A 144,179-nucleotide genomic window follows, 5' to 3' on the forward strand; every position below is an offset into this window, starting at 1 on the left:
ACCGCAAAGATTCCCGATATTTCTGTCCCTCGCAACCAGGCCTGTGCATTGAGCCATGTTTTAAAAAATACCACACTGTTCTGAATTATTAGATTTTAGTTAATTTGTTGAAAATATATTTGCCCTACATTACGTTTTTATTTTTCCCCTGATTTTACTCCAAGGGTGAGGGAGGGAATGGGTGGGGGGTGGATGTCATGTTTGATGTTTTCTAAAGTTCATCTGCTGGAGAGCTCCATTTGCATTAACCTGAAATTTCTTATTTTAGAAAACCCCAAAAAATAAATTCCCATTATACCCCTAGATGAATATTTTGGGATTTCTGCTTCAAGAGCAGATATTTTGGAAGTGTTATAGAAACTCTGTTGAGTTTTGTAAAACCAGCTTTGAAAAAAAGCGATTTGTGAAATAATCTTCTATCCTCCGCCCTCCTACATCTCTATGTGATAAATAAGGCCACATATTTGGTATCCCCGTGCACGGGAGAAGTGGCAGAATGTGAACGGAGATTAATTTTGACCGTGGTCTAAGCCGTGTGTGAAAAATGCTGGTATAAACTGACGCATTTGCTAAAAAATTGCTAATTTTATTTTGATCCATCTTATTCAAGAAACTTTCAGAAGAAAACTGGACTGTCTAAAAATATGATAAACCCCTTGAAGGAAACCTTGTGGGGTCTACTTGTGTGAATGAAGTCATTTATGGGGTGTTTCTAATGTTTCAGCAGCATTACGGCCCCCAGAAAACAGTATGCGGCTATAAAATCAAGTGCAGAATTCCTGGACCGAAAAGGCCAAAAAGCCTCCCTTTATGCCAAGCCCTGGCACATGCCCGTGAATAAAGCACACATATTTGGTATCCCCATGCACGGGAGAAGTGGAAGAATGTGAAATGCGATGAATTTTGTCCGTGGTCCATTTTGTGTGTGAAAAAGCTAGCATAAACTGACGCATTTGTTAAAAAAAAAAGGTAATTTTATTTTGTTCCATCTTATTCAAGAAACTTTCAGAAGAAAACTGGACTGTCTAAAAATATGATAAACCCCTTGAAGGAAACCTTGTGGGGTCTACTTGTGTGAATTAAGTCATTTATGGGGTGATTCTAATGTTTCAGCAGCATTAGGCCCCCCAGAAAACAGTATGCGGCTCTAAAATCAAATGCAGAATTCCTGGACCAAAAAGCCTCCTTTTATGCCAAGCCCTGGCACATGCCCGCACTGCGAATAAGGCACACATATTTGGTATCCCCATGCACGGGAGAAGTGGAAGAACGTGAAAGGAGATGAATTTTGGCCGTGGTCTATACCGTGTGTGAAAAATACTAGCCTAAACTGACGCATTTGCTAAAAAAGTGCTGATTTTATTTTGTTCCATCTTATTCAAGAAACTTTCAGAAGAAAACTGGACTTGCTAAAAATATGATAAACCCCTTGAAGGAAACCTTGTGGGGTCTACTTGTGTGAATGAAGTCATTTATGGGGTGTTTCTAATGTTTCAGCAGCATTAGGCCCCCCAGAAAACAGTATGCGGCTCTAAAATCAAATGCAAAATTCCTGGACCGAAAAGGCCAAAAAGCCTCCTTTTATGCCAAGCCCTGGCACATGCCCGCACAGTGAATAAGGCACACATATTTGGTATCCCCATGCACGGGAGAAGTGGAAGAACGTGAAAGGAGATGAATTTTGTCCGTGGTCTATACCGTGTGTGAAAAATACTAGCCTAAACTGACGCATTTGCTAAAAAAGTGCTGATTTTATTTTGTTCCATCTTATTCAAGAAACTTTCAGAAGAAAACTGGACTTGCTAAAAATATGATAAACCCCTTGAAGGAAACCTTGTGGGGTCTACTTGTGTGAATGAAGTCATTTATGGGGTGTTTCTAATGTTTCAGCAGCATTAGGCCCCCCAGAAAACAGTATGCGGCTCTAAAATCAAATGCAAAATTCCTGGACCGAAAAGGCCAAAAAGCCTCCTTTTATGCCAAGCCCTGGCACATGCCCGCACAGTGAATAAGGCACACATATTTGGTATCCCCATGCACGGGAGAAGTGGAAGAACGTGAAAGGAGATGAATTTTGTCCGTGGTCTATACCGTGTGTGAAAAATACTAGCCTAAACTGACGCATTTGCTAAAAAAGTGCTGATTTTATTTTGTTCCATCTTATTCAAGAAACTTTCAGAAGAAAACTGGACTTGCTAAAAATATGATAAACCCCTTGAAGGAAACCTTGTGGGGTCTACTTGTGTGAATGAAGTCATTTATGGGGTGTTTCTAATGTTTCAGCAGCATTAGGCCCCCCAGAAAACAGTATGCGGCTCTAAAATCAAATGCAAAATTCCTGGACCGAAAAGGCCAAAAAGCCTCCTTTTATGCCAAGCCCTGGCACATGCCCGCACAGTGAATAAGGCACACATATTTGGTATCCCCATGCACGGGAGAAGTGGAAGAACGTGAAAGGAGATGAATTTTGTCCGTGGTCTATACCGTGTGTGAAAAATACTAGCCTAAACTGACGCATTTGCTAAAAAAGTGCTGATTTTATTTTGTTCCATCTTATTCAAGAAACTTTCAGAAGAAAACTGGACTTGCTAAAAATATGATAAACCCCTTGAAGGAAACCTTGTGGGGTCTACTTGTGTGAATGAAGTCATTTATGGGGTGTTTCTAATGTTTCAGCAGCATTAGGCCCCCCAGAAAACAGTATGCGGCTCTAAAATCAAATGCAAAATTCCTGGACCGAAAAGGCCAAAAAGCCTCCTTTTATGCCAAGCCCTGGCACATGCCCGCACAGTGAATAAGGCTCACATATTTGGTATCCCCATGCACGGGAGAAGTGGAAGAATGTGAAAGGAGATTAATTTTGGCCGTGGTTCATACCGTGTGTGAAAAATGCTAGCATAAACCGACGCAATTGTTAAATTCTTGCATTTTTTTCCAATTTTGCCCACTTTAGTGAAAAAAAAAAAAATGATATATACTGACAAATGCCACTAAAACAAAGCCCTATCTGTCCTTTAAAAAGAGTGTAAAATTCAAAGATGAACTTTATTCACCTGCTGAGTTATAGTCATCTAAAGAAGCGCATAGCAAAATTGTGAAATTTGCTCTGGTCATTTAGCTGTAAAACAGCCTAGTCCTTAACCGGTTAAGGCCTTAGGAAAACTTGGGAAGCAACTGCATCCCATTTTAGGCCTAATGTGATGGGTAATAGTGTCTTCAGGTCTCTGTATACATGGTTGCAGCAGCTAGAAGAGCACATAGAAAATAAAACCCCAAGAGAACACATTTTGTCTTTGTAAGGGAATTAGGTAGCGGGACAGTCGTCTCCTGGGGTAGACGGGCACTCGGTATCAAACACGCCAGTAAATTTCAGTCCGCACAGCAAAGATGTCGTTTATTTACAGGTTTGTACATGAAATTTAAAAGAAAACAAACAAAAGAAAACTCTATGCCTGTCCGGCACTAACTATACAGTAGGTATCCTAACTCACACAGTGCAGGCCTAATGCCTGGCACCATAAACCATGCAGACCATACAACCTGTTATGAACGCAGTCGGTTTGCTCTCACAAGCTCCTCTCAGCCACACTCGATCTGAAAGATGCCTACATTCATATACCTATTCACCCAAGACACTACAAATTTCTCAGATTCGCTCTCAAAATTCAAAGAAAGGTATGTCACTTCCAGTTTGTAGCCCTTCCATTTGGGATATCCTTAGCGCCAAGATTATTCACAAAGCTCAAAGTCGAGGTAGTAGCATTTTTGAGGCTTCTGGGAATAACAGTTCTACCATACCTGAACGACCTTCTAATTACTGCAGCATCCTCTCAAATTCTGGAGAAGCCTCTTCACATATCCAGATGAATGGAAAAACAGTTTCTTCAGGACCTAGGCTGGATTCTGAATTTAAAGAAATCAGATTTGATTCCGAGGCCCAAAATTTTTTTTTAAAAGGGGAAGAAAATCAAATCGATTTTCTGAGACGCAATCAATTAGATCCAGAAGAGTGGTCTCTAAATCAGGAGGTCTTCGACATGTTGTTTTTTTTAAAGGTAATTTTGTTAAGACCTCATAAACCACGGTACAAGTTCAAAGGCAGAAAAGCATGCATAATACATAGAGGAGACAATACAATAGTACTAATGTATAAGGTCAGTTATCAAGGGAAATATACTATACACGTATAATTTGTACACCAATATGCATACATATTAGAAAACAAAACCTTAACAAACAGCCTTTCCTTTTCAGCAAAAGAATATACTAGATAGCTTGGTGAGTATCCGCCAAGGGAGCAGTGCAGTAGAGAAGAGGGAGACACAAAGAGACGGCAGCAGAATCCACATCAAGATATTCTGGACAATATAAAGTTAAGAGCTAGTATGAGGGTTGGCCACCCAAGAGTTCCATATTTTCAGAAATTTGTCAGGACATCCACAGGCTTCATATGTGAATTAAAAATATGGGAGGGTAGAGTTAACCAACATAATCCATGCAGATAATATAGGAACCTTAAAATGTTTCCAGTGCAGGATTATGGTTTGTTTTTTTAGCATAGAATAGTGTCATGAGAGATCTAACTGCCACAGTAGATATAGTTTCTTCCACCAGCAATAGAGACAAATTCTAGGGTCAAGAATACGAGGGAGACCTAGTTTGAGCTCAGGAAGTTCAAGTACTTCAGCCCAGAAAATATAAATAATTGGACATTCCCAGAACATATGCAGGAAGGTGCCCTCAGCTCCCTGGCAATGTGGGAAAACAGGAGTAGGTATACATTGTGTAATAAATATGGTGTAAAAATTGTACTTGTTTAAGTCCGTCCCTTGTAGATATTAAAGGACCTATCAGCGCAGATCGCATTTCTTTATGATCATCCGCAGATGGAGTCGGAGGTGTGTGAGACCATCGGTCCAAGGCTCTGTCAAGTTTATTGGAAGATACATTAAGCAACTGCCGATAGAGTATGGATAATGGTTTAGCCAACGTCCCATTTGTCACCCAATCCTCCACCGGGGATGTACGTAGTCTGATAATATGTCCTGCAAATTGCGACCAAAAAGCATGCCTAAGCTGGAAACAACGGAACTTGAGATGAGTCGGAATCTGATGTTTGGATCTAAGCTGCGTGAAAGTGGCACTCTTATCCTCAGCCACCACATCCTCCCAAGGTCAATAACCCAAGGGTTGCCCACTCACTAGGTTTAGGGAGTCTTCCTAGCTGCGGTAAAAGCGAGTTATATCATAGTGGCGTCCTAGGTGACGAGGACTCCTCTGACTTAAAGTGAAACTTTCACCTTCCCACACTTGTGCAGCATGTAATGGGGAGGGCTGCACAAACCCTGGGGCACGTAAAAAAAAAAAAAATCTACCTCCCACCGTTATTTAGATATCGGTGCCGTTATATTTGGCGCTATTGGTTAGTCCAGTGTCTAACTGACCAATAGCGGCGGTCGTTATCTCAACTTCCTCTCCCTGACATCAGTTCCTGCTGCACCTGCCCTGAATGTCACCAGGTAATCTCCTGACGAAGCCGGTCTGTTTGGCGAAACGTGCGTAGAGGCGCTGTTGTTTTTTCGGTCCCCAGGTTGCCGGTTTCACTCCCCACCATGTCTCAGGGTATGTGCTAACTTTTTGTTTGTGTACCTTTTTGTTTATGTCCCAATATACCTTCTACTTCCCTGGGTATATGACCCATAGAATTGCATTTGATATTTGGGACATGTCTTATTATGCATTACTTGCTTTCAATTAGTTGGCACCTCTAGCTTTGTGTATATATATGAGCATATCCTCTATCGTGCATTATTAATTTTTTTTGCTGTGGGTAATTGAGTGTACTCTGAATATTTAAGGTGACTGTTTCTGCAGGTCACTGGTCTATTTCATCTGACCCTACTGTCGCTTTTTTTCATGTATAGTCCATCCTTTTATTCCGTATTGTATTATTGTCTATTGCATCTAATAAAGATTTTCTACTTTTGCATACACTTTTGCATATTATATTTTGTTAGGGGCTTTTGTTCCCTTATGGTTCGCGTCTAGGTTGTCTACTTGTAAATTAGGGACCCCTCTTTACGCCATGGGTATGGTTAGAGGTTTCTGTAGGTTGTTCATTGACCGTTTATATAAACTGAGACCCCTATTAGATTATTTCAGTGCCTGGTTTGCTCAAGCATACACCCCCGAGAAGTGTATTTGTGTTGATGCGTCCCTGGTACATTTTAAAGGGAGGCTTCAATTCCGCCTGTACCTGTCGAGTAAGAGGGCAAGGTATGGTGTGAAGATGTATAAGCTGTGCAAGAGTGCATCAGGGTATACATAGAAATTTAGGATATATGAAGGGAAGGACACCTGTATTCAGCTCCCAGAATGCCCTCCCTTACTGTGAGTTAACGCCAAAATAGTGTGGAATTCGGTGCACCCACTGTTGGACCACGGTTACCACCTTTACCTGGGTAATTTTTATACCAGCGTCCCAATGTTCAAGTGCATCGCTTCCAGAAGTACTGTGTCATGTGGCACTGCTACAAAAAATCTAAAAGACCTCCCTAAGACACTGCTTGGGCAAACACTCAGAAGGGGTGGGAGTAGGGCACAATCCAGCAGCAACATATTGTGTGTCAAGAGAGATGTCCTTGTATTGACATTACATGGCCACACTAGTACCCAGACTGCATCCTGGACTACAATTTGTACATGGGAGTGGTGGACTTGTCAGATCAAGTCCTGAAGCCCTACAGCGCCATGTGGAAATAGAGGGTGTGTACAATGTGTACGTGCTACATCGATGTGCAGGCCAGAGGGGAACTTTCCTGGAATTTCAAGAGGTAGTTATCAAGAACCAAAGTTTTAGGGACCAGGAAGACGGAGCACCCAGTACTTCTGGAAGCGAGGCCACACACATAGTACCAGGGCAGCACTTTCCAGAAAAAGTTCCACCCCAATGGTGGGAAGGGAAGAGTCAAAAGAGGTGCAGAGTCTCCTATAAGAGGGGGATAAGAAAGGACGCAATATACCAATGTGACGTGTCCCAAAAAAACAGGGCTCTGTATGAAAGATTGTTTCAAAATTTACCATACATCCCATGACTTTTTTTTTTTTTAAACTTCTTTTTATTGAACATTTTTTCCAAACAATTAAGTTTGTGGGGAAAACAGAAGGAAAGAAGGGAGGGGGAACAATGTAATACAAACAGCAATCCAGAGGATCAGTTAGAGTTCCAGGAAACTCAAATTACACATCATCAAGAGATTGACTTAACTGGCCAAGCAGGATAAGTAGATGGGGGGGGGGGGGGGAAGGAAAACCAAATAACTTTACATTTTTTATCTCGCTGTGCTTTTGTTGTAAGTTGTAAGCAATTCCCCACCCCAGTGAATTTGAAAAAGAAAAACATAAATCAGGGATGGAGGCGTCCGCGGGAACCGGCCCACCACACACATCCACCTCAACAAAACCCATTGTATCTATGCGGGGACAGGGGAGAAATAGTAAGGACGTTGAAGAAGAAGAAGCATGGCTCTCGCCCACATCAGAAAACCACCAGGATCCTTACCATAGCTTAAACGGGTGCATTCCCCAGGAGCACCTGTTCGTGGAACCAGACCGTTGGTTCAAAACATTTTCTGTATTTGTGTTTGAATGTTTTGTGGGAGTAATGCAATGAATGTTTTCCATGTTTCAAAAAACTGTTGGACCTGCAATTCCTTATGGAGAGAGGCCTCCACCCAGTCAATTATCAATAGATAGGATAATTTATCCAACAATAATTTGAAAGTTGGGGGCTGATTAGACAGGTTTGTAATATGGCTTTCGTCCCCGCCGCCGCCGCAACATAATGCAACAATTTGTTTGCCCCAGGGGAACACCCATGAACTTCAGGGTCCATGTACCCAAACACCGCCCACAGTATCGTATCAGGGAAAAAATTGGTGAGGTGAGTAGTAGTGAATGTGCTTATGCGAGACCAAAATGTGCGAATGTGCGGGCACGACCACAAACAATGGTAGAGATTAAAAAATGGTGTGTAGAAAAGGCAGATCCAGCTATGATTAAGGACCCCAGCGGTCTGAAACGCGTAAGCGTTGTCCCGGGATTTTTGTTTTATCCTTGGTTTTAAAAATGTCCTAAATAAAATTGGAATTTTAATATTCGAGTGCTGGATCTGCCTTTTCTACACACCATTTTTTGCTTCAATTGCCTGCAGTCGACACAGGATTAGTTCAGGAGTATCTACAAGCACCCACAGCGTTTGGATCAATTACATATTCTCTGCATCAGTCAAGCATCATGAAAAACGCATTGGAAAACGCAATCACAGCGTGGTGGTTATGAGGTGAGCGAAACTTTTAGTAAAATATTTTTTATTTTTTCAAATGGTAGAGATTGGCTGCCGGTGCTTGAAGCAACACGATGATGTGTAGTTACCAATCTTATACCCCACACTTGGAGTCAAATAAATACGACCTGTGGGCAATCTTAAGTCGCATTTCCAGAAAACGTGCAGAGGGAAGAAGTTTATGTGCCTGCTCTAGAGCCGCCAGTATCGTGGTAGGAGTCAGAGTCTGATCGTCACCCTGACATTTAGTTAGAGGAGTCTGGGATTGTGAGTAATCAAGGGGAACATGAAGGAATTGATAGTTTCTAGTTATTTGGCCCTTCGGGGAGTTGGGACTGGAGAATTTTAGGAGCAAATAAGGATTCCATTCCAGGTCTGGCAGTTGCAGTAAAACCTTTTTTATATAACTGTCGACTTGAAGAAAACTAAAGTGATTGATGGGTAACTCGGGATATTTGGAGCGGAGTTCTGAAAGTGTAAGAGCCCTACGTTCGTCCTTATGTACAAGCTGTTTTAAGGAGGTGATTCCTAACGTGTGCCATCTATGGAAAATTGCCCGTGGATTACCATCTTGAAAATGATTATTACAAATTCGTGGCAAGTGGAGAGATAACAGAGGAGAAAGCTGGTGATGACGCCTGATTTTCTGCCAGGCTTTCCAAGTGGCAAAAAGTAGTGGGTTAGCTCTAGTCTCCACAGATAAACCCTCATGTGGAAGGTGCAGGAGTCCCGACAAAGCCCGTCCAGAAAATAATCTGGAATCTGAGAGGTGTTCCCAAGCCAGTCCGAGACATAACGGAATAAGGCCGCCAGGTTATACTGCCTAGTGTCAGGGAAATGAATGCCCCCATTGGCTCTTGGTTGTTGTAAAATCTGGTAGGCTATGCAGGATCTCCCCCCCACACACACACACACAAATGTCCTGTATATGTAGTTTAATGCGCTTTTCATCTTTAGGGGTGACATATATTGGGAGGGTATGAAAAATATACAGGAGATGAGGGAACTCCATCATCTTAATAAGATTGACCTTCCCTAGGTATGAAAGGGTGAAGTGCTTCCAATTCGAGAGAGTCTTTTCTAATTCCTCTATATAACGTGAGATATTAAGTCTGTAGAGTTTAGCAGGGTGGAGATTTGGACTCCTAAATATTTGATCGCCTGAGTGTTCCATCCAAATGGAAGGCAGCCGCCCAATGGGGTCTAGAAGGCCCTCTCAACAATAATGTCTCTGTCTTGTCCCTATTAAGATAGTATCCCGATAATCGGCCCACCCGGTCCAGTTCTTCAAGAAGGGCATTTAGTGTCCGCTTGGGCTCTGTAACCACCAACAGGATGTCATCCGCAAAAGCGGCTACATTAAGTTCTAGTTCCCGTATAATAAGGCCCTGAAAAGCTGAGGTTTTGGAAAGGTGATGCAGTAAGGGATCTATGGAAAGATTAAACAGAAGGGACAAGGGGCATCCCTGCTTGGTGCCTCTAAAAATATCTATAGAATTATGCCCATTGACCGCCACACAGGTCACAGCCCCCACACGAAGGGACTGGATAAATTCGGTAAAAATAGAACCCACCCCTGTACGGACCAGCACCTCGTCCAAAAACGGCCATGCCACCATATCAAACGCGTTCTCAGCGTCGAGACTCATTAACATAGTCACTGGCTGCGGGGGATCCTGTGCCGCGACCATAGTGGCTATTGCAGATCTAATATTTTTTATACAAGTCCTACCTCGTATAAAACCCGTTTGAGCATTAGACAAAAGATAAGGAAGGAAGCATTGCAACCTATCCGCCAGTATTCTGGCCAGCAGCTTGTAGTCGTGGTTGAGTAACGAGATAGGACGGTAAGAGTGAGTCAGGGAAAGATCTTTATGAGGTTTAGCTAAAAGCACTGTGCGCGATTCTGTGAAACGGTCAATGGGCATAGAGTGCAAAAACGTGTCATTATATAAAGTAGTCAAAATCGGGATCAGCTGCGGCGCCAAAATTTTATAGTATTCTGATGAAAATCCATCTGGACCCGAAGTCTTCCAATTAGAGGCTGTCGAAATAGCTCGCCTCACCTCATCCTCCTGTATCTCTGCATTCAATAAAGCTTGTTGCTCTACAGAGAGGGAAGGCAATTCAACCGTGTCCAGAAAGGAGTTAATGTCTGGGGGAGAGGCCGTTGCCGCCCTATAAAGATCCTCATAGTAAGCGGTAAAAATGTTTGCTATTTCTGTTGGGTCAGAAGAGACACTTACTGTAAGGGGATTACATAGGGACAAAATAGGCTTGAAGGGATGCTTTTATGGCGCGAGTAGCTTACCGGTTTTATTCCCCCCATCTGTAAAACCTGTTTTCCGTGGATTTAACCTGCCAATGTGATTCAGTATGGATAAAAGCGTCTAACAAATGTTTTGCAGTTTGGTAAATCTGTTGGTTGGGCGAGGTGGAATCATCTATATAGGTTCTTTGGGCCACCAGGAGATCCTTGTATAGGGCATCAAAACGGGCCTTCCGTATTTTCCGCTTACGAGACAGATATCCTATGATATGCCCTCTCATCACTGCCTTGGACATCGCCCACAGGAGTGGCATATTGTCCACATGGGGGGAGTTATTATCCAGATAGTTGCCCCAGTGCATGCAGAGATATTGTTTGAATTCCTCAGATTCTGCCAAGTAAGCGGGAAATCGCCATATCAGTATTTTAGTTTTTGGTGAGGAGTGCGAAATTGATAGTGTCATAGTAATCGGGGCACGGTCTGATATGGTAATGGGGTGAATCCAAGAGGAAGAGTGGGAGTCTAACAAGGACGTGGATATTAGAAAATAATCTATGCGCGAGAATGAATTATGAGCAACCGAGTGACGTGTATTCTCGCGCACCCTCATCCAGTACCCTCCAGGGATCGCATACAGTGAGCGAATCCATGAAGAGAGCATGAGAGGAAGCAGCAGCTTGAGACTGAGGGGTAGGAGGGGACCTATCCACGGCGGGACATTGCACCAAGTTGAAGTCACCCCCGATAATTAGACTATGTCTAAGGAGACCCAATAGTAGTTGAAGAATTTCTGGATAAAGTGCCTGCTGGTCATGATTTGGAGCATAGATTGTAAAGGATCTGCCAGACACAGCTTCTGTGTCGACGCCCATGATTAATCAGTCTGCATCTGTTCCTAGGTCTGATAGAGTGACTCGATCTGCTACCACTCAGGCTGGTAGGCTGCGAAGTGGGAGAACCTATCACAGCCTGGCCAGACGGTTCTAGCTCCCACCCTCGGTCTATTTATACCTTCATTTGCTGCTTGTCCTTTGCCTGTGATTCTCTCTTGTTTCCTGGCTCTGCTGTTCCTGCTATTACTATTGACCCCTGCTTCATATTGACCCTGGCTTTACTGACTACGCTCCTGCTCTGCGTTTGGTACCTCGTACACTCCTGGTTTGACTCGCTCGTTCACTACTTTTGTTGCGGACGGTGTTGCCGTGGGCAACTGCCCCATTTCCCTTAGCTTCTGTGTACCCTTGTCTGTTTGTCTGTCGTGCACATATTGAGCGTAGGGGCCGTCGCCCAGTTGTACGCCGTCGCATAGGACGGGCCGTGCAAGTAGGCAGGGACTGTGTGGCGGGTAGATTAGGGCTCACCTGTCTGTCTCCCTACCCCAACATTACATAGATATTAACCAACAAATAAGGGACATCAGCTATCTTTACGTGTAAAATGAGGTATCTACCCTGTGTCACTGATAGAACTTTCTGGTGTGTAGCGCAAGCCCTTTCTAAAAAGGATCGCCACCCCCCTGAAAGAGGAAGGATGCGATGCTGAGTAACAATCAGATAACCAGGGTGCCATCAATCTGCTCTGTGTGCCCGATCTCCAATGAGTCTCCTGTAAAAAGAGAATATCAGGTGAGAGCAGTTTAAGGTGATTAAGCACCTTCTTCCTCTTCAAGGGTGTATTCAAGCCATCCACATTCCAGGAGAGGAATCGGATATGGGGAGAAGTTTTATATGTGTCAGAAGGGTGTGTATGTTGGGTACTCCTCCCGTGTCACGAAATTGGATCCAGGTCAGATTACGAAACTTCCAGCTGCACCCCGCGGTCCCAGCAAGCCACGTGCCCAGCCTAATCCCAGTGGTGTGTGTAGCGGCGAGAACCATGCCCCGAGTCATCTGCAAGAGAAAAGAGTTTAGCACAAGCGAGAATGGTAAACGCCAAACATGTAAACAATGTCGATGGCGAACCCAGGTTTGGGTAACAACATATTTGCCATCAAACAGGTAGAACGGCTACAAGTAACAATTTAACCAGAAAAATAGTAAGCGCATGTCCAAATGCCAAGTGCACGAGCTGTCCCCTGCAAAGACGCGAGTCACTCTGCACCATTTTCTTCCAGGCCAAGTCGTCTTCTGGCCTGTACAGGATCCTCAAAGAGGAGTGTGTGATCACCATCCTGCATCTTCAATTTGGCTAGGAACAGGAGTTGGAACCGGGTGTTCCTGTCATACAGTAGATGGCAGATTGGGGAAAAAGCTTTGCGTTTCTGAGTGACCACTGCCGAGTAGTCCTGGAAGATTAGGATCTTAGAGTCGTGGAGGAGTAGTTCCATGTAGTTGTCGGTAGGCCCGTAGGACTTTCGCCTTTATCGCCCAGTGAAAGTATTTTGGCAATCACCGGACGAGGTCTGCCTTCCCCCGCATTTCGCCCAGCTCTGGGAGGGCCCAGTCTGTGTACGCTTTCTATCATGAGCGAGTCACCGCCAAGCTTGATGTTCAGAGCATTAGGGAGGTCCTTACAAAGATAATCCAGCAGTTGTTCACCAGTCACCTTTTCCGGGATGCCCAGAAAACGCAAGTTGTTGCGTCTATCCTGGTTCTCCAGGTCGTCCAGCTTGTCTCTGAGTTCTTGGTTAGAGGCTTGGATTTGCCGCACATTTTCCTCCATTGCGGACACTGAGGTATCTATTGTTACAATCCTAGTTTCCAAGTCCGCAATCTTTTGAGAATGCGATGTAAGTTGCACCAGAGCTGCATTAATAGAAGTGTGCAATACCTCCAGTCTTTTGTCAAAAAGGGGCAACAACATTTAGAGTTCCTCTTGAGCTACCAGGGTGGCTTGATGGGTGTCCATCTCGCTGCTGTTCTGCGGACTGTATTGTGGAGACAACCTTGGTGGCGTAATATCCCCTCCCAGCGACACTTCCGGTGAGAACTGTGGTCGTGAGGATGAGGCTTTGGCAGATGAGGATTTAGGAGCATGTTTGTCCCCTTTAGTTCTGCTCTTGGACTTCTGCATTTCCAGAACACGGGCGGAGTCAAACAACTGAGAAGTCTGAGAGCAGGTGGATCTCCCTTCTGTAGATTTTGTTAAATATTTGTCCATGACACAATCCTCAGTGAGGAGAAGGGCGAGCACCAAGGGGCGCCGTGGGCGCAACAGAGGGTTATGACTGGGAACTCTCCAGCGATGTATCACAGAATCATTGAGGTATTAGGAACATGGTTCTTCAGTACTAAGCATGTGAAATCACGGTGAACATGGGAGAGCCATGCAGATTCACCAATGAGTTGTGTAAGAAAAATAAATATATTCCAGTAACAGCGTAAAGTCCTGCAATGTAGATTAGCACATGGGTATAATAGTGGGCCTCCACTACCACTGCTGTGGCCCAAGACATCAGGGGTACCAAGTGGGGGTTTGCCTGTGTGTCAGGATCCCCCTGTATAATCAGATCCAATAGATATCCTCTGATACGAGGTATAGGAAGGCTTCAGGCAGTGCAGACCTAGACACTATGCCCTGTCGGCACTTCAAGATGGCGGTGGCGGCGTGACTCTAGGCCCGTGGGCTTGCAATCCGGGGGATGGAGTGTCACCTGGAGGCCGATGCGCACCTCTAATATGTAGGCCCAGGCTATAATAGTAGCCGTCAGGGATTGCCAAGATGGCGGCGGCAGGAGGCAAGGGGTCTGGCGTCCACCAGCCAGTTATGGGGCCTGGGATACAGGGCAAGAGTTCCCTCTCACCTGGAGAGTAAGACGTACCGCAAAGGTGCAGTCTCCGGCCTCAGTGTCCTCCATCGGAGATCTCCCAAAATGGTGGCGGCGGCTGCTGTGGCCGTTTGCTGCGGTTCCGGCGTTACACCGCCCAGGACTCCGGGGAGACGAAAATGGAGAGCTCCTCTGAGATGGCCCGTCCCCACGATTCCAGGAGAAGCACTGGTGAGTGTCCGGCGGGTCTGGTCGCCACGATGTGCCCTGGATTGCCTTAGGCCGCAAGGGAACTCCAACTAAAAGCGGCCATCCACGATGCCCCACCCCCGGAAGTCCCTTGACTTTTAATTTACCCTAATGCACTCCGCACAGCTTATCCCCCTCATATTTCCCTTCTGAGCCCTGCTGTGTGCCCAGGCATCATATAACAGCCACATGTAGTGTATTGCCGTACCCAGAAGAACCCACATTACAATTTATGGGGTGTATGTCTCCAGTGACACATTCTGGGCACAATATATTGGTCGCTGAAATTTCATATATGTACAGAAAATTTCAAATCTCACTCTGCACCATCTGCTGCGCATTACCTTTTACACGATAACTGTGGGGTCAAAATGCTCACTACACCTCTAGATGAATGACTTAAGGGGTGCAGTTTTTAAAATGGGGTCACTTCTCGGGTGTTTAAACTGTACTGGTACCTTCAGGGGTTCTGCATGAATTACTTAGCACCAGTAGGCCAAATGGTGGTCCCTCCCATGAGCCCAAATGGGAGTGTATTGCCGCACTAAGGAAAAATTGGGCAATAAAATGGGGTATTTTGTTTCTTGTGAAAATATGAAATATTGAGCAAAAATGACATCTTATTGGAGAAAGTAATTTTATTTTATTTTACAGCCCAATTTAAATACGTGCTGTGAAAAAAACTGTGTCAAAATGATCACAACAACCATAAATTAATTCCTTGAGCGGTGTAGTTTATAAAATTGGGTCACTTCTGGTGGGTTTTCATTGCTCTCATACAGGGGTCTCAAACTCGGCCGGGTAAGTGGGCCGCATATAGAAAAAATGGGAAGTTGACGGGCCGCATTACTTTCAAATTTGATACAATACAATATTATTGTTAATCAATTAGTTATTTGAACTACTATAACACTATATTACTAGAATAATAATACTACATTACTATAATAATAGCGCTAGGTTTAAAATTTGAGATATTTCTCCACGTGCTTATTTCAACAATCCAGCTTTCCAGTTTAAGTGTCGCTAAATGCAGTCCGGCGGCTCAGTTAGCACACATGTCAAGATTGGGCAGCCCCTTTTTAGATAGTGCCGCAGTGCCCTCTGTGGATGCTGCCGCAGTGCCCTCTGTGGATGCTGCCGCAGTGCCCTCTGTGGATGCTGCCGCAGTGCCCTCTGTGGATAATGCAGCACACCCCTAGATAAGGCCACAGTGCCCTCTGTAGATAAGGCCACAGTGCCCACTGTAGATAAGGCCACAGTGCCCACTGTAGATAAGGCCACAGTGCCCTCTGTAGATAATGCAACACACCCCTAAATAAGGCCACAGTGCCCTCTGTAGATAAGGCCACAGTGCCCTCTGTAGATAAGGCAACACACCCCTAGATAATGCCAGTGTCCTCTTCAGATACTGTCACACACCCACTTGTAGCTAACGCCACAGTGCCCTCTGTAGAGGCTGCCACAGTGCCCTCTGTAGAGGCTGCCAAAGTGCCCTCTGTAGAGGCTGCCAAAGTGCCCTCTGTAGAGGCTGCCCCAGTGCCCTCTGTAGAGGCTGCCCCAGTGCCCTCTGTAGAGGCTGCCCCAGTGCCCTCTGTAGAGGCTGCCCCAGTGATGTCAGGGGCTTGCCCAGAGCTGGAGTCCCAGGTAGAGCGCTAGTAGGCTCTTCCTGGGACTCCAGCTGTGCTCCTGACATCACTGGGACTCCTGCTCTGGGGAAGCCCCTGACATCATTGTCGATGTATGGACAGCAATGTCAGAGGCTTCCCCAGAGTCCCAGAGCAGAGCCGATAATAGCGCTCTGCCCGGGACTCCGCTCTGGGGAAGACCCTGACACACTGTCCATATATGGACAGCGATGTCAGGGAATTCCACAGAGTCCCGGAGCAGAGCCGATACTAGCGCTCTGCCCGGGACTCCGCTCTGGGGAAGACCCTGACACACTGTCCATATATGGGCAGATATGTCAGGGAATTCCGCAGCGTCCCGGAGCAGAGCCTATACTAGCGCTCTGCCCGGGACTCCACTATGGGGAAGACCCTGACACACTGTCCACATATGGGCAGCGATGTCAGGGAATTCCACAGAGTCCCGGAGCAGAGCCTGTACTAGCGCTCTGCCCGGGACTCCGGCTCTGGGGAAGCCCCAGACATCGCTGTTCATATGTGGACAGCGATGTCAGGGAATTCCACAGAGTCCAGGAGCAGAGCCGACACCAGCGCTCTGCTCCGCTCTGGGCAAGACCCTGACACACTGTCCATATATGGGCAGCGATGTCAGGGAATTCCACAGAGTCCCGGAGCAGAGCCGATACTAGCGCTCTGCCCGGGACTCCGCTCTGGGGAAGACCCTGACACACTGTCCATATATGGGCAGATATGTCAGGGAATTCCGCAGCGTCCCGAAGCAGAGCCTATACTAGCGCTCTGCCCGGGACTCCACTATGGGGAAGACCCTGACACACTGTCCACATATGGGCAGCGATGTCAGGGAATTCCACAGAGTCCCGGAGCAGAGCCTGTACTAGCGCTCTGCCCGGGACTCCGGCTCTGGGGAAGCCCCAGACATCGCTGTTCATATGTGGACAGCGATGTCAGGGAATTCCACAGAGTCCAGGAGCAGAGCCGACACCAGCGCTCTGCTCCGCTCTGGGCAAGACCCTGACACACTGTCCATATATGGGCAGCGATGTCAGGGAATTCCACAGAGTCCCGGAGCAGAGCCGACACCAGCGCTCTGCTCGGGACTCCAGCTCTGGGGAAGCCCCAGACATCGCTGTTCATATGTGGACAGCGATGTCAGGGAATTCCACAGAGTCCAGGAGCAGAGCCGACACCAACACTCTGCTCCGCTCTGGGCAAGACCCTGACACACTGTCCATATATGGGCAGCGATGTCAGGGAATTCCACAGAGTCCCGGAGCAGAGCCGACACCAGCGCTCTGCTCAGGACTCCGGCTCTGGGGAAGCCCCAGACATCGCTGTTCATATGTGGACAGCGATGTCAGGGAATTCCACAGAGTCCCGGAGCAGAGCCGACACCAGCGCTCTGCTCGGGACTCCGGCTCTGGGGAAGCCCCAGACATCGCTGTTCATATGTGGACAGCGATGTCAGGGAATTCCACAGAGTCCAGGAGCAGAGCCGACACCAACACTCTGCTCCGCTCTGGGCAAGACCCTGACACACTGTCCATATATGGGCAGCGATGTCAGGGAATTGCACAGAGTCCCGGAGCAGAGCCGACACCAGCGCTCTGCTCGGGACTCCGACTCTGGGGAAGCCCCAGACATCGCTGATCATATGTGGACAGCGATGTCAGGAAATTCCAGAGTCTCGGAGCAGAGCCGATACTAGCGGCTCTGTGTCCCGCGGGCCGCAGATGACAGCCCCAGGGGTCGCATGCGGGCCGCGTGCTTGAGACCCCTGCTCTAATACGTCTAGGGCTCTGCAAATGCGACATGGCACCCGAAAACCAATCCAGCAAAATCTGCACTCCAACAAACACAAAGTGCTCCTTCCGTAATGAGCCCTCCCATGGGCCCAAACGGCAGTTTATCACCACAAATGAGGTATTGCCGCACTCGGTAGAAATTGGGCAAGAGAATTGGCTATTTTTTTCCTTGTGAAAATATGACATTTTGAGCAAAAATTACATCTTATTGGAAAAAGTTTTTTATTTTATTTCACAGCCCAATTCAAATGCGTGCTGTGAAAAAACTGTGCGGTCAAAATGGTCACAACACCCATAAATTAATTCCTTGAGGGGTGTAGTTTCAAAAATGGGGTCACTTGGGGGATTTCTACTGTTTTGGCACCACAACACCTCTTCAAACCTGGCTTAGTACCTAAAATATATTCTAATAAAAAAAAGAGGCCCCAAAATGTACTAGGTGCTTCTTTGATTGTGAAGCCTGAGTTTTTAGTCCACAAGCACTCTAGAGCCACATGTGGGACATTTCTAAAAAAAATTGCAGAATCTGGACAATACATATTTAGTAGTGTTTCTCTGGTAAAACCTGTGTTACAGAAAAAGTTTTTTTTAATAAAATTGCATTTTTGCAAGAAAAAATGAAATTTGCAAATTTCACCTCCACTTGCTTATTTCCTGTGAAACGCCTAAAGGGTTATGAAACTTTCTATATGCTGCTTTGAGTACTTTGAGGGGTCTAGTTTCTAAAATGGGGTGTTTTATGGGGGTTTCTACTGCCTAAGACTCTCAAAGCCACTTCAGAACTGAACTGGTACCTTAAAAAAAAGGCTTTTGACATTTTCTTGAAAATATGAGAAATTGCTGTTTGTGTTCTAAGCCTTGTAACATCCTAGAAAAATAAAAGAATGTTCAAAAAATGATGCCAATCTAAAGTAGACAAATGGGAAATGTTAATTAGTAACTATTTTGTGTGGTATAACCATCTGCCTTACAAGCAGATACATTTAAATTCAGGAAAATACACATTTTTCTAAACTTTCTGTAAATTTTGCTATTGTTTAAGAAAAAACACTGAATGTATCGACCAAATTTTACCACTAACATAAAGCCCAATATGTCACGAGAAACCAATCTCAGAATCGCTTGGATAGGAAAAAGCATTCCGCAGTTCTTACCACATAAACTGGCACATGTCAGATTTGAAAAATAGGCTCTAAACCTTAAGGACAAAACTAGGGTGCGTCATTAAAGGGTTAAGGAATAGAAGCATATCGTCAGCATAGAGAGAGACACGCTCCACCTTCCCACCCATCATGAAGCCCTTTATGTCAGGAGAAGCCCTTACAGCTAACGCAAGAGGCTCAATGGCTAACGCAAAGAGGGTGAGAGTGGGCAACCCTGTCCAAGTACAGACCACAGATAAGACCATTCTACCGAGTCAAACGCTTTTTCATGATCTAGAGGGAACTATTCTGGATCCTCCCAAACCCACAGCAGAGGACATGTTAGTAAAGAGCCCTCGAAGGTTAACATCAGTGGCTTTCCCGGCCATAAAACCAGACTAGTCCGAATGGATAATATGAGAAATGAATTTTTGCAAACACATTGCTAAAATTTTGGCCAATGTTTTAGTGTCACAATTAAGGAGTGAAACAGGCCGGTAGGAGCAGGTCTTCGACATGTTAGTAGAAAAGTGGGGAGTACCAGATATAGTTTTTTTTAAAACCGCAAGACAAGCCAATTATTTTCCCTGATCCGTCGGGACAGACCTCTGGCAGTGGTGGCACTGGCCCAACCTTGGGAATTCAGGGTGGGTTATGCTTTTCCTTTTCTTCCGTTAATAGTGAGGACCCTACAGAGAATCATGGTGGAGGAAGTTCAAATTATATTTATCGCTCCCTTTTGGCCAAAAGAGAATGGTTCAGTCTCTTAAGAAGTTTGTCTCTGGAGTTACCTTTCCTCCTTCATCAGAAAAAAGACCTCCAACATCAGGGTTCAATAACTCATCCCGGTCTGGCCAGCTTACACTTGACAGCTTGGATGCTGAAGGGAAGGTCCTAACTCAGAAGGGTCTTTCATCCAGAGTCATAAACGCTCCTTTAGTCTAGAAAAGATGTTACCTCTAAAATATACCCAAAAAATTGGAGAAAATTTCCATCTTGGTGTACACAAATTATTCCTGATCCATTTACAGACAGGCTTTGATGAGGGCCTTTCACCTAGTACTCTTAGGTCCAGGTTTCTGCCGTAAATTCGATATTTGACGTCAGATTAGCCGAACATCACTGGATTAAAAGGTTTGTTAAAGCAAAAATAAAACTAAGGCCTAGAATTACAAACCTGGTCCTATCCTGGAACCTAAATTGGGTACTTACAGCATTAACCAACAAACCTTTTGTATCACTCTCGGAGGCTTCTATTACGTTTATCGCCATAAAAACTGTTTTTTTGTTAGCAATAAACTGCCTACATATGACAGAGTCTTGGAGTAAAGACGTGAACGTATTCAGTATCAGGGGCCTAACATAGGCAAAAAAGCCTCCAAAGTTACCATTGCTTGAAGGCTAAAAATGGCTATATGTGAATCATACAAAGCTCAGGGGAAGGATCCACCAGTTTCTATAATTTATATGTGAATCATACAAAGCTCATTGGAAGGATCCACCAGTTTCTATAAAAGCTCATTCCACTAGAGCTATAGAAGTTTCATGGACTCAAAAGTCCTTAGAACAGATCTACAGGGCAGCCACATGGACTAATCCTCATACCTTCTTCAAACATAAGTTAGATATCTCTGCTGCTCAAGATTTAGCATTTGGCAGAAAAGCTTTACATGCTATTACCCCCCCCCCCCCCTTAGTTATTATAATTTGGCATCTCTCCAGTGTTGGTGCTGTCATGGTGGCGAAATGTAAAGGTAGAAACTTAACGATAATTTCGTTTCCATGAGCCATCATTACAGTACCGTTTATTTTCCCACCCTCTTTGTACATTCTTTTTGTTAAGTTTCTACTTATATTAAATTTCCTAGTGTCCGTTTTACGTTGGAAATCACTGGGGATAGGAAGGGGGCTTTTAACTTCTCTGTGTTTCCTGTTCTTATTAGTTCAGGGGGAAATCTCTCCCGGTGCTGGTGCTGTCATGGAGGCTCATGAAAAGCAAATTATCGGTAAGGCATGATTCTACCTTTTGTACTGAAACTTCATAAACTGGTTAATTTGGCACCACATTTTAAAGTTTTAGAAGTCTAAGTATCACTGCCTATATGAACGATTAAAATGTAAATTTTATTATAGAAATCAAGAACTAAAATAGGGCTAAATAGCCAAGAGACTATTTAAGGCATAAGCACGATGTCCAGCAAGGGGGGGTACATATGGGTACTGTAAGGTATGTGTACCACACGATGCAAGGAGATGTCTCCCCCTCTTGATTTATAACAAACACCTGGACAATGCGTGCCAATAAAGCTGTGTCCCTACGCGTTTCCGCACCACTTAGTTAGCAGGGTGCTTCATCAGGGGTCACAATAATATCGATTTAATACACCTAATGGCCGGTAAGCACCTATTGCGTGCTAAAAACATTAACCCGGCTCGTGCACGACACTAGTCAGCAGGTCGAACACGAGCCGAGTAAATGGCGGACATAAATAGTAACAGTCCAACCCCTCCACGATGACACGGCGCCCGGGCGGCCAATCCGCAACAAGCCACCCCAATGACGTGACCTGAGCAGGACATGCCCCCGGTTGCACACTGCAATCGCGGACAGGAGTAAGAAAAGCGTCCCTAGTAACCAGGGATCGTAAGGCGGCTATGGAACAAGCTACGAGAGGATTAAAGACCTCGGAAGAGGTAAGGAACAAGAACGATCATCATGAAGCCGTTTAGATGGTAAAAAACGGGGGGGGGGGGGGGGGTGGGCTGGCTTGATATTAGATATTATCCAAGAGCAGCCTGCATTCCCTAGCAACGGAGTGGCGAATAATAGTAATTAGGAATGAGCGAAGGATCGATAAAGAAAAGAATATGAACAGGAAGAATAGGATCGGGTTGAGACGGTGTATACATGTTCTAGAGCAAAATATAAAGCATAAAGCATGAGGATCGAAAGGGTGGGGATAAGGATCAGAGGAAACAATTATATGATATCTGTTCATTGAGGCCCTCCGGTTTCATGGTATGCATGTGGAAAATCCATTGGGCCTCTTTTTGTAAGATCCTTTTATCCAGATTACCCCCCCCCCCCCACGCAGATGGTCGTATATGTTCGATCCCCTGGAATTTCATAACATTAGTGTCGCCACCATGACTTTCCCAGACATGCCGTGCCACCGGAGTATCCTCACTACGACGGATGTCACCTATGTGGTCCCTAATCAGTCTCCTAAACTGTCTGATGGTCTTGCCGACATATTGTAGTCCACACACACAGGAAATAAGATAAACTATGCCCTTTGTTCTGCAATTAATAAAGGACCTGTTGTCAAACGTCCTGCCTGTGGCATAACTGCAGAAATTTTAGCGGCAAAGAATGGACTCACAGGCTTTACATGATCCACATCTAAATGTTCCCTTAATCCCGTGTGTAAGCCAAGTGGTCGGTAGAGTAGGCTGCAGATGGCTATGTACTAGACGGTCCCTGATATTTCTATCCCTCCTGTATGTCACCAGTGGTCTGTTACCCACAAGACTTCCGATATCCGGGTCTGTCTTGAGGATCCCCCAGTAGGCCTGTAGGACCCTCAATACCTCAATATTGGATGAGTCATATGTTCCAATAATGCGAATCTGGTCATCAGTCGAGTGCTTCCTTGGATTTAGGAGATCACTCCTATTGTAATTGAAGGCATCTTTATAGGCCGATCCAAGGATTTCACGAGGCTAGCCCCTCCGATGGAATCTCTTCTGTAGGTCGGATGCAGCTATTCTAAAGTCTGTCATGGTGGAGCAATTCCTCCGCGCCCTCAGGTATTGACCCTTTGGTATCCCCCTTTTCAAAGGCGCGGGGTGCCAACTCTCCCATCTTAGAAGACTATTAGTCGCTGTATTCTTCCTATCTCCCTATTCCAGAGTACCTCCTACGAGACAGGAGAGAAGTCTAACTTCTAGGCATTATGAGGATGACTTGCAGATAATGAATCTCTCATCGCGATTACTGACCACTGAAGAGACTAGCATTTTGAAGAAGGGCTTGTCCTTTGTGCCAACAAATAGATTTGACCTATTTACATGGGTCAAGGATCTCAATCTATTTGTGCGCAAACTCAAATGGAATTTTTTTTAAAAAAACCCATGACAGGCGAGAATGCCTGAAATTGGGGATTTCTGAGGAGGATCTGCCACACCTCAGAACGCTTGATCAACTATGGGAAGAGGGTCAAAGAAATATTGGTGATGGACCCTTTACTAATCTAAGGCAACCATCCACAAGAAATGCACCCATTAATGATAACACACCAATTGATGTATTTCTCGAGGTAGTGGTGGATCAACTCAGGAAATTAGATACCCTTAGCACAATCAAATTCAACACTTCTAGAGAGCAGATGGCAGGTCTACAAGCACTTGAGCAGGATGAGACAATCGTCATCAAGCCCTCAGACAAAGGTGGCAATATTGTAGTGATGGATCGGAGTCAATATAAGATTATGTGCCACCGCATTCTGAGCGATACAGCTTGCTATAGGATTTTACCTAATGATCCCATGAAGGTTTTTGGGAATAAACTAAAGGAACTAGTAAATCAAGGTAGATCCCTTAATATGTTGAGCACTAATGAACAACGATTTATTTTGGTTGATCATCCACAGTATGCCACCTTTTACAGCTTGCCGAAAGTGCATAAAGGCACGTCTCCTCTCAAAGGTCGTCCCATCGTCTCAGGGATTGACAATTTGACCCAAAATGCTAGTCTCTACATTGATCGAATCCTTAGTCCCTTTGTACTGGCCCTTCCATCCTACGTCAGAGACACAATGGATGTACTTAGAAGGCTAGAGGGCATCAAGTGTGACACTGGTGTCCACTTGGCGTCCCTGGATGTCGAGGCCCTCTACAGCTCTATACCCCACACCTCTGGGTGCAGAGCTGTAGAGGATTTTTTGAATGAAAGGGGACTACAATTTCAGGCCCACAACGAGTTTGTGGTTAGTTTACTCCATTTTGTGTAACATCTAAATGTTGTGCTTTTTTCTAAGTCATTCATTTGTAAACTGCCTGAAGAAGGGGCCTCTGTGCTCTGAAAGCTTGCATATAGAACTTTTATGGTTAGCCAATAAAGGTATCATACCTATTATACTTTTGTCTTTTTTGACACAAAAGTATTTAACATTTCATATTGTCTCTGGCTAACACGGTACTACACTATTTTTTACTGTACTTCGTTTCTATTTGACGGAAATTCTTTCACCAGCTCAGGGGGGTAACGATGGGAAGTCCCTGCGCACCCTCCTATGCCAACCTATACCTGGGCTGGTGGGAGAAGATGATTGTTTTTAGTGAGGAAATGGACAAATGGACATCAATGATTCTTCTCTGGCTAAGATTAATTTATGATGTCCTGATTCTGTGGTCTGGAATGAAGGAGGAATTTAATGAATTTGTGGCCATTCTTAAAGAGGCTCTGTCACCAGATTCTCAAATCCCTATCTCCTATTGCATGTGATCGGCGCTGCAATGTAGATAACAGTAAAGTTTTTTTTTTTTTTTAAACGTTCATTTTTGGCCAAGTTATGAGCTATTTTATATATGTGCAAATTAGGTTTTAAATGGACAACTGGACGTGTGTTTTTTTTCGTATGCCTAACTGGGCGTGTATTGTGTTTTTAACTGGGCGTGTTTACTTGTTTCACTAACTGGGTGTTGTGAATAGAAGTGTATGATGCTGACGAATCAGTGACCAATCAGCATCATGCACTCCTCTCCATTCATTTACACAGCAGCATCACGTTCTTATTAGAACGATGTGCAGCCACATACACAAGTGTCCTGATAATGAATACACATGACCTCCAGCCTGGACGTCATGTGTATTCAGAATCCTGACACTTCTGAATCTTTTCTGTGAGATTTCCAGCAAGGGAAACGAAATCTCGTTTACCTCGTAATCTCGCGAGATTACGCGTGGCTTGCTGGAATCTCACAGAAAAGATTCAGAAGTATCAGGATTCTGAATACACATGACGTCCAGGCTGGAGGTCATGTGTATTCATTATCAGGACACTTGATTAACGTTAATGTCTGTGTATGTGGCTGCACATCGTTCTAATAAGAACTATCGGAAGTCTTGTGGGTAACAGACCGCTGGTGACATACAGGAGGGGTAGAAATATCAGGGACAGTCTAGTACATAAAAACAACCTAGAAGCACTAAAGTACAGGGGACAAAACTCCCTAATAAATGATATAGCACATATAGCAGCCACGTATTGTAAAAGAATATATATATCTTTATTTATAAATAACAATACATTTAACACATACATGGGACACAGGAGCAAAAAACGCCCCGACGCGCGTTTCGCCACGGACCGACTTCGTCAGGAGGCTGACGATTTTAAAATAGAGGGGAACTTATATAGGATAGCTGGCAGTTATGATACTACACACCTGTGGATGCTGCGCAGATCGACGCTCACACCGCATGTTGCGAGACTCATCACCGGAAGCGCCAGAGTGCCAATTTTGTTTGTCCGCATCTCCTTGGTGATGTGCGTCCTGCGTCACTCGACGGGACACGTCATCACCATGCGGATACTCTGGCGCTTCCGGTGATGAGGAGTCTCGTAACATGCGGTGTGAGCGTCGATCTGCGCAGCATCCACAGGTGTGTAGTATCATAACTGCCAGCTATCCTATATAAGTTCCCCTCTATTTTAAAATCGTCAGCCTCCTGACGAAGCCGGTCAGTGGCGAAACGCGCGTCGAGGCGTTTTTTGCTCCTGTGTCCCATCTCAGTAGTTCTTTTTCTCCATTATGTCTTTAGGTATGTGTTACCTCTTTCAGCATTAGGTTATCATTAGATGTTGCCGTTACTGCCATTATCATGCCTGTTTATCTTTATAGGCTTTCTTATATATGTTTAAATTATCGTCCTATACACACTATGCAGTTTCTGTAGCGTTTTTTTGGTATATTTACCTGTGTAACACATATTTAACTATCTTCTTATTCTATATTTGGTGATATCTGATATTGGATGCTAGACTCTGAGTTGATAAAACAAAGAAACAAACACGGCGCCACATAGTGTGAGTAAGCCCAATCAGACAGTCAGGGAATGACGAATGGATGCTTACCACAGATAGGTCAATCACTTCGAAGTGGATGTAGATCGTGGAGAGTGCTGCTGCCGAAATCCCAAACGGTCACACCAAGTGTAACCGTACAATATTAGCAATATTGAGGTAGAAAAAAGAGGGATATAACCACGGCGCTGCTACTCAATGAAAATGCAGAAATTAATGATAGTATTTATTAGTAGGCTACGCGTTTCAATGCCGCACCGACATCTTCCTCAGGCCATATGAAATGCGGTTAAAACATGGCAGATTTATAAGCACCACGCGGATGAAAAAGCCGCCAATGTGATCAGGGTCAGGGGGCAACAATGACGTAATCAATTACACAAATCTCCAGTTAAACAGAAAAGGTATCTAAAAATAACAAATCACATTAATGTTTAAACAAACACCAAAATTGACACACAGTAATATTAACAAATTAGTTAAAATACATAAATTAAGTGAAAAAAGTAAAAAAATAAAAAAAATCGGGGAAGACAGCCCATACATGGAAATGCCCGAAACAAGTTGCCCGTTAAATGAAAAGACAATTACTATAGTAGGGGCAGCTGGAAAATGTCTGAAGAAGCGATACAAAATACGTAATAATTAATCAATAGGATCTAAAGATGAAAATTACTTATGTGTACATTTAGTTAGGTCGAAAACCTGTAAGTGTAATGAATAATCAATGAATCAATTAGAATAAATAAAATTACAAGTATCATGAGCCTAAAAATGTGTGAAACATATATCTGCATTATTATAGAGAAAAAAGCAGCGCCCGTAAAAGACCAGCTGTGCAACTACATAGCCGCCCGAGGATCAGAACCATGGACAGCTCCGAGACAGGGAAATAACCGGATCAAAGAACAAAGGTTGTAATGTGAACACAAACCATTGCACCATTATACTACTAAAATACACTAATGAATGAGATGGAAAGCAGTAAAAAAATATAGTAAAAAAAAATGCATACATTTACATTTTGTAAAATCCAGAAACCTCTTAGCATAATAAATAATCAATGAATATATTTAATATACTTCAATAACAAATATATTTAAAAGGATGTAATTAAAATAACCACGCATGGAAAAGATGCAGACCAATGGCAGCGCTAATACAAAGAAAAAAGCAGAAACCCGACAATAAGCCAAACAGGCTCCCACGTAGTCGTTCAAAAATCAGAACCGCGGACAGCTCCGGAGAACAAAAAAGCCGGACTAAAAGAGGTTTGTAATGTGTACATACACCATTACGCTTCAGAAAGAACATGATGCCAACCACAGTGAAAAAAAGAAGGCAATGCATGGAAAATATATAAATATACAAATATGAGTAAAATATAAATATAAACACACATACAACTCTCTCTAGTTTCTCGAGTTCAACATAGAAGAAATGTCTAAAAGCAACAAGTGACGTTAATCTTAACACAACAGCAATATTGACCCATTCTAATATAAACACACATATATATCTCTCTAAAAAAATTTATGTAATCTAAAAATCGACAATAATTGTCTGTAGAACCAAACCAAAAGAGTATATAAATATATAAACCCTCAAGACTGAATTAAAGATGAATTGTTAATCTAGGGGTGATTCAGAAAAAAGGGGATCCTAGGACCAACAAAAGTAGATATGTAAAGTAGACCATTAAAATTATAATACCATGAAATAAATTTTAGATAAAAGCCAGACACATTAACAATGATCAACCGAGCAAAAGTGAAGCCAGAACGGCAAACAATTTGTTAGTCAAGCGATGATTCAGAGATGTCATTTAGACCATTCGGATGCAGAGTCACTAATTTAAAAATCCAAAAGTTCTCTCTCTGTTTTAATTTTTGGAAACGATTAGGAACATCACAAGATATTTGTTCTATAGGCGTAATTTTGATTTTGTCAAATTGGCATTTATGAGAGGAGGCACAGTGCCTTGAAACACTATGTTTCAGAAAACCTTTGGTGACATTATGCCTATGTTTGTTAATTCTGCTCCGCAGACATTGGATAGTCCGTCCAATGTACTGTAAATGACATGAGCATTCTAAAAGATAGATGACGTAATTACTGGCACAATTGAGGAAAGTTTTGATAGGGAATATTTCATTAGTAATATTAGAACGGAAAGAGTTCTCCCTGTGTGAAATGTTATCACAACATAAGCAACGTCCTTGCCCACATTTAAAAGTGCCATTTAATATAGGAATTTTTTTTGGAATAGATGACTTGGTATTACGAACCCGGCTTGGTGCCAATATATTCCTCAAATTTGATGACCGTCTGAAGGTTATACCCGGTTTATCTGGTAAAACCTCTTTGAGAAGAGGAATATATTGGCACCATCACCGGAAGCGCCAGAGTGCCAATTTTGTTTGTCCGCATCTCCTTGGTGATGTGCGTCCTGCGTCACTCGACGGGACACGTCATCACCATGCGGATACTCTGGCGCTTCCGGTGATGAGGAGTCTCGTAACATGCGGTGTGAGCGTCGATCTGCGCAGCATCCACAGGTGTGTAGTATCATAACTGCCAGCTATCCTATATAAGTTCCCCTCTATTTTAAAATCGTCAGCCTCCCGACGAAGCCGGTCCGTGGCGAAACGCGCGTCAAGGCGTTTTTTGCTCCTGTATCCCATCTCAGTAGTTCTTTTTCTCCATTATGTCTTTAGGTATGTGTTACCTCTTTCAGCATTAGGTTATCATTAGATGTTGCCGTTACTGCCATTATCATGCCTGTTTATCTTTATAGGCTTTCTTATATATGTTTAAATTATCGTCCTATACACACTATGCAGTTTCTGTAGCGTTTTTTTTGGTATATTTACCTGTGTAACACATATTTAACTATCTTCTTATTCTATATTTGGTGATATCTGATATTGGATGCTAGACTCTGAGTTGGGTCAGGTCTGTTAACCCTTTGGTATACTTACTGGTATACCTTTGCTGCTGCTCTCCATGTGTTTGTTTGTATGTTCGTTACATTTCATGTGATACCATGTATTGTTATTTATAAATAAAGATATATATATTCTTTTACAATACGTGGCTGCTATATGTGCTATATCATTTATTAGGTTGTTTTGTCCCCTGTGCTTTAGTGCTTCTACGTTGTTTCTACAGTTGTTGGGGACCCCCTGCTTTCCCCCTTTTTTAGAGGTTTTTTGTTGGTCTACCGTCTAGTACATAGCCATCTGCAGCCTACTCTACCGCTTGATTTACACACGGGGTTAAGGGAACATTTAGATGTGGATTATGTAAAGCCTGTGAGTCCATTCTTTGCCGCAAAAATTTCTGCAGTTATGCCACAGGCAGGACGTTCGACAACAGGTCCTTTATTAATTGCAGAACAAAGGGCATAGTTTATCTTATTTCCTGTATGTGTGGACTACAATATGTAGGTAAGACCATCAGGGAGTTTAGGAGACTGATTAGGGACCACATAGGTGACATCCGTCGTAGTGAGGATACTCGGGTGGCACGCCGTGTCTGGGAATGTCATGGTGGCAACATTAATGTTATGAAATTCCAGGGGATCGAACATATACGACCATCTGCGAGGGGGGGGGTAATCTGGATAAAAGGATCTTACAAAAAGAGGCCCAATGGATTTTCCACATGCATACCATGAAACTGGCGGGCCTCAAACAGATATCATATAATTGTTTCCTCTGATCCTTATCCCCACCCTTTCGATCCTCATGCTTTAAAGAGGCTCTGTCACCAGATTTTGCAACCCCTATCTGCTATTGCAGCAGATAGGCGCTGCAATGTAGATTACAGTAACGTTTTTATTTTTAAAAAACGAAAATTTTTGGCCAAGTTATGGCCATTTTTGTATTTATGCAAATGAGGCTTGCAAAAGTACAACTGGGCGTGTTGAAAATTAAAAGTACAACTGGGCGTGTATTATGTGCGTACATCGGGGCGTGTTTACTACTTTTACTAGCTGGGCGTTCTGATGAGAAGTATCATCCACTTCTCTTCAGAACGCCCAGCTTCTGGCAGTGCAGATCTGTGACGTCGCTCACAGGTCCTGCATCATGTCGGCCACATCGGCATCAGAGGCTACAGTTGATTCTGCAGCAGCATCAGCGTTTGCAGGTAAGTAGCTACATTGATTTACCTGCAAACACCGATGCTGCTGCAGAATCATCTGTAGCCTCTGGTGCCGACACGATGCAGGACCTGTGAGTGACGTCACAGATCTGCACTGCCAGAAGCTGGGCGTTCTGAAGAGAAGTGGATGATACTTCTCGTCAGAAAGCCCAGCTAGTAAAAGTTGTAAACACGCCCCGGTGTACGCACATAATACACGCCCAGTTGTACTTTTACTTTTCAACACGCCCAGTTGTACTTTTGCAAGCCTCATTTGCATAAATACGAAAATGGTCATAACTTGGCCAAAAATGCTCGTTTTTTAAAAATAAAAACGTTACTGTAATCTACATTGCAGCGCCTATCTGCTGCAATAGCAGATAGGGGTTGCAAAATCTGGTGACAGAGCCTCTTTAAGCCCTTAAAGAGACAGACTGTTTTCACCTAATGGACCAGGCTATGTTTTTCAAATATGACATGTTATTTTTATGTGTTAATAACTTTGGAATGCTTTTATTTTTTCAAGCGATTCTCAGATTTTCTCGTGACATGTTGTACTTTAAATTAGTGGTAAAATTTGGTCGATACAGTCAGTGTTTAATAGTGGAAAAACACCAAAATTGAGAAAATTTGCAAAAATTTGCTTTTTTTAATAAATTTAAATGTATCTGTTTGCAAGACATATAGTAATACCACACAAAATAGATGGTGGTTAACATTTCCCATATGTCTATTTTGCTTTCAGTTCTGAAGTGGCTTTGAGGGCCTTATATATTAGAAATCCCCTATAAATCACCCCATTTTAAAAACTGCACCCCTCAAATCAGCATTTAGAAAGTTTACTTTTTAGAGGAATTAAAGCAAAGTGGAGGTGAAATTTACAAATGTTTTTGTTTTTTTTGCAGTAAATCTGTTTTAATAAATTTTTTTCTGTAGCTCAGAAGGTTTTACCAGAGAACGCAACTAAATATTTATTGCCCAGATTCTGCAGTTTTTAGAAATATCCCACGTTTGGCCCAAGAATGCTAATTGGCTGAAGCACAGACCTCAGAAGCAACTGGAGGATTTTGAGGCCTTCTTTTTATTAGAAAATATTTTAGGCACCATGTCAGGTTTGAAGAGGTGCTGTGGTGCAAAACAGACACCATTTGGCAAACTACACCCCTCAAGGAATTTATCGAGGGGTATAGTTAGCATTTTAACCCCACAGGTGTTTTGCTGAAATTAGTGGAATTAGGCCGTAAAAATAAAAATCTACATTTTTTCCCATAAAATATAGAAATGTTAAATTTTTACAAGGCATAAAGGAGAAAAAGCACCCCAATATTTGAAAACCAACTTCTTCCTATTACGGCAATACCACATATGTGCCAATAAATGGCTGTTTAGACCAACAGCAGGGCTCATAAGGGAAGGAGCGTTAATTGGCTTTTGAAGCTCAAAGTTTGCTGGAATGGTTTGTGGCACCATGTCACATTTGCAAAGCTGCTGATGGACCAAAACAGTGAAAACCCCCCAAAAGTGACCCATTTGGGAAACTACACCCCTGAAGGAATTTATCGAGGGGTATAGTGAGCATTTTGACCCCACAGATTTTTTTGCTGAATTTAGTGGAGTTAGGTCGTGAAAATGAATATCAACATTTGTTACACTAAAATGTTGAATTTTTCCATTTCCACAAGAGATAAAGGAGAAAAATCGCCCCTATAATTGTAAAGCTATTTCTTCTACAACAATACCCCACATGTGGTAATAAACTGCTGTTTGGATACACGGCAGGACTCAGAACGGAAGGAGCGCTATTTGGCATGCAGATTTTGGTGATTTTGTTTTGGGTGTCATGTCACATTTACAAAACCCCTGCAGGATCAAAACAGTGGCAACCCCCCAAAAGTGACCCCATTTGGGAAACGACACCCCTTATGGAATTTATCGAGGGGTATAGTGAGCATTTGACCCCGCATGTTTTTTGCTGAATTTACTGGAATTATTCAGTGAAATTGAAAATTACATATTTTCTGATAAAACATGAACATTTTAAATTTTTACAAGGAATAAAGGAGAAAAAGCACCCCAACATTTAAAAAGCAATTTCTCCAGATTACGGCAATCCCCTATATGTGATCATAAACTTCTGTTTGGACACTTGGCAAGGTTCGGAAAGGCAGGAGCGCTATTTGGCATGCAGCTTTTGCTGATTTGGTTTTTGGGTGCCATGTCGCATTTGCAAACCCCTGTGGTACCAGAGTACAGTGGAAGCCACCAAGAAGTGACCCCATTTTAGAAACTACACCCCTCAAGGCATTTATCATTTGCCTGGGCTAATGACAGGGCTCAGAAGTGAAGAGCACAATGTGCATTTGAGGCCTATTTCGGTGATTTTCACAACATTGGCACACCATTGCAGGGCTCTGAGGTAAAATCGTAAAACAAACCCCCAAGTAGTGACCCCTATTTTAGAAACTACACCCCTTAGGACATATTAAGGGGTTTAGTATAGTGAGCATTTTGATCCCACAGATGTTTTTTCATTAAAAATGAATGCGCAGCAGATGGTGCAAAGAAGAAATTGCAATTTTCAACTGATATACCATTTTAGTGCACTATATGTTATGCCCAGTTTGTGCCACTGAACACAAATACCTTATAAATTGTTAAGCAGGTTCTCCCTGGTACGGTAATGACATATATGTAGATGTAAACCGCTGTTTTGGCATACTGTAGGGCTCAGAATTGAGGGAGCACCATTTGGCTTTTGGAGCACAGATTTTGCTTAGTGACAGTTGTTCTGTTTGGGGCTTTGCTGGTATTTCAGTTTATAATGTGGGGGCATATGTAGGCTGTGCAGAGTACATCAGGGTATAATAAGAGGTTATAATAATTCGGTAAGTAAATAATAATCTGCAGATGTGTGGCTAGTGTCGCACTGATACTCGTGTCCAATCTTATCCGCTTTTGGAACACTCTGCATGTTTTGTGTCGCCATATTCTGAGAGCCAGAACTTTTTTATTTTTTCTCCACCGGAGCTGTGTGGGAGCTTATTTGTTGTGGGACAATCTGTAGTTTTCATCGGTACCATTTTGGGGTACATGTGATTTTTTTTATCACTTTTTATTCCATTTTTGGACAAGTAAAGTGACCAAAGACAAGCAATTCTGACAATGTTTTTTATTCTTTTTTTCTTATAGTGTTCACCGTGCGCTATAACTGATATTTTTACTTTAGTCTGCGGGTCAATACGATCATGGCTATACCATATGTATATAGTTTTTTTTTATGTTTTGCAGCGTTTGCACAATAAAAAAAAATAATAATTCAATAAATTGTTTTTTGTGTCACCATATTCTGAGAGCCATAACTTTATTTTTTTATTTTAGGGTACATGCGACTGCGGGACCTAACAGGCTACCGTACTTTGCTGACAGGAGGCCATTGTTAGGCCTCCGGTCTGCCAGAGCAGCCATAGGTTCCTATCTGTTAGTAAACCCCATGGATGCATTGCTTGCTTTTGAGCGCTGCATCAGAGTTGTTAATCGGCCAGATTGGAGGCTAGCCCCGGTCCTGGCCATGCAGCAGGTTTGTCACGCCCGTGGTCACGGACCGCCACCGTTCCTTACCTGGTGATGCCCGCGACTACAGCCCGTTGGCTTCCTGCCAGCATCTCCTACCTAGGAGACGCCAGTACTCACGGCCGGCTGGCCCTACTCTCATCGTTAAGGTGCGCGCGCTCAGCCCCGGCCTTAAAGGGCGAGCGCGCGCACGTTTAAAGTTCCCTAATCAACCGCTGTCCATCCTGGACTATAATAAGGGCTCAACCCTTCCACTCCCTGCCTGAGTGTTGTTGTTGTTTTCCCATGTATGTATTGCAAATAGTGTTTTCCTGCTCCCAGTGTTCCGTTGTCCTGCCTCCTATATATCCTGTATCCCGTGCTGTGCTTTGTTCCCGAGCCTGTATAGTACCTGAGCCGTGCCTTGCCCCACCTGCTGGAATACTCCACGTCGCCTGTCATCCAGGATACCATCCGCCACCTCTGGCGCAACCCGCCACCTCCAGCCCCATCTATGCCAGACCCCTTTCCGCCATCCAGACTATCCCAGGTACCCTTGTGCTACACTCCTATCATAGACTGTGAGTTGGTCAACTGCCTCTCCGCTACAGCGGAGCGGCCTAGTGGGTCCACATACCCTTAGTGACAAGGGCGTCAGCTGTAATATACAGCTGACACCTGCTGGAGATGGTGCAGGCTCAGCTTCTGAGCCTGCACCAGCAACACAATGTATTAGTACGTTGTGTTGCATTAAGTCCTTAACGACAGCAACGTAATATTACGTCGGATGTCGTTAAGGGGTTAATAATTTAATAATTTTTATTTATATAGCACCAACATATCCGCAGGACTTTACAATTCCGGGGGTACATGTACAGACAATATTAGACATTTAATGAGTTAAACCAAGTCTCAAACAACACACAGGGTGCTACATTAAATTTATATTTAAACACAAGTATTGTACTTTGACAATCCAAATGATGTACTCCACCTAAAGGTGTGTTTGGTTGTGTATATTTACATTATAAAACATATATTTCTTTATTGATATGCACTAAAAGATTATTTATTAACCCTACTAAGGACAAACAATTGTGAATTAAAAATAAATTCATGGACTGCATTACCTATTATAAATATTATATTTTTAATCTAGTATCATCTCGTTCATATCTGAGCCATTTTTTGATTTTTAATTTTCGTTTTTCACTCCCTGCCTTCCAAGAATTATAACTCTTATTTTTCCGTCAATAGAGTGATGTGAGGGCTTATGTTTTGCAGGAGGAGTTTTTGTTTCTATTGGTAGCATTTAAAGTACCATGTAATGTATTGTGACACTGGAAACTAAATTTATTTGCAGGCTGAAATTGGCAAAAACTGCGATTCCGTCATTGTTTTTTTGGGTTTAGTTTTTACGGCTCTCGCCGTGCGGTAAAAACGACATCTTAAGTTTATTCTGTGGCTCAATACGATTACGGGGATACCAAATTTTATGTAGGTTTTTTTATATTTTACTACATCTTTGTTAACATCACATTCTGGCAGCCATAACTTTTTAATTTTTACGTGGATTGAGCGGTGGGCTTATTTTTTGTGGGACGAGCTGTAGTTTTTATCGGTACCATTTTTTAGTACATACAACTTTCTTTTTTTTTCAGTATTGAGTTTATTATTTTAAGACAAGTACATACAAAAGTACAAAAATAAGCGGCATCAGCACAAACATACAAAATGTGCGATAGCAGCATATGCAAAGTAATGAAGGTAGAGGAAGAACAAAACAAAACAATGTATTAGTAATACAAAATACGTATGGCAAATTTTCATAATACAATAGTCAGTGCAACAATCCAAAATCACAGAATAATAATGAAAATAAAGAGAAAAGACAATTAACAGACGGGGGAGACAGACAATAATAAAGGAGGGGAAAGGAAAGGACAAAGTGATCAACTGAAGGCACATCAGTGCTCACTGTGGGTTATTATGCAACAGAAAATAAGTCAATCAACACCAGCCAACCACTGAGGAAGGTCATCGCCATCCCGGAACGCAACCCAAAGGCCCAGGTGCTGAGAAATCTCTCAGAGCCGCCATGATCATCCGACATAAGTTCTTCCATTCTCATAAGAACAACCCATGCACCTAGAGAAGGAACCTGTGTAGATTTCCGATGGCGAGGAATTACAGTTCTAGCTTCAGTCAGGAAATGTCTAAGAAGGCCTTTTTTAAGGCCGGAAAGTGTCCCAGCTATAATAGTTAGTAGACCGGCAGGAACGGTAGATGCTGTTAGCTTGTTATAGAGATCAAATATTTTTATCCAAAACAGATGCAACAATGGGCAGTCCCACCAAATATGTAGCATAGTCTCAGGGGCCCTCCCGCAACGCCAGCAAGGGTCTGAGACAGAGGGAAAAATCCTATGCAAAAGAGACGGATACCTGTACCACCTAGTCAGAATTCTATAATTCTTCTCTTGTGTAAAACATGATGTAGGAAGTTTATGCGTAAGTATGAATGCCTTCCGCAAATCTTCATCTGAAATCCCAGTTCTCTTTCCCAGGACTTAATATAAGTTAGTTGTGTTCGAGAAAAAGAGGGCTGAAGGAAAGTGCGGAACGAAGAGAGCAGATGAGACGGAGAAGAAGTCTGATGTAGAAATTATTCCATGGGAGTCTTATCCTGAGTAAGGGCAGTTCAATCCTCCATAGAAGATATGTATGACCTTAATTGCAGATATGGTAACCAACCCAATTTCCTCTCAGGGAATTATCCGACAAGCCACTGAGAGGGGGGGCTCCCCAGTTGAAGATATCGTGTTTGCTAAGCAGACATTGTCGGATCTCCGCCAACTCAGAAAATCCTCTGCTCTAACAGCAGGAGGAAATGCAGGATTGTCAAAGAGTGGAGTGAGAGGGCCTAGTCTATGTGAAAGGTCTGTAGTTTGAAGTATGCGATCCCATGCCAACAAAAATTGCGGAGTTAACAAAGGAAGTGAATCAGCCCGTATGTGTGAGTTATAAAGCCATGGGAGGGAGGTTAGGGCAAGGGAGGACATTTATTTCTCAATCCTTACCCATTGTTTACTGAGCGATCTAAACCAGTCTTCTACCCTCATAAAAATTGCTGCACGGTGAAATTGAGCAAAATCTGGTAATCCAGTTCCCCCATCCAATTTAGGTCGACAGAGAACCGAGAATGTAATGCGTGGTCTGGATGAACCCCATACAAATTTACTAATGGCTCTGTTAAGTTTGCGAAAAAACAAAGAGGGAACCATAATGGGAACAGTCTGAAATATGTACAAAAATGTAGGCAAAATGTCAATTTTAATGGCGTTTATACGGCCAAATCAGGACATACATTTGCAGCTATAAGTTTCCAAATGCTTTAGAGTAGGTTTAAGGATAGGAGCATGGTTTAGAGTAAATAAGTCAACGTATTGTTTAGGAATTTATATTTTCAAGTATTTGAGAGCATTTCCATTTGAATGAGAACGTTCGAGCAATATGCCCAGCCAGAGAATCTGGCAAAGAGACATTCGAGGCCTCCGATTTAGAATAGAATTCACTACATGGATAGCAGCCATGAATTGGGCCCCTTGATGAAAAGGTTGAAAACAAATGCCAAAGGCAGAGAAAACCCTATTTCCCAACTACCGTAAAATTGGTTAATAATCTTTATTGTGCTATTGCAGCAAACAGACATACAGACAAAAACAACACATAGGGTTAAAATTTTCAATGCATGGATAGGGATAATAGCCGTGCGTGGCTATGCTAATAAGCATGTGTGTCTGCCGTCTGTATCGTCCGTGGTAGCAGTGTGCCGTCTGAATAAACAGTAGCTATACCAGTGAACACATGTGTCTGTCGTCTGTATTCGCATCCAGACAGGTTCAGCGGTCACTGAGACCAACAACGGATTGCTAGGCAGTTAGATTTTTAAATTGTTAGTTAGTATTGCCCTAATTCCAGCATGTGTTAAAATAGAACAGAGAGCCCCCCCGACATGTTTCGCTACAGATGTAGCGTCCTCAGGGGTTCATGGGGCTACTGTAGCCCCATGAACCCCTGAGGACGCTACATCTGTAGCGAAACATGTCGGGGGGGCTCTCTGTTCTATTTTAACACATGCTGGAATTAGGGCAATACTAACTAACAATTTAAAAATCTAACTGCCTAGCAATCCGTTGTTGGTCTCAGTGACCGCTGAACCTGTCTGGATGCGAATACAGACGACAGACACATGTGTTCACTGGTATAGCTACTGTTTATTCAGACGGCACACTGCTACCACGGACGATACAGACGGCAGACACACATGCTTATTAGCATAGCCACGCACGGCTATTATCCCTATCCATGCATTGAAAATTTTAACCCTATGTGTTGTTTTTGTCTGTATGTCTGTTTGCTGCAATAGCACAATAAAGATTATTAACCAATTTTACGGTAGTTGGGAAATAGGGTTTTCTCTGCCTTTGGCATTTGTTTTCAATTTTGTATATCAGACCTGCCAACTACCAAGGGCCCAACCCTCTCTACCTTGATGAAAAGGGGCTTAATTGTTTCGGTACATAGTGACTCTTAACCAATATATCTTTAAGGTTCTACCCCTCCTAGCTGTGATTTGAGGGTTTTCTGGTAAAGTGGTCACTAGGGTTGGTTCCATCTGCAAGATAGGCCAGTGTTTTTTCAAAATGGATCTCATTGATTGCCATTGGTCGTTAAATGTTGAGATGAATCTGATGGTGTTCTTACCCATATCTTTATTTTTGGCTCCTAAAGGATGTAATAGGTGTTTATGTTCTGTCGTTTTTGCTAGTCTGTATCCCTGTTTAATACGCCTACGACTATACCCACTCTCCCGGAATCTTTCCTCTAAGTCCCTGGATTGATTCTCAAATTTGGTTTCTGATGAACAGATCCGCCTCATCCTGAGGAATTGACCAACTGGGACAGCCAGATAGTGGAGTACACATGTTTGCCATGTATAAGAGAGTTTACTGACGTTTCTTTCCTTGTAATGCTCTCTGCCCATCGGCCTCAATGGACACATCAAGAAAATCAACCCTATGTTTATCAAAGATATATGTAAGTCTAATGTTGAGATCATTCACGTTCAGCTGCTGCATGAATCCCAATGGCTGCGCTTCAGTCCCTTGCCAGATGATAAATACATCATCACTGTAGCGCAACTATCAATGCACATGGTCAGCGGCGCGGGCGCCGCTGCCATGCAGAACCTGCCTCTCCCAAGATCCGAGAAATAGGTTCGCATACGACGAAGGTTATGGGTGAGAATGTACTCCAAAAGTTCCACTATAAGATCGCATACTAGACTGTCCCAGTTGCTCATCCCCAGGAAGAGGCAGACCGCATCAACACCATCGTTGAGTGAAATACTCGTATAAAAGGGATTCCAGCCGTTACGAGAAACATATCTGGCTCAAGGGATATCCCATCAATTCTTGTTATTACGTCCGTAGTATCCTTCACATAGGAGGGCAGACATTCAACCAGTGGCTTCAAACAGTAATCAATAAATTTACACACTGGGTCACAGAGCCCTCCCAAACCCGACACAATGGGTCGTCCCGGGGGGTCTACAAGACTTTTATGGACCTTCGAGAGGAGGTAAAATGTGGGAATTTTGGGATATTTGACAATCAGACCATCAGACACTTTCTTGGGAATTATGCCAATTTATAATAAGTATGTTTGTCCTTCAATTGGCGAAAGGCTTCCTTTTCATATTGTTTTACCGGTCAGATAACGATGTTCCCCCCTTGTCTGCCGCTTTGTAAACAACATCATCATACGATTGTAGCTCCCTCAGGGCCACACGTTGAGATGCTGTTAGGTTGTCAAGATGCTTATTAGCCGAGATTTGTTTAAAATCGTTAATCACCAATTTGGTGAAGATCTCAACTTGTGGGCAGATAGACAGGGGGGAACCTTGTTGATCTGGGTAACACTGATGCTGGGAATGTACCTTGTTCAGTAGAAGTTTGTTCTTGCAACAAATCTTCAAGAGCCAGCAAATCTTCTTTCCATCACACTATTTAGTCCCACATCTATTTCTCCCCTAGTGTGAAGCTTTTTCAAGATCAATTTGCGCGAGAATAGATATAAATCTTTCATTGATGTGAAAAAAATCAAAAGAGTTACGGGGAAAAAGTGAGCCCCTTATTAAGTATATAAGACTGTGTGTCAGAGAGGACATGCGTGGATAAATTAATTACCTCAAGGTTATTCTTAGATTTTTTTTCCCCTCCTGGTATGGGAGTGTGGTCTTGCGTTTTGCCACTTGTCTTTCCCTGTTTCTCCGTGGGTAAGTTGGGTCCTGATTATTTTGGGCTATATCCCTGTGTCATGCCCATGGCCGCGGGCCGTCAGGCTCACTCACCTCCTGACGGCAGCAGCCATGGAACTGTGAGCGCTGGCCCCCATCTCCTCCTCAGGAGATGCCAGAACTCACTTCCGCTTCTCCTGGCTGGGTCCCGTAGGGTGCGCACGCACGCTCGTGCCCACTCGTGCCCGCTCTTAAAGGGCCAGCGTGCACCTGAGTTAAAATACAAAATTAGCCCATGCGCACCCTGAACTATAAGAGGGGCCCAGCTCCTCCCTGCCTTGCCTGAGCTTTGTTGTCGTTATCCTAGTCTGTCTATGCAAATGGTCTTCTAAGTGTTTCCCGTTCCTGCTACCTGTAACCTGTATCCTGTTCTATCTTGGTCAAGTGCCATATTGAGTTGGAGTCCTGCTATGCTGAGTAGTACGCCTGTCCTGCTACACCACTCCTGGTTCCTGCCTGCTGCCTAGGTCCCAGCCGAGCCTGTCTTGCTACTGTCTAAGCTACGACAGGTACACCTATATGAACTATAGACTGTGACCTGTGTCCTGTTGGCCAGCTGCCATACTGTCAAGGCGGTATGGTCCCGTGGGTCCACGTATCCAACGGGACACCCCATTTTGTCTACCTTTCAGTCGCTCATTATAGGCCAAAGATGAGATCGAGCCTGATCTAGAGCGGGACAGGGAGCGTGATCGTAGTTGTCTCATTTATACACTCTATCCTGCCAAAAATCACTGATCTCTCTGAATTTTTTGGGTTTTGATAGAGCTTATCTCCTGTTCCGATTTCTGGAACTTTTTGTCCAGATCAGCATTCAATTTTTCAAGTGCCTCACTGGAGATATCTTTTTTTTATCTTGGTTTGTATGTCCTCTATGACACTCTCTAATTCATTAAGAGTATTTTGATTAGATTGAATTAGGAGACCTATATACCCTAGTGAACAAACGGTAGACAGCTCCTCCTATTTATTTTTAAAATTTTCATCTTCTGTTGAAAATGAAGGGAAAACTTGAACACTGAGCCCCCTAGGGATAAGACGTTTTGTTAAATATTTATCAAGAAATGCTTTATTCCACCAGACTTTGGTCTTTTGAGTCTACTGGTTAGTTCCCTTCCATCTCTGCCATTGTTATCTAAAAACAAATTTAAATTCGCTTAAAAAGACCTCATTCAATTGAGAGAGACAAGATTGATCTCGCATACGGAAGTCCATATTAGGCCCGGATCCAGAAGCTGTGAAAAACACAGAAAATACTATAATCAACACAAATCTCACAGGACAAGTTAATGGCTAGGAAATTCCAACGTAATGTTAAAAACCTCCAAATGTTTTGACTCGGTAGAATGGCCTTATCTGCTGGCAGGGCTGCGAAGATTTGGGTTTGGGGATGGATTCATTAATTGGGTCTACTTGTTGTATAAATCTCCACGAGCACAGGTGTTGGTGAATGGGACGCTGTCCCCTTCCTTTGGCCTCCTTAGGGGCACGAGGCAGGGGTGTCCACTTTCGCCACTTCTCTTCGCATTGGCCATTGAACCACTGGCTCTTAACATCAGGCGGGATCCCGCATATATGGGAATTAGAATAGGGGCCAGAGAGGACCGGATAGGGTAATATGCGGATGACATGGCACTGTTTATGGCGAACCCCAACGCCACTTTTCCTAGGGCCATTTCCCTTATTAACGTTTTTGGAAGGTATTCCGGGTTGCTAATTAACTGGTCCAAATCGTATCTGATGCCTTTGAGGCAGGATGACTGTGGATGCAGCACCCAGTTCTGCGGACTGTCAGTAAGTTCAGAGTTCAAATACTTGGGGATTAATATTGCTAGGGATAGTTCTAGATCGTACGCGTTAAATGTAGCGCCCTTGGTCACCTACCTAAGGGATAAAATACAGGTGTGGAAGAGTCTACCTTTGTCAGTGGCAGGACGCGTTAATCTGTTAAAGATGATAGTATTGCCGAAGTTTTTGTATGTGCTGGAACACATGGATGTATTGGTGCCTAAAAGCTTCTTTAAAATAATAAACCCGCTGTTCGCGCCGTTTGTATGGGGGGGGGGGAGATCTAAACTCAAGCTTTCGATTCTACAGAGACCTAAAGATGAGGCCGGGGCTGCGTTACCGGATGTTTTTCTATATTACTTGGCGGGTCAGCTCAGGTACTTGACTTCTGGCAACAGGCTAAAGATCTACTGGGGTTTGTGGGGGTGGTGGCGGAGAGTCCGCTGTGGGATAATCCGAGTTTTTCCCATCTGCATGGGATGGTGGGGAAACATTATTGGTCCTCTAGAGAGGTAGCTGCTCTATCACAACTGCTAACAGAGGAAGGGTCGGTCATGACGGTGAGTGAGATTCGTGCAGCTTTCAATATACCACCGGGGGATGAATTATATTGCATACAGCTCCATCATGCTCTATTAGCACAATTCCCACTTAACTCCGCGACGTACTCTAGTTATGACTTGGTGGTGAGGTTGAGCACTCCGTTCACACGTGAAGTCGTATCTCAAATTTATTCTTTTCTACTAGAGGCTAAATTGCGAACGGAGCCCCTTGTGGCTGAGGATAGGTGGTGAGCACTTATTCCACAACTCACAGCGGAGGACTGGAGGGAGGCTCAGGGTTCCCACTTGCTGGTTTCACCAGCTGCAAACAATAAACTAGTGCAACTGTTCATCATCCACCAATGTTATTTAACGCCCGTAAGGTTACATCGTATGGGAAGGATGGCATCCTCACAATGTCATAGGTGTGGAGAGGTACGGGCTGATTTTATTCACCTAATGTGGGGTTGCCACTGGATTCTTAGCTTTTGGGAGGAGGTGGTTGCATTATTGACGGCAGTGCTGGGGAGGACGATACCTTGCAGGCCGGAGGTGTGTTTGCTGGGACTGCTTTCTGAGGAGCAATGGTCAATATATGAGAGGACTTTCCTCAGAGAAACACTATTTATGGCAAGGAAGGCGGTGGCTATGAGATGGATGGCGGATAGGGCACCGACAGTAGCGCAATGGCGTAAATTGGTCAATGACATACTTCCATTTGAGAAAATAGTGTATAAACACCGGGGGAAACCGGCTAAATTCGATCTGATCTGGAGTGGCTGGTGCTCATCGAGTCTCACTCACTGTACAGTCCAAGGGCTATCTGCTGCTCTGATTCAAGCTGGGGGTGGGAGTGGGTAAAGGATTCGGGTGGATGGCACATCCAAGTGCTCTTTTCTTTGCCGTACGAGATGGTGGGTGCGTTATTGCAGAATATTGAAATGTGGGCACATTACTGTTTTCATGTTGTACTGGATTAAAAGTTTTATTAGAATGTTTTGATCAATTTGTATTATGCATACGTGGTCTGCGAACCACGGTCTAACACCATGGGTACCTGCGAGTATTCCTTCTGTATGTATTGATTCTTCTGAAATATGTACTAATGATTGTATAATGTTATCCTGATGTATGTGATGGTTTGACTCTGACAGTTATTTTCAATAAAACGAGTTAAAAAAACCAAACCTCCAAATGTTCAAAAAAGTACAGGAATAGAAACTCCAAAATATCATATATTAGCACTGAGAAAGAGGAGTCAGACACTATTAATATTAAAAAATAGAAAATGTAAATTTTATTATAATAAAACAATGAGGGAATATAAAAAAATCCAGAGGATCTAAAACAAGATCTGTATATGGACTACATGTATAACATTAGCACCACAGTGATGACAAAATAATGAATACATGCATGCACAGTGCGAACTGAATATTATTCATTAATATAGGACAGGGATTAGCATGACTAAATGTACATACAACTTTTAACAGGACGCATAAGGTTTCAAGTCTAAAAAATGTATGTATTGCTTTTAGTAGTGTAAAGCTAGTAATGAGTGAACTCGAATAGATTGGGGGTGCGGGGGTTGCCTCCCTATAATCAAACTGAAAACCTACAGAAAAGAGGAGTCTATGATCCACCAGTATCGATATAAATATACATTTTATTGGATACAATATATAAAAAAACTTGTTAAAAGCAGAGTTGATTGGGGCGTGGCCTAGCAGCAGATGTAGGAAGACGTGTGCGGCTGGAGCTCCCGCTGTGCTCATCCTGAAAACATTACTTATCCCTTGCCTACCTGGGCAATACGAACTGACACAGTCACTGTAAAGCTGGAGGAGACCGGATCGGTCAGTCTTACAGAGATGACCCACTCTGAAAAACAAAAAACACTGGCTGCAAGTCCGGGGCCCGGAATACAAGATGGCGCCAGGGAGAAAGAATGACGGAGCAGAAGCGTGCGATACGATGCAGCAGACAAGCTGGAGAGATTTGCTTGAACGCCACGAGCGGGAAGCTCAGCAGCAGGCAAGACATCTATGGCCGGAGGAGGAAAAGCGTACTGCCCATACGTTCACGCTACTCCGTATTGGAGGAAGATATGGTGAGTGAGGAGGAGATAAGCGGGAAATGGCTAATAGTGGGGGATCGCACCACAGGAGAGGCAGAGTGCCGGAGCCTTCATTCACAGAGATACTGGCGGCAGTAAAACAGAATTCCTCGGTTTTCTCCTTACTGACGGGCCAGTTGGGAGGCCTGAAGGAGGATATTTTGCTATTGAGGAATGATTTACAGAAGGTTGCGGAACGAGTGTCTGAGGTTGAAGACGCTATTCCGACTATATGATGTGATGTACAGACACACTCTCAAACTCTGGTGGCTCTGCAGGCAAAGGCGGAGGACTTGCAGAATCGGCTGCGGAGAAATAATGTCCGATTGGTGGGGCTGCCAGAAAAAGTAGAGGGCAATAACTCGGATATTTTCTTTGAAAAATGGCTGCTGGAACAGATTGGTCGGGAGGAATTGACTCCTCTCTTTGCAGTCAAAAGAGCACAACGGGCGCCTACCAGACCGGGACCACCGGGGCGACCACCAAAGCCGATACTAATAAAGCTCTTACATTATAAAGATAGAGACCGAATATTACGGAAAGCGAGGGAACCGCAAGATATCTCCATTAATAGTGTTAAGACATCCATTTGCCCGGATTTCTCTGCAGAAGTGCAGAAGAAACACTCGCAAAACTGGGATATTAGAAAACAAGCCTCAGAGACATGAACATCAAGTAGTTGCTCTTGGGACTACTTCCTTCTTTCAGACGCCTAAGGAGGCTACGAGATGGTTAGACTGTAATGAAAGTCGATTGAGATGACCCGCTGGAGCAGAGGGAGAGTGAGAGACTGCTCGGAGATTGAACCCGGTGGGAGTGCCGACATAGTGAGACTTTAGTATTGTGTGATTTGATATGTTGTCTTCATGGGTGGGAGTACACCCAGGACGGAGTTCAATATGGTGGTATCCTTTACAAAGTTATTTCAACAGCTAGTATTGTTAATAAGGGTTAATTACTGTGGAATAGTTTGAATGATCCACATGCTGGTTCATTGGGATTGGTTAATACATATGCATAAGGCCTTATTCACATGAACGTGTGCGTTTTGTTCCTCACGAAAAACCCAACGCTGGGTTTTTTGCGTGTTGCAGTTGCGTGTGTCATCAGTATGTGCTGCGTGGCTGTGTGATTTTCACGCATATGCCATTCTTATGACACGCGGTTTTGAAGTTTAGAAAAATAAATGTAGGAAGTGCTTTTATTTTTTCCTTCATTTCTTTATCTACTGTTGCTCAAATCACGCGCGTCACATGGAAGTGCTTCCGTGTGACGTGCGCGATTTTCACGCACCCATTGACTTCAATGGGTGCGTGATGCGCGAAAAATGCCCAAGTATAGGACATGACGTGAGTTTTACGCAGCGGACATACGCTGCGTTAAAATCACGGACTGTCTGAATGGCCCCATTCACTAACATAGGTCCGTGCGACGCGCGTGATTTTCGTAATACGCGTCCGTGTGAATAAGGCCTTACAGTGGGAGTAACCACCAGAAGGGAATGCTAGGAACGCAACATGTTGGACATGACCACGAGGCACGCAGTATTTGAACACCAAGGTATGCCTGCATTGGCTAGGGGAGACACTATATGTTGCCCTGACCCTTCTAGAGGGGGAGGTTTATTGGGGGAGGTGGGGGGAAGGGGAGTGCACGGTCCAGTATCTCTGACAAATTGGTTGGAATCCGTAGAAGAAACCTGTTTCTATTGATGTATGATGGGGTCGGTTAGCTGTCAGGGGGTTGAGGGGACCAAGGAAACATCAGGTGATCTTTGAATATATCAAAACAAAACGGTCTGATATTAGGACTAAAAGAGACACACCTGACCAGGGACTCGATGTTGTTATTACATACATTATGGATATCTCACGGGTTTCACTCCTACCACATGACTTATTCCAGGGGGTGAGCCTGCTAATACACAGGAATCTTCCTTTCATTTTCCACTCCTCCTTTACTGATGGGAAGGGACAATATCTGGGTGTGCATTGCACCCTCTATGATTTGGAATGTGTTTTGGTTGTATTGTACACCCCCCCCCCCTTATTCTAGTGTTGCACTTAAAAAGCTTATAGAGAAGCTCTCTACATTGCCTGATGTACCCTTACTTCTGATGGGAGACTTTAACAAAGTGATGGATGGGGGGCTGAAGAAATTTCATAGTGGGGAGAGGAAACAGATGGAGGGAATGACAGCATTTGGGAGGCAAATTATGGAGATGGGATTGCGAGACATTTGGAGAGATAAACACCCGGGACACACCATGTGCCTTATCCACGTACCAGTCACTCTCCCGGATAAATCGAATCTTATGTCCCCATACAGCGGTATATTATTTTGAACAAGTGCACGTTTACAGAGAGCATTGTTGGATCATTCCCCTGTGGCATAATTGCTGGCAATGGGAGAACGGCCCAACAGAAGCTTGGTGAATGGGAGGCTAAATGCGTTCTGTTTGAAAATGATGGATGGCAAGAAGATACAAGACCAGATGGCGGAGTATTTTTGGTTTAACGAGGACAAGGTGCCACTGGGGGTCCTATGGGATGCAATGAAGGCCTGGTTAAGGGGGATGATCATCCAAAATACTAAGAGGCTCAGAACAAAGTCTAGACAGTTGGGGGATAGTCTGATAGAGGGAATGGCGAAAACTGAAGGAAGACATGTGGAAGAGGGCTCGGCTGATTCAGAGAGAAAGTTTCTTAAGCAGCAATATTACGAGGAAGGGGAGACTACTGGAAGGTTGCTAGCCAGAATGGCACAGGCACAAAGAGGTAACAACTTTGTTTAAGGGGGAGGGGGTGACGGCTAGAGACATACATGGGGCAAATCTTGCAAGTGTTTGAGAAGTTTTATACCGACCTATATACCTCAAGAGTGCGATACACAACGCAGCAATTAGAGGAGTATCTGGGAGGTATTCGACTTCCCAGCCTAGGTCCAGGGGAAAGAGAGATCTTGGAGGAGATAGTAAAGGCGATAGGGGGTATGGCTAATGAAAAGGATGGTCTGCCAGGGGAGATGTATCAGGAGTATAGGGACGAACTAGCACCGAAATTCCTAGATAACCTAATGAACAGTTTTGAGAGAGGAAGATTACCGGATTCACTATATGAGGCGACGATAATGGTCTTACTGAAGGAAGGGAAAGATATCCAATTACCGGATTCTTACAGACCGATATCTCTGCTAACTTCAGATATTAAAATCCTGGTGAATGTATTAGCACAACGACTCAATAGGGTGGTACATTTGGTTGTACATGACGACCAATCGGGTTTCATGCCATCAAAGTCGACGGCTATAAATCTTAGAAGGCTGTTCCTTAACCTACAGATGGTGCCGGAAGATCCCATGGGGAGGGCTGTATTGACACCGGACGCCGCAAAGGCATTCATGGGGGTAGTTATGGAATGTCATGGGTAAGATGGGATTCGGCCCTAATTTTGTAAAGTGGATTCGGCTGCTATACCAACGTTCTAGAATAAGGGTGCATGGGGCGTTGTCTGGGCGGTTCCCGCTGGCTAGGGAAACGCATCAGGGCTGTCCATTGTCACTATTATTGTTTGCTCTGGCAGTGGAACCTCTAGCATGTGCAATACGACAACACAGGCTCATAAAAGGTCTGAAATATGGTATGGTGGAAGAGAAAATATCTCTCTATGCTGACGATATATTGTTATTTATGACGGATACTGATAATACTCTTCCATTAGTCCTGAAAACTTTTAAAAGGTTCAGAGTTTTTTCTGGCTTGTCTATAAACTGGAATAAATCGGCTATCATATCGACCCAGCTGATATCGCAGTCACTGGATATGGATCCCCTATTCCGGTAGTATTAGAGTTTAAATACTTAGAAGTCAAAGTGATGGCTAATGTCACAGACTATATGGCCCTCAATGTAATACCACTATTGCCCAAGGTTAAAGCTAAGGTGGAGATGTGGAACAGACTCCCTCTCTCAGCTTTGGGGAAACGAACTTAATAAAAATTATTCTTATGCCCCAAGTGCTATACATTATCCACAACTCTCCGTTGCGGATTCCCAAACGCTGGTGTAGAAGATTAAACAATCTCTTTCGGGATTTGATATGGAAACTGGGGGGGGGGGGTGCCTAGAATAAAATTGGAGAAACTACACTTGCCAAAAGATGAAGGGGGTGTAGCTTTACCAAATGCCTGGATATATTACTTGGCAGCCCAGTGCCAGCACTTTAAAGGTTGGGAGGACAAGGACAAATGGGGATCCAGTGCACGGATATTGTCATATCTGGGGGAAGGATTAATCCACTGGAGGTGCGGGGCGATCATACCTACAAAAGATCAGCGTGTACTAAACCGACGCAGCCCCTTTTTAGATAGTGCCGCAGTGCCCTCGGTAGATACTGCCGCAGTGCCCTCTGTGGATGCTGCCGCAGTGCCCTCTGTGGATGCTGCCGCAGTGCCCTCTGTGGATGCTGCCGCAGTGCCCTCTGTGGATGCTGCCGCAGTGCCCTCTGTGGATGCTGCCGCAGTGCCCTCTGTGGATGCTGCCGCAGTGCCCTCTGTAGATAATGCAACACACCCCTAGATAAGGCCAAAGTGCCCTTCACAGATGCTACCACAGTGATGTCAGGGTCTTGCCCAGAGCTGGAGTCCCGGAGCAGAGCCGCTTCTAGCACTCGAACTACAGTAGATTTGTGACTGCAGCTCTAGATTTGTTTGGAGTATGGGACATGGTGTGACAGTACAGTTGTGACTGCAGCACTGGATGTGACTGGAGTATAGGACATGATGCTACAGTAGAGTTATGACTGCAGCTCTGGATGTGGCTGGAGTATAAGACATGATGTTACAGTAGAGTTATGACTGCAGCTCTGGATGTGGCTGGAGTATAAGACATGATGCTACAGTAGAGTTGTGACTGCAGCTCTGGATGTGACTGGAGTATAGCACATTATATAATAGTAGAGTTGTGACTGGAGCTCTAGATTTGTTTGGAGTATAAGACAAGATATTTGCATCTGCATCTACTGATCTTGCAGTAGAGTTGGGAGTGTAGCTGTGGATGTCTCTGGAGTATAGTACATCATGTTACAGTAGAGTTAGGAGTGCAGCTCTGGATGTGACTGGAGTATAACATGTTACAGTAGAGTGGTGACTGCAGCTCTGGATGTGACTGGAGTAAAATGATATAATAGTAGAGTTGTGAGTGCAGCCTGGGATTCCAGCTCTGCTCCTGACATCACTGTCCATATATGGACAGAGATGTCAGGGGCAACCCCAGAGCTTGAGTCCCGGGCAGAGCGCTAATAGGCTCTTCCTGGGACTCCAGCTGTGCTCCTGACATCACTGGGACTCCTGCTCTGGGGAAGCCCCTGACATCATTGTCGATGTATGGACAGCGTTGTCAGAGGCTTCCCCAGAGCAGAGCCTATACTCCGCTCTGGGAAAGACCCTGACACACTGTCCATATATGGGCAGCGATGTCAGGGAATTCCACAGAGTCCCGGAGCAGAGCCTGTACTAGCGCTCTGCCCGGGACTCCGCTCTGGGGAAGACCCTGACACACTGTCCATATATGGGCAGTGATGTCAGGGAATTCCACAGAGTCCCGGAGCAGAGCCTGTACGAGCGCTCTGCCCGAGACTCCGGCTCTGGGGAAGCCCCAGACATCGCTGTTCATATGTGGACAGCGATGTCAGGGAATTCCAGAGTCTCGGAGCAGAGCCGATACTAGCGGCTCTGTGTCCCGTGGGCCTCAGATGACAGCCCCAGGGGCCGCATGCGGCCCGCGTGCTTGAGACCCCTGCTCTACAGGCACAGGTGGCTTCGGCGTTACTGACAATGAATGCACTGGGAATATTGGACTACATGGTTAGAGCAGACACATCCAAAGGGCTTATTTCGATGGCGTACAAGAATTTGCTAACAAAACATCTGGCGGATCCCATGGAACCTGTTAGAGAAAAATGGGAACAGGATATAGGTTCTTTACCCTATGACGAATAGGAAGAGATTTTAGCGTCATCAAGCCACTTGACTATTAATGTAGCACAGAGGAGGTTGCAAATTTTCTTGATACACAGATTGTACAGGACCCCTTGGGTCGTGAAAAAGATGAGAATTAGATCCGATGCTAAATATTCCAGATGTACGGGGGGAAAAGTAGATATTTTTCATATGTTCTCGACATGCAGGGCTTTAAAGAACCTATGGGGGAGATTTTGGACTTGATAAGAACTGTCTATGACGTGGAACTTTCGGCAGACACAAGGGTGCTACTTCTGGGGTATGTTGGAGGGTGACAAGCTGGAATGTTTGGCAATTGCTAAAATTCTGTACCAAACCAGAAAATGTATAGCTAAGCATTGGTTAGATGTTGAGCTTCCAGTAAAGAGAGAAATTGTTGGAATGCTGAACCACACCATTTTGATGGAGTATAAAATGTATTCGAAAAGAGGTAATGTAAAAATTTTTTTAAAAGCAATGGGGAAGATTGTTAGATTGCTCGGGGTTGCTGTCGCCAGAATTGAGCAGATTACGGGCACAAGTATAGGGGAGATTACTCCTCGCAACAATGAGAGAGGACTGGGGATACATAAAATGGTTTCGGGGACAAGGCCGACTGTGAGCTTGCCTTCCCTAGGAAGTAGCTGCTTGAGCAGGGAATATTCCTCATATGGGAACGATGGCCAAAGGGGATACATTCAGACAGGAGATGGCAGGAAGAGGGGAAAGACATATTAATATGGTCGTATATCTAGACAGAGATATGGTACTCATTTATGGGGAACATCCGAAAATATGGGTGGGATACTGGAAGGGGGCTGTGCAGGGGTTGATCGACGCGTGGTTGGGTTTGATTGCACTGTCGGGATTATTCTATATAATGTTATGTTGGAATTCTTGAATACAATGCTGATGTAACGTCCGTGGTCGCTGACCACGAGCTCCTTCCATCCAGTCGACGAGCTTCTCTAAAGAGATGTCTGCACATACGGCCGTCCTCCTCCACAGTGACCACCAGGGTGCGCTCACGAACTCAGTCCAGACTTAAGAAGCCAGATTGCACGCATGTTGGAGATTGAGCTAATTGCTCCAAGAGCACGCTGGGCTATAAGAAGGTCCCAGCCCCATCCTCCCACGCCTGAGCGTTGTTGTCGGATTCCAAGTTTGTCTTGCAAATGGTCTCCTAGTGTTTCCTGCTCCCAGTGTTCCCTGTTCCTGTAACCTATATCCTGATCTAGTGCTGTGCTGAGCTGTAGCCGTGCTGTGCTGTATACCACGCCTGTCCTGCTTCTCCACGCCTGACGTCTACCTGCTGCCTAGTTCCTGCCAAGCCTGCCTTGCTACTGTCCGAGCTGCCACAGGTACCCTATATGAACTATAGACTCTGATCTGCACGCTGTTGTCCAGCTGCCATACCGCCAAGGTGGTACGGCCCAGTGGGTCCACCAACCCTACGTGACAGCTGATACAGTTGATGCCTGATAGATAATGTATTGCAGTGCTTGTCAATAAACTTAAACTGATTTAAAAAAAAACAGAGATGATTGCCACAGGATGGAAAAATGGATGCCAGGCAGTAAATAGGCTATACAGACTTGGGTACTAAGTCACATGTATCAATACATACAGCACTTTGTATTAACATCATTTAAGCATGAAAGGCTAAATCCCAATGTTATAAATAGAAAAAAACCCACATCTATGTAACGATGATAGGGAGCCAATCCACGTTAATATCACAATGTAAGTATCTATCAAACAGCAAACAATAAACATGCAAAAGTATGTGGATAGAATATTGTGCCTAGGAACATCTTACCCATCAGTGTAGGAAGAGAAGAACCTGCCTGGTGTCCCACCCCGAAACGTGTTTCGTCCCAAAGCCTTCGTCTGGGGGTGGTGCTAGGGAGTCCAGAGCAATCTAATAAATGTCAGCCAGCCAATTAGATGTGACCCTCCTCACAGAAGTGAATAATGTAGATAAATATATACCAATGATGAAGCACCATGCGCGTCCACCCCGCCCGGATTACCGACATCCGGGTGCCGAGCAGCGACGCCAGACGCGAAAGGATCACGTGTCCGGCGCTTCAGCTATCCCCAGAGGCCGGACCCCGGGGCGGGACGAGCATGCATGCGCAGGTCCGCTACGCCCGAACAACGAATCAGCAGAGCCACTCTCTGGAGGGAGGGGTGAATAGTATTTAGGTAATTATATTATGATCAACTCTACGTATGTTCACTCTAATGGTGATGAATTAGCACAGCGGTGGAATAATGATGATGTTCGAAGGAGACTTGGCTTTTGATACTCCCACATTACAATAGACAAAAGCATCATTGATACAATTGCAAAGTCCATCACCAATTATATAAAAAATATATTTACATCACAAATACTATGAATTAGATATACCAATACTCTGTCCTTATATTTCACAAACCAATATATTATTTAAACAGTGACAAAAAACAATTGCATAAAAACTTATTGTTATTAGGTTACCAACCCACCTATAGGATATTTGTTGTTATTAAAAATGTGAGTGAATAAATACAAGTCTGACAATGAAAAAAAGCTTGTAAATAAAAAAATCGTAAGTGTAAAAAAATGAGAACACAAATATCAGTGTCCCTATAGGGCACACTAGTACATGCACTATATAAAAGAGAGTGAGATGCATGAAAAAAATCTGATTCATGTGAGGGGTAACATCATCACACAAGGAAGTATACATTTAATGGCAACATAAATAATGAAAGTAAAATGAAATATATATACGTTTAAGTTCAGATTTTTCACTAGATAAAGTGGAAGATGATACAATAGGTCTTCCACTAAATAAATGATACAATAGGTCTTCCACTAAATAAAGTGGAAAACACAAGTGAGAAGTGTATTCAATGTGACTGTCTCATTGAGTCTAAGGGTATGTTCACACGTAGTGTTTTCAGACGTTTTTCGGGCCGTAAATATTCCGAAAAACGGCTGAAAAATCGGAAGCAGAATGCCTCCAAACATCTGCCCATTGATTTCAATGGGAAAAACGTCATTCTGTTCCGACGGGGCGTTTTTTACGCGTCCGTTTTGTAAAAAAGCGTCCGCGAAAAAGAAGTGCGTGTCACTTCTTCAGACGTTTTTGGAGCAGTTTTTCATAGACTCTATAGAAAAACAGCTCCAAAAGCGGCCGCCAAAAACGCCACGAAAAACGCGACTTTGTTTAAAAAATGTCTGAAAATGAGGAGCTGTTTTGCCATGAAAACAGCTCCGTATTTTCAGACGTTTTTTATTTTATCTGTGCACATACACTCATGCTGTATGTCTGCAACTAAGTAGCAGATCTGTGAGAGACAGCTCCTAGGGGCGTGGATGCCACAAAGAGTGGTGATAGAGCAAACGTGTAAACTAAAATATATCTGTGCAAAAAAGTTATATGATGCTAGAAAGTGTGTGCGTGTCATGTAAAAGGGGATGGAAGGCCATCCAATGAAATAGTTAGGATATTGCATTAATAAAAATACTGCAACAAGGACAATAAAATAATATTTTTAAGGTTAGAAGAGGGAATAATCAGATTTGTATGAGATGCTTGGTGGAGTACATTGTGAGACATGTTCTACTACAGAAAAAGCCAGACCAGACACAAAGAAGTGGATCTCTTCTTGATGCTCGATGATCCCGTCCTCTAACCTTAAAAATATTATTTTATAGTCCTTGTTGGGGTACTTTTACTCAGGGGCGTAGCTAGGGGGGGCAGACGGGGTCCCGGGCGCAACTACGTGGTAGGGAAGGGGGGGGGGGGGGGCGCAGCGCAGAGCAGCTGATCACTGCTGATAGGCGCCCTGTATGTCGGACACATGCAGAAGCAGTCAGCTTTTGTAAGAGCCAGGAGATCATGCAGCAGCGTTTTGACTGGGGTCTGTGACATGAGGTCAGATGACTCAGGTCAAGTGACTGGACTGGTCCACTCCTGGGCTGTCACCAGGGCCGGCATTAGGGGGGGGTGCGAGCGCACAGGGTGCTGTACCCTCCCAGCATGTAGGGGGAGGCACTGGGCTCTGCCTCTACTCTACTCTACACACACGGAGTAAATAACAGCCGAGGAGCAGAGGAAGCTCTGCCCACAGCCCATCCTGCAAGAAGCCAGTGATCCTGTCAGCAAGGAGACATGGTGAGTGTCTATGTGTGTCTGTGTGCGTGTAGTGGGTATACAGGATGTGTCTGCCTTTGTATGTGTATATGTTACAGTGTGTGTTTATGTAAAAGTCTGTGTCTTTGTAAAAGTGTGTGTTTAATATTAAAGTAGAACAGATAAAATGCAAATATCTGTGCTACCTCCTATATACCCTGCTTCCTCCTATATACCCTGCTTCCTCCTATATACCCTGCTTCCTCCTATATACTCTACTGCCCCTTATATACCCTGCTTCCCCTATATACCCTGCTGCCCCTTATTTACCCTGCTGCCCCTTATATAGTCTGTACGTCTATATATTTACCTTTATGTATATATTCCAGAATGTGTGTATGTATATATTTGCCTGTATTTCTAAATATGTGCCTCTATGTATGTACAGTATATATGTTCCAGTATGTGTGTGTCTATATATGTGGTTAATTTTTGGTTTGTGTAGGGGCGGCAATAGAGAGTCCCGCACAGGGCGCCATCCAACCTAAGGCCGGCCTTGGCTGTCACCAACCCTAGTCAGAAGGAACTCCGCCGCTGCCTGCGCCGCATGACCTCCTCGGCTCCTCCAGTAAGTCACGTCAGGCAGAGGGGAGAGTGGTAGTGGTAGGCTACCGCTCGCCGCTGTTTACAGTGTGGCGCTAAGTACAAGGGGGGAGTGTGCCGCTATTTAAAAGGGTGGGTGTAAAGGATTTGCCAGACACAGCTTCTGTGTCGACGCCCGTGGGCAATCAGTCTGCACCTGCTCCTATGTCTGTGAGTCTGACTCCATCTTCCACCACTCAGGATGGCAGGCTTAGGAGTGGGAGAGCCTATCACAGCCTGGCCAGACGGAGCTAGCTCCCGCCCTCTGTCTATTTATACCTGCCTTTCCTGTTCCTCCTTTGCCTGTGATTCTGTAATAACAGGGTAGGGAGACAGACAGGTGAGCCCTAATCTACCCGCCACTCAGTCCCTGCCTACTTGCAACGACCCGTCCTAAGCGATGGGGTACAACTGGGCGACGGTCCCTACACTCAGTAAGCGCACGAGAGACAACCAGACAAGGAAACACAGAACAAAGGGAAACGGGGCAGCTGCCCACGGAGACACCGTGAGCAACAAGAGTAGTGAACGTGCCGAGTCAAACCAGGAGAGAACGAGGTACCAAAACGGTGAGCAGAAGAGTGGTCAGAAAGCCAAGGTCAATAACAAGCAGAGGATGAGTAGTACAAGCAGCAGCAGCAAGCCAGGAAACAAGCATAGAAGAATCACAGGCAAAGGAGGAACAGGAAAGGCAGGTATAAATAGACAGAGGGCGGGAGCTAGCTCCGTCTGCCCAGGCTGTGATAGGCTCTCCCACTCCTAAGCCTGCCATCCTGAGTGGTGGAAGATGGAGTCAGTCTCATAGACATAGGAGCAGGTGCAGACTGATTGCCCACGGGCATCGACACAGAAGCTGTGTCTGGCAAATACTTTACAGTGGGAATGTGGCACTATTTACAAAAGGGCAGCGGGCTGTGTGTGTCACTATCTACAAGGGGGGGGGGAGTGTGTCACTATCTATAAGGGGGAAGCGGGCTGTGTGTGGCCTCTTTCATTTAATTTATTTTTGTATATAACTATAATCGCTTGTAAAATGTAGAATTGGTTTTATGCTCGATTTACATGAAAAAAGTGGTGAAAAAAAAGGACACCTCATTGATTGGTAGAGAAAGCAAACATGGCGAGTGGGAAGGAGATGTCGGGAAATAAGTTGGGGGGGGGCGCCAATCTGCATCTTTGCCCCGGGTGGAGGAGAACCTAGCTACGCCTCTGATTGTACTAGTGCAATATCCTAACTATTTTATTGGATGGCCTTCCATCCCCTTTTACATGACACGCACACACTTTCTAGCATCATATAACTTTTTTGCACAGATATATTTTAGTTTACACGTTTGCTCTATCACCACTCTTTGTGGCATCCACGCCCCTAGGAGCTGTCTCTCACAGATCTGCTACTTAGTTGCAGACCTACAGCATGAGGGCTTATTCAGACGAACGTGATATACGTCCATGCAACGCGCATGATTTTCACGCGCCTCGCACAGACCTATATTAGTCTATGGGGCCGTAGAGACAGTCCGTGATTTTTACGCAGCGTGAGTCCGCTGCGTAAAACTCACGACATGTCCGTTCTTTGTGCGTATTTCGCGCATCACGCACCCATTTAAGTCAATGGGTGTGTGAAAAGCACGCATGTCACACGGAAGCACTTCCGTGGGACGCGCGTGATTTGCGCAACAGCAGTGAAAAGTATGAATGAAAACAGAAAAGCACCACGTGCTTTTCTGTTTACAAACATACAAACGGAGTGTCATAATGATGGCGGCTGCACGAAAAGCACACAGCCGCGCATCATACGCGGCTGACAGACAGAGCTGTTAAGTACCTTTTGCGCACGCAAAATGCCGCGTTTTTTGCGTGCGCAAAACGCACACGCTCGTGTGAATCCGACCTTAGACTCAATGAGACGCCTGATAGGCTGCAGGCCTGTAGCCTAGATACCTCTCTGCTCTGCCATAGTGTTCAATAGTATCTGTGTCCTAAGGATGCAGATATTATTGAATGTGGCATCGCTACCGCTGTAGCAGCCATGGCAGCTGCTAGTGGCGCCACTGGGCATGGGAGGGGCTGTGTCAGCGGGCGGCATGGGCCCCCTCACGCCGCGGGCTGCCACAGCAGTCGTTAGCGGGCAGCAGACTGGTCTGGTTCATCCCTGGTTGTGGTTTCAAGAACTGCACCAAAACTGCCCTACAAATAAGGCCCTATAGTATAAGCCTATGAGGAAGAGACCAACAATGCAAGGGCTTATGATACAAAAAAAATAAATAAGTGGCTAACACATGGAACGATGTTCTGGTGTAAAGGCACACTATAAAGCCGCTGACGTGAGGTGAAGGTAAAAGACACAAATGAGGTAAAAAGGCGAACTGTACAAGGAACAAACGTTGACGCCCTCGCCCTTCCGTAGTCTTCTTTCTCATCACGTGATCTCTGCTGCCGCGTCGTACTGATGTCATTTAGTGTTGCGGCGGTGTAACAGGAAGAGAAAACGGCATCATGACGAACGGTAAATGAGTGGTTGTTACGTTGTCATCGGCGCTCGTTGCTACTTGTCATAAGAAGGATTCCGTGTAAGGGTCCTGTGGCTGTGCTTAGCAATTCGTACTTTTCCCGAGGTGTAACTGCAAGTTCGTGCGGTGACGTTCCTTGGGAACAATTGCTTATAGCCCAATTTTAACATTGCGAATTTGTTTATTATATGTCAAAAACTGGCGTATATTGTTTTGTTGCGTTTAGCAAGTGGAAGAATAGAATAATATAAGAAACACCATGAACTCCTTTTATAGAGGCTTTAGAATGTGTGTCATCTGCAGTTCCCCCAATATCATTGGAGGCAATGATGATAATAATCCTGCAGGGCACTAAATATTTCGTTTCCCCTGAGCTGCCGTGCAGGCCGTGTAAACGAGCGCGATCAACGAGACTTTCACAAGGAGCTATGTATGGGGACGAGCACTTGTTACTCCGATCGCTCGTCCCCATACATTATTATCATGTCGGCAGCACCTCTTGTTTACACAGGGAGATGTGCTGCCGACAAGGATAATATTTAAGGCATTCAAAACGATACAATCAGCCGATAAACGAGCGTTTGTTCGTTTATCAGCAGATTGTTACCTTGTTTACACAGGGCAATTATCGGGATAATTGGCCGGTGTAAAAGTGCCTTAAAGAGTCTCTGTCACCAGATTATAAGTGCCCTATCTCCTACATAATCTGATCGGCACTGTAATGTAGATAACAGCAGTGGTTTTTATTTTGAAAAACAATAAATTTTGAGCAAGTTATGAACAATTTTAGATTTATTCTAATTAGTTTCTTAATGCCCAACTGGGCGTTAACTCGCGAGATCACTCTGTGCTGTAAAATACTCCCACATTAACTGTACCGAAGTTTCTAGAGACTGAATAGACATCGCCTCCAGCCAGGATGCGATGTCTATTCACACTCCCGACACTTCGGTAACGTTTCTGTGGGACTTACACAGCACAGCATGATCTCGCAAGATCACGCTGTGCTGTGTGGTTAAGTCCCACACAAACTTTACCGAAGTGTCGGGAGTGTGAATAGACATCGCATCCTGGCTGGATCAACCGCGACGGCACGCGGCAGGTAGTAGTAGCAAAGAAGAGGAAGGATCCAGCGATGCGTAGTATAAATAGGGGAAACTCCGTTCCCACTTTATTGGAAAATAATCACACAAAGTAAGAAGAAACACCAGGAGGATGACAAGGTGGTCAGAATGGCAAAAAAACGAAGCCTAAGCGTTTCAAGCACTGGCTGTGCTCTTAATCATGGCTAAGACATGTCTTAGCCATGATTAAAGAGGCTCTGTCACCAGATTTTGCAACCCCTATCTGCTATTGCAGCAGATAGGCGCTGCAATGTAGATTACAGTAACGTTTTTATTTTTTAAAAATGAGCATTTTTGGCCAAGTTATGACCATTTTTGTATTTATGCAAATGAGGCTTGCAAAAGTCCAAGTGGGTGTGTTTAAAAGTAAAAGTCCAAGTGGGCGTGTATTATGTGCGTACATCGGGGCGTGTTTAATACTTTTACTAGCTGGGCGTTCTGATGAGAAGTATCATCCACTTCTCTTCAGAATGCCCAGCTTCTGCCAGATCACGCTGTGACGTCACTCACAGGTCCTGCATCGTGTCGGCCACATCGGCACCAGAGGCTACAGTTGATTCTGCAGCAGCATCAGCGTTTGCAGGTAAGTAGCTACATCGACTTACCTGCTAACGCCGATGCTGCTGCAGAATCAACTGAAGCCTCTGGTGCCGATGTGTCCTCGCTCGTCTGACACGATGCAGGACCTGTGAGTGACGTCACAGCGTGATCTGGCAGAAGCTGGGCGTTCTGAAGAGAAGTGGATGATACTTCTCGTCAGAACGCCTAGCTAGTAAAAGTATTAAAAACGCCCCGATGTACGCACATAATACACGCCCACTTGGACTTTTACTTTTAAACACACCCACTTGGACTTTTGCAAGCCTCATTTGCATAACTACAAAAATGGTCATAACTTGGCCAAAAATGCTTGTTTTTTAAAAATAAAAACGTTACTGTAATCTCCATTACAGCACCTATGTGCTGCAATAGCAGATAGGGGTTGCAATATCTGGTGACAGAGCCTCTTTAAGAGCACAGCCTGTGCTTGAAACGCGTAGGCTTCGTTTTTTGCCATTCTGACCACCTTGTCATCCTCCTGGTGTTTCTTCTTACTTTGTGTGATTATTTTCCAATAAAGTGGGAACGGAGTTTCCCCTATTTATACTACGCATCGCTGGATCCTTCCTCTTCTTTGCTAAAACCTTTAATCACCCATGCACAAAGTATCATGAACCTTCTGCCGCCACATTGTTTTTTCATTCACATTTATTTTCTCCCCATATTCCAAAAGCCATAACATCTTTTTTCCGTCGACATAGCCATATGAGGGGTTGTTTTTTGCAAGAAGAGTTGTAGTTCTTCACGGCACCATTTATTGTACCATATTTATTGTGGGGTGGAATGGAAAAAAAAACAGTGATTCAGCCGTTGTTTTTTGTGTGTTGTTTTTCACTGTGCCGTTAAAACGACTAGTTAACTTTATTCTGCGGGTCAAAACCGTTACTGCAATACCACATTTAAATTTGTATTTTATTTTAGAAAGTAAATAAGTATTTGTTCAATATTTGCAGGGTGCACTGTAGTTATTATTGAAATGATTTTGGGGTATACACGACTTTTAACCCCTTAGTGTCTAAGCCTGTTTTGGCCTTGTGGACACAGCCGATTTTTGCAAATCTGACTTGTCACTTTATGTGGTAATAACTCCAGAATGCTTTTGCCTATCCAAACGGTTCGGAGATTGTTTTCTCGTGACATGTTGTACTTTATGATACTGAAAAAATGTCGTCGTGAAATTCAATATTTATTTGTAAAAAACACCAAAATTTAGAGAACATTTGGCCAAATCTGCATTTTTCTAAATTGTAATGTATCTGCTTGTAAAACAGATAGTAATACAACACAAAATATTTACTAGTTAACATTTCCCATATGTCTACTTTACGTTTGCATCATTTTTTAACGTGCTTTTATTTTTCTAGGACGTTACAAGGCTTAGAACTTTAGCTGCAATTTCTCGCATTTTCAAGAAAATTCAAAAGGCTATTTTTTCAGGGACCAGTTCAGTTCTGAAGTGGCTTTGAGGGCCTTATATATTAGAAACCGCCTATAAAACACCCCATTTTAAAAGCTGCACACCTCAAAGTATTCAAAACAGCATTCAGAAATTATTTTAAGCCTTTAGGCATTTCACAGGAAATAAAGCAAAGTGAGGCCTCATGCACACGACCGTATTTTTTCACACCCGTAAATACTGGCGTAAATACGGGTCCGGTGTCACACGTATTCCACCCGTTTTGCACCAGTATTTACGAACCCGTGCTCGTAAATATGGGTCCGGTGTCACCCGTATTCCACCCGTATTTACGAGCACGTTTTTGGCAGCAAAATAGCACTGCACTAATCGGCAGCCCCTTCTCTCTATCAGTGCAGGATAGAGAGAAGGGACAGCCTTTTCTGTAATAAAAGTTAAAGAAATTCATACTTACCCGGCCGTTGTCTTGGTGACGCGTCCCTCTCTTCACATCCAGCCCGACATCCCTGGATGACGCGGCAGTCCATGTGACCGCTGCAGCCTGTGATTGACCTGTGATTGGCTGCAGCGGTCACATGGCCTGAAACGTCATCCAGGACGTCGGCCCGGATGTCGAGAGGGACGCGTCACCAAGGCAACGGGCGGGAGACCGGACTGGAGGAAGCAGGAAGTTGTCGGTAAGTATGAACGTCTTTTATTTTTATTTTTTACAGGTTTATACTGATCGGTAGTCACTGTCCAGGGTGCTGAAAGAGTTACTGCCGATCAGTTAACTCTTTCAGCTCCCTGGACAGTGACTATTTACTGACGTCGCTTAGCAACGCTGCCGTAATGACGGGTGCACACATGTAGCCACCCGTTATTACGAGAGCTCCATAGACTTCTATGGACTGTCCGTGCCGTTATTACGGCCAGAAATAGGACATGTTCTATCTTTTTTAACGGAACGGGCACCTTCCCGTGAGAAAACGGGAAGGCACCCGTCGCCAATAGAAGTCTATGAGCCCGTTATTACGGGTCGTGATTACGACCCGTAATAACGGGAGTTTTTACGGTCGTGTGCATGAGGCCTAAAGGTGAAATTTACAAATTTCTATTTTTTTTTTTTTACGAAATTCATTTGTAATACAGTTTTTTTCTGTAACACAGAAGGTTTTACCAGAAAAACGCAACTCAATATTTATTGCCAAGATTCTGCAATTTTTAGAAATATCCCACATGTGGCCCTAGTGCGCTACTGGACTGAAACACTGGCCTCAGAAGCAAAGGAGCACCTTGTGGATTTTGGGGCCTCTATTTTATTAGAATATATTTTCGGCACCATGTCGGGTTTGCAGGGGTCTTGTGGTGCCAAAACAGTGGAAACCCCCCAAAAGTGACCCCATTTTGGAAACTACACCCCTCAAGGAATTTTTCAAGAGGTATACTTGCCATTTTTAGCCCACAGGTTTTTTGCTAAATTTATTGGAACTGGTCTGTAAAAATGAAAATCTACTTTTTTTCTGAAAAAACATACGATGTTTTAGTTTTTACAAGGAATAGAGGAGATAAAGCACTCCAACATTTGTAAGTCAATGTCTCCCGATTACGGCAATACCCCATATGTGGTAATAAACTGCTGTTTGGACCCACGGCAGGGTTCAGAAGGGAAAGAGGGCCATTTGGATTTTGGAGCGCAGATTTTGCTGGAATGGTTTTCGGTGCCATGTTGTGTTTGCAAAGCCCTGGAGGGACCATAACAGTGGAAACTCCCCAAAAGTGACCCCATTTTGGAAACCACCTCTCAAGGAATTTTTCTAGGGTTATAGTTAGCATTTTGACCCTACACGGTTTTTGCTGAATTTATGGGAATTATGCTGTGAAATTGAAAATCTAAATTTTTTTCTAATAAAATGTAGTTTTAGTTCAGATGTTTTCATTTTTACAACAGATAAAGGAGAAAAAACACCCCAATATTTGTAAAGCAAACTCTTCTGAGCACAGCAATACCCCATATGTGGTAATAAACTGCTGTTTGGATACATGGCGGAAGTTAGAAAGGACGGAGCGCCATTTGGCTTTTGGAGCTCAAGTTTAGCAGGAATGGTTTGCGGCCCCATGTCACATTTGCAAAGCCACTGAGGGACCAAAATAGTGCAAACCCGGCAAAAGTGACCCCATTTGGGAAACTATACCCCTCGTGGAATTTATCTAGCAATATAGTGAGCATTTTGACCCCACAGTTTTTTTGCTGAATTATTGGCATTATGCAGTGAAAATGAAAATCTACATTCTTTTCACTAAAATGTTGAATTGTTTTCATTTTCACAAGGAATAAAGGAGAAAAACCGCCCCAACAATTGTAAAGCAATTTCTCCCGAGTACGGCAATACCCCATATGTGGTTATAAACTGCTGCTTGGATACACCGCAGGTCTAAGAATGGCAGGAGTGTTTTTTGGGCGCCATGTCGCATTTGCAGAGCCCCTGAGGTACCCGTACAGTAGAAACCCCTGAGAAGTGACTCCATTTTGGAAACTTTACCCCTTAGGGTAATCATCTAGGGGTGTACTGAGCATTTTGATACCACAGGTGTTTCATAGATTGTATTAGAATGAGGCAGTGAAAATGAAAAATTATTTTTTTTCCCAAAAATATGTAGTTTTGCACCCAATTTTTTTCCCACTAGGAGAAAAAAACACATAATTTGTTACCCAATTTCTCCCGAGTACGGCAATACCCCACGTGTGGCCCTAAACTGCTGTTTGGGCACATGGCAGAGCTCAAAATGGAAGGAGTGCCATGTGGCTTTTAGAGCACAGATTTTGCTGGACTGGTGTATGGGCGCCATGTCGCATTTGCAGAGCTCCCTTAGGTATTAGAGTAGAGTGTAAAACCATGAGAAGTGACCCTATTTTGTAAACTACACCCCTCAAGGCATTTATCATTTGCCTGGACATATGACAGGGCTTAATAATAATAATAATAATAATAATAATAATAATCTTTATATAGCGCCAACATATTACGCAGCACTTTACAATTTAGAGGGAACATGAAACAAACAATATCAGACATTAGATAGTGACAAAGTTCATTTACAATTCAAACCTGAGAAGTGAGGACCCTGCTCGCAAGATCTTACAATCTATGAGGAAATAAAGGAGACACAAAGTGTAACAGTGTTTGTTCTGTACAATAGTCCGGCCATTTTTATACACATGGGGGGGGGGGGGGGGTACACATAAAGCTGCATAAGCCGGTCACCAGCCAGTCTCAGTGTATGGCAGACATGAAGAGAAGGAGTGTGGTGGAATCTTATTCTGATGACTAATCTAAAAGGAGGGTCATGGAAAGGAGTCAGATTAGGGAATGTTATAGGCCTGTCTAAATAGATGTGTTTTAAGGGCACGTTTAAATCTGTGGATATTGGGAATTAATCTGATTTGTCTGGGGTAGCACATTCCAGAGGACTGGTGCAGCACGAGAAAAATCCTGGAGACGGGAGTGGGAGGTTCGGATTATGGCAGATTTTAATGTAAGGTTGTTAGTAGAACGAACAGCCCGAGTAGGGTGGTAGACAGAGATGAGGTAGGAGATGTAAGGAGGTGCAGCACTGTGGAGAGCTTTGTGGGTTAGAGTAATAAGTATGAATTTTATTCTGAAGGGGATGGGCAACCAGTGCAGTGACTGGCACAGGGTAGAGGCGTTGGTGTAGCGGTTGGTCATAAATATGAGCCTGGCTGCTGCATTGAGGATAGATTGGAGTGGGGAGAGTTTGGTGAGGGGAAGACCGACTAGTAATGAGTTACAGTAGTCAAGACGAGAGTGAATCAGAGCAGCAATGAGAGTTTTGGCTTTTTCCTCCGTAAGAAAAGGGCGGATTCTGGAGATGTTTTTGAGGTGAAAATGACAGGAGCATGAAAGTGATTGAATGTGAGGAGTAAAGGAAAGATCTGAGTCAAAAATAACCCCGAGACAGCGGGCATGCTGCTTAGGAGTTATGATAGTGCCACACACAGAGATAGAGACATCAGGTTTACGGAGGTTAGTAGATGGTGGGAACACAAGGAGCTCAGTTTTAGAAAGATTCAATTTCAGATAGAGAGATTACATGATGTTAGAGACAGCAGACAGACAAGATTGAGGCGTGTGCCAGGGTTGTCTTTGTCGGGGGGTTCGGAGTGTAGGGGGGGGGGGGCTGCTTCATCCAATGCATTCTTGAGAGTGTTATTGTAAAGTTTGGCAGCCAGATTGGGACAGGAGAGAGAAGTGATAGGGGACAATGAGGACTGTAGACTGTCTATGAGTTTTTGAGTGTTAATGGCATGTAGATTTCTGTATGTCTGATATGTAGGCATGGACTTAGAAGGCAGAGAATATTTGATAGTAAAGGAGAGAAGGTTGTGGTCAGAAAGCGGGAGAGGAGAGTTAATAAAGTCAGAAACTGAGCAGAGACTGAAGACCAGGTCAAGTGAATGCCCGTCTTCATGTGTAGGAGAGTTAGTAAGTTGTGACAGACCTAGGGAGGAGGTTAAAGATAAAAACTTGGAGGCAGATGAGGAGATTGGGTTATCAATGGGGATGTTGAAGTGACCCATGATGAGAGTTGGTGTTTCAGAGGATAGAAATTGTGGAAGCCAGGCAGCAAAATGATCCAGGAATTGGCGGGGTGAGCCCGGGGGGCGGTAGACAACTGCCACTCGGAGGGAAAAAGGGTGAAAGAGTCTGAGGGTGTGGACTTCAAAAGAGGGAAATGTGAGTGAGGGGACCGGGGGAATGACCTGGAAAGTGCAGTGTGGGGAAAGAAGTATACCTACTCCTCCACCCTGCCTGTTCTCAGGTCTGGGGGCATGAGAGAAGTGGAGACCACCATGAGATAGAGCAGCAGGTGAAGCAGTGTCAGACAGGTGTAGCCATGTTTCTGTAAGAGCCAGGAGGTTGAGAGAGTTAGGCTATGTTCACACGGAGTATTTTGGGGGAGGAATATCTGCCTCAAAGCTCCAAACGGAATTTTGAGGCAGATATTCCTCCCCCAAAATACTCCGTGTGAATAGCAATGATCGCGCCGTTTTTCGCCCGCGGCCATTGAGCGCCGCGGGCAGAAAACACGCTTTCTCCTGCCTCCCATTGAAGTCAATGGGAGGTCGGAGGCGGAAGCGCCCGAAGATAGGGCATGTCGCTTCTTTTTCCCGCGAGGCAGTTTTACTGCTCGCGGGAAAAAGACGCCGACGCCTCCCATTGAAATCAATGGGAGGCGTTCTCGGGCCGTTTCTGCCGAGTTTTGCGACGCAGTTTCCGCGTCAAAAAACTCGGCAAAAGACCCCGTGTGAACATAGCCTTAGAAAGGAATAAGTCATGAATAAAGGTGAGCTTGTTGCACACGGACCGAGAATTCCAGAGAGCACAGTTAAAAGAGACAGGAGAAGACATACAAGGAATGGTAAGAAGATTTGTAGGGTTTCTATGTGTGGCAGGTAAGTAGTTGAGCTTGGCAGAAGAAAAGGGAGGACCAGGGTTGGGAGATATGTCCCCTGCAGCTACCGTGTTTCCCCGATAGTAAGACACCCCCGATTGTAAGACGTATCGGGGGTTTCAGGGGGGTCGGCTAATATAAGCCGTACCCCGAAAGTAAGACATATGTCTTACTTTCGGGGAAACACGGGGGTATTGCCGCCTCCTGCCCACTTCCGCGCCGCCCCCCTCTCCATACGTCACCGCGCCGTCCCCTGCACTTGCTCCTGCTGCAACTGCCGGAATCGAAGCGCGCGCCGATTCCGGCAGTTTAACCCATTAAATGCCGCTGTCAATAGTGACAGCGGCATTTAATGTGTTTGACAGAGGGGGGAGCTCCCTCTGTCACCCGATCGGCGCCCCCGCAAACAAATCGCGGGTCGCCGTCGGGTTTCCATGACAGCCGGGGGTCTAACAAAGACCCCCAGGTCTGCCTTCAGCATCTGCCTGTTAGGCGATGCCGGAGGCATGACCTAATAGGTTGCCTGTCAGTTTTACACTGACAGGCAATAATGCTTCGGTATACTAAGTATACCAAAGCATTATATATGCGATCGGCACATCGCATAGTGAAGTCCCCTGGTGGGACTAAAAAAAAAAAATGTAAAACAGTTAAAGTTTGTGAAAAAAAAAAAAAAAAAAAATTCGACAATTTTTTTACAATATAAGACATACCCCGAAAGTAAGACATAGTGGGGCTTTTGGGGATAAAAAGAAAGTAAGACACTGTCTTACTTTCGGGGAAACACGGTAGTAGCAGGGGAATGGAGACAGACAGCAGATGGTTCTGTGATTTATGAGAGCATTTTTTATGTTGAGCAGTGGGATGGGATGGGTTAAGTTGACTGAGGAAAGTGAATAGTGCATGGGAGCTGTACATGGGCGAGGCAAGGAGAGAGGGACTGATGTGGACTGTTTTTTGGCAAGGCCTAAATGGGCGGTAGGATTGTAAAGCAAGGGCAGCTATAATGATGAGTGCGGTAGTGAACATGTTTATTTGTCTTTTGTTTGTAAACTGGTAAAATCGTGAATCTAATAATTAGAATGTATGGTAGCTTGTTTGATTTGGTAATGCAGCTTACCTGTCACTGACTCTGTCCAACTGCCAGGACACTTAGGAGTGAAAGGCGCATGTGAGACCTATTTTGGTGATTTTCGCAGCATTAGCCCACAATGGCAGGGCTCTGGGGTCAAATAGTAAAACTAGCCCCCAAGTAGTGATCCCCATTTTGGAAACTGCACCCCTCAAGGCATTTTGACCACACAGGTTTTTTTTTTCTATTAGAAATGAATGCTCAGTGGATGGTGCAAAGTGAAAATTGCAAATTTCCACAGGTATGTGCCATTTTAGTGCACAATATTTTGTGCCCAGTTTGTGCCACTGAAGACAAATACCTCCAACTGTTAAGCGGGTTCTCTCGGGTATGGCGATGCCATATATGTGGACGTACACTGCTGCTTGGGCACGCTGCAGGGCTCAGAAGGGAGGGAGCGACATTTGTCTTTTGGAGCGTGGATTTTGCTCGCTAGTTGTTTTGTTTGGGGGTTTTGCTGGTACAGTGAAGGAAATAAGTATTTGATCCCTTGCTGATTTTGTAAGTTTGCCCACTGTCAAAGTCATGAACAGTCTAGAATTTTTAGGCTAGGTTGATTTTACCAGTGAGAGAGAGATTATATATAAAAAAAAAAAAATCAAAAAAAAATCACAGTCTAAATTATATATATTTGCATTGTGCACAGAGAATTAAGTATTTGATCCCCTACCAACCATTAAGAGTTCAGCCTCCTCCAGAGCAGTTACACGCTCCAAATCAACTTGGTGCCTGCATTAAAGACAGCTGTCTTAAATGGTCACCTGTATAAAAGACTCCTGTCCACAGACTCAATTAATCCGTCTGACTCTAACCTCTACAACATGGGCAAGACCAAAGAGCTTTCTAAGGATGTCAGGGACAAGATCATAGACCTGCACAAGGCTGGAATGGGCTACAAAACCATAAGTAAGACGCTGGCTGAGAAGGAGACAACTGTTGGTGCAATAGTAAGAAAATGCAAGACATACAAAATGACTGTCAATCGACATCGATCTGGGGCTCCATGCAAAATCTCACCTCGTGGGGTATCCTTGATCCTGAGGAAGGTGAGAGCTCAGCCGAAAACTACACGGGGGGAACTTGTTAATGATCTCAAGGCAGCTGGGACCACAGTCACCAAGAAAACCATTGGTAACACATTACGCCGTAATGGATTAAAATCCTGCAGTGCCCACAAGGTCCCCCTGCTCAAGAAGGCACATGTACAGGCCCGTCTGAAGTTTGCAAATGAACATCTGGATGATTCTGAGAGTGATTGGGAGAAGGTGCTGTGTTCAGATGAGACTAAAATTCAGCTCTTTGGCATTAACTCAACTCGCCGTGTTTGGAGGAAGAGAAATGCTGCCTATGACCCAAAGAACACCGTCCCCACTGTCAAGCATGGAGGTGGAAACATTATATTTTGGGGGTGTTTCTCTGCTAAGGGCACAGGACTACTTCACCGCATCAATGGGAGAATGGATGGAGCCATGTACCGTCAAATCCTGAGTGACAACCTCCTTCCCTCCACCAGGATATTAAAAATGGCTCGTTGCTGGGTGTTCCAGCACGACAATGACCCGAAACATACAGCCAAGGCAACAAAAGGAGTGGCTCAAAGAGAAGCACATTAAGGTCATGGAGTGGCCTAGCCAGTCTCCAGAACTTAATCCCATCGAAAGCTTATGGAGGGAGCTGAAGATCCGAGTTGCCAAGCGACAGCCTCGAAATCTTAATGATTTACAGATGATCTGCAAAGAGGAGTGGGCCAAAATTCCATCTAACATGTGTGCAAACCTCATCATCAACTACAAAAAAGTCTGACTGCTGTGCTTGCCAACAAGGGTTTTGCCACCAAGTATTAAGTCTTGTTTGCCAAAGGGATCAAATACTTATTTCTCTGTGCACAATGCAAATAAATATATATAATGTGATTTTCTGTTTTTTTAAAAAAAAATATAATCCATCTCTCACTGGTAAAATTAACTTAGCCTAAAAATTCTAGACTGTTCATGTCATGGACAGTGGGCAAACTTACAAAATCAGCAAGGGATCAAATACTTATTTCCTTCACTGTATTTCATTTATGATGTGTGGGCATATGTAAGCTGTGCGGAGTACATCAGGGCATAATAAGAGAGTATAATAATTGGGTAAATAAATAATTATCCACAGATGTGTGGCCTGTGTCGCACTGAAAAATGGTGCCCAATCTTATCCGCTTTTGGACACTCTGCACATTTTGCATCGCCATATTCTGAGAGCCAGAACTTCTTTATTTTTTCTCCACTGGAGCTGGTTGAGGGCTTATTTGTTGCGGTACAATCTGTAGATTTCATTGGTACTATTTTGGAGTACATGCGATTTTTTTTGATCACTTTGTATTTCATTTTATTGGCAAGCAAGGTGAGCAAAAACCTGCAATTCTGATATTTTTTATTTTTTTACGGCGTTCACCATACGCTATGAATGACAATTTTACGTTATTATGCGGGTCGGTACGATTACGGCGATACCATATGTATATAGTTTTTCTTATGCTTTGCAGCGTCTCCACGATAAAATCACTTTTGTTTCAAATTTATTTTTTGTGTCACCATATTCTGAGAGCCATAACTTTATTTTTCCGTTAAAAAAGCTGCGGGAGGGCTTGTTTTTTGCGGGACGGGCTGCGGTTTTTAATGGTATACTTTTGGGGTACATGCAACTTTTTGATCCCTTTTTTTATTCTGTTTTGCAAGGGGTAGTGACTAACAAACAGCCATTCTGGAATAGTTTTTTATTTCATTTTTTTACTGTGTTCACCGTACGGGTAAAATAGTGTGATATTTTTATCGTTTGGGTCGTTACGGACGCGGGGATACCACATATGTGTACTTTTTTTTTTATGTTTTTTGGTTTTTCCTATAATAAAAGACTTATTATAGGAAAAAAGGCTGTTATAGTGTTTTTAAACTTATTTTTTTTTACTCTTTAACAACATTTTTATTAACTTGTTTTAACTTTTTTTTTGTCCCACTAGGGAACTTGAAGGCATGAAGCCCTGATCGCTATTCTACACAGTGCAGTGTATTAGAGCTGTCCACTATTCACTGATAGCAAGCCTATTAGGCTTCGCCTCCCGGCGGGGCCTAATAGGCTTCCGTACTAGGAAGCGATTGTTAGGCTATGGTTGCCATAGCAACCATCGGAACACCCGCGGGTGCCGATGGTTGTCATTAGCAACCACAGGGTACGATCTAATCACTTAGATGCAGCGATAGCTACATCTAAGGGGTTAATCGGCCGGATTGGAGCCTAGCTCTGGTCCTGGCCGTTAGGGCACGATGTCAGCTGTTACAAACAGCTGACACCCGCGCCCGTGGCAACCATCGTGGTTGCCGACAGGCTACAAGAAACTTAGATGCATCGATCGCGTTGATCGATGCATCAAAGGAGTTAATCGGCCGGATCGGAGCCTAGCTCCGATCCTGGCCGTTGCAGAGGGGCGTCGGACAGCTGATTGCCGGCGGTGATAGCGCTGGCTCAGCTTCTGAGCCAGCGCCATCACATACACACGTCATGGAGCTGTCATTGGTCAGTCTGCTTTGACTGATCAATCACAGCGATCGCCGGCAGGAGACCGCTGTGAATGGTCCCTTGCCCTCTTACTGTGCCAGTCAACTGTCATAAATAGTTGACGGCACAGTTCTGTCACCTTGTCCTTTGACAGGGTGACAGTTTTTAGCCAGGACGCACCGGTACGTCCCGGTGCCTTAAAGCACTTCAATGCAGGACGTACCGGTGCGTCCTGGTGCGGTAAGGGGTTAAAGTGTAGCTAAATGCTTGACAAACTTCTGACATGTCATAGTGACATGTCAGAAGTTTGGATTGGTGGGGGTCCGAGCACTGAGACGCCCACCAATTGCTAGAACGAAGCAGCTGAAGCGCTCGTGTGAGCGCTCATCCGCTTCGGGTCTGTTCGGCCTTTTCCGGAAATAAATGTATCTGTGTACGGACTCAATAGAAAGTCTATGGGCCCGTACTCCGATACATCGGCTTGCCGAACAGAGCGAAGCGGCTGAGCTGCTTCGTTCTAGCGATTGGTGGGGGTCTCAGTGATCGGACCCCCACCAATCAAAACTTCTGACATGTCACTATGACATGTCAGAATTTTGTCAAACGTTCAGCTACACTTTAATCACTTGTTATAAAAAAAAATTGTGGGAGACCAGGTGACAAACAGCAATTCAGGCGATTTTATATAAAAAAATTTTTTAATGCGTTCACTGTGCTGGTTAAATAATGTTATGTTGTAATGGTTCAGACTTTAACAGATGCGTCAAAGCCAATTATGTTTTTGTTTTTTTTAATATATATATATATATATATATATATATATATATATACATACATACATACATACATACATACATACATACAGTCAGTACTGGGCAAAAGTCTTAGGCAGTTGTGGAAAAATGCTGCAAAGTAAGGCCCTGTTCACACAGAGTTTTTTTGCAGGCAGAAATAATCTGCCTCCGAATTCCTTCAGGAATTTTTAGGCGGATTTTGAACTGGCTGTGCTTCTTTTCTGTGTTTTATGCAGCATTTTTCGCCTGCAGCCATTAAAGCTAATGCAAGGACCGCAGGCACAAAAAGCTGCGAAAAACGCTTGGAAACTGTTTTTTTCTGCCTCCCTTTGATTCAATGGGAGGTCAGAGGCTAAAACTGCGAGCTGTAAAAAGCCGTACGGGGAAAAAAACGCATTTTGCTTCCCATTCAAATCAACGGGGGGCAATTTCGGACGTTTTTTTGGCACTGATTCCAATGTGTTTTTCGTGTCAAAATCCGCTCCAAAAAACCCTATGTGAACATACCCTAAGAATTCTTTAAGGAATAGAAGTGTTAAGTTTTTAGTTTTTTTTTATCAATTCACAAAATTCATAGTTCTAATTGACATTGGCTGTATGTTTGGGGTTGTTGTCCTGCTGCAGAATAAATTTGGAGCCAATAAGACACCTCCCTGATGGTATTGCATGATGGATACGTATCTGCCTGTATTTCTCAGCATTGAGGACACCATTAATCCTGATCAAATCCCGAACTCAATTTGCTGAAATGCAGCTCCAAACTTGCAAGGAACCTCCACAATGCTTCACTGTTGCCTTCAGACACTATTATTGTACCGTTCTCCAGCCCATCGGCAAACAAACTACCTTCTGTTACAGCCAAATATTAAAAATTTTGACTCCTCAGTCCAGAGCACCTGCTGCCGTTTTCCTGCACCCCAGCATAGTTGAGTCGCTTGGCCTTGTTTCCACGTGGAAGGTATGGCTGTTTCAAAAGAGCTTAAACAGCGCATCTTGAAACCGCAGTCTGTTTTGTAATATTTTTGCTTGGGAGAGAAATTCTGATGCAGTATAACTACCTTGTGTCTTGTTAAGTGCTCAAGTCTTGCCATGGTGGACCTGTGACATGAAACTATCTTCCGCAACTTCACCTTTTGTAGCAGAGTTTGGCTGTTCCTCACCCAGTTTTAAGCCCCTTACACAGCTGTTTCTGTTACAGTTAATGACTGTGTTTCAACCTACATATGAAAATGATGATCATTATCACCTGTTTGGTATAATTGGTTCATCATACACATGACTATAAGGGTTTATTTAGACGAACGTGTAATACGTCCTATGTTAGTCTATGGGGCCGTGCAGACTGTCCGTGAGTTTCACACAATGTGTGTCCGCTGCGTAAAACTCACGACATGTCCTATATTTGTGCGTTGTTCGCGCATCATGCACCCATTGAAGCTAATGGGTGCGTGAAAATCACGCGCAGCATACGGAAGCACTTCCGTGTGACGCGCGTGATTCGTGCAACAGCAGTAAAAAGTATGAATGAAAACAGAAAAGCACCATGTGCTTTTCTGTTTACAAACATACAATCAGAGTGTCATAATGATAGCGGCTGCACGAAAATCACGCAGCCACGCAAAATACGCAGCTGACACACGGAGATGTTAAGTGCCTTTTGCGCGCGCAAAACGCCACGTTTTTTGCGCACGCAAAACGCACACGCTCGTGTAAATCTGGCCTAATCCTGCAAAATCCATGAGTTTGTGCAAGTGTACCTTTAAGAATTGATGTTGTTTTGAAGGCAAAGGGTGGTCACACCGAATATTGATTTGATTTAGATTTGTCTTCTGTTCAGTCACTTTGTATTTTGTTAATTGATTAAAAAAAACTAACACTTCTATTTTTCAAAGCATTCTTACTTTGCAGCATTTTTCCACAACTGCCTAATATATCAAAATATTTTATTTTTGTATTCCCTCCCCACCCCCCCGGGAACTTGAGGTAGTGTTCGTTGGATCTCTTGCAGAGTATGCTTCAATACTTATGTATTTCAGTATATTATTTTGTTTTTTTACCGGAGTAGAAGGATGGCAGGTCTGGGGGCCTTCATTCAGCGATCGTGTCGCATTGGGGCAATGGACTGTCGGTGGGGCTCGCCTCCCACTTTCTAACACATTAGGTGCCACGGTCGGTATTGGTCGCATCTAAGTGGTTAAACGGCTGTTGCAGTGACATTTCGCTAAGTATGGAGCGGGCTCAGACCATACTTCCCCTTTCTGGATATGACGTTACCCTAGTGACATGTTGGCAATGGGTTAAGAACTATAATCCTAAAGATTTAGGATAGGGCTACAAGGCGACTGGCCACAACATAGACCGCACAATCTAAAGATCATTTTGTCAAGCAGCATTGTACAGATTAAGCCGAGGACCGTACACCTAGCTTCACTCTACATGTGCAGTGTACTGTTCTCAGCATAATGTGCATTCGCCCGATGCCGCTCCTGGACTGATCTTAGTAACCTGTAAGCTATTTTACTAACTATTGCCTAAATCGTTTAAACCTGGCCATGTTTGGAACTCTAAACCCCAGCTGCATAATGACATGACTTTACTACCTCCCCATGAGAATCCCTCCCTCCCTCCCTTGGGAAGCCCATAAACTAAACAAAATATGTGAATACATGAAATTGATAACCTAAAAAGAATCCCCCCCCCACCCCACCCTTTTTTGGTGTTTCCTAAATGTTATATAAAATTATTAATTAGAAACGGTGTGATATGCCTCAAAACAGGGAAAGCTGCACAGGCCTGGTTTTGAAGGGCACATGGGGCAGTAAAACCTTGTATCCCTCCTTCCATGTTTACTGTAAACCCGACATCTCTTTTTTGGAGTATTTTTTATTCTCAATGGCAGGGACGAGGTGAAGTGGGTGGCGCTCAGTGAGCCTTTGGACGTTCTCTGACTCAAAGGATTCTCCAGGTGCGGGGGAGTAAAACATGAGGTGCTCTATAATATTTTCCTAATATTGTAGGACACTGAGCGTTCCTTGTGTCTTGTAGAGCACATAGCTGTTATACGTAGCCGTCTGGATGAGGTAGATCGCTACCGTTTCTCTACGAGGCCCTAGTCTTAAGTTTTACTAAGTAAGGGTATGACCTGGTCATATAGATCAGCCCCCCCCCCCATGAACTTATTGTAGTCCACAACTCAGACCTGTTTCCTTTTATCAGTGGTAGCTCCCCTCTCTCTTACTGCCACTGTGGTGTCCTCATGCACGATGGTTAGTATGTACACCTCTTTTTTGCCACTCCACTTGACAGCAAGCGACTGGTCACTTTCAAATTAGAGTGACGCACCCCTTGTTATACGCCTTGAAACCAGTTGTTGTGAGAAGCCGGCTCGATTTTTTCCTATTGTCCCACAGGCCCCTGTACTAGCAGCATGGAGGGACTTATACAGGGCAACACTAGTGTAGTAGTTTTCCGTGTACACCTGGTGCCCTTTCTGTTGGAATGGCACCATGAGTCCCCAGACGATTTTCCCCACTAATTCCAATATCATCTGGGCAGTCTGGGGAATTAAGTTGGTGGTCCATGCTCTCCTAAAAAAAAACTAATAAAACCCACAGGTATAGCTCGTTGTCCTCTCACGCACCTTATACAGTTTGTCACCGTATCTGGCTCTTTTGGAGGGGATGTATTGGCAAAACGATAGACGGCCCTTGAAGCTCATAAGAGACTCGTCTACGGATAATTTTTGGCCTGGGGTGTATAAATTATAATTTTTTTTTTAATTGTGTATTTATTTATTTTTTTAAAAGAAAAAAGAAGATATATAACGAGCTGTTAAAAAGGAATATTAGTTGTATGGGGTGTATCAATTTTAAAATTACTCTTTTAGGAGGGAGATAAGGGGCCTCAATTTGTTATCATAGCCTGGGTCACTTCTTGGAGGATTTGGGAATTGCCAGAGAAGTGCATGAAACACATAGTTTCATAGCACGTTTGGGCCCTAACGGCTGCAAAAGCCCAGTAGGACGAGATGAAAGTTGTGTTTTACTAACCCAATGTTTAGGGTAGGGTTGTCACGTTACCAGAATTTGGACTTCGATACCGATACTTTGTGTAGTATTGCGATACTCGATACCAAAACGATACCATGCCAACAATAAAAAAAAAGTTCTTCCATTTTCTGATGTGAGGCACGTGGTGTGATGAATTTTGAACCTCCATGTGCCTCACATTAATAGTAATTAACCCCATCACGTTCCTCACAGTCATAATGAACAACATTGCGTTAATGTGTGAGGTACATCATGGGGTCAATTAGTATTAATGTGAGGCACATGGAGGTTGAAAGTTCATAATACCTTGTGCCTCACATTAATAAGTGAAAGAAAGTGTATTTTATTTTTTAACAGCGTAAACCCCATAAATGACCGTTAAATACCGGCGATCACCGGTTTGGAGACCACAAACGGCAGTCCCCAGTCAGTCCTCCAAGTTCTCAGCTACTTCCGGTAGCTGAGACCAGGTAGCTTTCCCTCTTCCTGGCGGTGCTACTTTATTCCAATGCAGTGCCTTAAAAAGGCTACTGCATCAGATAAGGCCTGTTAATGGCTGCCGTAAAAACACCTATGGGCGGTCAGTAACGTGTTAAAATAAATGACAGAGGAAACGGGAAGAAATATGTAAGAGCTGCTCATACACAGACTGCCAGACATGATGAGATGCTGTAGGTAGAAATCTCTGCTTCTCTGTAAGCCACTACTCGCCTGTTAGATACCTGGACAGTGTTAACTGAAGGCATGGTCACATGCGTGGGTGGTGGATTATATGACTGATGCCATGTTTAACCCCTTAACGACATGCCACGTACGTGTATGTGACAGCCGTTAAGGGGAAGTATGGAGCAGGCTCACGGGCTGAGCTCCTTCCAGAATCTAGTACTCATAACCTGTAATATTATATTTTTCAAGAAAGGCATCAAGGCCCTTCTTGAGCTCGTACAAAGAATCAACCATCACAACATCATGTAGCAGAGAGTTCCATAGTCTCACTGCTCTCACAGTAAACAATCCCCATCTGTGATGGCGGTGAAACCTTTTTGCCTCTAGACGTAGAAAATGTCCCCTTGTCCTGGTTACAGGCCTAGGTGTAAAAGATCATTAGAAAGATCTCTGTACTGTCCAATTTTATATTTGTACATTGTAATTAGATCGCCACTGTCACGTAGGGTGCGTGGACCCATTGGGCCGTACCGCCTTAACGGTATGGCAGCTGGCCAACAGGACACAGGTCAAAGTCTATAGTTCGTATAGGTTTACCTGTGGTAGCTTCAGACAGTAGCAAGGCAGGCTCAGATGGGACTTTGGCAGCAAGCGGACACCAGGTGTGGTGTAACAGGACAAGCATGGTACACAGCACAGCACGACTCCAATTCAATACGGCACTTGACCAGGATAGTACGGGATACAGGTTACAGGAACGGGTAACACTGGGAACTGGAAGACACTAGGAGACCATTTGCAGAGACAAACTAGGGAAACGATAAGGGTATGTTCACACGGCCTATTTACGGATGTAATTCAGGTGTTTTATGCCTCGAATTACGCCTGAAAAGACGGCTCCATTACGTCTGCAAACATCTGCCCATTCATTTCAATGGGTTTTACCATGTACTGTGCAGACGAGGTGTATTTTCACGCGTTGCAGTCAAAAGACGGCGCGTAAAAAGACGCCCGTCTCAAAGAAGTGCATGTCACTTCTTGGGACGTAATTGGAGCAGTTTTTCATTGACTCCATTGAAAAACCGCTCCAATTACGTCCGTAAAAAACGCCGCGAAAAACGCGAGTACATGCAAAAACGTCTGAAATTTAGGAGCTGTTTTCCCCTGAAAACAGCTCCGTAATTTCAGACGTATTTTGCGTTGCCGTGTGAACACACCCTAACAACGCTCAGGCAATGTAGGAAGGGGCTGGGCCCTTCTTATAGTCCAGGGTGCTCATGGGCTAATTTGGCACTTTAACTCAGGTGCGCGCGCTGGCCCTTTAAGAGCGGGCATTATTATTAGTACCATAATTTCTAAACAGACTGTAACCCTTCAAATTAATAGCCCAGTCATAGCTATCATCCAGCCATGTCTCACTAATAAAATAATAATTTTAATAATAAAAAGTACCATGTACCCCAAAAAGCTACCAATGATATCTACGTCTTATCCCGCTAAAAACAAGCCCACATATCACTAAATTGACACAACAACTAAAAAGTTATGACTCTAGGAAAGTTACGATGCAAAAATAAATAATTTTAGTTCAAAAGTGTTTTTATTGTTCAAAAGTAGTAAAACATAAAAATCCTATACATATGTGGTATCATCATAATCATACCAACCCATAGAATAAAGGCAACATGCTATTTACGCCGCATGATGAACGATGTCAATTTAAAACTCATAGATCGATGGAGGAATTGAGTTAATAAAAAAATTATATGTATCACAAATTGGTGCCATTAAAAAAATACAAATAATTCAGCAAAAAAAAAGTCCTCATACAGCTATGTCGACGGAAAAATAAAAAACGTACAACTCTTTAAATGCGACAATGGAAAAAAAAATTGCTTGGTCATTAGTCTAAAATAGGCTGCTCACTATGGGGTTAAGTATGTCCTAACAGGAAATATATTATGCTTTGTGGTCCTTCAAAAGACCTTGGGCTGTCTGCCCATATGTGTAATCGGCTCTGATCGGGTTATGTCTGTATGCCATGTTCAACTTTAAATGCTGCATACCAGCTATTTAACAGTGTAGGTCTGAGGAATAGTGGGGTGCTGTTGTATATAACACTCTTTGAGCACTCCTGCCCATGACTACTATTCTTGGCAAGGAAATGTCTGTTTGTTGTCCTCTATAGGCATTAAAGGGGGTTAAAGTGGTTCTGGGGTGGAGCTTCACTGTTTAAATTAAGATGTTAGTGTGGTATGTTTTGGAACTTTCATTTATCATTTAACGTTTTTCTGCCTCTTAGCTTATACCTTGGATGGACTTCTGGTCTTTGCTCTGCTTTTTGTCTGTACCTGCGCTTATTTCCGAAAGGTGCCGCGTTTGCGTTCTTGGCTCTTGTCTGAGAAGAAAGGAGTATGGGGTGTTTTCTATAAGGGTAAGTGTGTAGGTTTTAATTCTTTAATAAAATTCTTATCTCCTTTCAAAGGTTGTCCTAGAATTGGCAATTGACAATTATAACCTTTTTACAGTATAGGTGATGTGTCTGATCGCTGGGACCCACGACAATCGTGAGAGCGAGGCCCTGAACCTTCTGTTCATCTTAACTTCACCCCCAGCAGTGATGAGAAGCTTAAATGGAGTGGTGGTCGAATATGCGACCCGCTGCTCTTTTTAAAGTCTATAGGACTTTCCGTCAGTCCCATAGACTATGAAAGTACCGTCAGCGTGCATGCTCCACTGCTGCTCCACTCAAACTTCTCACTGGGGGTTGCGACCTCCGTTCTGATGATCAGTGGGGGCCCCAGCAAACAGACCCTGATCACCTATACTGTGGAGAGGTGATAACTGTCAATTATTGGAATACGCCTTTAAAAAAAAGTTATCCAAGATTTCAAAATTGAAGCCCTATCCTTCGGATATGCCATCAATAGTACATCGGTGAGGGTCCGACTCTCATGTGCCAGTACGAACAGCATGAAGCACAATGAACTTAATGAAGAGCACCGCAACCCCTTGAATCAGCTGATCGGCGGGGGTTAGAAGAGTCGGACCTCCACTGATCTAATATTGATGGCTTATCCTAAGGATAGAAATTTTTTTAGGTAAGTACACGGCACTCTGTTAATTGGGTGCACAGGTAGTATTCCACTCCGTTTTATGCAATAAAAGTAAAGCCTGGCACTCAGTTTTTTGCCAATGCAATCACGATTTATTTTTAAACAATCCACAGTTATATAACGTTTCGGTCAAAATATAACATTCTTCAGATAGTCTGTTGAGAACAAACAATATAATTCAATATCCTATCATCTTAGTACATGACCGTTTATAGCACAATTAACCCCTTGAGTACCCAGCTCATTTTGGCCTTGAGGACCAGACCCATTTTTTCAAATCTGACATGTCACTTTATGTGGTAATAACTCTGAAATGCTTTTACCTATCCAATTGATTCTGAGATTGTTTTCTCGTAACATATTGTACTTTATGTTAGTGAAAACATTTGGTCGATAAATTAATTGCTTATTTGTGAAAAACACGAAAATTTGAAGAAATTTGGATTTTTCCAATTTTAAATGTATCTGCTTGTAAAACAGATAGTAATACCACAAAACATAGTTACTAATTAACATTTCCCATATGTGTACTTTATGTTTGCATCGTTTTTTGAACATCCTTTTATTTTTCTAGGACGTTACAAGGCTTAGAACTTTAGCAGCAATTTCTCATATTTTTAAGAAAATTTCAAAAAGCTATTTTTTTCAGGGACGAGTTCAGTTCTGAAGTGGTTTTGAGGGCCCTATATATTAGAAACCCCCATAAAACACCCCATTTTGAAAATGGCACCCCTCAAAGTATCCAAAACAGCATTCAGAAAGTGTTTCAACCCTTTAGGCGTTTTACAGGAATTGAAGGAAAGTAGGTGACATTTTCAAATTTAATTTTTTTTTTTTTTTACAAAATTCATATGTAATACATTTTTTTCTGTACCACAGAAGGTTTTACCTGAGAAAAGCATCTAAATTTTTATTGCCCAGGTTCTGCAGTTTTTAGAAATATCCCACATGTGGCCCTAGTGTGCTAATGGACTGAAACACAGGCCTCAGAAGCAAAGGAGCACCTCGTGGATTTTAGGGCCTCCTTTTTTCAGAATATATTTTAGGCACCATGTCAGGTTTGAAGAGGTCTTGTGGTGCCAAAACAGTGGAATACCCCTAAAGTGACCCATTTTTCAAACGACGCCCCTCAGGGAATTTATCTAGGGGTATAGTTAGCATTTTGACCCCACAGGTATTTTGCTATATTTATTGGAGTTAGTCTCTGAAAATGAAAATCTACTTTTTTTTCTGGAAGAACTTAAAGATTTCTAATTTTTGCAAGAAATAAAAGAGAAAAAGCACCCCAACATTTGTAAAGCAATTTCTCCTGATTACGGAAATACCCCATATGTGGTAATAAACTGCTGTTTGGACCCAACAGCAGGGCTCAGAAGGGAAGGAGCGCCATTTGAATTTTGGAGCTCTGATTTTATTGGAATGATTTTCGGTGCCGTGTCACGTTTGCAACGCCCTGGAGGGACCTAAACAGTGGAATCCCCCCAAAAGTGACCCCATTTTGGAAACTATACCCCTCAAGGAATTTTTCTAGTGGTATAGTTAGCATTTTGACCCCACAGGTTTTTTGCTGAATTTATTGGAATTAGTCTGTGAAGATGAAAAGAGACTTTTTTTTGGGGAAAAAAAAAAACAGAATTTTCTAATTTTTATAAGGAATAAAGGAGAAAAAGCACCTCAACATTTGTAAAGCAATTTCTCCTGATTACGGTAATACCCCATATGTGGTAATAAACTGCTGTTTGGACCCAAGGCAGGGCTCAGAAGGGACGGAGCACCATTTGGATTTTGCAATGCGGATATTGCTGAATTGGTTTCTGGGGGCCATGTCACATTTGCAGTCCCTGAAGTACCAGTACAGTAGAAATTCCCCAGGTGTGATACCAATTTGGAGACTATACCCCTTAAAGAATTAAGTTAGAGGTGTAGTGGGCATTGTGAGCCCTCAGGTGTTTTATAGATTTTATTAGAATTGGTCTGTGAAAATGAATTTTTTTTTTTCCCAATAACCTGTAGATTTAGCTCATAATTTTTCATTTCCACAAGGAATACAGGAGAAAAGACACCCCAAAATGTGTTACACAATTTCTCCTGAGTAGGGAAATACCCCATATGTGGTTGTAAACGGCTATTTGGACATACGGTAAGGGTCTAAACGGAAAAAGTGCAATTTCGTTTTTGGAGTGGAGATTTTACAAAATTAGTTTTTGACGCCATGTTGCATTGCGCTGAGGTACCAGTACAGTGAAAACTCCCGAGAAGTGACCCCATTTAGGAAGCTACACCCCTCAAGGAATTCATCTAGAAGTGTAGTGAGATATGCTCTATTTCAATGCCCAATGTGTTGGGCCCAGCTTGTACCACTGGAGACATATGCCCCATAAATTCTTAAGCGGTTCTCCAGAGTGCGGTAGTACCCCATATGTGGTCATAAACTGCTGTTTGGGCACACTGCCAGGCCCAGAAGGACCGCCATTTGGCTTTTGGAGCGCAGATTTTGCTTGGTAGTAGTTTTGTTGAGTGTTTTACTGGTGTTTCAGTTTATAATGTGGGGGCATATGTAAGCTGGGCGGAGTTCATGAGGGTATATGTAAGCTAGGCGGAGTTCATCAGGGTATATGTAAGCTGGGCGGAGTTCATCAGGGTATATGTAAGCTGTGCGGAGTACATCAGGGTATATGTAAGCTGTGCGGAGTACATCAGGGTATATGTAAGCTGGGCGGAGTGCAACAGGTCATAGATGATGTAATAATGGGGAGAATGAATAATAAAATTAATTATCCATGGATAGTGACGTCCGCTTTGAACCAATCCTTTATGCACAGGCCGGATTTTTGGGCGCAGGAGTCGCACTTCTATAGAGTGTCTGTGGTATTGTACAAAACATCTGCACTCCAGCATTGCCTAAGCTTTGACTTCTTCACTAGCCCCATATGTAGCACAGACCCCAAAATGTCATAGTTTCCGCTGCATTTACAGGGTCTACTAGTGGGGGCTGCAAATGATGACGTGGAGTTTTAGGTGAAGAACTGCTGCACATATAAATTAGTCTGGGCCGTCGTTTTGCATTATTGCGTTCGAAGAGTCATAACTTTTTATTTTTCCGTTGACGAGCTGTGAGTGCGCTTGATTTTCATGGGACGAGCTGTAGATTTTATTAGTATCATTTTGGGGTACATGCGATAATTTGATCAGTTTTTTATTCCATTTTTTTGTGAGGTGTGGAGACCAAAAAACAGATTCTTTCATTGTTTTTTTTTTTATTTTTTACCGGCGTTCTCTGTGCAGTATATACAGCATGTTTACGTTATTCTGCGGTTCGATACGATTATGGCAATACCAAATTTATATAGTTTTTATATGTTTTACTACTTTTACAAAATAAAAACACTTTTTTCTAAATAAAATGTTTTAGCGTCACCATGTCCTGAGAGCCATACCTCTTTTCTTTTTTTTGTCGACGGAGCTTTGTGAGAGCTTGTTTTTTTGCGTGACACACTAGTTTTTATTGGTACCATGTTTGACTACGCGCGACTTTTTGGTCACTTTTTATTCCATTTTTTGGAAACAACGTGACCAAAAAAGGAAATTCTGCCATTGTTTTTTATTGTATTTTTTTATGGTGTTCACCATGCGGGATAAATAATATATATTTTTAGGTCAGGCCGATACGAACGCGGCAATACCTATTGTCACGACTGGTTCGTGGACCCACTGCGCCGTACCGTCTTGGCGGTAAGGCAGCTGGCCAACAGGACGCAGGTAAATGTTTATAGTTCGTATAGGGTACCTGTGGCAGCTCAGATAGTAGCGAGGCAGGAACTTGGCAGCAGGTGGACGTCAGGTGTGGAGAGGCAGGTCAGGCATAGAATACAGTACAGCACGGCTACAGCAAGCACGACACTGGATACAGGAACAGGAAACCACTGGGAGCTGGAAACACTAGGGGGCCATTTGCAAGACAAACTAGGGATACAACAACAAGGCTCAGGCGTGGGAGGATGGGGCTGGGACCTTCTTATAGCCCAGGGTGCTCTGGAGCAATTAGCTCAAATCACCAACATGCTTCTTAAGTCTGGACTGAGCTCGTGAGCGCACCCTGGTGGTCATAGTGGAGCAGGACGGCCGTATGTGCAGACATCTCTTGAGAGAAGGGCGTCGATTATGTCTAGTTTTTTTTTTTTCATTTTTTTCTAATTATAAAGGACTTGATCAGGGAAATAGGGCGATTATTGTTTTTAATACGTAAAACTTTTATTTATTTATCTAAAACGTTGTTTTTTTTTTCACTTTTTATTTTTCACTTATTAGGAGACTGGAAGATCTGATCTTCTGATCCCCTGTACAATACACTGCACTATTTCTGCATGTACTTGTGTATTGTAACTGTCACTTTACAACTGACAGTTGAGCCTATTACATCCTGCCTTGGGCAGGACCTAATAGGTTCCCGTACCTGGCAACCAGGAAGCTGTTGCTAGGCTTCCTGGTTGCCATTGCAACCATCAGAACCCCGCGATTTTTTGCGGGGGGGGGCAATGGGGTGCAGAGGGAGCCCCCTCCCTCTGTATCAATCACTTAAATGCCGCTGTCGCTATGGACAGCGGCATTTAAGGGGTTAAACTACAGCGATCAGAGAGAACAGTGATCGCTGTTGTTGCAGTGGGATGCCGGCTGTATATTACAGCCGACACCCGATGAAGATGGAGCGCGCACAGCTCCTGTGCCCACTTCATCCTCAGGCCGTTACTATACGCCCATTTTCGGGAAGGGTTAATAAAAATAGTGTTTTTTTGTTTTTTTTACATAGCTTTCTCTGATCTCCTCATGGATCTCACAGAAATGAGGAGACCAGAGAAAGTGACAGGAGCTCTCTCCTGTAGACGACGTCACAGACGGCTGTGATTGGTCAGTCTCTGGGTGCATGTGAGGAGGAGGAGGGTCTTACTTTGCTCCCTGTAGCAGTCGGAATCCCCAATCCCCGGCCGGGGATTGGGGATTCCGCTACAGGAGAAGTGAGTGACTACACTGTCCATATATGGACACAGCTACGTCACTCACTTCTGAAGCGGAATCCCCGACCCCGTGGCCGGGGATTCCGCTACAGGAGAAGTGAGTGACTACACTGTCCATATATGGACACAGCGACGTCACTCACTTCTGAAGCGGAATCCCCGGCCCTATGGCCGGGAATTCCGCTGCAGGAGAAGTGAGTGACTACACTGTCCATATATGGACACAGTGACGCCAGTCACTTCTGAAGTGGAATTCCCGACCTGTGGCAGGGAATTCCTCTTCAAGAGAAGTCCGTGACTACACTGTCCATATATGGACATTGAAGTCTGTGACTTCTCCTGGAAGGGGGGGGGGGATGGATGCAACCTACAGGGGGCTGTGTGGCATTACCTACAGGGGAGTTGGTGGCATTACCTGCAGAGGACTGGGTGGCATTACATACAGGGGGCTGGGTGTCATTACCTGCAGAGGGCTGGGTGGCATTACCTGCAGAGGGCTGGGTGGCATTACCTGCAGGGGGCTGGGTGGCATTACCTGCAGAGGGCTGGGTGGCATTACCTGCAGAGGGCTGGGTGGCATTACCTGCAGGGGGCTGGGTGGCATTACCTGCAGGGGGCTGGGTGGCATTACCTGCAGGGGGCTGGGTGGCATTACCTGCAGGGGGCTGGGTGGCATTACCTGCAGGGGGCTGGGTGGCATTACCTGCAGGGGGCTGGGTGGCATTACCTGCAGGGGGCTGGGTGGCATTACCTGCAGGGGGCTGGGTGGCATTACCTGCAGGGGGCTGGGAGGCATTACCTACAAGGAGGGCTGGGTGGCATTACCTGCAGGGGGCTGTGTGCGGATGAATTTCATTTCAATTTGTTGCCAATTTTAAAATGGACAGGGAAAAAATCGGATGCAAAACGGGTCAAAATCGGCCGTTAAAAACGGCAACTCGGAACGGATGCAAACCGGCCGGGAAAAACGGCCGGTTTTATCAGCCGACACTGAATGAGGCCTAAGGCCTCATTCACACGACAGGGTCCGAGTGTCGGCCGGGAAAATTGGCCGGTTTGCATCCGGTTTGCATCCGTTCCGATTCCGTTCCGGGCCGAGTTGCATCCGTTTTTTTCCCTGTCCGTTTTAAAATCGGATGAATTTCATTTAAATTTGTTGCCACACACAGCCCTTTGTAGATAATGCCACAGCCCCCCTGGTAGGTAATGCCACCCAGCCCCCTGTAGGTGATGCTACCCAGCCCCCTGTAGGTGATACCACACAGCCCCCTGTAGGTGATGCCACACAGCCCCCTGTAGGTGATGCCACACAGCCCCCTGTAGGTGATGCCACACAGCCCCCTGTAGGTGATGCCACACAGCCCCCTGTAGGTGATGCCACACAGCCCCCTGTAGGTGATGCCACACAGCCCCCTGTAGGTGATGCCACACAGCCCCCTGTAGGTGATGCCACACAGCCCCCTGTAGGCGATGCCACCCTGCCCCCTGTAGGCGATGCCACCCTGCCCCCTGTAGGCGATGCCACCCTGCCCCCTGTAGGCGATGCCACCCTGCCCCCTGTAGGCGATGCCACCCTGCCCTCTGTAGGAATACCACCCTGTCCCCTGTAGGTAATGCCACCCAGCTCCCTGTAGGTGATGCCACCCTGCCCCCTGTAGGCGATGCCACCCAGCCCCCTGTAGGCGATGCCACCCAGCCCTCTGTAGGCGATGCCACACTGCCCCCTGTAGGCGATGCCACACTGCCCCCTGTAGGCGATGCCACACAGCCCCCTGCAGGCGATGCCACACAGCCCCCTGCAGGCGATGCCACCCTGCCCCCTGAAGGCGATGCCACCCTGCCCCCTGTAGGTGATGCCACCCAGCCCCCTGTAGGTGATGCCACCAAGTCCCCTGTAGGTGATGCTACCAAGTCCCCTGTAGGTGATGCCACACAGCCCCCTGTAGGTTGCACCCACCCCCCCCCCCCTTCCAGGAGAAGTCACTGACTTCAATGTCCATATATGGACAGTGTAGTCACTCACTTCTCCTGTAGCGGAATACCCGGCCATAGAGTCGGGGATTCCGCTGCAGAAGTGAGTGACATCGCTGTGTCCATATATGGACGGTGTAGTCACTGACTACTCCTGTAGCGGAATCCCCGGCCATAGAGTCGGGGATTCCGCTGCAGAAGTGAGTGACTTCGCTGTGTCCATATATGGACAGTGTAGTCACGCACTTCTCCTGTAGCGGCATCCCCGGCCATAGAGTCGGGGATTCCGCTGCAGAAGTGAGTGACTTTGCTGTGTCCATATATGGAGGAGAGAGAGTGCGCGAGCGACGGTAGACCCGGCCATCACTCGGGACACATTCCGGTGATGGCCGTGTATTACCCGGCCCCGAAAATAGGGCATGTCCCATTTTTTGACGGCTGGTTTTCCCGGCCGTCAAAAAATCGGTTGTGTGAATAGCCCCATTAGGGGTCTATTATCCCTAATGCAGCCGGGTGCTGGCCGATTTATGAACGGCCGGCACCTGGCCGGGAAACCCTGTCATGTGAATCCCGCCTTAGAGAGAAACTGCGTCATCTTGTTACAAAAAATAGTTAATAAAATAATGCTAGTCTTTTTTTTTTTTTCTTTTACTCCGTGTGCTCAAAAAGGGAAGGGAGGGGGTTGAATGTATTGTAATCAAGTTCTGAATGTTATTAAAATCAAAATAAACTTTAGAAAAAAAAAAAAAGTGTTGCTTTCACCTGATGATCAGTGCTGCAAGGACGGAGTTCATTAACCGCTCCGTAAAAGAAAAAGTTTGCAGCTCTGTCCTATGTGCACCCCCTAAATCTGTTGTTCAGTATACCTGGTCTCTTCTATGTGCACTTCTCCTCTGTATGCAGCGCCCGCAAGCTGGTGTTCAGTAGTCTCGTATGCACCACAGATGGATCATCTATGGAGCGTAGGTCAGGAACAAAGGTCACACTGAAATGTAAGGTTAATTATTTGATGAATTGATTTATGTCACACACATGGTAACAGTTTGCCATGTATGACCTTCACGTTGCAGGGCACACAGTTTTTTTTTGTTTTTTTTTTATCGGCACGCCACACAAAAAAGGTTGCCTACCCCTGCTCAAGACGTAGAGAATTGTTATGGTTACAGTCATTGGTATAACTAGATCAGGGGTCTCAAACTCGACTGGGTAAGTGGAAAAAATGGGAAGTTGACAGGCAGCATTACTTTCAAATTTGATACAATACAAAATTATTGTTAATCAATTAGTTATTTGAACTACTATAACACTATATTACTATAATACTGCATTACTATAATACCGCTAGGTTTAAAATTTGAGATATTTCTCCACGTGCTTATATCAACTATCCAGCTTTCAAGTTTAAGTGTCGCTAAATGCAGTCCGGCGGCTCAGTTAGCAGTGTTTGGCAGACACACATGTCAAGATTGGGCAGCCCCTTTTTAGATAGTGCCACAGTGCCCTCTGTGGATGCTGCCGCAGTGCCCTCTGTGGATGCTGCCGCAGTGCCCTCTGTGGATGCTGCCGCAGTGCCTTCAGATCTCTGAATTGAACTCTGATATATTTATACATTGTTATTAGGTCATCCCTCAGCCTTTTTTATTTTTTTCAACCGAAATAATCAAAATTTTGATATTTTTGGATACTGCAGTACACCTACAACATTTATTACTTTTGTTGCCCGCCTTTGAACCTACTGAAGCTCCACTATGTCTTGCTTGTACACTGCACCCCAAAACTGCACAAAATATTATATATGCGGTAGGGATGTCACGATACCAGAATTTGGACTTACGATACAAACGATACTTTGCCAAAAGTAATAAAAAAAAAATTCTGATGTGAGGCGCAAGGTGTGATGAATTTTGAATGTGCATCACATTAATAGTAATTAACCCCATCATGTTTCTCAGTCATAATGGGTTATTGTGTAAGGTACATGATGGGGTTAATTACTATTAATGTGAGACACGTGGAAGTTAAATTCATCACACCTCGTGCCCCACAATAAGTGATAGAAAGCAGTTTTTGTTTTATTTTTTGACAGCATACACATCATAAATGACGCAAAAAAATTGTTGTGCAGGTTGTTATTGAGACTTATTTTAATGTTTATTGTAAAAAAGGTGTATGTGTATTTTTAAAAAAAAAAAATTAATATTACTTTGTTTTACTTTATTTTTAAACTTTAATGTACTGGCATATATCTATATGCCAGTACATTAGCTTGTGTATGAATAGTACACAGGCAGTTGTTAGGACATACCTAAGTATGCCCTAAAAGGAAATATGGTCAGCTTTAATGGACCCTAGGCTGGCTGCCCATATATGGTATGTCCCTCAATCGCATCACAGGGATTCCTGTAATGCGATCCAAGGGGCATCCCCCCTTCTAATTTTCCCCTGAATGCTGCAGTCCGCTTTGATCACAGCATTCAGGGGAATAACGGCAGAGATAAGAGGTTTCTCTCATCTCCGTCGTTCTAGAGCGGGGCTGCGGCTGTGTAATACAGTCATTGCCCCGCTCCTGACATTAAGTGCGCGCGGTCAGCATGAGGTGATGCGGCCGGCGCTGCACTAATGAGCGGCGGTTCAGGCACTGAAGACAGAACATGGGGGTGTTTTGCAGTGCGCCCGCCATGTTCGGTTTTCATTGCCGCCGCACATTAGTGCAGCGCTGGCCGCATTGCATCATCCTGACGGCGCGCACACTTGTCAGGACTCCGGAGCGGGGCAATGGCTGTATTACACAGTCGCAGCTCTGCTCTCATACATTCATGTATTACTATACTAAGCTGTGCGCCGCACAGCTTCGTATCGAAATACATGAAATAACGGTATTGAACCGTTTGGGGTGCACGGTATCGAAACATATCGAATATGCGGTCTGACTAGTGATTTGTTCACATCATGTGCATTTATACCTCTTTTGATGCATTCCATAATCTTATTTGCCTTGGCAGAAGCTGCCTGACACTGGTTGCGACAGGTAACCCCTTACAGACATTTGACGTATTTGTACGTCATAGTCCGTAAGGGAGAGTGGAGTATGGACGGGGCTCATAGACTGAGGTTGCTTAAGTTGAGTACCCAGCTCATTTTGGCCTTGAGGACCAGACCCATTTTTTCAAATCTGACATGTATCACTTTATGTGGTAATAACTCCGGAATGCTTTTACCTATCCAATTGATTCTGAGATTGTTTTCTCGTGACATATTGTACTTTAGTTTAGTGCAAAAATTTGGTCGATAAATTCATTGCTTATTTGTGAAAAACACCAACATTTAGCGAAAATATGAAGAAATTATGATTTTTCCCATTTTAAATGTATCTGCTTGTAAAACAGATGGTAATACCACACAAAATAGTTACCAATTAACATCTCCCATATGTCTACTTTATGTTTGCATCGTTTTTTGAACATTCTTTTATTTTTCTATGACCTCACAAGGCTTAGAACTTTAGCAGCAATTTCTCATATTTTTAAGAAAATTTCAAAAAGCGATTTTTTTCAGGGACGAGTTCAGTTCTGAAGTGGTTTTGAGTGCCCTATATATTAGAAACCCCCATAAAACACCCCATTTTGAAAACTGCACCCCTCAAAGTATCCAAAACAGCATTCAGAAAGTGTTTCAACTCTTTAGGCGTTTTACAGGAATTGAAGGAAAGTAGAGCTGAAATTTTCAAATTTCATTTTTTTTTACAAAATTCATATGTAATACATTTTCTTCTGTACCACAGAAGGTTTTACCTGAGAAACGCAACTCAATATTTATTGCCCAGATTCTGCAGTTTTTAGAAATATCCCACATGTGGCCCTAGTGTGATAATGGACTGAAACACAGGCCTCAGAAGCAAAGGAGCACCTCTTGGATTTTGGGGCCTCCTTTTTTCAGAATATATTTTAGGCACCATGTCAGGTTTGAAGAGGTCTTGTGCCAAAACAGTGGAAACCCCCAAAAGTGACCCCCATTTTTTAAACTATACCCCTCAGGGAATTTATCTAGGGGTATAGTTAGCATTTTGACCCCACAGGTATTTTGCTATATTTTCTGGAGTTAGTCTGTGAAAATGAAAATCTAATTTTTTTCTGGAAAAACGTAAAAATTTCTAATTTTTGCAAGAAATAAAGGAGAGAAAGCACCCCAACATTTGTAAAGCAATTTCTCGCGATTACGGAAATACCCCATATGTGGTAATAAACTGCTGTTTGGACCCACAGCAGGGCTCAGAAGGGAGGGAGCGCCATTTGGATTTTGGAGCTCTGATTTTACTGGAATGGTTTTCAGTGCCGTGTCACGTTTGCAACGCCCTGGAGGGACCTAAACAGTGGAATCCCCCCAAAAGTGACCCCATTTTGGAAACTATACCCCTCAAGGAATTTTTCTAGTGGTATAGTTATCATTTTGACCCCACAGGTTTTTTGCTGAATTTATTGGAATTAGTCTGTGAAGATGAAAAGAGACTTTTTTTTTGGAAAAAACACAGAATTTTCTAATTTTTATAAGGAATAAAGGAGAAAAAGCACCTCAACATTTGTAAAGCAATTTCTCCTGATTACGGAAATACCCCATTATGTGGTAATAAACTGCTGTTTGGACCCATGGCAGGTCTCAGAAGGGACGGAGCACCATTTGGATTTTGCAGCTCAGATTTTGCTGAATTGGTTTCTGGGGGCCATGTCGCATTTGCAGAGCCCCTGAAGTACCAGTACAGTAGAAATTCCCCAGATGTGATCCCAATTTGGAGACTATACACCTGAAAGAATTAAATTAGGTGTAGTGAGCATTTTGAGCCCTCAGGTGTTTTATAGATTTTATTAGAATTGGTCCGTGAAATATAACCTGTAGCTTTAGCTCAGAATTTTTCATTTCCACAAGGAATACAGGAGAAAAGACACCCCAAAATGTGTTACACAATTTCTCCTGATTACGGAAATACCCCATATGTGGTTGTAAACGGCTATTTGGACATACGGCAAGGGTCTAAACGGAAAAAGTGAAATTTCGTTTTTGGAGTGGAGATTTTACAAAATTTGTTTTTGACGCCAATGTTGCATTGCGCTGAGGTACGAGTACAGTGAAAACCCTCGAGAAGTGACCCCATTTAGGAAACTACACCCCTCAAGGAATTCATCTAGAAGTGTAGTGAGCATTTTGACCCCCAAAGGTTTTGCAGAAATTAGTGCACAGTGGATGTTGCAGATTGAAAATTGACATTTTCCACATATATGCTATTTCAGTGCCCAATGCGTTGGGCCCAGCTTGTACCACTGGAGACATACGCCCCATAAATTGTTAAGCGGTTCTCCAGAGTACGGTAATACCCCATATGTGGTCATAAACCGCTGTTTGGGCACACTGCCAGGCCCAGAAGGAGCGCCATTTGGCTTTTGGAGCGCAGATTTTGCTTGGTAGTAGTTTTGTTTAGTGTTTTACTGGTGTTTCAGTTTATAATGTGGGTGGCATATGTAATCTGTGCGGAGTACATACATTTTTTGCGTGACACACTGTCGTTTTTATTGGTACCATGTTTGGCTACGTGCGACTTTTTGATCACTTTTTATTCCATTTTTTTGGAAACAACGTGACCAAAAAAGGAAATTCTGCCATTGTTTTTTATGGTATTTTTTTTACGGTGTTCACCGTGCGGGATAAATAATATGATATTTTTTTAGGTCAGGCCGATACGAACGCGGCGATACCTATTATGTCTAGTTTTTGTCTTTTTTTTCATTTTTTTTCTAATTATAAAGGGCTTGATCAGGGAAACAAGGCGATTATTGTTTTTATTACGTAAAACTTGTATTTATTTATTTATCTAAAACTTTTTTTTCTACTTTTTTTTGACTTTTTATTTTACACATACTAGGGGACTGGAAGATCTGATCTTCTGATCCCCTGCACAATACACTGCACTACTTCTGTATGTACTGATGTAGTGCAGTGTATTGTAACTGTCACTTTACAACTGACAGTTGAGCCTATTACGTCCTGCCTTGGGCAGGACCTAATAGGCTCCCGTACCTGGCAACCAGGAAGCCGTTGCTAGGCTTCCTGGTTGCCATTGCAACCATCAGAACCCCGCGATTTTTCGCGGGGGGGCAATGGGGTGCAGAGGGAGCCCCCTCCCTCTGTATCAATCACTTAAATGCCGCTGTCGCTATTGACAGCGGCATTTAAGGGGTTAAACTACAGCGATCGGAGAGGACAGTGATCGCTGTAGTTGCAGTGGGATGTCGGCTGTATATTACAGCCGACATCCGATGAAGATGGAGCGAGCACAACTCCTGTGCCCGCTTCATCCTCAGGGCGTTACTATACGCCCATTTTCGGGAAGGGGTTAATAAAAAGTGTTTGTTTTTTTTTACACCGCTTTCTCTGATCTCCTCACGTATCTCACAGAAGTGAGGAGATCAGAGAAAGTGACAGGAGCTTTCTCCTGCAGACGACGTCACAGACGGCTGTGATTGGTCAGTCTTCAGAGACTGACCAATCACAGCAATCGCCGGCATTGGGGACTGCTAATTGGTCCCCAGGCCGGTAGCAGAGACGGTTAGCTGTCAATGACAGCTGCCGCCGCTGTTCTGTCACTATGTGATTTCACATAGTGACAGTTTATTCCTGCGCCGTAATAGTACGTCGAAGGTACGCTGGAATAAGTGGCCAGCGACGTACTATTACGTCAAAGGTACGCAAGGGGTTAATACGTCACGGGTGTCAGCTGTATATATTACAGCACTAATGGCCGGACCGTTCAACCACTTAGAGGCCACAGTCAATAGCAACTGTGGTATCTAAGCCATAAGACAGATGGCATGTGTTAAAATTTGCAATGTATAGTGAAATTTTTAGTCTTGACTGGAGGGTCGCTTTATAATACAAGTGTAATTGGTTGACGATACAGATCCAAACATTCATAAACAAAACTATTCCCTTTTGTAAAAAGAAAAAAGTGTTAAAAGAAGGGAAAGAGGAAAATGGGCACGCCTATTTCATAAGAAATAACCTCTTATCTTTTACAGTATACTGTCAAATGACGTCAAATAGTGTATAAAAAGAAATAGCCTAGTGTGGAATATTGATATTCGTATGAGAATTCACACGTCTTGAGTTAAAATTGTTATTTTGTGGTTAAAGAGGATCAGTCACTAGTTTATTAATGCCCTGACTTCTAACTAATCTAATAGGCACTATAATGCTGATAATTAGTGTTTTTTCCCCCCCAAAAAAACGTTTATTTGCAAAGTTATGAACATTTTTCTAAATATGCTAATTTGGCTAGACTTGCAAAATGGGAGGTAACTTTCTTTTTTCTCTGGGCGGTGTAATGTTTTCTTTATTTCAGCTTCTCCACCTTCCCTTCCCTGCTCAGCACCATAGCGTGATCATAGAGTATGCAGCTTCCATTCCCGACTGTGTTTTCAACTGGTGATACGTCTGGTTGTTTCACAGCTATCACTGCAATCGTGGTGGCATATGAAAGATTAGAATTTCTCCACTGTTCTAGGTGGTCGACAGCCCGAGATTTGAAGTGATCCCCCTTCCCTCCAGCCCCAGACTCTCAGGGCAGATACAGACGAACGTTGCGTTTTTGCGCGCGCAAACAACGCGACGTTTTGCGCGCGCAAAAAACATTTGACAACTGCGTGTGTCATCCGTGTCTGATGCGCGGCTGCGTGATTTTCGCGCAGCCGCCATCATAGAGATGAGGCTAGTCGACGGCCGTCACTGTCCAAGGTGCTGAAAGAGCTAACTCTTTCAGCACCCTCGACAGTGAATGCCGAACACAATATCGCAAAAGCTGTAGAAAAAAAAGAAAAAATTCGTACTTACCGAGAACTTCCCGGCCGTTGCCTTGGTGACGCGCCTCTCTTGACATCGGGCCCCACCTCCCTGGATGACGCGCCAGTCCATGTGACCGCTGCAGCCTGTGCTTGGCCTGTGACTGGCTGGAGCTGTCACTTGGACTTAATTGTCATCCCGGGAGGTCAGACTGGAGGAAGAAGTCGGGAGTTAGCGGTAAGTCAGAACTTCGTTTTTTTTTCTACAGGTTCATGTATATTGGGATCGGAAGTCACGGTCCATGGTGCTGAAACTGTTTAACTCTTTCAGCACCATGGACAGTGACTATCTCCTGACATCGTGTACCGATAATTTTTTTGCCGGGTTCGGCCAAAACGAGTTTGGCCGAACCCGGTGAAGTTCGGTTCGCTTGTCCGGCTTCGCTCATCGCAAAGACACTCCGTTTGGATGTTCGGAAACAGAAAAGCACGTGGTGCTTTTCTGTTTTCATTCATCCTTTTCACTGCTGTTGCGCGAATCACGCTCGTCCCACGGAAGTGCTTCCGTGTGGTGCGCGTGATTTTCACGCACCCATTGACTTCAATGGGTGCGTGATGCGCGAAATACGCAGAGTTATTGAACCTGTCACGCTTTTTGCGCAGCAGACAAACGCTGCGCAAAAAGCACGGACTGTCTGTACTGCCCCATAGACTTGTATTGGTCCATGCGTGCCGCGTGAAAACCACGCGGCCCGCACGGACCGAATACACGCTCGTGTGAATCCCCCCTCACACTGTGTGAAGCAGCTTGATGCTGATAGGACAGCGTCAGAGGCTGTGAGGTAGCTCTATCTCAGGAGAATCGCTAGACACCCACTTGTCTAGTATAGCCTCATTTGCATATTTAGAAAAAAAGCTCATAACTTTTAAAATAATCTTTTTGGGACACCATTTTCACTATCATTATCAGTGTGACCGTGCCTATTAGAATATCTAGCAGATTAAAGAGGCTCTGTCACCACATTATATGTGCCCTATCTTCTACATAATGTGATCGGCGCTGTAATGTAAATTACAGCAATGTTTTTTATTTAGAAAAACTCTATTTTGACGGTGTTATGACCTATTTTAGATTTATGCTAATGACTTTCTTAATAGACAACTGGGCGTGTTTTACTTTTTGACCAAGTGGGTGTTGTAAAGAGAAGTGTATGACGCTGACTAATCCGCGTCATACACTTCTCTCCATTCATGTAATCAGCACATAGTGATCTTGCTAGATCATGATGTGCTGTCACATACTCACACATTAATGTTACTGAAGTGTCTTGAGAGTGAATAGACATCGCTTCCATGCCATTTTTGAAAATGCACCCCACAAGGAATTAATCTAGGGGTGTAGTGAGCATTTTGACCCCACAGGTGTTTCATAGATTTTATTAGAATCTGGACGTGAAGATGAAAAATTTTAACTTTTTTCCAATAAGATGTAGTTTTATTTAAAAAAAACAAAAAACAACCATGTCCACAAAGAGTAAAACAGAAAAAGCCCTGCAACATTTGTACAGCAATTTCTCTGGAGTACGTCAATACCCCATATGTGGGCGTAAACTTCTGGATTGGTTTCATGGCACTATGTCGCCCCTAAGGTACCAGTACAGCTAAAACTACCCAAAAGTCACTCCATTTACGAAACAACTACACCCCTTCAGGAATTCATCTACGAGTGTAGTAAGCATTTTGACCCCACAGGTGTTTCATAGATTTTATTAGAATTGGGCAGTGAAAATAAAAATGTCTTCAATAAGACGTAGTTTAGCTCAAAATGTTTAATTTTCTCAACAAATAAAGGAAAAAAAGTCCCCCCACATTTGTAAAGCAATATCACCCGAATACGGCAATACCACATATGTGGTCATAAACGGCTTTTTGGGCATACGGTAGGGCTCGAAAGAGGAGAAGTGCTATTTGGCTCTTGGCGTTCAGATTTTGCTAGATTGGTTTCTGGGTGCTATGTCGCATTTGCAATGCCCCTGTGGAACCAAAACAGTGGAAATCTCCCAGAAGTGACCCTATTTTGGAAACTACACCCCTCAAGATGTTCACCTAGTGAGCATGTTAACCCTGCAGGTGTTTTGCAGAAATTAGTGTGCACTCGATGTTGCAGAGTGAAAATGGGAACTTTTCGATAGATATCCCAATATGTGATGCCCAGCTTGTGCCAACATGAAATGACATCTCTCTAATTATTATGCTGTGTATCCCGGTTTTAGGGTATGTTCCACACGCTTAACAGTCCCTGATTTTCAGCCGCTTTTTAAGCAACTTGCGTTTGTTGCAGTGTATTTTACGGTTATTTTTGGAGCTGTTTTTCTATTGAGTCAATGAAAAACTGCTCCAAAAATGGCTCAAGAAGTGACATGCACTTTTTTTTACGAGACCATTTTAGGGGGCAGTTTTTAAAAACTGACGCGTAAAAACGCCCCATGGGAACGGAACACCGTTTTTCAATGGGCAGATGTTTGGAGGCCGCATTTTTATCGTTTACGGACGGAAAAACGGCTGAAAATAGCCCGTGTGAACATACCCTAAGAAACACCCTACATGTGGCCCTAATCTTTTGCCTGGGCATCCGACCAGGCTTAGGAGTGAGAGAGTACCATGCGAAATCGAGGCCTAATTTGGCAATTTACAAAGTATTGGCTCACAATTGCAGAGGTTCTGATGTGAAATAATAAAAGAAACCCCTGAGAAGTGACCCCATTTTTAAAACGACACACCACAAGGCATTTATTAAGACGTGTAGTGAGCATTTTCACCCCACAGGTCTTTTCCATAAATGAATGCACTGCGGATGATACAAAGTTAAAAATGTAAATTTTTCCCTAGATACATAATTTCTGTGGCAAATATGTTGTACCCACCTCGTGCCACTAGAGGCTTACACGCCAAAAATTGTTAAAGAGGCTCTGTCACCAGATTTTGCAACCCCTATCTCCTATTGCAGCAGATCGGCGCTGCAATGGAGATAAGAGTAACGTTTTTCTTTTTTAAAACGAGCCTTTTTGGCCAAGTTATGGCCATTTTTATATTTATGTAAATGAGGCTTTCTAAAGTACAACTGGGCGTGTTTACAGTAAAAGTACAACTGGGCGTGTATTATGTGTGTTACATCTGGGCGTTTTTACTTCTTTTACTAGCTGGGCGTTCTGACGAGAAGTATCATCCACTTCTCTTCAGAACGCCCAGCTTCTGGCAGTGCACAGACACAGCGTGTTCTCGAGAGATCACGCTGTGTCGTCACTCACTTCCTGCCCCAGGTCCTGCATCGTGTCGGCCACATCGGCACCAGAGGCTACAGTTGATTCTGCAGCAGCATCAGCGTTTGCAGGTAAGTAGCTACATTGACTTACCTGCAAACGCCGATGCTGCTGCAGAATCAAATGTAGCCTCTGGTGCCGATGTGTCCTCGCTCGTCCGACACGATGCAGCACCTGGAGCAGGAAGTGAGTGACGACACAGCGTGATCTCTCGAGAACACGCTGTGTCTCTGCACTGCCAGAAGCTGGGCGTTAACGAACAGAAGTGGCTGATTCGTCAGCATCATACACTCCCATTCCCAACGACCAGCTAGTAAAAGAATTAAAAACGCCCCGATGTACGCACATAATACACGCCCGGTTGGACTTTTACTTTAAACACGCCCAGTTGGACTTTAGCAAGCCTCATTTGCATAAATACAAAAATGGTCATAACTTGGCCAAAAATGCTCGTTTTTAAAAATAAAAATGTTACTCTTATCTACATTGCAGCACCGATCTGCTGCAATCGCAGATAGGGGTTGCAAAATCTGGTGACAGAGCCTCTTTAAGTGTTCTCCTGGGTATGCCGATGATCTCTATCTATCTATCTATCTATCTATCTATCTATCTATCTATCTATCTATCTATCTATCTATCCCGTGTTTGGACACCGTTTGGACACACTGTAGGGCTCAGAAGGTAGGGAGCGCCATTTGGCTTTTGGAGGGCGGATTTTGCTTGGTCGTAGTTTTTTTTGAGTATTGCTGGGATTTTCATTTATAATGTGGGGGGGGGGGGTACATATAAGCTGGGTGGAGTATATCAGGGGCATAGCCAGGTGGTATAATAATTGGGTAAAAAAAAAAACACACAAAATAATCCAAAGATGTGTGTTACGCTGTAAAGCAATCCTTTCTGCACAGGCCAGTGTCGTACTGATAAATTATGTCCTTTCTTATCCCCCTTTGCTGTGAAGTGTTGTCCTGGTATTATACGGGCACTGGCGCTTCCAACAGATATGTTTGGGCCCTACCCTTCCCGGTTCCCTACATGTTAACATTATTCTGCGGGTCAATACGATTCCGGCGAAACGAAATGTATAGCACTTTTTTTTTCCTTTTTGTTTACAGCTTTTTGCACAATAAATTTTACTTTTGTAAAAGAATGTATTTTTTCTGTTGCCATGTTGTGGGAACCATAAGTTTTTAACTTTTTTGTCGACGGAGCTGTATGAGAGCTTTTTTTTTGCGAGACGAGCTATAGTTTTTATATGTATCATTTTTGGATACATGCGACTTTTCGATCACTTATTATTCTAATTTTTGTAAGGCAAAGTGACCAAAAAACAGAAATTCTGGCATTGTTTTTTGCGTTTTGTTTTTTTACGCCGTTCATCGCGTGGAATATATAACATAATATTTTTATAGTTCAGGCCGTTACGGTCGCAGCGATACCAAATATGTATGTTTTTGTTTTTTTCAATAATAAAGGACTTGATCAGGGAAAAAGGGCGATTGTGTTTTATTTTATTACTTGAAACGTTTTACTATGTTTTACTAGGGGACTTGAAGGCCCAACTGTCTGTTTTTTTTTTATTTTTCGAATAAAAATTGCACTACCTATGTAGTGCAATGTATTCGATCTGTCAGTTGTTCACTGACAGCAAGCCAATTAGGCTTCGCCTCCGGGCGGGGCCTAATTGCCTTTTGTAATGGCGATTGCTACATCTAAGTGGTTAATCGCAGGGATCGTAGCTAGCTTCGGTCCCTGCCATTACAGGAGGATGTCAGATGTAACATACAGCTGAAAACCGCCATTGATGATGCTTGTATTTTGATGCACGACCACCACACATGAATTAAAGTGATTGTCTGATTCAGAAAGCCCTATTTATTGTTTTGAAAATGTCAAATAAAAAAAACAACTTTAGCTAAGCCAGCCTCCTATTCCATTTCTGAATCCGCCATAAAAGAGGAGGGGACTGGATGCTAATGAACTAAGCCAGGCAACCAGCCCCTTCATTCATGTTACGGACACTCAGGGAGGGGGGAGGAAACTCCCTGACATCGGATCCTGTGATGACATGCCACAGCCACAGCAGAAGCTTCATTTCTAGGACCAGGCTGATGGGGACTCAAATTCAGCAATCAATGCAGTTTTAAAAATCAAAGTTTGTTTTTTATTTTACATTTGCAAAGCAATAAACAGCGTTTTTTTGTATTTAGACAATCACTTTTTCGAGCTTTAACTTTTTTGCACCTCCAGCACGTTTCATTTGCTTTATTTAATTTAATCTTTTCCCTCTTTTTGGAACTAAAGGGGTTTTGCCTGAATTGACAATTATCGCCTATCCACGGGATAGGTGATAATTGTTTGATCGCTGGGTGCTTCACCACTTTCATCCCCACCGATAGCGAGCACGAGGGTCCCGAATCCCCGTTCCTTCTCACTTTTCAACTGCAGTAAGGAGGACATTGAATAAAGCAGCGGTCGAGCATTCACGCTGCCGCTCTGTTCAAAATCTAAGGCCTCATGCACATGACCGTAAAAACTCCCGTTATTATGGGTCGTAATTACGACCCGTAATAACGGGCTCATAGACTTCTATTGGCGACGGGTCTCCCCGCTCTGCTATGTGCTAGCCGCGCTTTAGCTCCTTGAAGGAGCGGAATCCCCGTGTTTTCGGGGATTCCGCTCCTGGACAGAGCGCTTGATGTCTCTGTCCATATCTGGGCAGTGACATCAGGAGAAACTCCTGAAGCGGAATCCCCGAACACATGGGGATTCCCCTTCAGGAGCTGCCGCTGATGTCACTGTCCGGATCTGCCCGGCCCGGCACGGATGCAAAACTTTATGCAAACCGGCCGGGCAAAATGGCCGATTTTACCGGTCGACACTCGGGCTCGGGAATGACCCGGTCGTGTGTATCCCGCCTAAGCGTATAGATGGTCAGAAACAAGTTCCATTATACTCCTCTGTTGTTGGTTCACTTATCCGAACCTGATGTAGTCTCACTCTTCAGGGCCCAATACTGGTGAGTAACAGCATGCATCCGTTTAAATAAAATACTCCAGATAAGAACAGCAGCTCAATTTCATTTAATAGATTTCTTTCCTCATTCCTCGTCCATGACGGGAGCTTTCAATTAGAAAATCAAAACTTATCCGAACCCGATGTAGAGTCACTCCCAGGTTCCGATACAATTAGATAGCAGCATGCATGCGTTTTGAATAAAGTGCACCAATTTAGAGCAACAGCTCTATTCCTTTTGAGAATTAGATCTCGTTCCTCGTCTGTGACGGAGGTTTTCAATTTGATATACAGAAACATAAAGAAGAGGCCAGTGTAGCAGTTGTCAAAGTGTGGTTTGTGGCATGGTGCTACAAACAACCACGCCGGAAGTATACGGTGTGATGATGTCTCTCACCACCGTGCAATTGGCTAACGCGTTTTTCTTCCCAGCTGGGACTTCATCAGAGCCGGTAAGTCATGTTCACAAAGATGTCTATTTTTATAGTAGACATTTAAATTTGCCTATTTAAATGCCCCAATCCATACCATCCAGGGCATTATTTAGTGCATTGATTTAATCAAAATTTAAATAAATTATAATCACAATCTAACAAGAAATATGACTCTCAGGGTAGCAAATAACCCTTGTACCTTTATATAAAGAATATTGCGTGAATACTATAATCGTATTCCACTAAGTGAGGTATCTCTCTCCCTAAGAATGAAAGAACAAAGAAAAAATATAAATAATATATAAATAAATAAAAACACAAAACAAACGGAAAAATGGGGGAAGGGGAACGAATAATGATAAGGACCCAGAGCATATAGTATGGGGATATCTACGATATTAATTATGGGTAAAGCTTAGCTAGATACAGGTAAAGAGAAGCCAGATATATATGGTCCAGGTATGTAGAGATCATGTAACCAGATCACTCGTTCATCCAAGCAAATCCCATCCCTTTTTGAATTATGGAATATAAAGCAAATGAAAACCTGTATTACCTCAAAAATTAGGGGGGAAAGTGCCGTTTAACAGATATGGCAAAGAATGACGGGGGGAAGTCCACTGGATCGCTGGTATACAGCCAATCCAGTGGAGGTCCAACCCCCCCCCCCCACACACATGCCACAGGTGCCCCCAAGAAAGAAGGGAAAAATGCACCAATATGATTACCAGGGTCCGTCATAGATGGCAGGGTACTAGTCAAGGGCCAATTGTGGCCATCGACCAGGTCCCCACCATCTACGATAGAAACCTGGGATCGATCTAGTGCATTAGGTGAGGAGGGAAGGATCTGCCATACATGGCAGTGATCTAGATGGAATCAAAGAAACATATTGAACTTGATTTCATTATTTAAACTTCTAGGAGATAGAGTACCCAGAGTGTAGCTCCACATAGTCTCTTTTTGAGGAAGTAATTTCTATTGCCTCCCCTCGAATCCTCCTGCAGCCGAGATTGTTGGTGATGGGTCTTAAAATGGTCTGCCAATGGATTCTTCATCTCACCCTTTCTTATATATGAGATATGTTCGCTGATGCGCTTTTGTAATTCACTTTTTGTTTTGCCAATATACAGTACATCTTTCCACATGGACAGATAATGGAATACACTACCATACTGGAACCACAATTAATAAATGTGAGAATCCTGTAATCCTTTTTATGTTCGGAGTCAGTGAATATTGTTGTTTTAGATACATATTTAGAAAAATTGCAAAATCCACATTTATACATTCCCTTAGGGTGACTATTTAACCAGGATTCATGTTCATGTGTTTTCCTTTTGAACTCCGAATTTACTAGAAGATCTTTTAATGTTTGTGCTTTTTTGGGGACCGTACTAGGTAAGTCCCCTACTATTGACCCAATTTTTTTATCCAAGGTCAAGTGTGGCCAATTCTTTAGCATGAGATTGCGTAACAAGTCCCAATGGGAACCGTATCTGGATATAAACTGCACTCTGTCGTCTGTTTTTAGTTCCCTCCTCCTATTCAGGGTAACATTTCTATTAGTTCTTAGGGCTTTGCTATAACCATATTTAATGGATTTATTTGAATAGCCCCTCGTCTGAAACCGTTTAGATAGATCTGAGGCCTCTTGCTTGAAATCCCCAAGCTTTGTACAATTTCTCTGAATTCGAAGGAATTGTCCAACAGGGATTCCCTTTATTTAGGAGAAATGATGATGACTGCTGGCATACAACAAGGTATTTCCTGCCGTTGGTTTTCTATAAGTAAAAGTGAACAGCCGATTATTTTGCTTATAGATATTAAGGTCCAAGATCTTGGATTCACTATAAGTAAAAAAATAAGATGTTTATTTCGGTTATTACAGTTTAGTTCCCCAATGAAACTCTCCATGGCATCCAATGGTCCTCTCCAACATAAATATATGTCGTCCATATACCTTAGCCAGCTAGCTGCATACCTCTTGAAAGAGGGATTGGTATAGACTAGAAATTCTTCCCACCATCCCAAATGTAGACAAGCATAGGAAGGGGCACAAGAAGCCCCCATCGCCGTCCCCTTTGTCTGGCGACACAGAAAAAAATTATATTTCAAGACCAAGTCCAGCATGTCTATAAAAAATTCATTCTGATGGGCCCAATCAACACCCCTTTTCTACAAGAAATATGCAGCAGCTTTGAGACCAATCTCATGTGGAATTGACTTCTAAAGAGATTCTACATCTAAACCAACCAAGAAAGTCACCCTCAACGGTTAAATGATTGATCTTCCTAACAACAACATCTGTATCTAGTGCAAAGGAGGGACTATTGCGAAAAAATGTTGCAATCTTGAATCTACATACTTGCCAAGGTGGTCCATTGGACTATAAACAGCCAGAGATAATAGGCCTTCCCGGTGGACAATCTCTATTTTTATGCACCTTGGGAAGTATGTAGATTGTGGGGGTATGTGGTTCCCTAACTTCCAAAAAATCAATCTCCCTTAACTAATCAAACCCTCATCCAAGGCAAAAATAAGTCTTCTATTCAAGGCACGCTTTTATATCATCCATCTGATTTTCCAGTAGAGGACAATAACTCGTGGACTTCAAATGCTTTTGGATCTCGCCGACATAGTACTTCTCCCTGAGGAGCACAACATTGCCACACATCACTAGGTTTGATAATCACATTGTCTAATTTCCACAGGTCCTTCAAGGACCTGTGCTCCTCTCTAGTGAAGTTGTCCTCACTCAGGAAGGAGGACCAGTCAACGGTATCCAAATTTTTTCAATAAATATATTTATCTATCTTGTCTACCTGCCAAATGGCACCTTTGGCCGTGACACAGGTATCCGGGCCAAATATCGCTATGTCCCGTAGCCTACATTGCAAGTAATAATAGTCAAAGTGGTTGTGTCGCGACGTACAATTTGCAGCGACATGACAGTTGCAAGTAATCCAAACATTGACTTTCTTTACTTGTGGTGTAGGCTATGGGACATAGAAATCTTTGGCAGCGCGACCTGTGTCGTGGCCAAAGTCATCATGTAACCCCAGCCTTAGGGTGACGTTACAAGTGGCGGATTTGCTGCAGTGCGGATTTGCGCAGGTAAAGTCTGCTGCGGATTACATTACAAGGCAAGTAGTTGAGATTTTACAAATCTCATCCACATGCTGCAGACATTTTACACTGCAGATATTCAAATCTTTGATCTGTCGTTAAATGTATAACTTGGGGGGTCTACTTTCCATAAAAGAGTGATTTTGGGGGTGTTGGAGGAGTTTTCCAGTTCCCAAAATTGATGGCCTATCCTCAGGATAAGCCATCAATATCTGATCGGTCGTGTCCAACTCCTGGCACCCACGCCGATCAGCTGTTTTGAAGGGGCTGCAGCGCTCGTACTGTTACTGCTCATACTATGTATCACGGACACACTTGTAGAAGTGGTTCACAGTATTACGGCCTTCTCCCATTCACTTGGGTGTCGACGATTTACAGTGCGAGCAGTGCGGTTGGGGTCTGACTCCCGGCACCCCTGCCGATCAGCCGTTTTGAAGGGGCTGCAGCGCTCCTACAATGCTTTCCCTTCATTTCCTTCGCTACTCATGTTGTGAATCGCCAACACACTTGTAGCGGCGGTTCACAGTATTAGTCTGTTCGCTTCAATGAGAGGAGGCTGTAATACTGTGAACCGCCGCTACAAGTGTATTAGCGATTCACAGTCTGAGCAGTAAAGGAAATTAAGGGGAAGCAGCAGTGGTACGCACCCTGACCGATCAGATATTAACCCCATCCCGTCAGCCATTTTCTGGATTTAAATTTTTTTCCTCCCCACCTTCCAAAAGCCATAACATTTTTATTTTTCCGTCGATAAAGCCATATGAGTGCATGTTTTTTGCAGGATGAGTTGTAATTTTTTCATGGCACCAATTATTGTATTATATAATGTATTGGGAACCCGGTAAAAAATTCTTTGTGGGGTGGAATAGGAAAAAAAACTGTGATTCCTCAATCTTTTAAGGGGTTTAGTTTTTACATGTTTCATCGTACGGTAAAAATAGCAACTTTATTTTACCGGTCAATATAATTACGGCGAAACCAAAGTTTATATAGTTTTATTTTTTTTTATGTTTTACTACTTTTACAAGGAAGAAATTAAGACTGGGTTCACACTACCTATTTTCAGGCGTAATGGAGGCGTTTTACGCCTCAAATTACGCCTGAAAACACGGCTCCAATACGTCGGCAAACATCTGCCCATTCATTTCAGTGGGTTTGCCGATGTACTGTGCCGACGACCTGTAATTTTACGCGTCGCTGTCAAAAGACGGCGCGTAGTATAACAGCCTCGTCAAAGAAGTGCAGGACACTTCTTGGGACATAATTTGAGCCGTTTTTCATTGACTTCAATGAAAAACAGTTCCAAATTACGGCCGTAATTGACGCCTCGCAAAACGCGAGTACGAGCAATTACGTCTGAAATGCAGGAGCTGTTTTCTCCTGAAAACAGCTCCATGATTTCAGCCGTAATTGACGTTATCGTGTGCACATACCCTTAATGTCATAGTAAAATTTGTTTGGTCACCACATTCTCAGAGCCATAACTTTTTTATTTTTCTGGCGATTAAACGGTATAAGGGCTTATGGGCGGGCTGTAGTTTCTATTGGTATCAATATCGACTATTGGGCTGCATGAGACTTCTGGCGGTTTTGTTTTTACGGCGTTCAACCGTGCGGGATAAGTAATGGTATATTGTAATAGTTCAGACTTTTGTAGACACGGAAAAATGGGAAAAGGTGGGTTTTTTGAATTTTTTAAATATTTGTAATTTTTTACACTACTAAAAACTTGATTAAACTCTTTTTTTTTTTTACATATATATTTTATTAGTTCCCCTAGGACAGTGATCCCCAATCTCCGGACCGCAGACTAATATTCGGTTGTGGATCACATGGTACCGGGCCGTGGTATCTGGTATCTGCCCCTGTGGCCGCAGGGAATTCCGGGCGAAAAACCGCACCAAATTGTGTAGCAGTTTTTTGCCTGAAATGATCGCGTCAGAAAAATGTTATATCAAGTCCAGAGTCAACGCAGCCCTCTACCAGGAAATTTTAGAGCACTTCATGCTTCCATCTGCTGACGAGCTTTATGGAGATTCTAATTTCATTTTCCAGCAGGAATTGGCACCTGCCCACACGGCCAAAAGTACAAATACCAGGTTTAATAACCACAGAAAACTCGCCTGAGTGGCCAGAAAACTCGCCTGACCTAAACTCCATAGAGAATATATGGGGTATTGTCAAGAGGAAGATGAGAGACACTAGACCCAACAATGCAGACGAGCTGAAGGCCGCTATCAAAGCAACCTGGGCTTCCATAACACCTCAGCAGTGCCACAGGCTGATCGCCTCCATGCCACTCCGCATTGATGCAGTAATTCATGCAAAAGGAGCCCCGACCAAGTATTGAGAACATATACTGTACATACTTTTCAGTAGGCCAACATTTCGCTATTAAAAATCATTTTTGAAATTGGGCTTATATAATATTAAAATTTTCTGAGACACTAAATTTGGGTTTTTTATTAACTGTTCGCCATAATCTTTAACATTAAAAGACTATGCTGGAAATAGATCACTCTTTTTGATGATATTGTAATTCATTGAGAAGGACTAGTATATATCATTGTGTTTGGTACAATTTTCTATATACTTTTTATTAAAAAAGATTTTACTTTTTGAGATACAGCTGCTTTGTATCCTGTAAACAGAGCAGCTGTATCTAGTGCTGAAACCTGTGTCTGTCAGGTCAGCGGCACTGACGGGTTCAGTGTCAGTGGGTCTCTAATGCGCAGGATTGAGCTATTACCGATCAAATCTAAGTTCATTATTAAAAAAATAAAAAGATTTCAAAGGTGTATGTACCCTTTAACGGTATATTGGCACTTCACAACATCTGTAATGATCATATGGTGTCAGCAAACGAGGTTTTCGAAAATTTGCTCTCCAAAAGCAAGTTTGCGCACCATTCATTGTAAGCTCTGCCGTGCACCCAGCATGTAAGAAATGCACACGTATTTGGTACCTCTGAAAGCAGTAGAAGGTACCAAATATACATTCGGTGGCATGTATCAGCGCCAGATGTCAAAAAACATACCCTAAAGTCACATATTCAATTTTTTTTACATTTTCCCATATATATATATATATATATATATATATATATATATATATGTGTGTTTCCAAATACATGTAGGCTGGAACAATAGTAGAAGAACAATTTGCTTTTGAATTGGCACATGGTTAAATCTTGTAAATGGGCCTGGTCAGGAGGGTGGTGGGTAAATCTTTTAGTCAGTGGTTGATTATCAGTATTAATTTGGTGTGTGGTTTTTACATGACAATCAATGTATATTCTAATACAGCATCTTTCTTTTCTAGCTGCAGTGATTGGATCTCGTCTGCACTTACCGGTTGCTTTGTCCTGTTTTGCCATGGCCTTCTATGTGTTGTTTATTAAGTGAAATGGTGATATCTTCAATTCATCTCCGATCTCTGTTCTTTGTATTTTATATCCTTAGCAAAGGATATATGAAAAACGTAGAAAGGATACATAACTGCAGAAGATGAAGAAACTTGGTGGCCCGAATGGATTATACAAGAATTAAGTGAACTCAATAACACTAAAATATATTATAAAAGTAATTTTGATGTGCTTTATCTTGCCAATGACTTTGCAAGTAAATGCAGATGAATATCTTGTTTGTCTTTGTAACACTTTTACGATGCCAGTATGACACATTTGACACCTTTGATTAGACAAATTCAAAACCTGTTAAAGGAGTTGTTCAGGATTTCCTTTTAAAGAATGGAGTCCGTCGCCCCCCCCCCCCAAAAAAAAATACCAGCACTTAAAGAGAACCTTTCACCTCCCCATACATGTGCATCTGAGTGCAGCATGTAATGGGCAGGGCTGCACAAACACTGGGGCATTTCACATTTTTCTACCCTCCTCCGTTATTTAGATATCGGTGCTGTTATATTTGGCGCCCGATATTTAAATAACCCCCTGAACTGTCAATAGGGCGTGTACTGGCATGGGGGTGTGTTACTATGGCTGTGACACTGTCCAATCAGACACGGACAGTGTTACAGCTTTGCTGCTAACTACAATGTAATTATTTTTTTCCCCACAAAAAACGTCAATTATTTGCAAAGTTATGAGCATTTTTCTAAATATGCTAATAGCCAAATAGGAGGTTACTCTGGCTTTTCACTGGTGGTGTAATGTTTTCTGTATGACGCTGTCCAATCCGTATACAGCTTCTTCCCCTTCCCTGCCCAGCAACACAGCCTGATCTTATAGCATACAGCTTCTATTCCCGACTGTGTATTCTACTGGTGATATCTCCGGTTGTGTCACAGCTAGAACTGCGATCCTGATGTCATATAAAAGATTATCTCCACTCTCATATGCCACAAACCGCTGTTCTAGGTGGCCACAGCCCAAGATATGGCTGTTTGAAGTGATCCCCCTTCCCTCTAGAATGTGTCTCATACTGTGTGAAGCCGCTTCATGCTGACCGAGGCTGTGAGGTAGCTCCACCTCAGGAGAATCGCACTGTCTGGTATCGCAGCTCATTCTCATTCAAGTGGATGGAGCTGAACTGCAATACCAGACACACCCCATGGACAGGCATGGCCCTGTTTCAGAGATAAAAAAAACAAACCTTTTTTTCCTAATCCTGAATATCCACGTTTAGGTCAAAATTATAATGGAACAGAACAAAATAACAACGAGGTTCTCTAATAATAGAGCCTTTAATGCATATGTATCTATATGTAAATATTTAATGCGTTCCTTTGTGCTTTTTCCTAGTTAAAGGGGTTGTTTGGGCGTTTTATATTGATGGCCTAACCTCAGGATAGGTCATCAGTATCAGATCGTTGGGGGTCCGACTCCCGGCACCCCCACCTCTCAGCTGACTAAAGGAGCCTTGGCGTCAGTCACCGCAGCCTATTAATTGTTTATCAGACAATCCCAGGCACAGCCGCTACGGAAATGTACGGCGCTGTGCCTGTACACTGGAAATAGGCTGCTCCAACGAACGCCGCATCTCCATCAATCAACTTAACAGTGGGTGTGTCGGAAGTCGGACCCCACCAATCTGATATTAATGACCTATCCTGAGGATAGGCCATCAGTATAATATGCCTGGACAATTCCTTAAAGGGTCAGCTTGGTTGCACTTTAATAATAGCATTCCATGTCAAGCCATTCAATTAGCTGAAGCTATATACAGTATTGAAAGCCAAGCCTGTCACGTTGAACATGCTGTCCAATCTGCGGAGTGCATGTTATACAGCAGATGAAGCTGAGGAGATTGATTTGTAGTTTTGTAAGAAAAAAATAAATATATATATAATTTTTTAATTTAAATTCTTACTTGCTATATGCTCAGGAGTCCAGAGGGCTGTCCTACTACGTGATTGACAGCTATCTTTGCATACAGGGAAGACTGTCAGTCATTCAGTCACTGACTCATAAGCCTTCAGTAGGTAGGAGTTTCATTCAATAATTTTCAAGTTATACCTAACTATCTATCTATCGGCTCAGCTCCTCCTGCTATTTAACATGCTACCCCTCAAATGGACTGCATGTTCAATATGTCAGGTTCCCTTTAAGTACTTAGAAATTTATGGAGCATCTTTATGTACTGGAGAGAGTGGCTTTAATTTGTCTGAGTCGTAGAGTAAATGCTTTACATTTGTGAAGACATTTTGCAAATCATATCAAACTGGTTGAATTGCAAATATGTAATAAACTTTTTTTTCCCAGTATCATGTGTTTCAAACTACATAAAGCCTTTACCTCACTATCTCTTGGAATTACAAAACAACAAAAGGATTCGTGAAAGTGTAGTGCAGAATTCTACTGGTATAATTGGTACAGTTGAATAGCTTAAAGCCAAAGTTGAGTGACCACAACATTTTATTTAGGCTAAAGATACAACATTCTATGTAACAAGATTGCAATAACTTTTGTTTGTGATGCCACATTCTGCACCAACTGATGTCGTGTCTGCATCAATTAATTCAATGACATCACTTACTGTCTTAGTGACCAACCATGGAGTCAAGTTTCCCAACATATATGTTTTTGTCAAAGACAATAATTTATATAGGGGCCTAGGAGAGAACAGCACAATAGAAAGCTCCATAAAGATGGCTCCCAGTCCTGGGAGAGATTGTATGCTTGAACTAGAGAATGTAAGCAGATAAGAAAAAAGTGCTAATGTCTATAAAGCGTCTATTGTTATATTGGCATAGCCCCTTAACGTTCGAAATTTATTATTACGTCGCGCTGAGTGCATTGTTCGTGATCAGTAATAGTTTTAATCCGGCGCCATTTTCCCCCACAACGTGTATGAGCTGTAATAACCGCTGTCTCGGACAGCAGCCTATCACAGCTCATTCCCCAGAGAGCAATCGAGGTGGTCGCCATTGGTTAGTCAGTGGTTTATGACCAATAGTGGCGATTGTTGTCAGATACTGGCCGCACCCAGCCTGAACCTCTGTTGGGTTTAGGGAGTCGTTAAGAGCGGTGCTGTGTCCAAGAGACATTTTTGTTGTTGATCGTCGTCGTTTTTTCTCCATCCTCCTTCACTTCCCACTCCTTTCTGCACTTTTCCTTCTCTGCTCCTTGTGTCCCCCTTGTCATCCCCACTTTTTTGTTCAGTGGTCCCACATCACTGACCACTTACTACCCTTCAGGGCCACATCTTTTGGCACCTAGGGTTTTTTCCCATGTTTTGTGTCGGAATCGTCAAAAAAGGAACTAGTTTTAGGGATTCATCACTGTAGTTCGGATTAGCCTCAGGGAAGCTCTAAATCTATTTAGGTATAGTGTCAGGAACTCATCACCGTAGTTAGATTTAGCATTAGGGAAGCTCGCACCAAATAAACTAGTTAGGTTTAGTGTCAGGGAATCGTTCCCGTAGTTAGGTTTAGCGAAGTTCACATAAAATCTAGTTAGGTTTAGTGTCATGAACTCTTGCCCTAGTTAGGTTTAGTGTCGGGAATGTATACATGTTCTATAAAAACTACGAATATTTTTTTTTGTTTAGGTAGTAGCCTTTGGCTGCTAGTTAGGGAAATATATCTTTTTTTTCAGTTTTAGGGTATGTGCACACACACTAATTACGTCCGTAGATGACGGACGTATTTCGGCCGCAAGTACCGGACCGAACACAGTGCAGGGAGCCGGACTCCTAGCATCATACTTATGTACGATGCTAGGAGTCCCTGCCTCGCTGCAGGACAACTGTCCCGTACTGAAAACATGATTACAGTACGGGACAGTTGTCCTGCAGCGAGGCAGGGACTCCTAGCATCGTACATAAGTATGATGCTAGGAGCCCGGCTCCCTGCACTGTGTTCGGTCCGGGACGTGCGGCCGAAATACGTCCGTCAATTACGGACGTAATTAGTGTGTGTGCACATACCCTTACTATAGTTTTATAACCTAATTACACCTATATTGTTTTGCTGTGTATATACACCTAATACCTATTTTTTGGGGCTGTATATACACTCATAACAGAGAAGTGACCCCACCACAGTTGAAACCACTGATCGAAGTGACCGCATTTGGACCCCACACCTGACAATTATGAGTCCCGAATACACGAGCAGCCCGAGGATCAAATTTAACATGACAAACTTATATACCCAACAGTATATCACCAAGCACTTCTTCATCATTTCAGGCCCATTCCCACATGTGGACCCCTTTAGACGCAGCTGTGTCTAAAGAAGTTATCTATTAGGACCTTTGTCACGTAGCGGGTTAGTGGACCCACTAGGTCGTACCGCTGTAGCGGGGAGGCAGCTGGCCAAACAACAGGAAACCCCAGAAATACAATGTCCCGTACAAGGGTACCTGGATAGTCCAGACGGTGGCCGCAGCTCTGGCACAGATGGAGATGGGTGCAGCAGATAACGCCAAACGTGGTGGATGACACAGGTTCCGCAGGTTGCGCCAGACGTGGCGGATTCCTCCGGACGTGGCAGATGACACAGGACGTGGCTGATTCCTCCGGACGTGGCAGATAACACATGATGTGGCACGACTAGATACTAAAGGCACAGCACGGGAAACAGGAACAGGGAAACACTAAGGGACCATTTGCAAGACAGACAGGGAAAACTAACAACGCTCAGGCAAGGATTAGAAGGCCTGGGGCCTTCTTATAGACCAGGAAATCGTGGCAGTTGATGATGACGACTTCCTATTTGCGCGCCCTTTAAGGCCGGGCACGAGCGTGCGCGCGCACCCTACGGGACACAGCAGAACGGAGCGGAAGTGAGCGCTGGCGTCTCCTAGGAAGGAGATGGGGACCAGCGCTCACTGAACCATGGCGTCGGGAGGTGAGTAAACCCGACGGCCCGCAGCCATGGACGCTACAGCCTTCTGGAGCACAGACCTTTTATACCACACCCTAATGGCCATGTCCAGGTTGCATTATGAGCCAATACTTTGCTTCTGAACATTATGCTAATAATGAGCAGTGCCCACCCAGAGATGACTGAAATTTTGACCATTTGTATAAACTGAGACTCCTATTGGACCATTTCAGTGCCCGGATTGCGCAAGCAGACACCCCCGAGAAGTGTATTTCTATTGACGAATCCCTGGTACATTTTAAGGGGTGGCTTCAATTCCACCAGTACCTGCCGAGTAAGAGGGTGAGGTATGGTGTGAAGATGTATAAGCTGTGCGAGAGTGTGTCAGGGTATACTTACAAATTTGGGGTACGTATATGAAGGCAAGGACACCATTATTCAGCCCCCAGAATGCCCCCCCCCCTTCCTGGGAGTTCATGCCAATATTGTACCGACTGCTGGACCAGGGTTACCACGTCTATCTGGATAATTTTTATACCAGCATCCCTCTGGATCATATTTATACCCGCATCCCACTATTCAAGTGCCTCACTTCCAGAAGTCTTTCAGCATGTGGCGGCATCTTGAGAAAAATCGGAGAAGCCTCCATAAGACACTGCTTCAGTAATTATTCAGAAGGGATGAGAGCAGGGCACAATCCAGCATCAATATATTGTGTGTTAATGACAAGAGAGCTGTCCTTGTATTGACAACAATACATAGCCACAAAGTTACCCATGTACCAGTACGAGGTACAAATGCAGAGACTGCCAAACCAGACTGCATCCTGGGCTACAATAGGTACGTTGTGAGGGTTGGAATTGTCTGAGCAAGTCCTAAAGCTCTAAAGCGTGTGGTAGAAGAAGCTGCCCATGCACATCATACAGATGGCATTCTGCAATACGTATGTGTTACGTCGATGTGCAGACCAGAGGGAACTTTCCTGGAGTTTCAAGAGGTGGTTATGAAGAACTTAATCTTTAGGGACCAGGAAGGGCGGGCACCCAGTACTTCTGGAAGCAAGGCCACATTCATAGTACCAGCACAATACTTCCAGAAGACCTTCCCCAAACCAGTATGAAGGGAAAGAGTCAAAAGAAGGGCAGAGTCTGCTCAAAGAGGGGGATAAGGAAGGATACAATATGTCAATGCAACACGTGTCCCGACAAACCAGGACTCTGTATGGAAGTGTTTTAGAATTTATCATACATCGCTTGATTTTTAATTTACCCCCTTTTATTTACTTTCTCCCATCCTAATAACTATGTAGATGAAACAAGGGAGATCGCTAATGCATATAAGTATTATTTAATATGTAATCAAAGGCCAATCTTACCCATCTCTGCAAAGGTCTTCCTACTTAAAGATGCTCTGTCACCACATTATAAGTGCCCTATCTCCTACATGAGATCGGCACTATAATGTAGGTGACTGTAATGCTTTTTATTTAACCCCTAGGCGCACCGGGACGCAACTGTACGTCCATGTGGCCAGTGTCTTAAGGCACAGGGACGTACAGTTACTGCGGGGTTCCCGGTGCACACTGTCGGCGACAGTGTGCACCGGGAACCGGGAGGCCAGCTGTCCCTGGCAGCTGACACTCCACTGTATGCTGATCAGCGGCTTATTTCCGCTGATTCCGGCAATTATCCCCTTGATTGCGGTGATCGATTGCAATCACCGCATTCAGGGGTTTCTAGCTCATCGGCAGACCTCAAGATGAAATCGTGAAGTTTGCAGATGGCTAGCATGGTGATCGGACGGCCAAGTAATGGCCTCTGTGTCTGCCATGTACGGAAGCCTATCAGGATCAGCCTCCTGATAGACTTCCTGTCAGAGTGACAGGACGTGACTGCCGTTCGCGATGCACACTGTCGATGACAGTGTGCATCGGGAACCGGGAGGTCAGCTGTCCCTGACAGCTGACACTCCACTAGTTGCCGATCAGCGGCTCATTGCCGCTGATTTCGGCAATTAACCCGCTACATGCGCGGCTCGATTGCGATCTCCGCATGTACAGGGTTTGTAGCACATCAGCAGCCCCCATGCAATTGTGGGGGCTGCTGATGCTTGTGACGGCACCCGGGGGCAGACAACGGCCCCCAGGTCTGCCATGTGTGGAAGCCTATGAGGATCAGCCTCTGGCTGGTCCTCATAGACTAAGGGTATGTGCACACGAGAACTGTCTTTTACGTCTGAAAAGACAGACTGTTTTCAGGAGAAAACAGCTGCGTCGTTTCAGACGTAAAAGCTCCTCCTCGCAATTGAGGCCCGTAATCTTGAGCTGCTCTTCATTGAATGCAATGAAGAACGGCTCAAATTACGTTGCAAAGAAGTGTCCTGCACTTCTTTGCCGAGGCAGTCAATTTACGCATCGTCGTTTGACAGCTGTCAAACGACGACGCGTAAATGACAGGTCGTCGGCACAGTACGTCGGCAAACCCATTCAAATGAATGGGCAGATGTTTGCCGACGTATTGTAGCCCTATTTTCAGACGTAAAACGAGGCATAATACGCCTCGTTTACGTCTGAAAATAGGTAGTGTGAACCCAGCCTAAGGCGCAAAAGCCACTTAACATCTCCGTGTGGCAGCAGCATATGATGGGCGGCTGCATGCTTTTCGCGCAGCCGCCATCATTATGACACTCCATTTGGATGTTTGTAAACAGAAAAGCACGTGGTGCTTTTCTGTTTTCATTCATCCTTTTGACAGCTGTTGCGCGAATCACGCTGTTCGCATGGAAGTGCTTCCGTGCGACATGCGTGGTTTTCACTCACCCATTGACTTCAATGGGTGCGTGATTCGTGCAAAACGCCCAAAGAACGGACATGTCATGACTTTTTTCAGCGGACTCACGCTGAGTAAAAATCACGCACATGTCTGCACGGCCCCATAGACTAATATAGGTCCGTGCAACGCGTGTGAAAAACACGAGCGTTGCACGGACGTAATTCCCGTTCCTCTGAATAAAGCCTCACTGTCAGAGTGACTGTGACGTCACACTGACAGTTGGAATACGTTACACTACCTAGGTAGCGATCAGAGCTGCAGGTAAAAAAAGAAAGTGTAAAAAGTAAATAAAAAAAAGTTAATAAAAATGTTTTAGAAAAGTGTAAAAATAAAAGATTTTTTTTTCCTATAATAAGTCTCTTATTATAGGAAAAAAATGAAACCGTTAAAAAACAGTACACATATTTGGTATCACCGCGTTCGTAATGATCCAATCTATAAAACCATAATGTTATTTTTACCGCACGGTGAACGCCGCAAAAAAACCAAACTAAAAACAATGCCAGAATCACTATTTTTTGGTCACCACCCCTCCCAAAATATAGAATAAAAAGTGATCAAAAAGTTGCATGTACCCGAAAATAGTACCAATAAAAACTACAAACCGTCCCGCAAAAAACAAGCTCTTACACCGCTTTTTTGACTGAAAAATAAAAAAGTTACGGCTCTCAAAATACGGTGACAAAGAAGTGTTTTTATTGTGCAAACGCTGCAAAACATAAAAAAAACTATATACATATGGTATCGCCGTAATCGTACCGACCCACAGAATAAAGTAAAATTTTAATTTATAGCGCATTATGAACGCCGTAAGAAATAAAGAATTTAAAACGCCCAAATCACTGTTTTTGGCCACCAAAGCTCTAAATAAAAAGTGATCAAAAATTTGCATCTACCAAAAAATGGTACCAATAAAAACTACATCTCGTCCTGCCAAAAATAAGCCCTCACACCGCTCAATTCATGGAAAAAGAAAAAAGTTATGGCGTTTGGAAGGCGGGGAGTGAAAAACTAAAATGGAAAAGCAGAAAAAGATCAGTCCTGCAAAAGTTAATTAATTTCTATTAAAAAAATAAATTATTACCACATGAGGGATATTGTCATACTCGGGAGAGATTGCGTTACAAATTTAGGGTGACTTTTTCTCCTTTTATCCATTGTGAAAATGAAAAAATTCAACATTTTAGTGGACAAAAATGTTTATATTCATTTTCACGGCCTAATTCTACTAAATTCTGCAAAAGACCTGTGTGGTATAAATGCTTACTAAACCCCTAGAAAAATTCCTTGAGGGGTCTAGTTTCCAAAATGGGGTCACTTTTAGGGTGTTTCAACTATTTTGTTCCCTCCAGGGGGTTACAATCGCGACACGGCACTGAAAACCAATCCAGCAAAATCTGCGCTCCAAAATCCAAATGGCGCTCCCTCCCTTCTGAGCACTGCAGTGGGTCCAAACAGCAGTTTATTACCACATATGGGGTATTTCCGTAATCGGGAGAAGATGCTTTACAAATGTTGGGGTGAATTTTCTAATTTATTCCTTGTAAATATTAAAAATGTCTATGTTATTTCAGAAAAAAAGTAGATTTTCATTTTCACAGACTAACTCCAATAAATATAGCAAAATACCTGTGTGGTCAAAGTGCTCACTGCACCCCTAGATAAATTACTTGAGGGGTCTAGTTTCAAAATGGGGTCACTTTTGGGCCCTGTTCACACGGAGTTTTTTGACGAGTTTTTTGGGGCAGAAACCACACCAAAAAACTCCACAAAAACCGCCCGAAAATGCCTCCCATTGATTTCAATGGGAGGCAGACGAGTTTTTTTTCCACGAGTAAAAAAAACTCATCGTGGTAAAAAGAAGCAACATGACCCATCTTGAGGCGGTTTCCTCTTCCAAAACCCCATTTCAATGAGTCAGAAAGAGGAAAAAAAAACCTTGACGAGTGTTTTGACGAGTTTTTGTAAAACCACTGTGCAAAAACCTACTAGAGCAGTTTTTGCAGGAGGAATTTTCCTCCTGCAAAAAACTCCGTGTGAACACAGCCTAGGGGAGTTTCCACTGTTTTGGCACCACAAGACCTCTTCAAACTCGACATGGTGCCTAAAATATAATCTAAAAATAAGCAGGCCCCAAAATCCACTATGTGCTCCTTTGCTTCTGAGGCCGGTGTTTCGGTCCATTAGGACACTAGGGCCACGTGTGGGATATTCCTAAAAACTGCAGGACCTGGGCAATAAATATTAAGTTGTATTTCTCTGGTAAAACCTTCTGTGTTACACAATTTTTTTTTATTACAAATGAATTTCGGCAAAAAAAAGAGAAATTTGTACATTTCCCCTCTACATTGCTTTATTTCCTGTGAAACGCCTAAAGGGTTAAAATACTTTCTGAATGCTGTTTTGAATACTTTGAGGGGTGCAGTTTTTAAAATGGGGGTAATTTATTGGGGTATTCTAATATATAAGGCCCTCAAAACCACTTCAGAACTGAACTGGCCCCTGTAAAAATAGCCTTTTGAAATTTTCTTGAAAATGTGAGAAATTGCTGCTAAAGTTCTAAGCCTTATGTGCTGTCTTATACTAACACATTAACAATACTGAAGTGTTTAGACAGTGAATAGACATTCCACGGGATGTCTATTCACAATCTCTGCACTTCGTTACTGTTTCTATGGTAGTTTACAGCAGAGAAGGCGTAATCTCGTTGTAACCTGTCATTTACTGCGTAATCTCACGAGACTACGCGTCCTCTGCTGTAACTACCACAGACAGAGTAACGAAGTGCAGGGATTGTGAATAGACATCCCGTGGAATGCCTATTCACTGTCTAAACACTTCAGTATTGTTAATGTGTTAGTATAAGACAGTACATAAGGATCTAGCAGGATCCCTATGCGCTGAGTAAATTAATGGAAAGGAGTGCATGATTCTGATTGGTCAGCGGCATACACTCCCCCTGTACAACGCCCACTTGGTCTAAAGTAAAAATACGCCCACTTGGGCATTAAGCAACTCATTAGCATAAATCTAAAATCGCTAATAAAGTGGTAAAAATAGATAGTTTTTTTAAAATAAAAAGCATTACTGTCACCTACATTATAGCGCCCATCTCCTTATGTAGGAGATAGGGCACTTATAATGTGGTGACAGAGCCTCTTTAACCACAATATATTGGACATTAAAATGGCGCATATATATATATATATAACATTGCAATTCTCATTCCTCACCATCTGCTGCGCATTACTTTTTACACAACACCTGTGGGGTCAAAATGCTCACAACACCTCTAGATGAATGTGGTCACTTCTCAAGGGTTTCAACTGTACTGGTACCTAAGGTGTTCTGCATTCAAGACTTAGCACCAGAAAAGCTGCAGTAGGCCAAACGATGTTCCTTCCCTTCTGCACCTAGTAGTGTGCCCAGGCGGTAGTTACCAAATTACATGTACGGTATTGCCATATCCGGGAGAACACAAATGACAATTTAAGGGGGGTATTTCTGCAGTGGCACATACATATCTGACAATTTTTTTTTGTCCCTGACAAATTTTATTTTATAAAATGTTATTTACCTTAATTTATTAAAATGTATTACTTTTATTACTACCGAGCCCCGACTCCAGCCTTAGACTGGGCCGCCGTGAAAAGGCGTATTGGTGGTCACTGAGGGGTTAATCACATTGAATAAACATCCACAATGCAGGGAGGAAAAATTAAGTGAACCCTTGTATTTAATAATCTAGATCCCATTGAGCATCCATCACCTCCACCAAATGTTTTCTATAGCTTCAAATAAGATTTGCACAACGTTGATGAGGAATTTTGGACCATTCCTCCCGGTAAATGTGTTTCAGTTCATGAATATTTCCAAGGTGACTTACGTAGCATAGCACAGCGGACATACCGGCTGAAAAACTGGCACACAATTTGATGCAGTTTTTCGTCCAGAATTCCCTGTGGCGCCCAGAGCGGATATGCTGTGTGCTTTTACGCAGCGGATCTGCCCTGTGTGTACATAGCCTTCATATTACCCCACAGCATCTTGATAGGTTTAAAGTGAGGACTCTGACTTGGCCGTTCTTAAACACAAATGATCTTTTGCAACCATTCTTTAGTCAATTTACTTGTGCACTTTGGGTAATTTTTTTTATTGCATCACCCAATGTCTTTTCAGTTTGAGGTTAAGAACAGCTGCCATTACATTCTCCCGTAAATTGCCTTGATACATCTTGAATTCATTGTTGCTTTAACCCCTTTCCTCCGCATCCAATTTTCGTGTATTTGTTTCTTCCTCTCTGCCTTCCAAAAGCCATAACTTTTTTGTTTTTGCATCGACATTGCTGTATGAGGGCTTGTTTTTTTGTGAAACAAGTTGTCGTTTTTCAAGGCACCATTTAATGTACTGGGAAACTGAAAAAAAAAATATTTGTGGGTTGAATAGGCAAAAAACAGCGATTCCGGCGTTTTTTTTTTTTAAATCTTTACGGCGTTCATCGTGCTGTAAAAACGTCATGTATCTTTTGTTCTTCGAGTTGATGTGATTATGGCGATATCAATTTATGACTTTTTAAGTTTTACCTCTTTTACAAAAAACAATGTTTTTTTTGTTAAAAAAAAAAATTCGTTTTGTGTCGCCACATTCTCAGAGCAATAACTTTTTAATATTTTCGGCGATTGAGGGCCTATTTTTTGTGGGGCCAGCTGTCGTTTTTATTGGTACCATTTCGGGGTAATTACACTCAAGAAAGTTTCCCGGCCGTTTTTTGAACTCTTTCAGTGAATTCATTATGACAACTCCCTCTGGCAGAGAGTTCCATGCTCTTACTGCTCTTACAGTAAAGATTCCCCTTCTATGTTTGTGTAGAAACCTTCTTTCCTCTAGATGTAGAGGATACCCTCTTGTTAAAGGTTGCAGTACTGTGTATAAGTAGATCATTAGGGAGATATCTGTATTGACCTTTGATGTGTTTATACATAGTTATTAAGTTATCCCTAAGCTGTCTTTTTTCTAAACTATGTAACCCTAATTTTGATAACCTTTCTGTACTGTAGTCCACGCATTACATGTATTTCCTTAGTTGTCTGCTTTTAAACCCGCTCAAGCTCAACTATGTCTTTCTTGTGCACTGGTGCCCAAATCTGTTTGAACATCCCATGTGCAGTCTGACTAGTAATATATTAAGTGGCAGAACTATGTTCTCATCATGTTTATATATGTTCCTTTTGATGCACCCCATGATCTTATTTGCCTTGACAGCAGCTGACTGACTGGTTGCTAAAGTTAAACTTACTGTCAACTGAAACTAAGTGCTTTTCCATGTCCGTGTTACACTTTAGTATGTGATAGTGACATGTATTATTACTTTCCATTTGCACAACCTTACATTTATCAGTGTTAAACCTCATCTGCCCCTTCTCTGCCCAAGGCTGAATACTTATCCAGATACACTTGTAACAGAATACTGTGTTCCTTTTTGTTAAGAAAAAGTTTAATAAACAAGTTTTTTCCTTATCACTTTCAACAATTTGTCCCGCATTACTTTTTAAAGGGCCAAGACTTTCAGTTTTATCCTTTTTATCATTTTATGAGCAAACAGCTTTTTATTAAGATATCAGATTAGACATACTGTTTGTATCATAGACAAGAAAATTAAACCGTATAAAGAACATATCACATTGCCACAGTTAAAGGGATTTTCCAGTCCTAAGAAATTGATGGCCCTCAGGATAGGCCATCAATATCTGATTGGTTGGGGTCCGACACCCTTGTTCCTTTTGTACGAGTGCGGTTCCCCCTTCATTTCCTTTACTGTAAATCGCTGACACCCAAGTGAATGGGAGAAGGCTGTAATACTGTGAACCACTTCTACAAGTGTGCCCGTGATTCATAGTATGAATCAAATTGTGACCACAGTAGCCAACGTAATTCATATATACACACACTGTATATACAATACTGTGCATGAGTTTTGGGCAGTTGTGGAGAAATGCTGCAAAGTAAGAATGATTTTAAAAAGTGTTAACAGTTTTTTTTTATTAATTAACAAAATACAAAGTGAATGAACAGAAGAGAAATCTAAATCGATTCAATATTTGGTGTGACCCCCCCCCCCCCCACCCTTGCCTTCAAAACAGCATCAACTCCTATATGTACACTTGCAGAAAGTCAAGGATGTTGTAGAATTATTGTCAGGTGTATGACTAACCAATTATACCAAACAGGTGATAATGATCATCATTTTCATGATGTAGTTTGAAACACAGTAATTAACTGTAATGGAAACATCTGTGTAGGAGGCTTAAAACTGGGTGAGGAACAGCCTAAGGCCTCATGCACACGAACATATTTTTTTCCTTCCTTAAATACTGGCATAAATACAGGTCCTTGGTCACACGTATTCGACCCGTATTGCACCAGTATTTACGGACCCGTGCCCGTAAATACGGATCTGGTGTCACCAGTATTCCACCCGTATTTACGGGCACGTTTTCGCTGCAAAATTGCACTGCACTAATCGGCAGCCCCTTCTCTCTATCAGTGCAGGATAGAGAGAAGGGGCAGCCCTTTCCGTAGTAAAAGTAAAAGAAATTCATACTTACCCGGCCGTTGTCTTGGTGACGCGTCCCTCTTTCGACATCCAGCCCGACCACCCTGGATGACGCGGCAGTCCATGTGACCGCTGCAGCCTGTGGTTGGCTGCAGCGGTCACATAGGCTGAAACGTCATCCCGGGAGGCCAGACTGGAGGAAGAAGCAGGGAGTTCTGGGTAAGTATGAACTTCTATTTTTTTTACACGTTGATCTATTGTGATCGGTAGTCACTGTGCAGGGTGCTGAAAGAGTTGCTGCCAATCGTTTAACTCTTTCAGCACCCTGGACAGTGACTATCTCCTGACGTCGCCTAGCAACGCTCCCGTAATTACGGGTGCACACACACGTAGTCACCCGTAATTACGGGAGCCCCATAGACGTCCATGGGCCTGCCCGTGCCGTTATTATGGCCTGAAATGTTCTATATTTTTCAACGGAGCGGGCACCTTCCTAAGCATACGGGGAAGTACCCGTGGCCAATAGAAGTCTAAGGGCCGTAATTACGAGCGTTTTTACGTTCGTGTGCATGAGGCCTAACTCTGCTACAAAAATGAGGATGTGGAAGATGGTTTCATGTCTCAAGGAACTCCATGTCAAGGCTGACCACAGCAACAAGACACAAGGTGTCTTACCCAATATTCAGTTTTTCTAAGAGATTACATTTTGGGTTTTCATTAACTGTTAGCCATAATCATCAACATTATAAGAAAAAAAAATGCTGGAAATGGATCACTCTGTGTGTAATGAATCTACATAATATGAGTTTCACTTTCTGAATTGAATTACTGAAATAAATTAACTTTTGATGATATTGTAATACATTGAGAAGGACTAGTGTGTGTATGTATGTATGTATGTGTGTGTATATATATATATATATATATATATATATATATGTAGGCTTTTTTTAAAGGGGTATTTTAAAAGAAATAAAAACAGTAGGGCTTTTAAGCCATACATAAAAATCTTTTGAGGCCTACTGCTGAAAACATCAGGAAAAACGCCACACCCAAAGCATACTTGATTTTGAATAAAAAATTTCCTATAACCAGCAAACGTGGCCGCAGCAATTTTGGCATTGAAAAACAATGAAGAATATTCGGCAATAGAAAACATCTTGGACTTCTGGTACCGGCGCTGGGATGTAAAGACGGAAGTTTTTAAGCTCCTCTGTTCTGGATCCCCTGACCCTTCCTTAGCCGCCTATCCCCATGTTTCACTGGTACCAGCCGATAGCTGGAGATCCAGGGAGCAAGAAGCTCCGGTGTATGGAGCGTTATCTCTTCCGTAGCGGCTGTCGTACGTCAACATGTCCGGCCGGACCTGACATCCCAGGCGCAGCCTTGCACAAAATGGCAACACCACGCTAGTCCTCCTCACCGCAGCAGGTCTAAAAACTCTGAGGCTATTGAGGACTTGGAGCCTCCTCCTTGTCAAAGCTGTGGGGTATGTGGACCCACTAGAGTGCTCCCCGTAGCGAAGTAGCAGCTGGCCAAACAATAGTCAATGGAAGTCTCTATAATAAGAGAACCCGGGTGGGAAGTGTGGCAGACACTTGGCACAGATTACACATGGCGTGGCAGATGACACGTTGACACAATTACTGGATATGGGAACACAGGATACAACTAAGGGACCATTTGCATTAATGAACATGGTTAGACACAGCAACGCTTAGGCACAGGATGGGCGGCAGGACAGATTTAAGTAGGACATGGTGCACTGGTGAGCTGGCCCTTTGAGAGATCACCAGGGCGCGCACCCTAATGGAGCGTGCCACGGGCAGGAGCATTACATGCCAGCGTCCCCGTGGGAGGAGGAGGAGGACGCTGGCACTAAGGTAATTGATGCTGGCAGCCGCTAGGGGAAGCCGGATAGCAGCCACAGTTGGCTATTGAAGGGGCGAAACACCTGGCTCCAGATATGCGACACCTTAATGGCCACCGTCTCAGCCTCTTTACAACAACTCCAAACTGTTGTGATATGTCATGGTACTCGGCTTGAGGAGCTGGAACAAAGAGTTAATCTCCTGGAAGATGAATTTTTCAGGGGCTCATACAGGCATAAGAGAGTTGCTGCGAGAAAACAACAAGCTAAAAGACCGCATGGAGGATCTTGAAAACTGTAGGTACAATCTCTGGTTAATTGGTTTACCTGAACACATAAAACCGCAACACTTACAGAACCTCTGAGAAACAACTCCCTGAGGCATTGGAACTGACGAGGTCACGAGTGGAAAGGGCACATTGGGTCGGCCCTCTGGTATTGTTGGACTCCAACAGAGACCCTAAACAACCTGGACCGCGACAAGTAAATAAGCGATATTTGGACTACAATGACTAGGAAGAAATATTGCGTAAATTCAGATCCCGCAACTCCCCTCTACAGTTTAGGTGCACTAAAGTAATACTATTTGTGGATTATTCGGTGGAGGTCACTTGCAGCCGAAGATCCTTTGGGGGGGGGAGTAGGTACCTCTTTATACAAGCAAAAAATTTAATTCCAACTACAGTATCCCGCCATTTTCAGGATTACACAACCGGACGGATCAACCAAAGTGTTCCATTCCCCGGAAGATGCAGCGGCTTTAATAGATGGTGATCTTACTGTGGGTAACATCAGATGAGCAATCTAAGCGAGTTCATGAAATGATGATGGCCTGAATGATCCTAAACCAAGGCCTCCAGAATCCCCATCACATAGTAGATCTTGCTTCGAAGCGGCTTGCCCGACATCACCGAAGAACCATCTTAATTTGTCACAAAGGTTTAGCGCCATCACCGAATTGGGAACCCTACAACAACTGATCCAGACTGATAAGTATATAATGTCTAGACATGTTGGGCAAGGTGACACATATTACTTTAGATTGACTTTAAATGAGTTCTGGACACTGGGTTATACCGAATGAGGTGATGTGGAACATATAACATATGAGAGGGCACTTGCATTACGATATCTTTTGGAAGTCTACTATATTCTCATGATCCATAATTCCCTGGAGATGAGCTGTTTTCATACCACTATGTGCTCGATAATCGATTGGGCAATAGGGAAAGGGAAAGTAGGTTCTTGATGGGATGGGGGACAGAGGGTAAACTCCCCAGAAAAAAGTGGATATGTATGCTATATCAGCCCCATTAGTGGTAGTGTGGTGGGCATTTATTTTTCAGAATCCATGTTTTTCATGTTCTATACTAGTAGACATGTTTTTATTTGAACTTGTGTTTTTTTTTTTGGAGCAGATGCATCAGAGTTATAGATGTTGGAGTGGGAATTTATAGATTTATATGTTGCAATACAAGGTGGGCTATTACTGATCGTTCTTAGACACAATTAATTATGCAGCTGATATCTTGGAATGTAAAGGGGCTTCTTTCCTCCAATAAATGGACGATGGTACACCTACACTTAAAGAAACTGCACAGATATCGCTCTCCTGCAGGAGACTCATCTAGAGGGGAGCGATGTCCACCGCATGAAAAAATTGTGGGTGGGAACGGTTTATGGCTCTTCAGCATGTTCCAGTAAAGCAGGAGTACTTATTCTAATTCGTAGGAATCTATTTAATGAGGTCGTCTGCTCCATATTGTTCTTAATACATCTTGTGGTGTTCTAAGTGTACATATAATGTATATTGTCCTAACTGTGATAATGTCTCTTTTTACAGAACTTTGGAGCAAGCCCTATTGTCAGACCCTGTTCCACAAAAAATTGTGGGGGGAGACTTAAACTCCATCCTAGATCACAGGGAAGATAGATGTTTAAGCACAGTATCAGGTCACGCACATAACCCCAAATCTGGTACACGATGACAGGACAGTGTTTTAAACCCTCTTCTACAAAATTACTCATATGTTGTACCATTATTCCCATGCCCAACATTCTTGGTTGTGAATAGATTACATTTTTATAACTCACTGCATCCCAGGCTGAACTCTACAGATATAGGTGACCTAGTGATATCTGACCATGCTCCAGTCTTGTTGTCCCTACAAGAGCTATATCCTAAGGATTCAGATTTCATATGGTGCTTTTCCTCATCTTGCTTCCAACGACTCCTTTATACAACTGTTGCGAGGCTAGTGGTTAGAGTATGAATCAACGAATGGGGTTCACAGAAATAATACGTCACTTTTCTGGGAAGCAGCCAAGGCAGTCTTAAGAGGTAGAATAATGTCATATGTCGCAGATAAAAAGGGGGAAAAAAATTAAATGCTTACACTACTTATCGTGCACATCCGACACTTACTGCGGAAACACCTGGATACAGGCTTAGTGGGACATTGACGAGTGAGCATTTCAAAAGGAACAACTATACAAAACTGACTTTGCCACGTTACATCGATATAGCAACAAAGCAGGGAAACTACTAACAAACTTAGCACGACTTAAAATTTTGACCCAACACATAGCCCAAATTCGAGACACAAAAGTGAAAATAATTAAAGACCCATTTCACAAAAATACCGCTTTTGGCAAGGTTCCATCAGGAGTTATACTCTGATGAGTTTCTGACACAACTTAACTACATACTTTTGAATAAAGTGACCCTACCGAATATAACTATGAATCAGTTATCACTCCTAAATGCGCCTTTAACTGTACAGGAATGTAGATCAGGCCATTAGTTTAAAAATGCTAAAGCCCCTAGCCTAGATAACCTGACCGGGGAATTCTGTAACCCCTTCCCACTGCGGCTACTTTTGACCTTCCTGACAGAGCCTTATTTTTCAAATCTGACATATCTCAATTTATGTGGTAATAACTTTGGAATGCTTTTACCTATCCAAGCGATTTTGAGGTTGTTTTCTTATGACATATTGGACTTTATGTTACTGGTAAAATTTGGTTGAAACATCCAGAATTTAACTGGGAAAAACACCAAAATTTTGTGAAAAATTGCAAACATTTGCATTTTTATCAATCTAAATGTTACACTATATGCTAATTACTCATTAGAGGATCATGGGGCGGTGCCGCTATCCTGTAGAGTCACTTAGTCCTGCCTCCAAACCCACCTTTCCATGTTTGAGTGACATCCCCCTGTCTGATACAACTTTCTCGGATGCGCCATTGCCTTGTGGCACTATACACAAGGGGGGGCTGTGTGGCACTATACACAAAGGGGGGCTGTGTGGCACTATACACAAAGGGGGGCTTTGTGGCACTATACACAAGGGGGAGCTGTGTGGCACTATACACAAGGAGGAGCTGTGTGGCACTATATACAAGGGAGAGGGCTGTGGCTCTATCTACAGGGGGCTGAGTGTGGCGCAATCTACAGAGGTCTGTGTGTGGCACTATCTACTAAGGGGGGCTGTGCTGCACTATCTACTAAGGGGGGGCTAGGCGGCACTATATACAAGGGAGCGGGGCTGTGTGGCACTATATACAAGGGAGGGGGGGCTGTGTAGCACTATATATAGTGGGAGCTGTATAGCGCTATATACAGTGGGGGTTTTATGGTGATATCTACAGGGGGACTGTATCTACAAATGGGGTGTGACACTGTTTATAGGCGGGGCTATATAGCACTGTCTACAGGGGGGCTGTATAGCACTATACAAGGGGGTGGCTGTGTAGCAATATATACAAGGGGTGGCTGTGTAGCACTATATACAAGGGGGTGGCTGTGTAGCACTATATACAAGGGAAGGGGGTGACTGTAGCACTATATACAAGGGGTGGCTTTGTTGCACTATATACAAGGGGGTGGCTGTGTAGCACTATATACAAGAGGGGTGGCTGTGTAGCACTATATACAAGGGGGTGGCTGTATAGCACTATATACAAAAGAAGCGGGGTAACTGTAGCACTATATCCAAGGGGGTGGCTGTGTAGGTACTACATACAAGGTGGGGTGGCTGTGTAGCACTATATACAAGGGGGATGGCTGTGTAGCACTATATACAAGGGGGGTGGCTGTGTAGCACTATATACAAGGGGAGGTGGCGGCTGTGTGGCACTATATACAAGGGGGTGGCCGTGTAGCACTATACAAGGGGGGTGACTGTAGCATTACATACAAGGGGGTGGCTGTGTAGCACTACATACAAGGGGGGGTGACTGTGTTGCACTATATACAAGGGTGGTGGCTCTGTTGCACTATATACAAGGGGGTGTGGCTGTGTAGCACTACATACAAGGGGGGTGGCTGTGTTGCACTATATACAAGGGGTGGTGGCTGTGTAGCACTATACAAAGTGGGGGTGGCTGTGTAGCACTATATACAAGGCGGTTGCTGTGCACTATATGCAAGGGGGATGGCTGTGTAGCACTATATACATGGGGTGGTGGCTGTGTATCACTATATATATATATATATATATATATATATATATATATATAAAGGGGGTGGCTGTGTAGCACTATATATGAAGGGGGCAGCTGTGTAGCACTATATACAAGGGACGCGCTGTGTAGCACTATATACAAGGGGGTGGCTGTGTTGCACTATATACAAGGGGGTTGCAGTGTTGCACTATATTCAAGGTGGGGTGGCTGTGTAGCACTATATACAAGCGGTGGTGGCTGTGTAGCACTATATACAAAGGCGGGTGGCTGTGTAGCACTATATACAAGGGATGGCCCTGTGTAGCACTATATACAAAAGAGGGGGTTTGTGTGGCACTATATACAAGGGGGGCTGTTTGGCACTATATATATAAGGGAGTGGCACTATATAGAAGGGAGGGGGGCTGTGTGGCACTATATACTAAGGGGGGGTTGTGTGGCACTATATATAAGGGGGGGGGGACTGTGGCGCTATCTACAGGGGGTAGAGTTATACTCTGATGAGTTTCTGACACAACTTAACTACATACTTTTGGGTAAAGTGACCCTACCGAATATAACTATGAATCAGTTATCACTCCTAAATGCGCCTTTAACTGTACAGGAATGTAGATCAGGCCATTAGTTGAAAAATGCTAAAGCCCCTAGCCTAGATAACCTGACCGGGGAATTCTGTAATCCCTTCCCACTGCGGCTACTTTTGACCTTCCTGACAGAGCCTTATTTTTCAAATCTGACATATCTCAATTTATGTGGTAATAACTTTTGAAAGCTTTTACCTATCCAAGCGATTTTGAGGTTTTTTTCTTATGACATATTGGACTTTATGTTACTGGTAAAATTTGGTTGAAACATCCAGAATTTAACTGGGAAAAACACCAAAATTTTGTGAAAAATTGCAAACATTTGCATTTTTATCAATCTAAATGTTACACTATATGCTAATTACTCATTAGAGGATCATGGGGCAGTGCCGCTATCCTGAAGAGTCACTTAGTCCTGCCTCCAAACCCACCTTTCCATGTTTGAGTGACAACCCCCTGTCTGATACAACTTTCTCGGATGCACCATTGCCTTGTGGCACTATACACAAGGGGGGGGGGGGCTGTGTGGCACTATACACAAAGGGGGGCTTTGTGGCACTATACACAAGGGGGAGCTGTGTGGCACTATACACAAGGGGGAGCTGTGTGGCACTATATACAAGGGAGGGCTGTGGCTCTATCTACAGGGGGCTGAGTGTGGCGCAATCTACAGTGCTCTTTGTGTGGCACTATCTACTAAGGGGGGCTGTGCTGCACTATCTACTAAGGGGGGGCTGGGCGGCACTATATACAAGGGAGCGGGGCTATGTGGCACTATATACAAGGGAGGGGGGCTGTGTGGCACTATATATAGTGGGAGCTGTATAGCGCTATATACAGTGGGGGCTTTATGGTGATATCTACAGGGGGGCTGTATCTACAAATGGGGTGTGACACTGTTTATAGGCGGGGCTATATAGCACTGTCTACAGGGGGGCTGTAGAGCACTATAGAAGGGGGGGGGTGGCTGTGTAGCAATACATACAAGGGGGGTGGCTGTGTAGCACTACATACAAGGGGGGCTGACTGTGTTGCACTATATACAAGGGGGATGGCTTTGTTGCACTATATACAAGGGGTGGCTGTGTAGCACTATATACAAGGGGGTGGCTGTGTAGCACTATATACAAGGGAAGGGGGTGACTGTGTAGCACTATATACAAGGGGTGGCTTTGTTGCACTATATACAAGGGGGGTGGCTGTGTAGCACTATATACAAGAGGGGTGGCTGTGTAGCACTGTATGCATGGGGGTGGCTGTGTAGCACTATATACAAGGGGGTGGCTGTATAGCACTATATACAAGAGAAGGGGGTGACTGTAGAACTATATACAAGGGGGTGGCTGTGAAGGCACTACATACAAGGTGGGGTGGCTATGTAGCACTATATACAAGGAGATGGCCGGCTTTGTAGCACTATATACAAGGGGAGATGGCGGCTTTGTCGCACTATATACTAGGGGGTGGCTGTGTAGCACTACATACAAGGGGGTTGGCTGTGTAGCACTATATACAAGGGGGTGGCTGGCTGTGTAGCACTATATACAAGGGGGATGGCTGTGTAGCACTATATACAAGGGGGGTGGCTGTGTAGCACTATATACAAGGGGAGGTGGCGGCTGTGTGGCACTATATACAAGGGGGTGGCCGTGTAGCACTATACAAGGGGGGGTGACTGTGTAGCATTACATACAAGGGGGAGGCTGTGTAGCACTACATAGAAGGGGGGGGTGTGACTGTGTTGCACTATATACAAGGGTGGTGGCTCTGTTGCACTATATACAAGGGGGTGTGGCTGTGTAGCACTACATACAAGGGGGGTGGCTGTGTTGCACTATATACAATGGGGTGGTGGCTGTGTAGCACTATATACAAAGTGGGGGTGGCTGTGTAGCACTATATACAAGGGGGTTGCTGTGCACTATATGCAAGGGAGATGGCTGTGTAGCACTATATACGTGGGGCGGTGGCTGTGTAGCACTATATATATATATAAAGGGGGTGGCTATGTAGCACTATATATGAAGGGGGCAGCTGTGTATCACTATATACAAGGGAAGCGCTGTGTAGCACTATATACAAGGGGGTGGCTGTGTTGCACTATATACAAGGGGGTGGCAGTGTTGCACTATATACAATGGGGGAGGCTGTGTAGCACTATATTCAAGGTGGGGTGGCTGTGTAGCACTATATACAAGCGGTGGTGGCTGTGTAGCACTATATACAAAGGGTGTTGGCTGTGTAGCACTATATACAAGGGGGGTGCTGTGTAGCACTATATACAAGGGATGGCCCTGTGTAGCACTATATACAAAAGAGGGGATTTGTGTGGCACTATATACAAGGGGGGCTGTGTGGCACTATATATTCAAGGGGGCTGTTTGGCACTATATATATAAGGGAGTGGCACTATATAGAAGGGAGGGGGGCTGTGTGGCACTATATACTAAGAGGGGGTTGTGTGGCACTATATATAAGGGGGGGACTATGGCGCTATCTACAGGGGGCTGTGTGTGGGAATATCTAAAGGGAGCATTACTGCTGTGGGGGCAGAGTTACTGATGGGGCACTTTTATTGTGCCGAGTACTGAGGGATCATTATTACCATCTGGGGCAGATTAAGAGTTTATTTAGAGGATGAGGTATAGGCGTGGAGGGTGCTTGAAAAGCGAGAAACCAATATGTCTATGTGTCAAATTCTGCAGAGACAAGACGTGGCTGGAATAAGTTGTCACAGTGGTCTGGGCCGGATGAAGAAAAAAAGGGAAAGTGAACGACTCTAATCAGAGAAAACATCACCTATTTGTCACTAGATATAAATGTGCTGTAATCACTTATATCGTCTGCAGAGTTCCTGTGTATAACTGGAATCTACCACTATATGGTCACTACATGGTGGTAACATTGGTCTTTGTATTGTGGTTTTTATTCAGTAACAGTATATGGTTATGGTGTGGAGGCATTATTCAGTAACAGTATGGGGGTATTATTCAGTCACTATGATGTGATATTATTGGTAATAATGGTCTTATAATAGTGTGTTGTGTTCAGTAACAGTATGCAGGTAATATTTCATCTGGTATAGTGGTATGATTTAATAACTATATATGTATATAGATCATTGTTTTCTGTGAGATGGGGGACATATGCTTTGGTTCTTGCAACACTCCTGGACGTGCTAGGAATCAGTGATGCAGTTCTCTGCACATCACCTTCTGAATTGACTGCATTATTGATACAATAAGGTTGTGTTCACATCTGCGTCGGGGTTCCATTGATGGCTTCTGTCAGACCTTTCCATAAGGGGAACCCATGATTGCAAACCAAACGGAAACCCAAGCTTCCGTTTGCATTACCATTGATTTCAATGTCAATGTTTCCGTTGCAAATGATTTCCGTTTGTCTCTATTCCGTAAGGTTTCCATTTTTTGGACGGAATCAATAGCACAGACGACTGCGCTATTGTTTCCACCCAAAAAAAACAGAAGCCTTATGGAACGGAGACAAACGGAAACCATTTGCAACGGAAACATTGACATTGAAATCAATGGTAATGCAAACGGAAGCTATGGTTTCCGTTTGGTTTGCGTTCATGGGTTCCCCTGACGGAAAGGTCTGACAGAAGCCATCAATGGAACCAAGACGCAGATTTTAACCTTGCCCAGGGCCACAATTTGTCTAAAACTGGCCCTGACTATGTGGTAGTATTATCCAATCATGATGTGTTATCCGGTAACAACTTGGTGGCATTATTCAGTTACAGTATTGTGGTATAATTTAGTCACTGCATAGCAGTGTTATTCATTCACTGTATGGTGGTAATATTTAATTACAGTATTTATTATTATTTGAGGGTAGGGCTAATCTATGTATACAGATTTCAGATTCTGGTTCAACATAGTGTGCCCTGTATTTCCGAATAGAGCACGTCTCTTGGGGAACACAGCTCACATCACTAGGACCTACCCAAGTAGAATTGGCATTTAATAATTGTGCCACCAATAAGGATTATTTTGATGGTGTCACTTTGGAATATCAATGATAAATAATGGTTTTATTTTTTTTGGTCTTCTCCTTCATTAACAACAATTATCATTACGATTGCTCAGAAATTAGCGAATCATGGTGATAAGTGGTGAATGTAAATGGCCCTCTAAGGCTGCACGATTTTGGCAGCATGACTTGTACAGGTGAAGCATTGCAAAACCGCGGCAATTCACAGGTAAAACCACAAACCCTGATAGGGACGTAATCAATCCCAGTTCCTAGGGCAGCGTGAGCTGTAATTATGGCCCTGCTAATAGACACTGATGCTGAGGCGTGAGCTGTAATTATGGCCCTGCTAATAGACACTGATGCTGAGGAGTGTGCAATCTCCCGCTCCCTCTGCACAGACTGCGGTGGGTGCTCTACTTTTTCTTTACACAGATAAACAACATGTAGGATTTACCCTCTTCCCCTGTGTGCTTTCCTACCTGTCTTCACTCTGACACTGACAGCTTATGTTATCTGCCTACCCTGAACACTTGGATACTTCCATCCCTTTCCTCACTCTGATCTGCCATGTACAACCTCCTTCTACTTCCTGCTGCAATGCTTAAATGAGAGAAGGGAAGAGAGAGCTGACAGCCAGAAGAAGTGTGCTGTTGGATCATGTCAGAAGCAGAATAACAACTAGCTATTTGAAGGCGTAACACAGACTCTACAGCATCAAAATGGAAGGAAATTTTTAATGGAAACTATTTAGAAAGTTGCTTAATTTTGCATTTGGGAAGGAAATGAACAATATAAACTATTTCAGTGTAAATATGTCCATAGCCTTTAAAGCTGAAACCACTCCATGTAAACCCAACCAGGGCAGTTTCTAGAGAATTTTGCGGACGGTAAACAACAAAAGCACCCCCTTTAAATCTAGGGGATGGAGGAATGGAAAAATGTGCACTGCAGCAAAGTTTTCTTTTCTTGGTTACGCCTCTCACTATTCCCTTGAAAATGTAAGCCACACCATCAACAGAAGAAGGAAAAAAAAAAGTGGGACACAGAAACACCTTATCGCACAGTCAGGGACAAGTGTACACTTAATCTTTCAATACTTTCGTACACTACTGCTATTCAAAGATCAGTATAATTAATATTACAGCAATACAGCGATCATATAGTAGTCAGATACCAGTTCTACACACAACAGTCTGCAGAGTATTATTACGCTGTAGACCATATAACAAAATACAGTCCTCATCAGATGCATGCAGAACCAATAACTATTAAATCCAGTTTATTTGTGAAAAACACCAAAATTCTGAGAAAATGTAAAGGGTCTGCCAGACACAGCTTCTGTGTCGACGCCCGCGGGTAATCAGTCTGCACCTGCTCCTATGTCTGTGAGACTGACTCCCGTAAATATGAAACGTAATAAAATCTTGCTTCCCTTTCAGGTCTCTTTTGGTGGTAGGTCTGCTACCGGCAGTGCCTTCGTGGATTCAGGGTCTTCTGCTAATATTATGTCTGTGGAATTTGTTATGTCTCTAGCTGTGCCATTGATTGATTTGCCTAAACCTGTCCCGGTAGTGGGTATCGACTCCACTCCTCTTGCTAATGGTTATTTTACACAGCATACCCCTGTTTTTGAACTCCTTGTGGGCTCCATGCATTTGGAGCAGTGCTCTGTACTGGTGATGCAGGGATTATCGTCCGATTAGATTTTAGGCCTTCCCTGGTTGCAGTTGCATAATCCCACTTTTGACTGGAATACTGGGGATCTTACCAAATGGGGTAATGAATGCATGACGTCATGTTTTCCTGTTAATTCTATTTCTCTCCCTGAGGAGGTGAACACTCTACCTGAGTTTGTTCAGGACTTCGCTGATGTTTTCTCTAAAGAGGCCTCCGAAGTGTTACCACCTCATAGAGAATATGATTGCGCAATTGATTTGGTACCAGGAGCTAAGCTCCCTAAGGGTAGGATATTTAATCTCTCTTGTCCCGAACATGAAGCCATGAGAGAGTATATCCAGGAATGCCTGGCCAAGGGTTACATTCGCCCCTCTACTTCTCCGGTAGGTGCTGGCTTCTTCTTCGTAGGGAAGAAGGATGGTGGTCTTAGGCCGTGCATTGACTACCGAAACTTGAATAAGGTCACTGTAAGGAACCAGTATCCCCTTCCTTTGATTCCTGATCTTTTCAATCAGGTTCAGGGGGCCCAATGGTTCTCTAAGTTTGATCTACGGGGGGCTTATAACTTTATCCTCATCAAAGAGGGGGATGAGTGGAAGACTGCGTTTAACACGCCCGAAGGTCATTTCGAATACCTCGTCATGCCCTTTGGGTTGTGTAATGCTCCCGTGGTCTTCCAGAATTTCATAAATGAGGTTTTAAGAGACTACCTGGGGGTATTTCTTGTAGTGTACCTTGATGACATACTTGTGTTTTCCAAGGACTGGTCCTCCCACATTGAGCATGTCAGGAAGGTGCTCCAGGCCCTTCAGGAAAACAAACTGTTTGCTAAGGCCGAAAAATGTGTGTTTGGGGTGCAGGAGATACCGTTTTTGGGTCAAATCCTCACTCCTCATGAATTCCGCATGGACCCCGCCAAGGTCCAGGCTGTGGCGGAATGGGTCCAACCTGCCTCCCTGAAGGCGTTACAGTGCTTCCTGGGGTTCGCTAATTATTACAGGAGATTTATTGCTAACTTCTCGGTCATCGCTAAGCCTCTTACGGATCTCACTCGCAAAGATGCTGATCTCCTCCACTGGCCTCCTGAGGCTGTCCAGGCTTTTGAGGTCCTTAAGAAGTGCTTTATCTCTGCCCCAGTGCTGGTCCAGCCCAACCAAATGGAGCCATTTATCGTGGAGGTTGACACGTCCGAGGTGGGAGTGGGGGCTGTCTTGTCCCAGGGTACCAGGTCCCTCACCCATCTCCGCCCCTGTGCCTACTTCTCCAGGAAGTTTTCGCCCACTGAGAGTAACTATGATATTGGCAACCGCAAACTCTTAGCCATTAAATGGGCATTTGAAGAGTGGCCCTTTTCCTGGAGGGGGCTAGGCACCAGGTTACGGTCCTTACCGACCACAAGAATCTGGTTTTCCTAGAATTCGCCCGGATGCTAAACCCGAGACAAGCTCGATGGGCGTTATTTTTTACCAGATTCAACTTTTTGGTCACCTATAGGGCTGGGTCTAAAAATATTAAGGCTGATGCCCTGTCGCGTAGCTTCATGGCCAGCCCTCCTACGGAGGAAGATCCTGCTTGTGTTTTGCCTCCAGGTATAATCATTTCCTCTATTGATTCTGATTTAGTCTCTGAAATTGCGGCTGATCAAAGTTCAGCTCCCGGGAACCTTCCTGAGAACAAGCTGTTTGTTCCCCTGCAATTCCGGCTAAGGATACTTAGGGAAAGTCATGACTCTGCACTATCTGGCCATCCAGGCATCCTGGGTACCAAGCACCTCATTGCCAGAAACTATTGGTGGCCTGGGATGCTCAAAGACGTTAAGGCCTATGTAGCCGCTTGTGAAGTTTGTGCTAGGTCCAAGACTCCCAGGTCCCGACCAGCGGGCTTACTATGTTCTTTGCCCGTTCCCCAGAGACCTTGGACCCATATCTCCATGGATTCGATCACCGATTTGCCTCCATCTCAAGGCAAGTCAGTGGTGTGGGTTGTAGTAGACCGCTTCAGTAAGATGTGCCACTTTGTGCCCCTCAAGAAACTACCCAATGCTAAGACGTTAGCTACCTTGTTTGTCAAACACATCCTGCGTCTCCATGGGGTCCCTGTCAATATTGTTTCTGACAGAGGGGTACAATTTGTTTCATTGTTTTGGAGAGCCTTCTGTAAAAAGTTGGAGATTGATCTGTCCTTCTCATCTGCCTTCCATCCTGAAACTAATGGCCAAACTGAGAGGACTAATCAGTTTCTAGAACAATATTTAAGGTGTTTTATCTCTGACTGTCAATATGATTGGGTCTCATTCATTCCCCTCGCCGAATTTTCCCTTAATAACCGGGTCAGTAACTCGTCAGGGGTCTCCCCCTTTTTCTGTAATTTTGGGTTTAATCCACGGTTCTCCTCCGTTTCACCTGGTAGTTCCAACAATCCCGAGGTAGATGTCGTTCATCGGGAACTGTGCACAGTCTGGGCCCAGGTTCAGAAGAACCTAGAGGAGTCCCAGAGCATACAAAAGACTCAGGCAGATAGAAGACGTTCTGCTAACCCCTTGTTTGTGGTCGGGGATCGGATGTGGCTATCGTCAAAAAATTTGCGCCTTAAAGTCCCGTCCAAGAAGTTTGCTCCCCGGTTTATAGGGCCATACAAGGTCATTGAAGTCCTTAACCCTGTCTCCTTCCGACTGGAGTTGCCCCCGTCTTTTCGAGTACACGACGTGTTTCATGCCTCCCTCCTTAAACGCTGCTCCCCGTCCTTGGCTCCCTCGAGGAAACCTCCGGTCCCTGTTCTCACCCCTGAGGGGGTAGAATTCGAGGTGGCCAAGATTGTGGACAGCAGGATGGTCCAAGGCTCCCTCCAGTACCTGGTCCATTGGAGGGGATACAGGCCTGAGGAGAGGACTTGGGTACCCGCCCGGGATGTTCACGCTGGGGTATTGCTCAGGAGGTTTCACCTTCATTTCCCCAATAAACCAGGTCCACCTAGAAAGGGTCCGGTGGCCCCTCATTAAAGGGGGGGTACTGTAAAGGATCTGCCAGACACAACTTCTGTGTCGACGCCCATAGGTAATCAGTCTGCACCTGCTTCTATGTCTGAGACTGACTCCATCTTCCACCACCCAGGATGGCAGGCTTAGGAGTGGGAGAGCCTATCACAGCCTGGCCAGACGGAGCTAGCTCCCGCCCCTGTCTATTTATACCTGCCTTTCCTGTTCCTCCTTTGCTTGTGATTCTTCTCTGTTGGTTTCCTGGCCCTGCTGCAGCTTCTTGAACTACTGATCCTCTGCTTGTGATTAACCTTGGCTTTTCTGAACACTCTTCTGCTCTGCGTTTTTGTACCTCTCTCTTCTCCTGGTTTGACTCGGCTCGTTCACCTCGCTTGTTGCTCACGGTGTTCCCGTGGGCAACTTCCCCATTTCCCTGGCTTCTTGGTACCCTTGTCTGTTTGTCTGTCGTGCACCTATTGAGTGTAGGGACCGTCGCCCAGTTGTACCCCGTCGCCTAGGGCGGGTCGTTGCAAGTAGGCAGGGACTGAGTGGCGGGTAGATTAGGGCTCACTTGTCTGTTTCCCTACCATGACATTACACCAACATTTGTAAAGCAAACTCTTCTGAGCACAGCAATACCTAATATGGCGTAATAAACTGCTGTTTGGACACACAGCAGGGCTTAGAATGGAAGGAGCGCCATTTCACGTTTGGCGCTCAATTTTTGCTGGAATGGTTTGCGGCGCCATGTCACATTTGCAAAGCCCCTGAGGGTCCAAAACAGTGCAAACACTGCAAAAGTAACCCTATTTGGGAAAATACACCCCTCATAGAATTTATCTAGCGATATAGTGAGCATTTTGACTCCATAGTTTTTTTGCTGAATTTATTGGAATTAGGCAGTGAAAATTAAAATTACATTATTTCCAAAAAATTTTGCATTTTTTTCATTTTCACAAAAAATAAAGGAGAGAAAGCAATCCAACAAATGTAAAGCAACTTCTCCTGAGTACGACAATACCCCATATGTGGTCATAAACTGCTGTTCGGACACACGGCAGGGATGAGAATGGCAGTAGTGCTACTTGGCATGCAGATTTTGCTTGAGTGTTTTTTTGCCACCATGTCGCATTTGCAGAGCCCCTGAGGTACCAGCACAGTAGAAACCACTGAGAAGTGACTCCATTTTAGAAGCTATACCTCTCAGGGTATTATTCTAGGACTGTAGTGAGCATTTTGATCCCACATGTGTTTCATAGATTTTTTTAGAATTAGGCAGTGAAAATGAAAAATTTTTTTTTTTTCAAAAAGTATGTCGTTTTGCTCCCAATTTTTTATTTTCACAAGGGGTAATATGAGAATAAAACACCACACAATTTGTTACACAATTTCTCCCGAGTACGGCAATACCCGACGTGTGGCCCTAAACTACTGTTTGGGCACTCGGCAGAGCTCAAAAATGGAAGATGCCATTTGGATTTAAGAGCACAGATTTTGCTGGGCTGGTGTACAGGCGCCATGTCGCATTTGCAGAGCTCCCTTAGGTACCAGAGTAGAGTGTAAAAACCCTGAGAAGTGACCCCATTTTGTAAACTACACCCCTCAAGGCATTTATCATTTGCCTGGACATATGACAGGGCTTAAGAGTGAAAGAGCAAATGCGCATGTGAGGCCTATATTTAGTGATTTTCGCAGCATTGGCCCACAATGGTAGGGCTGTGGGGTCAAATTGTAAAACAAACCCCCAAATAATGACCCCCATTTTGGAAACTGCACCCCTCAAGACATTTTTTAAGGGGTGCAGTGAGCATTTTGACCCCACAGTTTTTATTTTTATTTGAAATTAACGCTCAGTGGATGGTGCAAAGTGAAAATTGCAATTTTCCACAGGTATATACAATTTTAGGTCCCAATATGTTGTGCCCAGTTCGTGCCACTGAAGACAAATATCTCAAACTGCTTAGCGGGTTCTCCCGGGTATGGCGATGACATATATGTGGACGTAAACTGTTGTTTGGGCACGCTGTAGGGTTCAGAAAGGATGAAGCGCCATTTGGCTTTTGGAGCACAGATTTTGCTTGGTTGAGTTCTGTTTGGGGTTTTGCTGGTATTTCAGTTTATAATGTGGGGGATACGTAAGCTGTGCGGAATACATCAAGGTATATGTAAACTGTGTGGAGTACATCGGAGCATAATAAGAGGGTATAATAATGTGGTAAATAAATAATAATCCACATATGTGTGGCCAGTGTCGCACTGATAACTAAAAAATCGTATCGACTTTTGGAACACTCTGCACATTTTGCATCACCATATTCTGAGAGCCAGAACTTTATTTTTTCACCATCGGAGCTGTGTGAATGCTTATTTGTTGCGGGACAATCTGTCGTTTTCATTGGTACCATTTTGGGGTACTTGCCATTTTTTGATCACTTTTTATTTCATTTTTTGGCGTTCACCGTGCACTATGAATGACATATTTGCTTCATTCTGCAGGTTGATACGATTACGGCGATACCATATTTATATAGTTTTTTTTTATGCTTTGCAGCGTCTGCAAAACAAAATCACTTTTGTTTCAAATAATTTATTTTTTGTGTGTTCATATTCTGAGAGCCCATAACTTTTTTATTTTTCCGTCAAAAAAGCTGTGGGAGGGCTTGTTTTTTGCGGGACGGGCTGTAGTTTTTAATGGTATAATTTTGGGGTACGTACAACTTTTAGATAACTTTTTTTAATTCTGTTTTTAGAGGGGTAGTGACTAAAAAACAGCGATTCTGGAATAGTTTTCTATTTTATTTTTTTACGGTATTCACCGTGCGGGTAAAATAGCATGATATTTTTATAGATCGGGTCATTATGGACGCAGTGATACCACATATGTGTACTTTTTAAAATGTTTTCCGTTTTTTCCTATAATAAAAGTCTATTATTTTAATGTGAAACTTTTCTTTTTTTTACTTTTTTACAACATTTATATTAACTTTTTTTTTTTGTCCAACTAGGGGACTTAAAGGCATGAAGCCCTGATCGCTATTCTAATACACTGCACTACCTACATAGTGCAGTGTATTAGAGCTGTCAGCTATTTGCTGACAGCACGCCTATTATTCTTTGCCTCCTGGCGGGGCCTAATAGGCTTCCATACTAGGAGGACATTGTTAGGCCTCCAGTTGTCATAGCAACCATCGGCACCCCTGCAACCATCGGGTGCGGTCTAACCACCCAGATGTAGCAATTGCTTTTGATTGCTTCAACTAAGGGGTTATTCGGCCGGATCAGAGCCTAGCTCCAGTCTTGGCCGTTAGAGCAGGATTTCATCTGTGACAACCCGTGGCCATGGCAACCATCAGGGGTGCCGACAGGCTGGAAACCACCTAGATGCAGCAATCGCTTTTGATTGCTGCATCTAAGGGGTTAATCGACCGTATCGGAGGCTAGCTCCGGTCCTGGCAGTGATGGCGCTGGCTCAGTTTCTGAGCCAGCTCCATCACATACACATTCTCAAGGAGCTGTGATTGGTCAGTCTTCTGTGGTTGACCTGTCACAGCGATCGCCAGCAGGGGACTGCTGTGATTGGTCCCCTGCCATCTTCAATGCCGATCAACTGACATAAACAGTTGATGGCACAGTTCTTTCACCTTGTTCTTTGACAGGGTGACAGTTATTAGCCAGGACGCACAGGACTTACCAGTGCGTCCTGCTGCGCTAAGGGGTTAAATTCATCATACCCCAGACCAGACCCCTAGCTTAATTCAGACCTTAGACCAGACTCCTAAATAAATTCAGACCCCAGACCACACCCCTAAATGTATTCAGACGTCAGACCAGACCCCTAAATTAATTCAGACCAGAACCCTAAATTAATTCAGACCCCAGACCAGACCCCTCAACTATTTCAGATGCCAGACCAGTCCCCTAAATTAATTCAAAAAGCAGACTAGACCGCTAAATGAATTCAGATCAGACTATTAAATTAATAAGACCCCTGACAAGACCCCTAAATGTATTCAGACCTCAGGCCAGATCCCTAAATTGATTCAGACCTCTACATTTATTCAGACATCTAACTTCATTCAAACCATAGAACAGAGAGAACAAAAAAACTTAGATCCCAGATGCTGGATATCGTCAGGACCCAAACACCTGCTCCTGACACTTCTGTTCAACTGCCCGTTTGATCACTTCCCCTCAAGAACCAGCAGCTGAACAGCAATGACGAGCTCTGGAAGCATGGTTGCGCCCCTTACCCTTGTCTAAGGAGCTTGCAACCCAGGTAATCGCCCCCCTGCCTGGGGGTATACACAGCTTTGAACATAGCCTAAGGCTACTGTCACACGGGGCAGATTTTATCAGAATTATTTTGTGTTTTTAAGTCGAAACCAGGAGTGTATCCTAAACACAGAAAAGGTACAAGATTTATGATGCTTCTCTTTTTTTGCATGCCTGCCAGGTTTTGACTTCAAAATACAGAAGCAAAATACTGACCAAACCTGCCCCATGTGAAGTGGCCTTAGCAATCCCTATTAGTCCCTTGCAAAAGGATTTCATGGTTTCTGAAAAAAAAGCCTTTTGCACTTACGTAATTTGTTCTGCCATCACCTTGCTTCCAGTGTTACGACATGTGTAAAAGAAAAAAGGTATAAGATATAAACACAACTTAAAAAGGCCCTAATTCAGAGGTACCACTATCCTTCAAGGCTATATCTCAGCCTCTCTACAGTGTACCACACAGAACTGTTCTTTAAAGTAAATGATGGGATGACCAGATCAAAATCAAGAAACGTTACAGGGAAAAACCTCTATCTTCTAATGTATTATTTTTTCAAAAGTTGTTAAAGGGTAATTCCCATTTTATAAAGTAATGGCATATAGCTGAGATATGCCACTATATAATCAGTGAAGTTCTTACCACTGGGACCTCTATGATCTAAAGAATGCCCTTTTAAGTTTACCCTACACAGCGGTGCTCCCGTTCAGGAAACTGCATTCAACCCCATTCATTTTAGGGTTGGGTTCACACATCGCGGTCAAAATATGTTTTTTGCCGCTAACTGGACCAAATCACAACAAAATGGTGCCGATTTCCAACAGAAAATGCATTTTGACTGATATCTGTGAACCCATCCTGATGAGGCTGTACTGCAATTTCCTGTGGCTAGGATACTGCTCTACAGGAAAAAACATTCTCAGGATTGTTAAGGGTCCCAGAGGTCGGACCCCCAAAGTGATGTCATATTCTAGGGATGTGCCATTACTTTATAAGATGGGAATAAGTACTACTTATATTTTCTGTTTGCCGGACAGATCCTAGATACACTCCGCAACACCAGGAAGGAAAAGTTTGGAATTGTGGAAATCACAGGATCAATAGGCATGTTAATGATATGCAAATGATAAAAAAATGGAAAACAAATTATTCCAAACATCTTGATTTATTCAGTGTCAAGTATGAGCGCCACGCGCAAAAATACATGCATTTACACGCCTTCATGATATAAATGAGGTTATTAATGGTTGTCTGAAGCATTCTTCAGACAACTATTAATAACCTCATGGCGTAACATTTTATGCCACGCAGAATGCACTTGGGCTCGCAAATCATCAGGATTGGCTGCAGGCAGCTCCCTTTGCAATTACCGACCAATGACATCCCAGATGTGCTCGATGGGAGACAAGTCCGGAGACGTTGCAGGCCATGGTAGCATGTTTAGGTCTCGCAAGCTGCTCACAGTAGCATGAGCAGCATGCAGCCTGGCATTGTCTTGTTGAAAAACGGCTGCTTGGACTCTTTGGAGAAATGGCCGTTCCATGGGTTCAACAACCAAATCAATGCAATGCCGAACTGTTAGTGTTCCTTGAAATGTAGACTAGACGGGTCTGACTACCGTACATTATTCCACCCACACTATAATGCCAGTAGTAAAACCGGGGTGGTGTTCCCTTGTGAAGGCCTCTTCATGGTGTGGCCCACGTGGTCTCCAGAACAATCTCCGGCTATCATTGCGTCCATGACAAAAGCGGGACTCGTCGCTGAAGAGGATAGACCTCCATTTCATCCTCCATTGCCGTCTTGCTGTGCACCATGATAGTCTTTGAGAAGAGTGGTGTGTGGTCAATGGAACACCTGTACCTGGATGTCTGGCTTGTAGCCCAATGTCGTGCAAACACCTTCTGATGGTTTGTGTTGACACTGGTGGCTGCCCTAGGCTTGGGATGTGACATCTTATTTCACTTGCAGTACAGAATGGATCACTATGCGCCCTTTAAATCAGACGATCCATCCGTGCAGAGATGCACCTCTTGTTGTCAT

General features: G+C 43.8%; 1 protein-coding gene across 1 annotated transcript; it reads left to right on the top strand.

Annotated features, from left to right (window-relative positions):
- The first annotated feature begins 57,927 nt into the window (after positions 1-57,927).
- Positions 57,928-110,346, top strand: TMEM167B (transmembrane protein 167B). The gene is made up of 3 exons (XM_075853541.1): positions 57,928-58,031; positions 79,111-79,242; positions 107,947-110,346. The coding sequence occupies exons 1-3, from the start codon at positions 58,022-58,024 to the stop codon at positions 108,027-108,029; spliced, it is 225 nt and encodes a 74-aa protein (XP_075709656.1). The 5' UTR covers positions 57,928-58,021; the 3' UTR covers positions 108,030-110,346.
- The last annotated feature ends 33,833 nt before the right edge of the window (positions 110,347-144,179 follow it).

This window comes from Rhinoderma darwinii, chromosome 2 (genome assembly GCF_050947455.1).
Source record: "Rhinoderma darwinii isolate aRhiDar2 chromosome 2, aRhiDar2.hap1, whole genome shotgun sequence".
In the NCBI taxonomy this organism is placed as follows: domain Eukaryota; kingdom Metazoa; phylum Chordata; class Amphibia; order Anura; family Rhinodermatidae; genus Rhinoderma; species Rhinoderma darwinii.

Coding starts and splice junctions, on each gene's coding strand:
- TMEM167B (XM_075853541.1), top strand. Junction 79,243..107,946: donor ATGGGGTGTTTTCTATAAGG/GTAAGTGTGTAG, acceptor TTTCTTTTCTAG/CTGCAGTGATTGGATCTCGT.